Source organism: Diceros bicornis, chromosome 29 (assembly GCF_020826845.1).
Source record: "Diceros bicornis minor isolate mBicDic1 chromosome 29, mDicBic1.mat.cur, whole genome shotgun sequence".
NCBI classification, from domain to species: Eukaryota; Metazoa; Chordata; class Mammalia; order Perissodactyla; family Rhinocerotidae; genus Diceros; species Diceros bicornis.
In genome coordinates, this window is record NC_080768.1 from 22,542,306 (window position 1) to 22,686,484 (window position 144,179).

Consider the following 144,179-nt stretch of genomic DNA (forward strand, 5'->3'; position numbering starts at 1 on the left):
TTTGCTCTGAAATTTTAATCTGTTGTGAGCTAAAAGCAACATGTTAACTGAAAAAAAGCAGTATGTTAACAAAATGTGGCTGTGATGCCTACTGATGGAATGTTAGCATTTCACCATTCATGTAGAGATAGGTGTGTGTATGTGTTTGTGTGTGTGTGTGCATGTGTGTATGTGTAATTTTAAGTGTGCATTTTAAATATCCTGTAATATTTATCCTCTAATTAAATAATTTTAATGAGCAGAAGTGCTGCTGTTATTAATAGTTATCAGGTGGGTTCTCTATGTTGGTTCATTCATTGGTCCATTCCACCCTTTTTATAGAAGGAGAGATTGAAAGCAAAAAATAAACAAACAAATTAAAAATGACATTTAACATTTTCCAGACTCCCTTGCTGATTGAGCCTGAATGCCCGATTAGATAAATCTTGCAAAGTGGAAGGCAGAAGTGAGATAAGAGGCCGTCTTCCTGGGGTCCCTGCCCAGTGCTTCTGGTAAGCAGATACATGGAGCTATATGACTTTCCTGCAGCAAAGTTCTGGAGAATGGTGCTCACTCTTCAGTTGTCTGGATGACAGAAGCAGTTGAAGACGCAGAGGCCTGGGCCTGCTTCCTTGGGCCTGGATCCCTCCAGTGGATACCCCAAAGGTAGTAGGTCCCCTGACACCTCAGTTCTAAATTGTTCTGGGAGACATTCCAAGAGCTCCAGCCTAGATTTGGCCCCTTCAGCCCTTCCAATAAGTTTGTGGACACCTTATTCCCTGAATTGAATACGTTTTTGCTTAAAACTCCTAAATAATTTAAAGAGCATAGATTTCTGTTTTGGGAACTCTGAGTCAAATTAAAAATATTTAAAAATTGATAAATTAATAAAAATTCTTAACTCTACAAATAGGGGTTAGCAAACTTTTTTCATAAAGGGTCAGATAGTAAATATTTATTTCACAGAATCTATGAATATCATGAAATTGATTTCATTTTAAAGACATTTAAACATTTCTGAGAATTTTATAAAACTAATTTTATTGGGGATTTTATAAAGTATTCTTTTTTTTTTTTTTCCTTTGCTGTGCAGAAAATTTTTAGTTTGATGGAGTCCCATTTGTTTATTTTTTCTATTGTTTCTCTTGCCCGGTCAGACATGGTGCTTGAAAATATGTTGCTAAGACCAATGTCAAAGAGCGTACTGCCTATGTTTTCTTCTAGAAGTTTCATAGCTTCAGGTCTTACATTCAAGTCTTTAATCCATTTGGAGTTAATTTTTGTGTATGGTGTAAGGTAAGGGTCTACTTTCATTTTTTTGCATGTGGCTATCCAGTTTTCCCAACACCATTTGTTGAAGAGACTTTCTTTTCCCCATTGTATGTTCTTGACTCGTTTGTCAAAGATTAGCTGTCCATAGATGTGTGGGTTTATTTCTGGGCTTTTGATTCTATTCCATTGATCTGTGTGTATGTTTTTGTGCCAGTACCATGCTGTTTTGGTTGCTATAGCTTTGTAGCATATTTTGAAATCAGGGAGTGTGATACCTCCAGCTTTGTTCTTTTTTCTCAGGATTCCTTTAGCTATTCGGAGTCTTCTGTTGTTCCATATAAATTTTAGGATTCTTTGTTCTATTTCTGTGAAAAATGTCATTGGAACTTTGATAGGGATTGCATTGAATCTATAGATGGCTTTAGGAAGTATGGACATTTTAACTATGTTAATTTTTCCAATCCAAGAGCACAGAATATTTTTTCCATTTCTTCGTGTCTTCTTCAATTTTCTTTCAGCAATGTTTTATAGTTTTTGGTGTACAGATCTTTCACCTCTTTTGTTAAGTTTATTCCTAAGTATTTTATTCTTTTTGTTGCAATCATAAACGGGATTGTATTCTTAATTTCTCTTTCTGCTACTTCGTTGTTAGTGTATAGAAATGCAACTGATTTTTGTATGTTGGTTTTGTATCCTGCAACTTTACCATATTCGTTTATTACTTCTAAAAGTTTTTTGGTGGATTCTTTAGGGTTTACTATATATAAAATCATGTCATCTGCAGATAGTGAGAGTTTCACTTCCTGCTTTCCAATTTGGATTCCTTTTATCTCTTTTTCTTGCCTGATTGCTGGCTAGGACTTCCAGTACTATGTTAAATAGGAGTGGTGAGAGTGGGCATCCTTGTCTGGTTCCTGTTCTTAGAGGGATAGCTTTCAGTTTTTCACCATTGAGGATGATATTAGCTGTGGGTTTGTCATATATGGCCTTTATTATGTTGAGGTACTTTCCTTCTATACCCATTTTATTCAGAGTTTTTTATCATAAATGGATGCTGTTTATTGTCAAATGCTTTCTCTGCATCTATTGAGATGATCGTGTGGTTTTTATTCTTCATTTTATTAATGTGGTGTATTACGTTGATTGATTTGCAAGTGTTGAACCATCCCTGCATACCTGGAATAAATCCCACTTGATCATGGTGTATAATCTTTTTAACGTATTGTTGTATGCGATTTGCTAGTATTTTGTTGAGGATTTTTGCATAGATGGTCATCAGTGATATGGGCCTGTAATTTTCTTTTTTTGTGTTGTCCTTGTCTGGTTTTGGTATCAGGGTAATGTGGGCTTCGCAGAATGAGTTAGGGAGCTTCCCCCCCTCCTCAATTTTTTGGAAGAGTTTGAGAAGGATAGGTATTAAGTCTTCTTTGAATGTTTGGTAGAATTCACCAGGGAAGCCATCTGGTCCTGGACTTTTATTTTCGGGGAGGTTTTTGATTACTGTTTCGATCTCCTTACTGGTGATTGGTCTATTCAAATTCTCTATTTCTTCTTGATTCAGTTTTGGAACGTTGTATGATTCTAAGAATTTATCCATTTCTTCCAGACTGTCAAATTGGTTGGCATATAGCTTTTCATAGTATTCTCTTATAATCTTTTGTATTTCTGAAGTGTCTGTTGTAAACTCTCCTCTTTCATTTCTGATTTTACTTATTTGTGCCTTCTCTCTTTTTTTCTTGGTGAATCTAGCTCAAGTTTTGTCAATTTTGTTTATCTTTTCAAAGAACCAGCTCTTGGTTCTATTAATTATTTCTATTGTTTTTTTGGTCTCTATTTCATTTATTTCTGCTCTGATTTTTATTATTTCCCTTCTTCTACTGATTTTGGTCTTTGTTTGTTCTTTTTCCAGTTCCTTTAGGTGCATTTTTAGATTGTTTGTTTGAGATTTTTTTTGTTTGTTGAGATAGGCCTGTATTGCTATAAACTTCCTCCTTAGAACTGCTTATGCTGTATCCCATGTCGTATTTTCATTTTCATTTGTCTCCAGGTATTTTTTGATTTCTCCTTTGATTTCTTCATTGACCCAGTCGTTGTTCAGTAGCATTTCATTTAATCTCCACGTATTCGTGGCTTTTCTCATGTTCTTCCTATAGTTGATTTCTAGTTTCATACCGTTGTGGTCAGAAAAGATGCTTGGTATTATTTCAATCTTCTTAAATTTATGGAGACTTGTTTTGTGGCCTAATATGTGATCAATCCTGGAGAATGTTCCATGTGCTTTTGAAAAGAACGTGCATTCTTCGGTTTTTGGATGGAATGCTCTGTATATATCTACTAGGTCCATCTGTTCTAGTGTGTCATTTAAGGCCAATGTTTCCTTATTGATCTTCTGTTTGGATGATCTATCCATTGGTGTAGGTGGAGTGTTCAAGTCTCCTACTATTATTGTGTTACTGTCTATTTCTCTTTTTATGTGTGTTAAGAATTGCTTTATATATTTAGGTGCACCTACATCGGGTGCATAGATATTTACAAGTGTTATATCCTCTTGTTGGATTGTTCCCTTGATCATTATGTAATGCCCTTCTTTGTCTCTTTTTACAGTTTTTGTTTTAAAGTCTATTTTGTCTGATATGAGTACTGCTACCCCAGCTTTCTTTTCATTGCCATTTGCATGGAGTATCTTTTTCCATCCCTTCACTTTCAATTTGTGAGTGTCTTTAGGTCTGAAGTGTGTCTCTTGTATGCAGCATATATATGGGTCTTGTTGTTTTATCCAATCAGTCACCCTATGCCGTTTAATTGGAGCATTTAGTCCATTGACGTTTAAAGTAGCTATTGATAAGTATGTACTTACTGTCATTTTTTAACTTTTTTTCTCAGTGTTTTAGTAGTCCTTCTCTGTTCTTTTCTCCTTGTATACAGAATTGATAGTCTCTTTAGTTTGACCTCTGTCTGAAAACTCTACTCTTTAACTTCCCTCCTCCCTCATTTTATGTTTTTGATATCATATCTAACCTCTTTTTTGTGCATTTGTATCCATTACCCTCTTATCATGGAAATAGATAATTTTTCCTATTTGTGGTCTTCTCTTTTCCCCTTAAATCAGTCCCTTTAACATTTCTTGGAGCACTAGTTTCTTGGTGACAAACTCCTTTAATTTTTGCTTGTCTGTGAAATTTTTGATCTCTCCTTCATTTTGAATGATAACCTTGCCAGGTAGAGTACTCTTGGCTGTAAGTTTTTTCCTTTTAGCGCTTCATATATATCGTACCACTCTCTTCTAGCCTGTAAGGTTTCTGCTGAGAAGTCAGCTGATAGCCTTACGGGGTTTCCTTTGTATGTAACTTGTCTTTCTCTTGTGGCTTTTAGGATTCTCTCTTTATCTTTAATTCTGGACATTTTGATTATGATGTGTCTTGGTGTGGGCCTCTTTGGGTTTATCTTGTTTGGTGCTCTCTGTGCTTCCTGTACCTGGATGTCTGTTTCCTTCCTTAGGTTAGGGATGTGTTCATCTATTATTTCTTGAAATAACTTCTCTGCCCCTTTGTCTTGCTCTTCTCCTTCTGGGACACCTATAACACAGGTGTTAGTGCACTTGATGTTGTCTCAGAGGTCCCTTAGACTGTCCTCACTCTTTTTAATTCTTTTCTCTTTTACCTGTTCATCTTGGGTAATTTCTTCTAGTTTTTTGTCCAGCTCACAGATCCGTTCTTCTGTATCCTATACTCTGCTTTTGATTCCCTCTAGTGAATTTTCCATTTCCAGTATTGTATTCTTCATTTCTGATTGGTTCTTTTTTATATCTTCCATTTCTTTGTTGACATTCTCACTGAGTTCATCTATTCTTCTCCTCAGATCAGTGAGCATCCTTAACATTCTTAGTTTGAACTCTCTGTTGGGTACGTTGCTCATTTCTGTTTCACTTAGTTCCTTTTCTGGGGTTTTGTCCTGTTCCCTTACTTGGAATGTATTCCTTTGCCCCCTCATTTTGCCTCTTTCCCTGTGCTTGTGTCTAGGTATTAGGTAGGTCAGCTACGTCTCCTGCTCTTGGATAGGTGACCTTATATAAATGATGTCTCAGGAGGCCTCCAGTGTGCTTCCCTCAGTTCTCAACGTTCCATGGGTGACCCCTATGTGGGCTGCGTGTGTCCTTCTGTTGTGTCCTGTTTGCTCTCCCTGTAGGCACCCAGGGAGGCTGAGTTATGCTCCTGGCGAGCTCTTGTAATGCTCAGCTGCTTATAGTTGTTGTGGGCCCTTCAGTCTCTTTATCAGGTGTGGGGAGCCCCAGCACAGTTGGCTGCAAGTTCTAATACCACATTTGTGTTGCAGTATTTCTTTTAAGTGAGTAGGCCCCCAACGTGGCAAGTTGTTAGGCTCAGGGGCTTACAATTGCTGTAAGCCTCCAGCCTTTAGGTCCCTTGTCAGCTCTCTGAGGATTGCAGCTGGGTGGGGCTGGCCTCAGGCATGGGAGCAACCAATTGTTTCAGGCTTTGGAAGGTGGGGCAAACTCCTATGTGGTTCTTTGAGAAGCACAAGTCTTCTGCAGCTGACAAGCCCTGTGGCCCACAGGTCCACACACACAGTCAACACAGTCCTGCCCCGTGTGCGCGCCCCGGCCTCCAGAAGTGGACCCAGTCTCTCCACGGCAGGAGTCCCACACACTCCACCACTGCACCACACTCTCCACCTGCTCCTTGTGCACGCCCTGCCCCACTGAAGTGGGCTCAGTTGTCAGGCTGCAGAGAATCCACTTACCAATCTATGCAGGCCCACAGTCCTGAGGGCTTGTTGTTGGGTGGGGACAGTCCCTGGGGTGGGCTGCCTGCCCTGGTTGAGCTGGATTAAATTGGTGCTCTAGTGGGTGGGGCAGACCTGGGCTAGCAGGCCCCAGGGAGAACTCCAATGGCATCTGTGTCAGCAGGCCCACACCAAGCCACAACAATGGCCGCTGCCAATGTCCCAGTCCCTGGAGAGGTCTCACCTCTCACTGAGATGCACTCAGGGCCTATCAGGTGAGTCTATTTTCACCAAAGCACCGTGCACCTTTCTTTCTGGTGATTTTAGGTTGCTTTCTGCAATGGGTGAGTTTGTGTGTGGGCCCTTTAAGAGCCGGTTTTAATTTCTTTGTGGACCAGCTTTTCTAGGGGTACTCCCCATTGTTTTAGTAGCAGGCAAAGTCAGATATTATGCCACTCGTCTCGATTGTGCTGGGTCCACAAAATGCCCACAGCAGGGGCGCTCCCCAGCTCAGGGCCCCGCGCCTCCAGGGAGGGCTGCGTACCTGTGGGCGGCTCCCAGGCGGCCATGAGGTGCTTCGGCTTGTGAAGGCGGTGTTTTTCCTCTCCAGAAGGGAATTTCTGCCTCTTCCACCTCAATTAAGATTGTCCTTTGTTGCAGGAGTTCCTCTTATCCAGTTTTCATTTCTGTCTCAGGGGTAATTTTTCCACTAGTAGTTGTAAATTGGCTGTATCTGCGGGAGGAGGTGAGTTCAGAGTCTGCTTACGCTGCCATCTTGACTTCTCCTCTTTTTTTTTTTTTTTGGTGAAGAAGACTGTCCCTGTGCTAACATCTGTGCCATCCTCCTCTATTTTGTATGTGGGACGCCGCCACAGCACGGCTTGTTGAGTGGTGTGTTGGTCCACATGAACCTGCAAACCCCAGGCCACTGAAGCGGAGCGTGTGAACTTAACCACTAAGCCACTGGGCTGGCTCTTGAACTATTCTTAATTATGTTTTGTGAAATTTTCCAGAATTATAAGATGTTTTATTTTATTTGAAAAGAGACAAATTTACTACTCTAAGAAATAGTATTTTGAATACTAATTTAAATATGTTTTTTGCATGTTATGGCATGTTATTTTTGATATCATGTCATTTTCTTTGCAATGTGTAATCCGATATTGAATAATCTTTACAATTGTAAGATTCTAGTATGCTTGCCTACCTGACCGTGTACTTTTCATTGCCTTAGCCCCGAAGTGACTCATGTTACTCTGTTCATATTTTATCGACTATAACAGTCACATGGCCCCACAAGCGGGCTGAAAAGCGTGATCTCCCAAATACCCTGGAAGGAAAGGAAAATATACTATTGATGAGTGCTAGAAACATCTTCCACATGCCCCTTCTAGATTCTAAACCTAAACACAAGGAGTGTTTCATTGTTATATTTATTTCACCCACACATTTATCAAAGTGGCTAACTCAGATATTTTTGAAATATAGGCAATGTCAAATAAGTTTACTTCTACCAAAAATTATAGCAAATATACGTTTCAAAGGCCCAGAAATGGACACCAAATATTATAATATAATGATGTTACAACAAGAATTATTATAATACCAATAACAACAATTAACACTTATGACTATTCATTCTGTGAAAGCACAGCTATAAAGTCATTTAATTTTCATAACAAACCTATGAGATAACTTTTGCTTTTATCCTTGTTTTAGAGATGAGGAAAATTGAGGCACAGTGAGGTTAAATAACTTGCTCAAAGTCACATAGCTAATAACAGTAGACCTGCAATATGAAGTCAGATAGTTGGGCTCTAGAATCTGTAATTTTTTTCCCATGACATTATAATGCTAGACTTCATAAGCAAATCATTTTTCTGATGATATACATATCAAGAATCTTTCCAACCATGGTAAGATTTAAATCATTAATTTAAATTCCTTAATTATTAAGAACAAAAAGAATTCTATCAGGAGAGAGTAAATAAGAGAATAGAAAATATAACAGCCCATCTCATTACATCATAGCGAACTCCTCAATTGAGTTTACTGGGTAAAATAGCATGCCAATATTAAAAATCAGTTACTGAAGACAAAAGAATCTTGCTAACCGGTTAATATTGCCTAAGAGATTGCTCTTTTAGGAAAAAGAATTATAATATTAATGAAGAGGATTCGGTGTTGGTTTTACGTTTTCAAATTTTATGATTTACTGCTTACAATTTAACAATACACTCATAGAGGATGTACTAGATGCCAAGCACTATTATACAGGCTTTACAAATATGAATTTATTCAATTCTAATTGGTTCTTTCTTAAATCTTCATTTTATTGATGAAAAACTGAGGTTAAATAATTTGCCTAATGTCACAGTTAGTAAGTTCCAGAGGCAGGATTCAGTATCAGCAGCTTGTATTAGCATTCATACTTTATCTTTCATGCTATTTAAATAAGAATCTTGTGTATAATCATGAGTAAATTATCATAAGAAAATAAAAATGTTTAGTTCCTGGAAAACATTGAGGATTCTGTAATGTGTTTCTTAAATAAATAACACCAAGTTTCTTTATTGGCTAGGTTTTTGCTACCTGATTTATACTCTATCATTAGAGGTCTCACCTTGCACACTTTTTCCTGTCTTATATAAATGTAGCAAGTGATTTAGATGCAAAGAGTTTATTTCAAGACATAAATATAATAATGTCCATAGCCGATTTTCTAGCAATTCTCCTTAATGTGGCTTAGGTAGTTGATATTTTAAAATGTAAGAAATACAGTGTTTGGGGTATAGGTTTTAAAAACGGGCTGGAATATTTGATATGCCAGTGTCTACCCCAGTAAAACAAAATAAAATCAACACATAAACAAATACAATCTCTTCTATACTATGTAAAAACAGCCAGGGAAGCCTATTCCGTTTGATTAAGATCAATGCCATGTGAAGTCTGTGTAAATTTGTGGTAAGCATTATGACAGATGGGAAAGAGTTCATTTAAATTTCAAAAAACTTTGCCTTGCAAAAGAATTTTCTTAAGATAATTTGTATTCATATCTAAATAATAGCAGGCTCAAGATTAAGCATTGAAATTGCCATTTATGTTACAAAGAAAAATGCAGTCTTGAGCACTTTATATTAGTTCCATTTCTTCATTTTTCTGAATCATTCTCCTCTTTGAGCTATTCTTCAAAAGATGGTGTTGCTTTTTGTTCTTTGTGGGGCATCCTTCACTTTGACTGATGCTAAAAAGTTTCCATTTCCTTTCATCCTTATTCTCATGTTCACTGTTCTCCTTAGTTGGGTGCTTTTTGGATGACATCCTTGTCCTGCAGAGAGCTGCACGACCCCATCAGATCTGTTCAGTCACCTGAGCCTAAGTAACGAAGTTTTAACTATTCTTTTTATCTTAGATTTGGTAAATTAAGATGTTTATCTCTAAGTCACTAAGGATTGAGTGAATATTTTAAAATGGATTATTACTAAAGATCACAAAGCATGTCTCATATCCATATTACATATTAAATAAAGAGAAACAGAATATGACCAGTTTTCATGTAAGAATCCACTTATTCATACTGCCCATGATTCAGTAGAGACAGTGTGCCATTTATAAAGTTACAACTGGAATAGTGTAAACTGTTAAAATTTGAACTCTTAACAACTGAATTGGAAAATAAAAAGAAAGAAAGAAAAAAATCCTGGACAATGGTGATTAGCCAGAGAAGAGTAATCAGTGTTCTTGGGACCATCTGGTTTCTCTACATCAGCTTCTATTTGGTTACATCAAGTGTCATCATCATTGTAGTAGTAAGAACACTGGCTGATGAAAGCAGCAAAGAAATTCACTGAAAGACTATTTGGTCCCTCACAGAATCAGGGTGAAGGATGGAGAACCAGTTTGAGAAAAGGGCAGGAAGTAAAGAAGGCTAAGCACACAGACCCAAAGCCTCTTTCAGTTGAGGATGGTGTGCACCACCAACACAGAGTTCTTGATTATACATCTTCCTCTGGACTCTCATTCCTACCATTGCTATGAATCATTTCTTAACTATCCTAAGATCTTCGTCTTATTTTCTCAAGACTCAAACCCAGGCAGGATTAAGTCATTGGCCTGGCCTAACTCACAGCCTGCACTTCAGTTATCAAGAGGCAGGAAGACAGAGCTCCTGGAGCTTGCAGCCTCATGGACTCTGCCTCCCAAAAAGTGACACACAATGGGGGATTTACCAGAAATGGAAAGGATCTCTAATGCTATTTAGTCAAAAGACCACTTGAGTCATTATGATATTCACAGATAATACAATGTTGCAAAGAATGATCAGTTAACACGCAAGTTGGATTCTAATTCAAACTCAATCCCTTGCCATCCTCATGATCTTGGCTAAGGAAATTATCTTCTCCAATCCTTTGTTTTTTCAGTTTTAAACTGGAATAATATTATTCTGTCTAGAATATAAGGTCATTGTAAGGCATGAAATGAGATAATCTACGTAAGATTTCTTTCTTTTCAAAAAAAATATTCAGGGCCTGCTATGTGTAACACACACACACACACACACACACAAAAGGTAATAGTAAGATTGCATGCCCTAAAGAATGATTATTGTGAGATATTATTATCAATATTTTAATTAAAAAATATATTGAGAAAATGCTTGCTCTTATTTATCATTCTGTTTGAAAAAGACGACAAATAGGTGAAAAGTCAAACAACGCTATGATAAATATGGAATTTAAGAGAACAGAAAATTAATGCTGGAGTATTCTCCCTACCACCACTCCTCTTCTGAGACATATTTCTTCTCCCGATCTAACTTTCCACTTTTTCTTGACAGTGTTGACATTCTTACAAAATCCCACCTCTGGAGGAAGGTGATTGATCTAGTGATGGGCCCCTAACCAAACTTTACCAGTCAAAGCTCATTTCTGAAGCTCTTAAACTGGAACCATTTATAAAATACGCTCCTTGGACAGAAACAATATTGTGTGGTATGCATCAATGCAGAATAAGAGATTCAATGTATCCGTTGACTGTGGTGCTGGGAGAAGCATTAAAAGCAGGAAAGGTAACGCCAAATCCTAAGCAAGTGTCTATTCCAGTGAGGATTAAACATTCCTCCCTGGAAGAGATCAAGTGTAACCCATGTGTCAGATGACTGGCTGGGCCATATCAGGAGGTTTCAGTGTTTGTCTCTGCTGTCGACATATTGGAAACTCATTCGCAGCAATATCCAGATCATCCTTGTTGAGAGAAAGCCCATGTCATTCAGTTCAGGAGTATCTGTTGCAAGATTACCTTGTATATTTTGTGGCTGATGGAAGACACTGACTGGCTTTTACTACAGAAGTCATCTTGTCAACCAGGTTATTGGGTCTCCATGGTGGATGCCCTCTAGTGGACATTTACGTGGGCAGTGAGTGTTTTCACACTTGCCTATTCTGAAGGTTTTATTCACATATCTTTTCCCAGAATCACAGCTTTGCAACATTAATATTTGATTGTGCCCTGATCTCGCTAGTTCTTCCAGAAATGCGGTATTGCTTTTGGATTACTATCCTGGATGGGAGGGGGAAGTTTCAGTGGCTTCTATTTGATCCTTTCTACCATAAGAGTCTTTGCTCCACATATCAAGTAACCGATTTGGATTCTGACAATCATTAAATACATCTATTCTCAACACATTTTGTGTCTGGGGAACTAACCACAGGATGAGTCTGTAATTCCATAGGATTCATTATGAGATGGACTTGGGCCAAGACAGTTCATAAACACCCAAAATGGCATGAGTTTTAAACCTCTATTTAACAAGCCCCAGTAAGTCAACTTGATATATTGCCTCAGGACCCTCTGGAGGGCATCAAGGAAGGTTGATGATATAGTTCTTACTATCAACTGGATTCTGTTCTCCCAAAATTCATATGTTTAAGCCCTAACTCCTAGTACCTGAGAATGTGACTATATTTGAAGATGGGGCCTTGAAAGAAGTGGTTAAGTTAAAATGAGGCCTTAATCCAATCTGACTGGTGTCCTTATTAAGAAGAGGAAATTTGAATGCATAAAGAGACACGAGGGAAGTGTGAGCACCGAGGGATGACCATAAGAAGAAGAAGCAAAAAGGCAGCCATCTGCGAGCCACGGAGAGAGGCCTCAGGAGAAATCAAACCCACTGACACCTCGACCTTGGACTTCCGCCTCCAGAACGGTGAGAAATAAATTTCTATTGTTTAAGCCACCCAGTGTGGTATTTTGTTATGGCAGCCCTAGCAAATTAATACAGCCCTATATTAGTTTTCTACTGTTGCAGTAATAAATTAACACAAACTTAGTGGCTTAAAAGAACACAAGTTTATTTTATTTATTTATTTATTTATTTATTTATTTATTTATTTATTTAATTTTTTTGCTGAGGAAGATTGGCCCTGAGCTAACATCTGTGCCCATCTTCCTCTATTTTATGTGGGATACCTGCCACATCATGGTTTGACAAGTGGCACGTAGGTCCACGTCTGGGATCTGAACCTTCGACCCTCAGGCTGCTGAAACAGAGCATGCGCACTTATCCACTACGACACAAAAAAGTTTATTTTCATATAGTACTATAGATTAGATGTCCAAAATGGATCTCGCTGGGCTAAAATCAAGTGGTTGGCAGGGCTGCCTTACTTTCTGGATGCTGGAGGGGGAAATCTAGGTCCTTGCCTTTTCCAGCTCCTAGAGGGCATCCACAGTCTTTATCCTGTGGTCTTCTTCCTCCACTGTCAAAGCCAGCAACCTTGTATTTCTCTGGCCATTCTTCCATCATCACATCACTTTCTCTCACTCTCTTCTACCTCCTTCTTCTACCTTTAAGGATCCTGGTTATTGCATTGAACCCACTCAGATAATCCAGAATAATCTCCCTATTTTAATGTCAGCTGATTAGCAACTGTAATTCCATGTGCAACCTTAATTCCCCTTTGCCCTGTAACATAAATTGTTCTGGGAATTAGGATGTGGATATTTTTCTGAGGGAGTGCATTATTCTGCATACCACAAGACCTGGCATGAGCTTCCTGAGTTGTTCCTCAAAGGGCCCATCACCCAAAAAGTAGTGGATTTTTTTTAACTGTCACAGCTCTGGAACTGGGTAAGATATTGAAATTCCCATAACAATGAGAATTAGGTTTCTGCCTTCCAGATTCAGAAATTTTCAGCTTATAGAGATCAAGTAGCTCCTTAAGAGGACACCCAACATTGCTAGACAATAAATACTTATTTCCTTCCTAGACAATTAATATGAAGACCTAACTCTGTTTCCTTTTACAAATCTCCTGTTGGGCTGCCCATTTGCTAAACCTAACCAGAAGCCAGAGGTCAAGGGAGCCATTTGTTTCAGTCTAACAAGGTCAGCCTCTTGGGGAAAATAGATGGGTGGTAAAAGGAGGAGAATGGATCTGGAGTAGCAAATGAGAAAAATTCAAGCCCACCATCTCTCACCATGGAATCAATGATCAAGCCCCATTAAACTTGCCTTTTAATATCTCTGTCCACTTCTCCTCATTACCACTGACACCACCCAAGTCCAAGCTGCCATCAGCTTTCCCCTGCACTATTGCAGCAACTTCCTAACTAGTCTACCTCCACTCAATCTAACTTCCCACATTTATTTATTCTCCACATTGCAAACAGGGTCTACGTTCAAAATCCAACTGTGTTTCATTCATCCCACTTAAGAATCATTAATGGGGGCTGGCCTGGTGGCATAGCAGTTAAGTTTGCACTCTCCACTTTGGCGGCCTGGGGTTCACCAGTTCAGATCCTGGGTGTGGACCTGCGCACTGCTCATGAAGCCATGCTGAGGTGGCGTCCCACATACAGCAACTAGAATGATGTACAACTATGACATACAGCTATCTACTGGGGCTTTGGGGAGGAAAAAGACGGAACAAAGGAGGAAGATTGGCAACAGATGTTAGCTCAGGGCCAATCTTCCTCAAAGAAAGAAAAAAAAAACGGCTTGTAACACCATTATTACAAAAAAAAAAGAATCATTAATGTCTTTCCACTGCTCTTAAGATAAAGAAAAACTCCTCAGTCCATTGGCCTCCTACCTAACTCTCAGCCTTGTCTGGAGCCTTGCTTGCTGCCTTTTGCCTGATGCTCTTCAAGTTCTTGTCTTCTTCAGGCATTTGAATGCACTATTTTCTCCACCCAGATGTTCTCTCTCTCTTTTCAGCAATTCAACTTCCGCTGCTTCTTCAGATAGTAAGCATCCTTTACAGAGTTCCCAGACTAAGTAGGCAAGCAGTATTGCTTTTTGCCTCACTACACATCACCACCACTCTGTTTTTACTGTCTTTTCTGTGCCCTAGAGGAGATGCCAGCAAATACACTGCTCAGAATCACCTTCCCCACAAGGTTCCTGGTCGGTGTTTGCAAATGACTGGTCCTCTCAAGTGGAAGGTAAAAGAGAATGCACCCTTGATTCTCTGAAAGCCATTGCAGGCAGTTCAAACAGCAAGAGAGATTTGAGCTTTCAATGAGCTCCTGGAAATTCAGCAGTAGCTTCTGAAGGTATTATGGGGGAAAATGGGGATATACAGAATAAGAAATTACGTATGTTCACAAAATCTGAGGATAAATGCGGCCTAGTGGAGAGAACATCATGGAGTATAGATTCTAGTTCATGCTCTGTCACTGGCCAGGTGACCCCAGATAATTTTTTGGAAGAGTCTTTAAGTTCTCTCATTTTAAAATGAAGAGGTTTTGCTATGAGAAGAAAAGGATATGGAGCGTGTGAAATTGCCATAAAGTAAATTTTATCAACCTCACTACAATATCCTTGGCTATGGTATTAGTCCTGTTCTCTTTTTGAGCCCCTAGCCTGACATCCCATGATGATTCCAGGAGACTTCTGGGTAAGAATTTACTTAATGAATTTTGCTCAGGCTTAAATTAATTAACACTTTTACCACTTTTAAGCCTATTTAAACTACATGGGTCTGCCGCTTTAATTCTGAAGTCTCACTTCCCTAAACTCAGTACAATGTGCATTCACGTTTTTAAAATATCACTTAAAAATGAGCTCACATTCACTTTTTCTCTTAACTGGCATTTTTGTGCCTTTTTATGAAGACATGAGTCACGAGGAAAGGGTGAATCGTTAGTGTTCCTTTGGGGAGACAGCTGAACTTGCAAGGAAATGAGTCACTGGTATTACGTCCATACTCTACCCCTCCACTTCCCTAACTCTCCAAGGAAAGTGACTTTTAGGGCCTGAGGTACACTTTCTTGCCTTTCAGCATGCCTTGTAATTTTGGGTTGAAAGCTAGAGACGACATATCAGGTAATGAGAACTGAGGTAAATAGGCCTGCAGTGTGAGGTTTTATGATAACCTGGCTGCGTTTGATGTTTGCTGTAGCTGTCAGAGGCTAAACTTTCCTCTAGTGTCCTTGTTTTTGTCTCCTCAGTTGTCTGGGTTTCCCTACAAACATCCCTTAAAAAAGACCCTTGCAGCTCTTTCAGCTGTAATCCACTGTTATCATACTGGGGGCCTGTTGATGGGGTGGTAAGGTGTGGGGGAGGGGAAGAGTTCTGGAATCTTATGATTAAATCCTAGTCTTTTAGTGAGCCCATGTCCCTGGACTATGACCTTCACAAGTGTTTCTCAGCTCCCCTCTCCCCTCCTTAAATTGGACAGGGAGAAAGCTGGAGTTGGAAATTGCCTTTCAGCTGCCTAGGTGAGATAAGGCTTGGTGAAGTCTTTTCACTGGAGAGTAAGCCTTTATTATGGAGAATGCTCTGAGTGTCTTTAAAAATTGCTATTTTCCCCTCCCTCTGCCAGAGGCATCTGGTGATTTCTCTTGGCTCTTCACTGTAAGAACTTGGTGGGATTCCTGGAGGTAAAGCCCAGGAAAGTTTGGGGTCCCCCAAAAACTGCAGCCCCCAGGAGTCTCTCTTTCTCACATTAGTCCTCACTCAGCTTCCGGCAATTCATCAAAATTGCCATTTAAGTCTTCTCACCAGTTTAAGGCTCCAGTGGCTTCTGCTCCAGGTAAGCTGATCTCAGCTGTGAGTCTGTACTCACCTCTCTCAAATTGGGGTAGCAGTTTACCCTGAGATCTCAATTCTCTGATGGCTCTAAGAAAAGTCATTGACTTTTAGTTTGTTCAGCTTTTTTCTTGTTATAGGGACACGAGTGACGATTTACAAGCTCTTTAGATGTCGGGGCTGGAACTAAGTCTTCTATCCATTTTCTTTTAACAACTGACAGTATGGTAAAGTGCATTGTTTCTCAAAGGAAAATAAACATATTGGCCCCTCCACCCCACTGAGTGTTGATACTATATTATTTTATGTTAAAACATAGAAACATAAATTTAGACTTAAATTCTATAGGTCTATAGTTCTTAACCAACTTTTGAAATATAATGCATTTATAAATTAAATTCAAAAATCCTACAAAAATACTAAAATTTTAATCAATATTATCAATTTAAGATTGTGTGGCTGAACCAAAAAATTTTTAATAGGTTTAGTAAAGGAAGATACTGGTTAGTTCTGATTCTCCGCTTTGTTTCTGTATTTTAACTTGAATAATACTCATATAAGAACCTTCTGTTCATATAAGGTTACAAAAAAATGTCACTGATAACATCAAGGTTTTTCTTTCTTTCTATTTATGACCATCAAACAAAAACTCTGCTAGAATGCAATTTTCAATATCAATTTTGGTGAGGTATGTTTTGTTAGTCTTATAAATGCATTATGTTCACATGGAGAGATGTGCCCATTACATTATTAAAATTGGCATTTAAATCACTATCTAATTAATGCTTTGAGTTCAGAATATGAAAAAATGTTATCTTTGCAAGTTTATCACGTAAATATGTGTTATATACCGTATAACTAACGACCTGTTCATTTAGACATGCATAAGTATCTCTTAATGAGTGTAAAATATATCTTCCTTTGAGTTCAGCATGCATGCCTCTACCACAATGCGCCCTATGAGACTGAAGTCACTTTTTCCAACCCATTTCTCTATTTGATTGTGAAACTTTATTTGAACACTGGGCATACTGTTATAGAATCACCACTCTGGACACATATATCCATAAGCAACAAAAACCAAGTCGTCAGAATCCCGTGGCAGTAACTGATAGTAAAGCCACTATTCGTTCAGATGATCTGGAATGTGCCCTTTTTTGTGGTGTGCTTTCAATATAACATTTGTGATAAAGACCGCTGATAATACATACGACTGATCTCAGATTGAAACAAAGTATATTTTGCCAAGTTTTGAAATCAGACTTAATTGGGTTTGAATACCAGTTCTGATGACTCATAGGTCTACAATCCTGACACGTTTTCTTCATACCTCTAAGGCTCAATTTCTTAATCAGGAAAATGACCTGACAAAGCCGCTGTGAAATGAAATGAAATAATGAAGTCCCAACTTTTTAGACATTCCCTCTGTTCTTTCAAATAATCATTAGCTTGACCTGAATATTTTCTACTTGATTCCCTGGAAAGGCATCTTACAGTCATACCTAACAGATAATCTCATGTAATATAATATAATATATATGTATATGTATATGTGTGTGTATATATATATATACACACACACACACACACATAGAGAGGTGTTTTTTTTTTTTTTTTTTTTTTTTGGTGAGGAAGATTAGCCCTGAGCTAATGTCTGTTGCCAATCCTCTTCTTTTTGCTGAGGAAGACTGGCCCTGGGCTAACATCCACGCTCATCTTCCTCTACTTTATATGGGATGCCGCCACAGTATGGCTTGACAAGCGGTGCATTGTTCTGCACCCAGGATCCGAACCTGCGATCCCTGGGCTGCCGCAGCAGAGCGTGTGCACTTAACCACTACACCACTGGGCCGGCCCCTAGAGAGATTTTTTTTTCCACAAAATGTTTAGATTGGCTGAAGAATGTGGAAGTAATCAAATAGAGAAGTGGTTAGCATTGTGGAAGTAAAGGTATATACATAACAATATTACAAAGATATCCTAGAAATATAGCCCTGACAGGAATAAACCTCATTAAGATACAATTTTGGCAAGTTGGTGTCTTAGCTTATTATTCCCAGAGTCAGACTTCTCTAATCATGTAGTCTTAACAGGAATATCAAAATTTAACAATGTACAAAGGAGTTCTTAAACTCCGGAGTTTTTAAAGACAACAAAAGGACTATATTCTATAATAAGATGTATATACAAACTATAAAGGAAATAGTCTCCAGTCTCTGGTGTTAGTCTCCAGTTCCTCTTCACTGAGAATTTGGTGATAAATTTAAACTAGTGTAGTTAAGGAATAGCCTAATAGCTTTCATGCTGGTGCAACCTAGATCCACTTCTGTCCCGTCCTGGATCCTCCCTCTTGTCTACAGCTGCCTGGCTAGCACTTGTGCTGTTTGCTTCAATTCCTCTGTTACTTTTACTATTAGCCTTTAAGAATGGCTGTGTGATACTGTTGCTTTCTGTCTCTCAAATAAGGTGCACTGTTCCTGCATTCTTTCTACCAGACATACTGTCTTCTGAGAGATAGTGTTCCGTGGTGCCCATGGGCATGGCAAGACCATTGCGGCCATCTTTCAGTACGATCTCTCCCTCTTTAGAGCACCGAGAAGTGCCTATGAAATATAAACTAAATGCCTTCCCCCTGAAGAATTAGCTCTAAAACTTAGCTCATTAATGTAATGTTGTGTGTTTTTTATATGTGTTCTACTGGAACTTGAATGAGATGAAAAGTGTAAAACTCTGACAGGGTTGTGGAAGGTGAAGGACATTCCTATCCTCTGACCCCTGCCTGAGAGTCCTTTCCTCCGCTCTACTCCGGGGAAAATAACAAGTTGTTAGGTGCTCGAAAGAGGTCTGGAGATAATGCAACATCAGTACACATAGAGCTGAAATAAGCATTATTGGGTTATTAATTTTACTTGGTAGGCGTCTATATCCTTTCCTCATGTGTTTTGTGTTTGAAGCTAGAGAAAAGACATGGGAAAAAGAGTGAAGAAAAATAAACCACTTAGACACGGAGTCTTTCTTCAATGTTATATAAGATGAAAGAGGAGATAATGCAAATCAATAGAAGATAATGAGATTAATAGATGATAATAGATTGTGAGTGTGTTAAAGGAGGCATGCATATCTTATAAAAAGGGAAAGATTAATCTGCCATATATTATGTATGCTGTTACAATAACCCTCATTTCTTTTTAATTTTACTTCTCTTTTTCTTTTGTGATATCCTAGATGGAAAGAGGAATGAGTTATCTGGCAAATTTAGATTTTGCAAACTTGTGCATTGATGAGAGTCCTATTGAAACACATTGTTAAGAAAGATTTTCAACACACAAATGTGTCATTTCCTTTCTTCATGTACCAGATGCTGAAATACTATGTGATAAAGATTTTAGGTTTCATTTGTAAAGAGAGGGAAGTGGATAAATCAGTGCTGCTGTCTTCAGGACAAACGGTAAAAGAAGTTCATTTTAATGTTTTACCGAAATCGCTTCCATTGAGTATATGCGTCTACTCCATGTCTGTGTGTCTCTGTGTGTGTGTATGTGATATATATAAATATATATATAAAATCAATAATTTCTGGTAGAACTTTTTATCCTATCACTAATAATTTGATTTGGTTATTTTGATGATAAAAAATAGAGATTTCTGCAAGGTTTTCTGTGAGTGAAAAATATACTTGTGTGCATAAATATATATGAAATATATTAAATAATTTGTTGGCTGAACTAGCAAGAAATTTTTGGCATATAATTGTGCATATTTTGTTAAAAAATTATCGGCTTTATTCAAAATATGATTATACATTTTAACCAATCTATTTCCTTACTTTTCACATAATAGTTTTGGCTTTAACCTAATACCTTTTATTACCTTTACTTACTCATATAGCAAATATTAGCTGGGCATTTACTACATGCACTTCACTGAACTAGATGTAGGGAAAGGACACAAAAAATAAAATACAGTCTTGGTCTTCAGGAAGTTCATGATCTAAGACAAATAGGCATAATATAATTTGAGCACCTTAAGTAGTGTGAAAGTGCTATAGATAAGTACCGTGGGAATGGACGAGAGGCCAAAATTACTTCAAGGGGAAAAAGGACTATTAAAAAAATCTTCATGGAGATGTTAGAATTTAGGTTCATCTTGAAGAATGGGTAAGATTTACACAGCATATAATGAGGTTAGCATTCTCATTGGCCATGTAAGCATAGCGACAGAAAAGTCATAGAATGAGATTATAAATGTCTTATGTAGTAGTTAGGAGCTGATATTCCGGAAGTATGCTGCCTACGTTCAAATCCCAGCTCCCCTAGACCCTAGATGTGTAACATTAACTAGTTACTTAAACATTTTAGGTCTTGGTTTCCTAACCTTGTAAAATGGAGAAAATACTGCTGTGTACTTCATGGAGCTGCTGTGAGGATAAAATTTTAAAAGTCCTTACAAAAAAGTTGGTATTTTAAAATAATGGTGATTCATTTATTGACAGTTGTCTGTGTACCAGGCAATTTACAGAAATTATTTTTAATCTTCATAATAATTCTTTAAATTGGTATTGTAATCATATTTTATGTATATAAAGAAATTGCAGTCAAATAAAGTAAAATATTTGCCAAAGATCACATAGCTAGGAAATAGCACAGTCAACATTCAAATCCAGACTTCAGATTAAAAAACTGATGCTCTTTCTTCTTCTCCACCCAGGATGAGAATGAGTAGCATCAAGCACCATATGGATGTTTCCATTTCGTATCTTAATCCCTCCTGTGGATATACTCCTTAAGTGTAGAGCTATTGGCTTCACAAATAAGTTAATTTTATTTTCATTTCATATGTATTTTTAACTGTTCGTATAAAATCAAAGTCTCTGTTTTTAAATAATAAGGAAAGTTACAAAGTTATTATTTACCCCAAATCGTAAAGATGAAATTAACCTTAAGAGTTGGATGATAAATCTGAATAGGGAACAGTCTTAGAAGAAAGAATGTGTGGTAAATATTTATTACATATAAAGAATTTTCATATCTATATAAAGAAAGATCCCCTGGGGATGTATAAACTATTAATATAAATAAAAAAAAAACTCAAGAAGAAAAATAAATAATAAACAATGACATGGAAATATCTCTTCCACACTAATAAAAAATGCAAAAGAAAGCCACTTTGAGTTATCATTTAACTCTTATCAAAATCTAAATGACTCTAAAATAATTGCTGCTGAATAATTATTACTGAATAGTGGTGAATTTGGTTTAAAACTGCCATACTCATTTATGACTGGAATCTTTGTAAATTTGTACAATCTTTTTAAGAAGTGGTCAGACAGTAGATACTAAGAAGTTTAAAATAGTTTTCCTGTCACTTGGTGGTTCAACAAATGGTAAATTATTGCAAAGAAACATTTCAAAAGAAGAAAGCTAAATTATGAAACTATATGACATCAACATCTATATTAGTAAAACATTGCCTCTAAAGAAGAGGAGAAAAGTTTTAAAAAAAGAATTACACTATGGGAAACTGGTTACATAAATAAGATACACATATTTGATGAATTATTATGTAACCCATCCTTTCAAATTTGAAAAAATCGTTTGAAGTGTAAAAATATTAACATGATTTTAAGGGAAATGTATAAGACCAAATGATAATGTACATTATCATATCAGCTATGCAACATGGATACGTATGTAGGAAGACTCAAATTTCATATGAAAAATGAAGGCATTTGTTCTTATATTAGGGTGATGAGAATGATAGAAATTTTGTCCCAATTATCTGTAATATGGTTATAAAGTTTTTATAATAAAAACAGGAGAAAATAAAGGCTATGTTTCCAAGCAAGTTTACCCTGAAATTTTTTCATTACAGTTTTCCTGCTGGAGCTTCTGTAAACTTTTCACCCACTTTATAAAAAGCTGATATTGCAGAGATGTGTTTCACTTCTCATGAGAACGTGCTTATAATAGATTATCCTAACTCAAAAGATTTCTCAATGCTTTGTCAGTGCATTGACTTTTGGTAAGAATTGTAACTTTACGTGAAGTTGCTTTTTCTCTTAACTTTGGGAGTGAAATTTAAAGGTTCATTTGAATTGTGTGAACTGTCCACTGGCTGCTAACAAAACATTGCATGTGTATGTTCTCTAACATTACTAAAAAAATTACAATGATAATAAGCAGAGTAAAGAACTGAAGTAATCTAGTAACTCTAAGGAATACCGTCCAGGCAAAATGGGAACATTGGGGATAATATATTTTGTTTCAGTTTCCTGTTAACACATAATTCAAAGAAAAACCTTTTATTTCCCAATATGTAACAGAACTTCCTAAATTTCTACATTAGTGAAATATGAACTTTTCTTGAGGCATAACGCCAGATGAGAAACCCAGTCATCCTGCAAAATATTTTGCCTTTCATTTATTTGTGTGATTTCTTATAATGTACTTATGTATGTGATGAACACGTTCTGAGTGCCAGGAACTCTCTGGTCCTTGAACTAAAGAAATAAAAACTCCTGAATCATGGGTCTAATTTGGGTGAAAGGAGACAGGCAATAGACAAGATAAATAAGGAAAAAGTATTTCATGTTAGATGGTGACAGGTTTTGGGGAGAAAACACCAAGCCAGGAAAGAGAAGAGGAAGTGAAAGAGATAGGTTGCAATTTTAAATTTGATGCTCCAGAAAGATCTGCCTGAAAGAGTGAGGTTTTAGTCATGACCTCAGTGAGATGGGAAGGTGTTCATGGGTTTTGAGCAGAAGAGTGACAAGATCTGACTAACTTTTTAAGAGGAACATTCAAGACACCATGTAGAGAATAAGGTGGAAGGAGGAAGAGTGAAGCTGACAGGCCAGCTAGGGAGCTATTAAAATAGTCCAGGTGAGAAAGCTGATGGGATTTGGACCAGGATGGTAGTAGGGGAGGTGATGAGAAGCAGTCAGTTTCTACATAGGGTTGGAAAAACCAAACCAACAGGATCTGATGATAGATTGGATGTAGGGGATGAGAGAAGGTGTAGGACAAAGACCTCTAGATTTGGGCCATATTAGACTCCAACATTGCATATACAAGTCTGGAGTTAAGAGGAGACGTCTGGGCAAGAGATAGAAATGGAAGAGTCATCAGCTTTAGAGAATGTATTTAAAGCAATGAGGGTAGTGAGATCACCAAGGGGGTGAATAAAGCTGGAAAGAGGACAAGAACTGGGACCTGGCACACTCCAGTGTTAATAGGTTTGGGAGATGAAGAGGACTAAGAAGCAGGGAAAACTAAAACTCCTTTCAATGTACCACCGCCATGCAACCTTCAGTATCTCTTTTCCACAGAAAAGCGTGAACATGGCCCGATTTCTGGTATACACTCCAGGCCTTTCATTTTTATACATTGACTACTTTCTGACCTCTCAAGAATCTGCTTCTGACTCGACCATAAATAAAACAGCTCAAATTCCACGTGGCCAGTTATGGATGTCCTTGCATGCCTTGAGATTCTTTTCTCTTCTCCATGACCCTGACTTCTTGTTCTTCCATAGTGTCAGAGGTTCTTCTTTATCTTTAGTGCTGGGTCTTCTTCCTTTCCTTGCCCACTAAACATGTTTCTTCTCAAGTTTATGTCCCCCATATTTTTTTCCTGAAAAATACTTTCTACTGTATGATTTTTTTTCTCCTATTCTTTAAGTGCTACATTTTGATGCTTGTTCATCAATTCTTTTAATTTCCTTCTCTTTCTTAATGCCTCTTGGATTCTCCCCCTTAATTGCCTACCCCACTGCTACTATCCAAGATGCCTGTCTGGGGTAGAGAAAAATGAGCTGAAATCCAAAAATTGGGAAGGCACGGCTCTGAAGAAGTCAGGAGTTGCTGAGCATCAGATATGGGTCTTGTGTGTGAGAAGGATCTAGAATCAAGCCTTGGCTTCTGGTTTGAGTGATCATGTTTTTCTAGCCTCTCTATATTACCTCTGTATTGTCATATACCTGGCTGTATCATGCATGCCCCACTACACTTTAAATAGATGATAATAATAAATGATTATAATAATAAACAGATAATATAAATGCATGATATACCAACAGTAAAAATCCTGGAAAAAGAAAAGTTAGGTTGATGTGGAAAATACATCATTGTAGCTAGTTGTGTTATTATAAAAAATCCGCCTCCAAGACATGAGATCTGAGCTGGATATGTTGGTTTGGTCAGTATGCAGGTAGTAGTTCAAGCCGTGGAAGTAGATGAGGTTCTCAGAGACAGTATGGCGACCAGTATGGACAGTAAGAATAAAAGAAAGTGACAAGGGAAAATGCCAGCAATCCTGTGGCAGCACCATCTATGATTAACCTAATCTTTTTTTTTCTGGAAAAAAATGTACCAATATTTCATATAGTTCATGATGAACCAGCCCCTGTTATACACTGCCTCAGAAAACCAACAAAACTTCCTGCAATGCACCAACGGGAATATTTTTCAGTCATCATTCCACTCAACAGATTTTTTTTTCTTTTTTTGCTGAGGAAGATTAGCCCTGAACTAACATCTGTGCCAGTCTTCCTCTATTTTATATGTGTGTCACCACCACAGCATGGCTTGACAAGTGATGTAGGTCTCTACTCAGGGTCCGAACCTGGGAACCCAGGCTGCCAAAGTGGAGCACACAGAACTTTAACCACCCAGCCATGGGGCCAGGCCCTCCACTCAACAGATTATAGTGTTCATCTCCCTTCCAGCCCTCCACATCTCTCAGGGTTTTATACAGCCCAGATATGGTCAGTTAGGCTAATCCACTTGTAGACATTTATTAGAGAGTTTTCTTTTTCAAAATTTTAATAAATCTACCCAAAGAAACCATAGTTTGAAATACAGTAATCTACAAAATGTTTATTTTCATCTATATAAGCCTATAAAAGACAGATCAAAGCTTAGAGGCCTAACAAAAAACAAAATTGAGCTTAATTTCTATTTCAGGGTGAAAAGGAAATAAGCAAAAAAATATTTAATGGACAATATATATGTATTTTATCACTAGTAATATAAACCAAGTCACTACTGCCAAATTGAAGAATAATTTTTTACTTAATTTGTATAGGTATACCTTTAAAAAAAAATGGAAAATTCCTTTAAATTAAAGACCACATTCCCCAACCATTTTGGGTATTAAGGCAGTTGTGCATCATGTGTCTATGTGAGAAATGTAGCAATATGGTTGTTTGAGATCGTTCCCTCTTATTTCCATCAGGATTTGATGGTGTTTAAATTGCATCACGCTGTTACCTAAAACAATAAAGGTAACACAGAAATCAGGATAGATGTTTTCATGGCAGCTGGCCGGTTCAGACTATTACAGTTGCAAAATGAAGCTGATGCTAAGATTTCTGGCAGACTAAAAGATAAAGAAGAAAGCAAATTGGATCACACTGTTTTGGGTTACAGAAAAGATACAGACACATCTGCAAACATAATTTTGTCTTAAACTAAACCTCAGGAGAAATGGGTTAATCACACAAATTTTTCCCTAAAGCACTGTAAGTGATATAGAGGGGACAGTCTCTGTTTCATTATGATGAAATTATTATAGGTAATATTTGTTGAGTACTTACTATGTGACTGGTTCTAAGTGCTTATTTATTTATTTTTACCTTTTGACCTCTTTCACCCATTTCTCCCACCCTCTACCCTCTGTCTCTGGCAACCACCAATCTGTTCTCCGTATCTATGAGCTTGGTCTTTTTCTTTTTTTTTTTAGAACCCACATACATACATTATTTGTCTTTCTCTGTCTGACATTTCACTTAGCATAATGCCTTCAAGGTCCATCCGTGTTGTCACAAATGGCAAGATTTCATTCTCTTTTTATGGGTGAGTAATATTTCATTGTATATATACATCACATTTTCTTTATCCATTCATCCATCAATGAACACTTCCATATAGCTTCCATATCTTGGCTATAGTAAATAATACTGCAATGAACACAGGGCTGCGTATATCTATCTTTTTGAATTAGTGTTTTTGTTTGCTTTGGATGGGTACCCAGAAGTGAAATTTCTGGGTCATATGGTAGTTCTATTTTTAACTTTTTGAGGAAACTCCATACTGTTTTACATAGTGGCTGTACCAATATACATTCCTGCCAACAGTGCACAAAGGTTCCCTTTTCTCCACATCTTCGCCAATACTTGTTACTTCTTGTCTTTTTGATAAAAGCCATTCTAACAGGTGAGAGGTGATATCTCATTGTGGTTTTGATTTGCATGTCCCCAATGATTAATGATGTTGAGCATCTTTTCTTGTACCTGTTGGTCATCTGTATGTCTTCTTTGGAAAAACATCTATTCAGATCTTCTGCCCATTATTCAATCAAATTGTTTGGTTTTTTGTTGTTGAGTTGTATGAATTTTTTTTATATTTTGGGTATTAGCCCCTTATCAGCCCCTTATTTGCAAATATTTTCCTCCATTCAGTAGGTTGTCTTTTCATTTTGTTGATGGTTTCTTTTGCTGTGCAGAAGCCTTGTAGTTTGATATTGTCCCATTTGTTTATTTTCGTTTTTGTTGCTTTTGCTTTTGGTGTCAGATTCAAAAAATCATCACCAACACCAATGTCAAGGAGCTTGTCGCCTATGATTTCTTCTAGGAGTTTTACAGTTTCAGGTTTTATGTTCAACTCTTTAATCCATTTTGACTTAAGTTTTGTGTATAGTGTAAGATAGTGATTTGTATAGTTATATCTTCAATATTATATTTGAAGTAGGCTGTGAAAGCCGGATTAATTTATGTAATCAGAAAAATGAAAGAAGTAATTGATGAGTAGGATGTCCCCAGCTATTTGCCTCTCTGGTCTCTTCCCCTGGGCCCTCTGCTCAGAGCTCCTTCTTCCATGATGCTGATCCACTCTAGTTCCCATGTTCCTCATGCCTTCATGCTCTTTAAAATAGTTTCCATCCCTGGAATATTTTTCTTACTCAAAATTCCTGCTCATTTTTCAAAACTCTGATAAAGTGTCATCTTTTCTGTGTTCTCACCTTAACTAGCCACTTTCCCAAAAGAGTTAATCACTCTCTTTTGGACTATTCTTGTGCTTTCTATGTGTGTATATATATATATATATTTATTTATTTATTATATATTAAAATATATATGATTATTTATAAAGATTTTAGTCTTTCGCATTAGGACATAGAATATTTGATGGTTGAGAATATTCTATAAAAAATGACCTTGACCTTCTAGTGACTTGCACAGTGCTTAATATAATGACTCATAGTAGGAACTGGTTGGACTGGCCTATGTAAAGTGATAGGTATTTCCATCTTAAAGTCATTGATGAAAAATATCGCAATATTTACCACCTATTTTTTTGTTTTCATAACGTGGCCTCTAGCATTCTAGAGCCACCTAAAGAAAAAAGTGGGATTCCTTCTTTCTCCCAAGAAGAGTCCTTTAAGCCAAGGAGGCCCTGTGGGTTCTAAATTGCACATTTATTTGAAGGTACATGTGGAGCTTCTGAGAAAATATATGGACAAAAATAACATTCATTCTGCTTTATTGAGGCCAAGATTAGATCAGTGAATTATCATGCTGGATTTGCCACTTTCTTTTCTCTTTAAAATAATAAAATGTTTAAGTTTGCTGTAAGAAGCATTCATACAGCCTTTAACAAAGGTCTATAATATATACATTTAAAGGGCTAAACACACAGGGAGTGATTTGAGAGAAATCTCCCAAGATAATTTGAGGAATATGTATTGTTGCTGAAGCTCAAGAAGATATTTTTTTCGTGAAAACAGATCTTCATTAAAGACATGTTAACGGTCAGATTGCTCAAGGCAAATATTTCAGAGAGAGAGAGAGCAAGTTCCTGACTTTCCATCTACATTGGGGATGCATGTTGAAGAGTGGTTCTCAAGGAGGGAAGGGTGTTTGGAAATGTGTGGGAATGAAGTTTTTAGATTTTTTGTGGGGGACATAATTGACCGTTAGTGGCTGACATCCAGGAGTGACAAACATCCTACACAGCTAAGATACTCCTTCACAAAAAGGACTTGTCCCAGCCAAAATGCTAGTAATGTTCCCTTGAGAACTACAATGGAATGTGGCCATAACTAGTTGCCAGTTGGATCTGACAAAATGAAAATGAATGCTGATTAGGAACAGGCTAGAGTGAGTGGTACGTTCTCAACAGCATAACATAATCACCCAGCTGCAAGATTTGGTTCCTGTTCCAGGAAACTATCAAAAGAGTAAGAATGTAGAATAGAAAAATAAAATCTGAATTATGGACAAAACCTATTTACCAAAAAGTTCTCTATCAGAAGAAGCACATCTTTTTGGTCCCTGTATCTCCAAACATCCATTTTGTTTAAAAAAACAAAAACAAAACTACTATATGAGACTAATAACTTACGAAAAACAAAACGGATCATTCATTCAACAAATATTTATCATTCCAGGTTGCTTTAGGCTCTGGTAATATAATGTTGAACAAAAACAGACATGGTCCCTTCTCTTACATAGTTCACAGTCTAGAGAGATTTATCATACTCAAAAGGTTTCACTTTTTTAATAAAAATATTCCCATCTAAAAGACTGAATAATATAAGAGATGTTTCTTTTGTATTTAAGTGAAAATGGAGTCATAATGTCTCAAATATTAGGACCAAAACCAAAGTCAAACACACAGAGTAGGGGCCAGTACGCCGACTGAAGGGAAAGGATTTCTAGTTACATAGCAAGGGTGTCTAAATGTATAATTTGTGAGCCCATCCTTTATAAACTTGCGTTCAAAGATAAAAATCTTTGGCACGTTGTCCCAGTTGCTTTGAACTACAGTTTTAAAATGAATTTAGCTAAGCTTTATTGTCATCTCAGTTTTTAAAATTATTTGTTTGTTCATTTGTTTTGCTTGGAAAGTAAAACCGTCACCCAAATCAACTAGTAGAGTGAATTTAAAAGGTGGAAATGGCAAGAGAGGCTGCATCCGAATTATCCAATTTGGTTTTCTATAATGGTCAATTTTCCCAGATAGCTGTTTATTTCTTTTACTTTGCCTCAGCCTAAGAAAAGAAGATGTAGGTCCTAAACCTTCGCCCTCCGCTCCCTTCCTCCACAGTGGCCAAATAGGATTTACAGAAACTAGGACCAATCCACACAATGATGCGTGTACAAAGATCGTCATTAAAAACTGCGAAATAAAGAATCTCCTTGGTAATATTTAAAAAAATATATTGACAGGAGTTGAGTCACATCCTTACTTGTCAATACCTCTCCCCAAGGCACAACGAACGTTTGCATATGAATGATTGTCCTTCATTTCCTGGACAAGATGTGAGTTTCGTGTCCTGGAGCTGCCAATGTACTCAGTTACAACTACGCCTGTGTTAAATCCATAATTCAGCTTTAGAGAAAATAAGAAATGATCAGAAGATGTTGACTTTAAGCTAAATTTATCAATCAAATGAATTGAACTGTTTCCAAGAAAAAGTCATACAATTTCTTTTCATGGAAAATGTTCTTAAAATGTGGTCCTCAGACTGGCAGCAGCAGCATTACTAGAGAACTTGTTGAAGTTGCAAATTCTTGACCTTCACTCCAAATATCAGAAACTGTGGGGGTGAGGCCCATCAACCTGTTTTTAATGAAGCCTTTCAAATGATTCTGATGTGTCTTAAAGAGACATAGGCATAGATTTTGTCATAGAATATAGATTGAACTTAAAAATTACAAGAACATATTTGTGATGCTGTCAATGTATAATGAGAAAAGTCCTGAAAAAATAAATAAATACAGGTAAGGAGAAAAAGAAACTAAATTTTTCCTGTGGTTCCTAATCTAGTGACTAGATTTTATCTTTCGAAAGTGATAAACAGATGCCTTAGCAGAAGAAAAACTGGCTCATGAAGCCCTGATAGAAGGTCACAGGAAATAGTTGCTCCAAATTTTGCGCAACTGTTGGTTCTAAGGGAAATTATTTTTTTCTTTTCAGCTAAACAGTTGTTTTCTGTTACTTGGGAAAATATTTTTTTTAGCTAAGAAAGAAAAGCTACTTCTCACTGTCAAAACACGCATCTACAAACACAGACAGACATTTGTACATAGACAGATACATGAGTAGTTTCCACGTAAGTCTGTCTTTTAATGTTAAAATTTTACAACTTATGGAAAGGTTTAATATTTGGTGTATATGGCAGATATGTAAATTTAGCTAATTATACTTGTTTCTTTATAATTAAAATTCAGTTTGAAACATTATGCCAAAGGTCCTAGACATTTCATGTGTAATTGATACATTTTTCCATGTGTTTGATAGAAGTATGGACCAGTGGGATAGATTTCCTGACCAACAGGAGGACATTGATAACTATTCAGAATCTGTGAAGTTTGATGCTCGCTCCATGACAGCTTTGCTCCCTCCGAGTAAGTAGAAGAAGGGTGGGGTGCCCGTGGAAGTTGTCCTCACACTTATAGACACCATGTAAAATTATAATCTTGAGACATACCTTAAATGTGTATAAACGTTAAAATAATTCTTATTGGATAAATAGGTCTTCTCTCTTGAGATAGAATAGAAAATAAGCTTAAGTTAAAGTAAAGAAGCACTGTAATAGAGTAAATCAGTCCACAATATTGATTGAGTCCTCTGGTTTCGCAGTCACTGAACTAGGTCCTGGAGCTGACTATGACCCTAGAATCATGAATTAATATTTGAAAATCACAGGTGGTCAGTACTTGTATTCGTTTCTTAGGGCTGCTGTAGCAAATTACCACAATTTGGGTGGCTTAAAACAACAGACATTTATTCTCTCATAGTTCTGAAGGCCAGAAGTCTGAAGTTAAGGCGCCAGCAAGGCCATGCTCCCTCTGAGGGCTCTAGGGAAGAATCCTTCCTTGCCTCTTCCTAGCTTCTAGTGGCTCCTGGGAATTCTTAGCTTTCCTTGGCTTGTAACTGCGTCATTCTAATCTCTGCCTCTAGCTTCACGGGGTCCTCTTCCCTGTGTCTTTACGTGTCCTCTTCTCGTCTTATAAATACACAAATCATTGGTTAAGGCCCACCCTAATCCACTGTGACCTCATCTTAACTTGATTACACCTGCAAAGACCCTGTTTCCAAATAAGGTCACATTCACAGGTACCAAGAGTTAGGATTTCAACAATATCTTCTGGGGGACACAACTCAATCCACAGTAGTGCTGAAACAGATGTTTGTACAGGTTATAAGAGCTCGAAAGGAGCAGTACTCAGCCGTATCTGGGCAGGATCCTTTAAGACAGCAGGACGGAGTTGCTTATAGTTCTGCTAAGCTTTAGAGACTGAAACATTTGGCAAAAGTATGGGGTGGATGGGGGAAGAGCCATAGAGAGTTTTCAGTCAGAGGAAGCAGAAAATGCAATGATATAAGATTATATATGAGTTCTCACATAGACAAACCTGAAATACAGACCACAGTCCCAAGGCATGATGGATCTTGTGTGCCCTGCAAACGATGAATGGGATGATATGGCACCAATGAGACAGAAGGAAAAAAGATAATGGTAAAAGCTGTTAAAGGTGGAGATTGAGGAGAGAAGACAGAGGCATTGGGGACAGAGAAAAGCAACAGAAACTTTTGAGAACTAATTAAAAGGCAGAATACTGAGAACTTACTGTAAATTGCAGATAAGGGAGAAGATGACTCGTGGGTTTCAGGCTTAATCAACCTGGCGGATGGAATATTCCATCTTGCTTATATTGTGGGTTGTTCTTTTTGGTTTTGTTTAGATCTTTTCTTTCCTTTATTTTCTTTTTCTTTTCTTCTTAAAAATTTCCTCTCCTTTTCAATCCCATTATCAAACAATGTCTAAACCTTTGTGTTTAATTTAGGAGTTTAAAACCTGAAAACAAAATTTACATTTTTATTGAGCAATAAAAGCAATGGTGGTAGGAAAGAAGATTTTAATTGATGTTTTATTCATCTAATGAGAGAAATGTCTTCCTCTTCTACCAAGATTCCCTTCTACATCGAGTTATCTTTTCCACAGTTAGCATCCCATTATGTGAATCAGTGTTGAATATAAATGAATAATGCTACAATATTAATATGTTCTGAAATATCCAGGGAATGGGCTTCATTGATCCATTCTAAAGTTTACTCAAAATGTGAATAATTTTATTTCATTTTTTCTTTGTTTTACGTCATGTTCAAATCATAAGATGCATCCAAATACAAAATTACTGAGATGGAAATGGAAAAGAAAATTTGCACAATTACTATTGAAAATAAATGATTCTTTTATCTGATTTAAAATCTGAAAAAAATCATAATTATATAGTTAGTTGAGGAATTTTATTTTCGCCCAGAATATATTCCAATATGAAAGCGAAGAATAAAATTTATATTTGCATATGTATCGATATTAAAAGTTATCAACTATATACCACAAAATGAGACAAGTACAACTTGCAGAGGGTAGTAACTTTGTCATGAAGTTTAGATAAGTAAATCAAATGTCCATAGTGATACCTGTATTGGCTTTTTCTGTGACTATCCCTTTTCCTTCCTACTGAATAAACAAGGACCTATTTTTTTTATTTCTTTTTTATTCCAATAGGCTTGGTAATAACAATATAATTGGAGATTACAAAAATTTTAATAAAATAAGAAGAGTAAGTTTTCTAACTGTAGGTTGGGATTTTGTTTTTTTTTAGATCCTAAAAATGGCCCTGCCCTTCAAGAGAAACTGAAGTCCTTCAAAACTGCACTGATTGCCCTCTATCTCCTTGTGTTTGTAGTTCTCATACCTATCATCGGAATGGTGGCAGGTACAGTATTCTAGAGTTCTGAAACTCTGCCACTCATCCTGTGAAGTAGTTATTGTAGAAGCAAAAAGAAGCATTCAGTTTTTTGTATGTGGGAGATTCATAAGGGAAACTTCATATCACAAAGTGTTCCTCAAATTTATTGAATGAAAAAATAGATTCTGCAAAGTTATTATGTGGAAAAAATAGAAGAAAAAGAAATAGAATAGAAAATGAAAGATTAAGATAAAAATATAGATATGTGAAGGTATGATGGAAAAGATTAGACCATTTCAAAAATATGTTATCCTCTGAAGTCCTCTATACTTCTAGTGGTGGGTCACAAATTTCATGATAAATATTCTAGTTGCCAATGTGAAGATAAAACCATGACTGTTTTCATTAACAATGTCTAAAATATAAACACAAGCCAGTTGTTGAGGAAAAGCTTTTCTACTCTTAGTATTGAAAGAAATATGGAAAGAAATATTCCTGTAAGTCTTCAAAAAGAGGAGACCTTGCAAAATAATGGACTGCAACTCAGTAATATCCTTATAATTTGTACAGTCACATTTCATAAGGCTATTATTTAAAATATTTCTAAAAATAACCTGATAGCATCCTTTCAAAGAAAAATATTAAAAAGGACACTTTACATGGGCTCAACCTATTTTCCAGGTACATATTTCTTTGGAGAGTCTGGCTCGAATTGGGGATAGATTTGAAGACTTCCACAGAAGTGGATGGCTTGTGTGTACCTCAAGCAAATCCATAAATATCATTGTCCTCAATAGCATTTTTGATGGATTTGATTGGCATTTGAATCTATATGCTTTGTAGCTCTCCTCTTCTCTCTGACTGGCAAAATATCTGGACATACGCTCTCACCAGAGAGAGACTGGGAGTAAGATACACTTTTATGTGCATACTGATCAGCTTAACAAGAAAATGCTCCTAAATACAAGGCCAAACCTCCCTGCTAAGAGGAAACCTAAAGGAATATTCCAAGACAGCCAAAATTCTGCTAGGAAAGAAATGACAATAAAACAACAACAATTGTAACAATGCCACCAGTTTTGAGTATTTACTATGTTCAGGCACTGGGCTATAAACTTTCCACAGATTATCGTGAGACGTCATTACAATTACCCATGAGTAGACATATACTTATCCTCGTTATCCACAAAAGGAAACTGAGACTGCTCAGTAGTGGAGCTGGACTTGCCACCCATGACTCTTGATTCCTAACCTCTATGGTCTACTATCTCCCGGTGTAATTGGGTTTTAATAACAAAATATGGTTGGCCAATAAAAAAACAAAACAAGAGTTGTCATAGCTTTAGCCAGGAAAATATTTTCCATAGGTAAAAATTAACTCCTATTTTGACCACTAAAAACAAGCAAAAACAAAAAAACTAATGACAACAAACTAAACCAATCAACCAACCAAACCAACCACAGCCATCTGATGTGTCTGTCATTAAACAGTTAACTTCTCGATCAACTGAGGCTATCTGTATGTTGTTTGTATATACGTTTATCTGTAGTTGGAAATGCATAACTGAAGGATGCTTCATTGTTTGGGATTATTAGCTATAAACCAGTTAGAATTGGGGTAAATTTCATTACTTTTATACAAACTGTAGCCTGCCGAGCCAACCCCAGGGAGTACAACTTCTTTCTAAGAGGCCCGCGTAGAATGCAGACAGAAGTCTGAAAACAATTCAGGGTTCCAACGAAGTTCAAAGTCTCTAGGCTGTTAAAAAATACTACTAAGTCAACACATCTGTTCTAGAGGTTACAGTGATTGATATGAAGTAGTTTTGTTTCCTAAAACTACAACAGGTACCTATTAAGATTGGACAAGAAGCTAAAAATGCTCAAATCTTATAAGTTCACATTAGTACCCAAATTCACCAGAATTTGGAACAGATCTCACTGTGTCTATAATACTTGAATAATAAACAATTGACAATCCGTTTACAACTTTAATTAAGTTGTAGATGAGAATATTTTCCAAAAGGAACTAAATGAAATACATATCTCTACTTGACAACAAAAAATTATAGACAAAATATATCCCTAAAATGAAAGAAGTTACTCTGCTTTTGCAAATAAGAATCAGTGGATACAATAAAATGTTGTGTATAAAACTCTATTTAAATTTTAAGTGTCTTATACATTAAAAGATATTTCTTAATTAATTTATTTCTTAATTTCTTAATAAATTCTACTCCATATGATACCTTTTCTTGAAGAAGCTACCAGATCACTGTCATAGTATAACAACATAAACTGTCTCTGGACAATAAAATATAATCTAGGAATAATGTATATAAATTGTTACTGAAATACTGAAGATTCTTTAGCTCAAAATATAGTAATTTTTTGATAGTAGAAGATATTCCAACATGAAAGAATAAATGTGATCTGTAAAATCAAATGTAACTCACTGCCTCGGTCTTTGCACAAGCCATAAAAGTTTGTGTGCTTACAAACGTGAAATAGAAAAGTCATGAAATACCATGTTTCTGATGATAATGAAAGAAATGAACATCTGAAAATATGAACTCTGGCATAAAGAGTTAAACATTTTTAACGAATATAAGTTTAAATTAGTTTTCATTCAGGATTTAGGAAAACAAGCAATGTGTTTTTAAGTCTATAAGTAAGATGTAGCTTTTATTGTCAACTCATGATGAACTTGATGTCGAATAAAAACCCTTGGTCACACAACAATTTCGTCAAATCAGGTCTTTTCTTTCCATACAGTGAAAAAGAGTTGCTTTACCCACGTGAAATACAAATTGTTTCCAGTGAAAGAAACTATATGGTTGAGTTATTAGATCAATATGCCTAATAAAATAAAGTACAGAGACAGCTGTGCTCGTCGGAACATGCAACTTCCCACCAATTTTTTATGTTATAGAATATTAATTCCCCCTAGTTATCAAAATTGGGCATACAAATGCATAAGTCACAGATATCAAATCCAAAATATTAATAATAACAAAAAAGAAAGTTATCAAATGCTTATGTGCCAAGAAATGATTTAAGCACTCTACATATATTAATTAGCTCATTTAATTATTTAAACATATCCCATTTATACAGATAGTGAAACAGAAGCATTGACAGATTAACTTGCCCAACGTAGCAGCTTATAAAGGAAAGAACAAGAAGTACTAACCCAGGCAGTTCTACTCTAGAACATGGATTCTTAACTGCTACCCCAAAATGCAGTAATCCTCATAAAAGGATAGTTTTTAAGGGACTTTGAAATAATTTTGTAAAACTTGTTAGTTTGGGTTTCTGATTGTTAAAATCAAAATCCATTCCCAGTCAATTTTATATTCTCAGAGTTGCTCAAAGTTTGCTTTATACATAGTAGGTGCTTAATAAGTAAATCATAGAATTAATGAATGCATGATTGAGCCTGTCCATCCAAAACTTGCTCCCCATATTTAATTTATTAAATGTGATGAGATTCAACTAAAACATTTGCTTTTTTGTTCACTTTCTTGATAAATTAAGTATAAGATAATACATACTCAATATGGCCTCTGTTGTGGATCACATCAAAATATAGTCACACATATTTTATTAACTCAAATAAGCTAATTGTAAAGAGAATGCAACTAGGGAAATATGATATAATGTGTTTTTTAAAATTAGGATTTCATGGGGCCGGCCCGGTGGCGCAAGCGGTTAAGTGTGCGCTCTCTACTGTGGCGGCCCGGGGTTCGCCGGTTCGGATCCCGGGCGCTCACTGATGCACCGCTTGTCAGGCCATGCTGTGGCAGCATCCCATATAAAGTGGAGGAAGATGGGCACGGATGTTAGCCCAGAGCCTGTCTTCCTCAGCAAAAAAACAGAGAAAGATTGGCAGATGTTGGCTCAGGGCCCATCTTCCTCACCAAAAAAAATAAATAAATAAAATAAAATTGGGATTTCATTGCATATATAATTCAACTCTTATTCTTACTCTAATAATAGCTACAATAGCAACCATCATCAAACAGCTTCTTTAAGTAAATGTGGTGAAGACAGTGTGCGCTATAACTAAGATAGTATCTTCCATGAATAGGGCACTTAAAGTTGAATAAAGTTTTCATATGTGCCATTGGCGTGCTTTGAGATTTACATGCCTTACCTCATTCATGCTCAGCACTACTACTGAGGTAGTTATTACTTTTAGATCTTTGAGGAAAGCTAAGCGAGAAGATAAGTAACTTGCCCAGAGTAACCCAGCTAATAATTGAGGAGTGGAGCGAGATTCCAGAATCAGGCAGCTGGTGCCTGTCTAAACGCCAAGCTCTCATTTATATAAGGGGTACCCTGAGCTCAGTCAGGGTGGGGCTAAATGTTTTTCATGCATTATCTCCTTTAATTCTCGAAAACCTATAAAGCTGGTATTATTGCCATATCATTGGTCTGAAGAAAACTAACAGATCAGATAGCTGTTTATATAGATGTATTTTTAAATCATATAAAATTACTCTTCTCATTGCTTGATAATGGTCAAATAGGGAAAGTCTTATGCATTCAAACTAATATGAATGAGAGACTGATATGTATGTAAATAAAAGTTATAAAGAATATAGATGGGTAGAGAGAGAGATGAAAAAACAATGAAATCTTAACCATCACAGATTAGTGATAAAATAGTGTTTGACATTTTCTTCATTGTGTATAATTACATATTTTTATCTGCAAAGTTAATGTTTATGCTTTTGATTTTTTGAAACTGTAAATGTATTGCTCTATATCCCTTCTGAAGGATAATTAGCTTGTTTAGAGAACATATGCTCATTTGGAAATACATATCAGCATCTCTGTATGTCCCCAAAACACCATTTATTAAAATTTTTTCTTTAGGAAATAATTACTCACAAGATTGTTCAACAAAACATTGACTATATCAGTGGAGACAGGCAAACTAAATGTATGGATTTTGTTAAATACATCTGGTAGATCTATACATAAAATACAATGTGGTAATTTAAATTATTTTTGTGAAACAATATTAATATGCAAAAGTCTTTATGAGGTAGTATTAATTAAAAAGTAGTTTTCAGATTTTATATAAAATATAACCTTGCTTTTGTAATAATAATATGATAGTGGAAACAGAGAGCAGATTTGATATGCATACGCCAAAATGTTAGCATTTAACTCAGAACAGTGAGATTAATGGCAAATTATTTTTCCTTATTATTTATCCTTATTATTACTTTTCTAAATTATCTGCTGTGAATATATATTTTATAGTAAGTAAAGAGGAGTCTTATAAAAACAATATTTTTAAAATAAAAACAATTATTTGTTCAATTTTCTGCTTCACCAACTACAAATTAGTCCTGTGTAAACTGAAAATGACAATCCTCTAGTAGCTTAGTGATAAGATCAGTGAGATGAACCAACAATTTATTCATACAGTGGATACAGTAGATAACATTAATTCTTCTACTTTTACTGCACATTGTTTTTGCCATCATCATCATTCATCTTCATAATCGCTAACATATTCAACGTGCTTACTTCAGACATTGTGTTAAGTATTATATCATTTTATCCTAATAACAGACCAGAGGAGTAGGATACAATGCACTTAATAATGTTTAGAATTTACTCTTACTGTCGAAGCCAAATGCAATGGCCCAGAAGATTCATAGAAGTAGCAATTCAGAAAGATTGACTTAATTCTGGAATAAATTCTAAGGTAAAGTGAGAAAAGGAGACTTGTTTCCCTCTCAGCAATATGCCTAGTGTGGTTCATACACTGAATATTTAAAATAAATACCTGATTTAGGAAAGCATTCATGATGTTAGAATGGAATAGACTGAAAGGTATGGAATGGAATGATACGAAATGGAATGGTGTATGCATTTAAGGACATAGGCCATGACTCTGTTTGTTTTTACTTAAATACGCAGCTCAGCTCCTGAAGTGGGAGATGAAGAATTGCACAGTCGATTCAACTAACGCAAATGCTGTATTTCAAAGTCTCACTGGAAAAGGAAATGACAGTGAAGATGAAATGAGATTTCAAGAATTTGTTATGGAACACATGAGCAACATGGAGAAGAGAATCCAATATATTTCAGACACAAAAGCTGATTTCATAGATTCAGAGCGTTTCCAAAATTTCAGTGTGATGACTGATGAGAGATTTAATGATGTTCTTCTCCAGCTAAGTACCGTAGTTTCCTCAGTCCAGGAACATGGAAATGCAATCGATGAAATCTCCAAGTCATTAATAAGTCTGAATACCACATTGCTTGATTTGCAGCTCAATATTGAAACAGTGAAAGGCAAAGTCCAAGAGGATACACTTAAACACCAAGAGGTAAGAGTATTTGTATTGGAAGATCTCATGCTGAGATTGAATCCATCTAGATCCTATCTCCTCAGACAGTCCAGGAAAATAAAAGTTGCAAACCCTGTTTTAATATCATCCTACTTACCCTGATTCCCTGGCAATCTTACCAGAAGTTTTCGAGTGGATTTACCTAGTACTTTCTCCAGATTTCCAGAAAAGGGGGAGTTTTTTTCCATTGGATAAATACTTTTTAAAGGTATTTTAATTTTATAAATCCTGTTAGAGTGCCTTTTAAGACTCTCTAAACCAATTATAACTTTTAGATTATGTTAGCATATCTGGTGACATAGGTACTCTATTTTTGTAAATTTACAACAGACCTCAAATTTCTTCATCATCAAAGGAATAGAAACCTAGTTTACATGGACAACCTACAAAATCTAAATTTTAAAATAGTTTATTTTGTTACTCCCAAGAAATATGCATAAGTTTTTATCTGTAAAAATAACTATTATTAAACAACAAATTTTGAATAACATATACATATCATCATAGGATCAAATGCACAAGACAAGAGAGCAAGACATAATCTAGACCAGTTGTCAGCAAAAATTTATTTGAAAAGGGCCAGATGTAAACATTTTAGGCTTTTGGGACCACATGGTCTCTGTCACAACTACTCACCTCTGCCATTGTAGCACAAAAGCAGCTGTAGACAATATGTAGACAAATGAGTGAAGCTATGATCCAATTAATCCTTATTTACAAAAACAGACTTTGGGAGCCAGCTGGGTGGCATAGTGGTTGGTATTGTGTGCTCCACTTTGGCAGCCTGGGGTTTGCGGGTCTGGATCCTGGGCGCAGACCTGCACACCACTCGTCAAGCCATGCTGTGGTGGTGCCCCACATACAAAGGAGAGAAATATTGACACAGATGTTAGCTCAGGGACAGTCTTCCTCAAGCAAAAAAAGATAGGCAACAGATGTTAGCTCAGGGCCACTCCCTCGCCAAAAGAAAAACAAAAAGAAAAACCAAACAGACTTTGGCCCATAGATCATAATTTTCTCACCTCTGCTCTAGACTATTCTGTGGCCAACTCTCTGGATTATTTGTATTGATGAGAGAGAAATTAAGAGGCAAGTAATTTATTTCAAAATTGTATTATTTTTTGTTGTTGAGTAATTATAATTGTTCCTTTCCGTGAAAAATAAGCATATGACTAAAACTTCATAACTCATGTGAAAAAATAATCTTTGTATTACAAAATATCAAAGACTTAAGATCATAATTAACGTGAAACCTATAAAATTTCCCCCATTAGCTAAGCAATGCTGGCATCTTTGTAGTAGATTTTACTTGAATAGACCCATGCTTAATTAAATGATGTTGTTTTCTGTACAGATACAATATCACACAGTAGTGATTTTTAAAAATGGATGTCACTAATAGAAAGCGAGAAGCGTCTAAAGATAAAACTTCAGATGAAAACCACCTAAATTATTGACTAAAGTATAGACTAAACAGATCAAGAAAGAATATTCTACATATTTATTATTTGTAAGGTGCTATCATTCAGAACTTTTGAATTTTTACAAAAGATAAGATAAGACCCTTATCTTAAAGGGTCAGAAGACCATGGCGTTGCTGTTTAAATATGAGACTGTGTTGGTGAATCTCATCCCAATAATAACCTTAATATTCTGCTTCCATTGCATGTCACATCTTCCAAAATCTGACCGTTAGTGTTTCCCATATGGTTAATCAGTATCTAAGCATATCAAATGCTATTGGAATATGCAAGGACTCGGGCTATGGAGGGGTTAGAGAAAATGTACAAAGAAGAAACTGTCCATAGGATTGAGGAATACAGGAGACAGAGGAAAATAAAATGTCAGTTATAGGAGTAGAAAGTGATGAAGTTGGAAGGAGAGAGGAACAGAGAGGAAGTATTACCTTACGTAGAAACAGGAATGGGGGAGCAGTGAGAAGGCTGAGGAGAGAGAGAAGATGGACATGATGGAAGAACAAGGATATACTTGATGTTGGTAATGGCCCCAATCCAGCAGAGACTATAGAATATCTATGAATCCACATAAATAAGGAGTTGAAACCAAATTGGAAACCATTTGGAAGTCAATAAATCCTGCACATGTTTGAAGTGATAGTTAATGGAAATAATAAAAATCTGGTGATCAGTGAGCTGTTTGCATTGGATAGATTGCACTTATGTTTTGAAAGGGTCCCAGTGTTAGAAATGGAGGTACAAGGGAATAGAGGAACTTCCAAAGCTAATTTTTTTTTTCAAAGCTGATTTTTTTTTAAAGGCAATAGTCACTTGTAGAGATTTAGAAACCAGGTCAGTGCTAGTGTATGTATGTGTGTGTGTATTTATGTGTGTGTGTATGTACACATTTGCTCACCGAAAACAATATTCAGACTCTCACCCCATTGCTTAAACAATTTTATACATCTTCGAATCTTGAGTCCAATTCAGGAGTAAGTAAATTAAATGAATACCTGAATCAGTAAATGCTGTTTGAGGAAAAGGCTTATAAGTGATAACAGCAAAATACTTGTGAAGGACAGACCAAGCATTAATTTGAAAGAAAAAAGAAGAATACTGGCACAAAATAAGAGGTAGAATTTATCGTCTCCATTGTGCATAGAAAGGACCGCAAGACTGCAAAATTAAATGCCTGTTTCCAGCAGTGCGACTGATGGTAGAGTGTGGAAGCTGTGTGTGGATGCTCTAAAGAACTTTTGTAAAAAATTAAATGCACTTTCCCTCTTCCCAATAGAAATCATTCAAGTGAAATCTGGTTAACATGAGCACCATACGCAGTTTTCAAAGAAGGGAATAAAAAGGCAGCCTCAGCTTTAGGTAGGAAAAACAAGGGCGATTCCTGGGTTTTAGGTGGCAAAATCACCAGCTAGTCCCCTGACCTCAGCTCTGGGGACATCTGGAGCTACGTGACATACCTGCAGCAATTTGTAGCCACTTAAAGTAAGTCGAGCATATTTATCATGTTGGTGTGCTCTACGAGCATCCGTGCTCATTATTCCATCTTTATACCATATCGCATAGAAAATGCCAAATAGTCAGGGAATGAGGAGGTAAAGGGTAGAGATATTCTGATCTAGAACAAAGTTTTCAATGCGGGGAAGGCTAAGTTAGAGCAGTGAAAACTGATAAGTCTCTCTGCTTGAGTATAGTGCCATTGAAGAGACAAATCTGGATATAGGTTCATTTCTTTTCAGAGGTTGTACACCCTGACTGTCTTGACCCTCTCACCTCAACTTGTCCAGTCCAGTCGAGGAAAGTGTAATTTTCTCTCCATACCTGGGTTAAGGAACAATACACTGCTGGTTTATCTCTATGAGACTCTATCAAACAGTTAAACATAGAAGTCCTTAGATAAGGGTAGAACATACCATGAAGACAGAGGATGCAATAAAAGTAGAAGAGAGATGGAAAACATTCCAGAGTAGATGAGAAGGTTTGGTACATCAGAAAGAGAAAGACCAACACCCAAAGGAAAACCAAGCAAAAGACTTGAAAGGAAAAAAGTAACATATAAAAATATTGTCAAAAACTTGATGACTGGATGCTTAACTTCATCATAACTTGAAAAGCAAATTAAGTAAAAATGATTTATTATGCGTCTACTCTTATTCTGCAAACTAAAATGTGTTGCTGGTACCCAGAATTTTGGGTGCAAAAAGTAGGCACTGATACACAATTAGTAAGATTAAAAAAATGCTACCATATATTTGAAGGGCAGTGTGGCAGTATTGAGCAAAAATTTTAATATTTAGTCCCTTTGATAAGATCCACTTCCAGGAAGCTGTCATATAGAAGCATTTGTATAAATATGTATGTTCATTACCACTGAGAATTATGACATTAAACTTTGTTATTGCTACAAAACAACTTAATATACAAATTATAGAATTCACAGAATTGGAATATGTTGCTACTTTAAGGACAGTATAAAGAAATTTCACTTCAGATAAATTAAAAACCATATAAGTTATTTTATTTTATTTGTAGTATTTTGACATCTATATTTGGGAATAGAAGCACACCTTAGATATATTCAACTAATTTTTTTTGGCAGAGGATGTGACAATTCAGCCATTCAGTCAAAAGAGGAAATGCTTCAAAATCAAACAATTACTATTTTAAAACAGTTCTCTAATTTCTGTATTGTTATTCAATAACATTCCTATAATATATGTTTTTTAAAAACTTGGCTTCCAGGGCTTCTTAAATATACATATTTGATAATTATGTGTATAACAGGAATTGCGGATGCTTGCTTATGTTTCACAGGAGATGAGTATATTAGAGGAACGTGTGTACAATGCATCAGCAGAAATTGTGTCTGTGAAAGAAAAATATGTGCATTTGGAACAGGAAATAAAAAGAGAAGTGAAAGTATTGAATAACATCACTAATGATCTCAGACTGAAAGATTGGGAACATTCTCAGACATTGAAAAATATCACTTTAATTCAAGGTAAAATATCTTCTCATTCCTCCAGAAAATGATATATTAAAATGTACTGATATACGCAGAGATTTGGTATTCGAAATCCTAAGGTTTAAAATAGTTTTTGAACATACATTTACTACAAATCTCCAAAGGAAGGAATCTCGAGATCATGTCAAGTCACGGTAAGATAACAGTGTCCTGATATCCTTTGAACAGAAAGTGATAAAAATGAAATCTCTCTTCAAGTCTAATAAGTCATTGTTCAAAATATCTCACATGTATGAAGACAAATTTTCTGTAAGGCACAAAGTTCTCTACTTGTCCATAAATCAAGCTTGTTAATTTTGTTCTTCAAAACTTTCAGATTCTTTCTTACTTCTTACCTGATAATATTACTATTAATTAGAAAGGTCTTTGAACTCTCCAAAATAGCAATGAATTTGTCAAATTCTTCTTCAGTTCTTGGTAGTAAAACAAGTTGAGTTAAATCTTACTGAATTTTAAATTAATATATACATCATATACATTTTTACACTAGCTTTTAGATATTACTTACCTTCCATTCCATTCCAACATCTTCCCATCGGACTTGGAATAACATCTAAACTCCTACTTGGTCTAGCACTCATCTACTTATCTGCCTTTATTTTCTAATTTTCCTTCTGGTATTTCCTCTGTCTGACTTAGAAATCTGGAAGAATGGAGGTGCCATTAAAAAAGTGCATGTCAATAAGAAGGAAGGGCTAGTTTCACTTCTTGTTGCCCATAATGTGCACCAGACTCCTCCTCTCTCTCTTTAAATGTTCTCTTAGATCTCCACTGCTTCTTGGCTCCACTCCAAATCACCTTTTTTAGAGATAATTTCTCCCTCCTCCATTCCCAATCTTATCCCCCATCTCTCTATCTCTCTATATATTTGCTTTAACTTCCTCATAGTACTTACCACTACATGAAATTGTTTCCTATATACATTTGCTTATTTGTTTATCATATGTCTTCTCTAATAAAATGTGAGCTCCGTATCGCTGAGTCTTGTCTCTCTCGTCTATCCCTCTATACCCAGCACCTGTTACCCTGGTATATAGTGGGTGAGCAATTATAAATGTGTTGAATGAATAAGAGAAACTAGCATTCCTTCTTATTAAGTTACCCTTTGTAATGGCAGTGTCGTTCTTCCACTTTTCCAAGATAGAAATTTTAGTTGTTTTTATTCTTTCTTCCCAGACTACCATTAGTTACGTTCTATATTCTTTATCATCTTGTCACTTCTTTATATTCCTGTGTGAATTATTCTTATCACTACTCTGCAGATTGAAATAGTCTCCCAAGCATTTCCTGCCTCAGTCTTTCAGACTAAATCCTTTCTACACTCTTGATAGAATGTAGCCTTCCTAAGGGGAAACTCTAGATTGCAAAAAGCCTGTCTATCGCCTCCTTGTTAGACAAACATTTCTCTCTGTAGCACTGAAGGTCTTCTATAATGTGTCTCAATTACTTTTGCATACCTCATTCCCTCCACTTTCCCTTTTTGATATGAAATATTTCAATTGATTTTACTGTGATTCTAACATACTCATACTTTTTACATCCTGCCTAATGCCTTTTCCTTCACTTGAAATAATATCTTTCCTCTTCTATTTGTGTCTGAATATATCTATCATTAAATGTCCATCTAATATGTGAAGACTTCTTTGGTTCAACCTTGATAATACTCTTGCTGATGCTTACATCTTGCTTAATATTGAACATTAAGTATCCTTTCACAAGAAAATTTTTCATATGATTGTCTTATCTAGAATTATCCCATACTGTCTTCTACTGTAATGTTGTCTCTTCTTAGAAACAATAAGTTTCTTAAAATTAGGGACTATTTTTTATATTCTTTACAGCATCTAGCCATAAAATAAAATTTTAACAAATATTTATTAAACTATAACCCAATAGAGATATATTGTATAAATTAATGGGTGCTTTATCATTTGTTGGTTGTAGGATCAACATCATTACCTTGTGTCTCTCCTCTTTCTATTAACAATTGCTAAATAATTGTGGAGATAGAAGACATAAAGATATTTTAATACATTTCTCAGTAATTATAGTAGCTAGAGCCTAAAGGACTAAATGAAATTTTATTGTTGAAATGGTGAAGTAGAGTTTGGTGGAGAGTGGGGGATAACATGATTTGAAGAAACAAAGTTGGTGAACATTCAAGGAAAGAAGTTAAGAGAAATAAAATATAATTGGCTCAGTGGTGAGAAAAGATAACACACTTATTTGAAAATATTTTAAACATATTTTCTTTCCACGATCTAAAAGCACCAAAAATATCTATCTGTCTGTCAGTCTGTCATTCTATGTATGTATGTATGTATGTATCTATCTATCTATCTATCTATCTATCTATCTACCTACCTACCTACCTATATCAATTTTCATGGTAAGGAAGAAGAATAAGCAATTGATAGAATTTGAATTTGGAGATTTGTACAATTATTATTGGGATGTAAAAAAATGGATTGTGTCTTTAACAACTATGTGAAGGAAAATTCATCTCAGAAATAATGGCAGAACAGATGCCAAAAATGAAGTCAACTAAGTTTGAAATAGCATAGCCTAGGATGCCAGGAAAGAAGGGTTCTAGTTCTGGTTTTACTCAACGAGCTTTAAGACCATGGGCAGTTCATTCTCCCCAACCCTCTCTAAGTGTGTTTGACTAAGGAATCTTTAAGGACTCTTCCAGGTTAAATATAAGTCAATGAACATGAAACTGGTATCAAAAAAAAGGTTTAAGTAGCAATAGCCTGGAAGATTTGGCAGATTTTTATCATGATCTAAATATGAGGCAAGATTAAGAATGAAGTAGAAAATTTATGATCATAATGAATAGGACATAGAGAAGCACAGCTCTGGAAATTTATGCAGATATTATTAGTGTGATGTTGTTATCTGAGGATTTTAAATGGAATGATATGCCTGGGTGTCCTCTTCCACAAAGAGATATTATATTTTTTTTAAAAAGCTGACACTCAAGGAAATACAAGGGTGGAATAGACAAAATACACTCAGATCAGATGAAAAACTCTAGAATAGTCCACCAGTAGGATAAGGAGGATGTGAGCTACAGCAGGGATGGAGAACAGACCAGTCTTGGAAGATAACATGATAGTATTATGTTGACAATGTTCTCAAGAAGCTAAGAGAAAAGTGGTATACGATCTGTGTACTTCCATCCCCCCCCCCAATATCTGAAAGACACTAAAAACATTTGTTGAGATACTTCCCACATTTTGTTCTAGGCAGTAGAGGAGATGTAACAACGTATAGAAATGAAACATAATATAATAGGTGAGATTAATGTTACATGAAGAATAAAATAACAATAAAAGTATATCATCCAATACACCTAGTTGGAACTCTTTAAGGAAAGGCCTTACCCACTTTTCTTACTCAGATTCAAATACTTGGTATCAGTATTTTTAGGTAAAAATACACAGAGAGGATCTTCAACTCAGAATTTTATAAAATAACACAGATATATTTGTTATGATTGAACTAATACTCCAACATTAGAGCTGTATACAGTCTCTATACATGGTTACAGGAAAAATAATTGACCGGATAGTGATTAGGAAAGAATTCCATTTCTTACCTTCTAAAGAAATGGTGAAAACTCTTAATCTCGGAAGCTCAAAGCCTAGATCTACTCTGTGTGTCCCTTGTTTCTTGTCTCACACATTCCAGTTTTTCCGGAATGTCTGTCTTGCTTTAGAACCCTAATTACTAAAGCAAAATCTTTCCTTGTGCTTTTTTTTTTTTTTTTCAAGTCACCATCCTTGGGTACTATGGATTTGCTTCTTTTCAATTTACTCAGCAAAATTCAGACTGCAAATTGAGTCTTTCTGTCCTGCTTGCCACCCCCCGCTTTGTCGCTGTGTAGCGATGAAAGAACTGCAGCTGTGTTCATGGCTGTGCCAGTTAAACCCCCTTTGTTGGGAAGAACTACATTCTGCACGGAATAGGAGATGCACACAGATTCCCATTGATGTAGAACCATGACATGTCTTGTGCAACACCTAAATATATGTCTCCAACATTAAGCTATAGCTTAGGAGAATTTGCTTGCATGATGATTACGTAAAAAAAAAAAAAAGAATGCAACCAAACACACACACACAGAGAAAATAAATGTTAATGGTTATTCTCTTAAGATGTTAGGATTATGAATTACATTTTCCTCATTTTTTCTAGGCTTTTATATTTCCTATAATAAGTAGAGTTGCCTTTGTAATGAAAATGCAATAAAGCATTACTGCCCAATGCTGAGTATGAAGAGAAAGGGACAATGTACCATTGAGAAGAGCAATGATATTTTGAAAATTGAGTAAGCAGGGAAGGAAGGTTCTAAAACCCAAGTTGGACCTTGAAAAAAAGAAAAATAAGAGAAATGCAGAGAAGCAAGGAGAAAGACTACAAAAGCAGCAAAGAAAATGGACAGAATATACTTAATCATGAGATAATCTTTATCTACTTGTGTGGCCCCCTCTTAGAATTCTTCAAGTATTCTATCTCCCCACCTGATTAAAACGTGTAAACAAAATTTGTAGACCAGTGATGCTAAGTATAGTTGTGTGTTGTCCTTGGGCTATGTATGTGGCTGAACCACAGCAACTGAAAATGCCTCTTTTAAAACATTGCTATTTGATTATTCTATGGTATATCCAGGTTAGATTCTTCCTTTTGGAGTTGAAAAGAAAATAGATAAGCATTCTGCTTTAAATGAAGGGAATAATGTTCGTCCTGTGCACTCCATATAGAAGAGGGAATACCAGTAGGATTACCTTTAAGTTCTAAACACATACTCAGTGCCATTATTCTAAAGAGGTGATCACCGGATGTCTGTTTTGCTGGGCACAGAAAATTCAAATGACTAAATCAGTGTTGATCAAACTCAGTACTCAGGGGACACCTGGGAAATTGTGAGGCCAAGTAGTCAAATTTTTCCCTGCAACCTCTCCAACTTATTTTATAGTGTCTATATTTACCTAGGGATTCTACTTAATATTTTGCTTGAAAAAGTAGTTGTTCACTCATTTTTACCTTCCTGCCTTTCCTCACATCTCTCCCACTTACCCAGAGTTCTCTTTCTTCTCATTCTACCTATGCTTCAAAGCACCCTTCAAATCTTTCTCCCTCAATAAAGTCTTTTCAACCATTGCTACTCATGCCGCTCTGCATCTCCCCAACAAATATCTGAGTCTATAATTTTCAACAATATGCTTTTTCCTTGTCTACTATGTATGGATTTTTGTCTCCCTGAGGGTATCACACATGTCTTATAAGTCCTTACTTATACATTTTCCACTCAATGTATCTATACTATGAGCATCTAGCTCAATCTAGTGAAATCTGCCTGGTACGTACAAAATACTGATGCGGGTTTGTGCCATCGTTGACTCAATGTCTTTTCTCCGCCCTCAGGTACTGAGAACCTAGAAAAGTGCTAAGCACACTTAAATATTTAATGTATAACAAGGTTGTCTAATTTAGGGCTATCTCATCCTTACCAGTGTAGGGCATTGCACTACTCAATAGCAGAGTATGCCTCCATTCAGAACGGTAAGTCTTATTCATTCTATGTTACTGCCCAACAAATAAGAGACTGAATTTACTTCGACAAATGACAAATCCATTTTACCCATGTTTTAAAACTACAATCAGTAATTGTAATTTTTTTTAAGGTCCTCCTGGACCCCCAGGTGAAAAAGGAGATAGAGGTCTCATTGGAGAAAGTGGTCCCCAAGGAGTTCCAGGTCCAATAGGTATGATAATAACAACTTAATCATATACTACAGATCTGGGTAATATACATCCCTGTATGTGTGTAGGGGGAAAGAGCTATTTGATTTATCCCCTGTGGGATGAGTGTGTGTGTGTGTGTGTGTGTGTCTGCGTGTGTGTGTGTTGAGGGGGATATTAAGTGTTCCAGCAGCCTAATCACTATAATGTACTGAATGGTAAGTTCTGACTCTTAATTTTTGAGGAAAGTTAAATGCTTTAGCCAGAGCCACGACATGGGGTTGTTATTAAGTCTAGGGAATGCTGTCTATAGCATTGACTACGTTTATATCTATATCATTGACTGCAAACAGTATATGGCAGACCTAGCTTTAGGTCACATATGAAGGAGAATATGAAAATCATCTTCATATTGAATATATTTGCAAGTTATCTGGTTTTCAAGATGCAAAAAAAACCTTTAATATCAGCCAAAGGCAAATTGGGTTATATTCCTTATATAATCCTTAACTGGCATTTATCTGCTTAAACCTATGAAATCTGAATGTAAATAATGACTAGACTACAGATGACTTTTACTTTTGCTGTCACTCACTCTCTGGATTTTACTTAGAGCAAAATTGTTTCAAATTATTTTACTCTGTCTATGTTGTAATCTTGAAAGCAATATTTTGAAAGAAGATAATAGAAGACAGAAAAGGAGAAAGAACATGCTCTCAAAAAAAAGAGACAATAACAATAACATGATTGTCATGTTATTCTTGGCTAGAAATCAAATACCCTGCATGCTTTTGGAAGGTGGGGAGTATATTGCATGGTCTAATTATATAGCATGGTTTGTGCTGCCAAAACAATGTCTAAATACTATGTACTTCATCTTATTTTTCTGTCTTTTGATTGTATAAAATGTTCTTCTTTGTGATCAGTGTATTGACTAGCCCAGGTTACATCAGAAAAATAACTTTTAAAAATAAAGAGCATGAATTTGACACTTTCCTGACCTTTATAACACTGTGCTTAAAAAGTCAATATAGGGGCTGGCCAAGTGCGTAGTAGTTAATTTCGCGTGCTCCACTTCAGGGGCCTGGGGTTCTCAGGTTCGGATCCCGGGCACGGACCTATGCACCACTCATCTAGCCATGCTGTGGCAGGCATCCCACATATAAAATAGAGGAAGTTGGGCACAGATGTTAGCTCAGGGCTAATCTTCCTCACCAAAAAAAAAAAAAGCCAATATATTAATTTTACATTAAAAAAGGTCTTAAAATTATTTTAAGGAAAAAAACATATCTGTTTTATCTATCTATTTATAAACATTATATATATATATATAGGATGGGTTGTTGGTGTGCCTTTGAAAGTATTGCCAGATATGATTCTTAATTCACAAGTCTTTCTACTTGACTAGCACTCAGGAGGTCTTAACAATGGTGCGTTAATGTCATAAGTAGAAGTAACCAGTGTTATATCAGCTGCCAGAGCTGCTATTGTCAAAGGTCCGTCAGCTCCTCCGTTGTAAACTGCAATTGTCAAAGCTTTATAACTCAACCATAAAGGTTCAGTCTGGGCTATAACTTGCCGTACAAAGCTTCATCTTGGGAGCATCTTTTGCAGCTCTTTCTGAACTATGGATGTGTGAAATAGAAAGAGGGATTTAAAAGTTTCAGCTTTGGTTAATATCATAAACAATACCATTGCAAAGCTGCTTTGATTCTTGTAATGAGAGTTTAGTCTGTTGCTGTTGGTACTGCTCATTTATACAAATAGGCATTATCTAGCCCCTCATAACAGAGAGTTCGATTTCATTGTTGTGATGATAAATTGACTCTTTTAGATTATTAGGTTGCCATTTGGTTTGGTGCACTGTGGCAAAAGTATTCAAGTTACCAGGGATCTCTCCTAATGGATTCTTCCCCACTTAGCGGCTGCATTCTGTTTTGTTCTCTGCCAGATTGCCCAATTGCCCTATGCTGGGTACTGGATTCAGGAAGTTAAGAGTGTATGAAATACTGCTATGATAATTCTACTTCTGCATTTGAGCAAGTTCATTAAAACTCCACTTATATATCCAGCTGAGTCCACTAAACTCAGTTTGGCAAAGTCAAAGTCACCTAGACTCATAACCATGATATGAAAATCTGAGAAACCTAAGTACTTATCCCAGTGGTTTTAAATAATCATATATTAAATATATTATAATCGTTACTCATGTACTGGGGTGGATGTTATGTTACAATATGCTTTACTTCAAAATAATATAAGTCCATTCCAGAGTATCATTTCCCTGGAAGCATGCCAAGGAGAATGACCTATCACCTTTTACTCAAAAAAATGTTTACTGCGCCTGGTGCTCTCCAAGGCCCTGTGGAATCCATGCACATAGATAGAGTCTCTGCCTTCACAGAACTTATAATATGATAAGTAATTATATAAGGGTGATGAGCGTCCTGACAAAGGATTCTTGATCTCATCTGAGATCCTTTGGGGACCACTTTTAGGGTTATTCCTCCATGACAGCAATGGTTTGAAGAAAGGACGCCTCCTTAATTCCTAAAGGAATCTTTTTGTAGGCCACCTAGTGGGCCATTTCTGACCTGTGGGATCAATAACAGGGTAGCCTGAGCTGTAGGCATGGGGAGCACTGTCTACATAAGATGCCTTGAGAACCAACCAAAGGCTCCTCTGGCTGCAAAATTTTCATCATCAACCAATGTTATTTATTTTTCCTATATAACCTGAATTTTCCACTGTAGGAATCATGCCTCTGGAGGAGAAAATAAAGTCCATCCTTTTTGGGGATTGGAGGACAGGAACCATATTTTATTAATGTTTATACTCAGGCATGTCTTTACCCTGCTCCACCACTCCTCTCAGTCTATGGCCCAGAAAGGCCTCTCCTCCAGGCTGCAGCAAGGACAGTGCTCCCTAAAATATACATTTAAGGAAAGAATGTTGCCAGCTGGAGGCTGTTGCTCTGTGCTTGAGTATTGAAAGCGGGTTTCTTTGGGGGGTAACAAATTGTGCCAATGAATCCAAAAATTTCACTGCTAACTATGTACAAAAGACAGGAATTATTATATTACTATGAAGAAGAGGATGGGGAGGAGGAGAAGAAGGTGGGGGAAGAGGAAGAGGAGAAAAAGAAGAGCTAACACAAAGCATTTATGATATGGCAGGCACTTAAGTGTTCTACATTTACTAGCTCTTTTAATCACCACATCAAACTTAGGATGTAGGGACAAATAATATGCCCGTTTTACAGATGCACAGGGAGGTTAAATGACTTGCCTAAGATCAGTCAGCAGCTGGTAAGTGGCAGAGCCAGTATTTGAACCCAGAGGGGCATGATTGCAGAGTCCATGCTCTTAACCAGTCTGCTGGACCAGTAGAAAGAAGCCTGAATGGAGAGCTGGGAATGCAGAACATGTGAATAACTATCAGACCAGCCTGATACAAATGGTTTGATCTCTCCGGTCTCCTGTTCCTGCCTCTGCAAAATGACAGATTTGGATTGGATGATTTGTAAGGTCCCTCGAAGCTCTAACATTCCATAGCTGGGATTCTGGGTAAAATATGCTTATGTTGTCTGTAAGTTAGAAGCAGGTGCCAGACCTTTTCCCTTTGCCACAGTCAATTGCAGAAAATTAGCTAATTGTCACCTGAAAGGCTCAGAGAATCTGTTCTCTTGGAATAAAATTCAATTGTGGTGCTTATATTTAGGGGTCATATTTGCAAACATCATTAAAGAAACAAGTCACATAACTCTATAGGCCATATAGAGTCTGCTTAAGTATCTCCCATAATGAGGTCTAATGATCGACTGATTTCAGTGAAAGTATCACATGTGCTTCATTTATGGATTCATTTGAATTTCATGGATTCATGGATTTAATTTATTTGAAGATGTAACATAATTCCTGGTAGAACAGCTGTATTCTGAGGGTCACTGTAATGTCCTCAATGAGGCATCTTTAGAGAAGCTCTTTCTGATCCCCTTCTCTAAAGCAGATCCCAAGGCATTCTCTGTTACATTTCTTCATTTGTCTAAAATTATACTCTCCAAAATTACCTTTTTTATTTTATTTGCTAACTTTCTTACATCTGTCTCCCCTTACTGTTTCTCCACACTGGATGATCTGTTTGGAAAAAACCTTTGTAACTCCAGATATGGTCAGGGATGCACAACGTGCATGCACAATATATTTTTGTTGAATTAATGGAGAAAATGGTAAAAATGGGAGACACCAGTGAGTGGCACTCTATAAAGAGTGGAGGATGTTCTAAGATAAAAAGTAAGAGAGTCAATGTTTTTATTTGTAAGTTTGAGTGACAGATCTTAACAACTGTACAGGCAAAGGTCTGACTGCCTTGCTTGGATAATGAAGAAAGATATAAATATTAACCTATCAGCCTGTCCCAAGAATTAATGTTAGGTCTTTTTTAGGCTGTATGCTATGAAGTCCAGCCAATATATACTGCAAAGTGGTGTATATGTGTGTGTGTGTGTGTATATATATATATATATATATATACATACCACTTCATTTATGTGTATATATATATATAGCATATGTATATATTATACCTATGTCAATATTGTGCATATGTATAAATTGTGCTTATGTATATATTGTAAATTTGTATATATATTATATATATACACAATATATCAATATATATACAAAGTAGTATGTAATGAGTAATTAAATTGAGATGACCTGACTTTACTAATATTTTTAATTATAACTTATCATTTTATTGGTTTAGATATCTGCTTAATTTCTGTTGAAATCAAAGTTTTACACTGGGTTGAATAATATTTAACTATTTAGAATAATATACCTCTTAAACTGAACATTTCTTAGAGAACACTTAGCCCAATTTTAGGTGTCTATGTGAATGAATCTCAACAAGAGATTTTTTAAATGAATTAAATATGTATAAGCTCCAACTCCTGAAACTTGTAAATTAATGGCAATATATTAAAAGATTAACATTGGGAAAAGATGTATAATCAATTTTTCATAATGTACTTCCCAAGGAGTTAACTGAAAATTGGGTTAATAGGATCTCTGTGAACTGATAATGACATCTAAAATGAGATTTTTACAATAGTTTATCTCAAACCACTGGACTCCAGGATGAAATATTTTATTTCACAGGAAAATAACATTTGCTTTACATGTAATTTTCAGTCACCACATGATTTGTGGTAAAAAAAAAATGGCTGTTTTCTCTTAAGCATGTGAAAGCCCGAGTTTGCATACATATATAATATATACCCATAAATGAATCTTTGTATACTGTACACACAGATACAAACGTATGTATATATATATATAGTTACATTATTGTTTGGGATTACAATGGAATATGTAAAAAGAAGCCCATAAGAGATGGAATAATATATTCTAGAACTAGAACTCCTATTTTTTAAATAAATACTCTTTGATGCTTCTTATTGCTTGAGTTGTGCTTTTTCTAGAACAAATCTTAAGAATTCAATTTTCAGCTTATACGTTTTCAGAGTTATCATTTCAGCTATAGCAAAATCCTGCCATTCAAAGATTCCTGATTAGACTATATAAGCCTTCTGGTTAAAACTCCAAAATTTTTTTTCTCGTGTTTTTTTTTTTTTTTTGAGGAAGATTGGCCCTGAGCTAACATCTGTTGCCAATCTTCCTCTTTTTTTTCTTTTTTCTCCCCAAAACCCCCAATACATAGTTGTATATCCTAATTGTAGGTCCTTCTAGTTCTTCTATGTGGGATGCCACCTCAGCATGGCTTGATGAGCGGTGTGTAGGTCTGTGCCCAGGATCTGAACTGGTGAACCCCAGGCTGCCAAAGCAGAACGTGTGAACCTAACCACTGCACCACCGGGCTGGCCCCTCTCTTGTGCTTTTATTTGTAATAAAAATGTGTTATTTTTGAAGATCTATAATGTACTAGATATACCAATGTTCTACTTACTGTTTGTATTATCTATCAATGGCACACATGAAATTTTAGGAAAGATATTTTCCCTCTATTTGGAGATTCACCTGTTTCATATTTATTAATGAAACTAGATTGTTTCATTACACTCTCAAATCTATGTGGAAAATGAATTATTACCACTGTGTTTTTCTTCATTATCTGTGTAGGTCCTCCAGGTCCTAAAGGTGATCGGGGAGCAATTGGCTTTCCTGGAAGTCGAGGATACCCAGGATCGACTGGGAAGAGCGGGAGGCCAGGTATTATGCTAACGTATATTTTCTTTATAGAATATGTAAAATAAACACCAGTTCATAGATATTTTGTTCAACTTCTTAGGTAACAAAATGGTGGTCATCATAGTATGAATAGTAGCACTCACGTGCGGTTTGTTTTGTGGTCAGAAACATTTTGAAACTGATTTCTCTCCACCTGAGGAAAGTTTCTACGTCCCTAAGGAAAGTAGTTTAAAAAAAAAAAAAAAAACAGGATTTATAAACTCCATGCAACCTTAAATCACCACGAAAAATGCTATCTTAGAACAAAGAGAGTAGAAAGAATGGCAAAGAAAAACAAAGTGTAAATATCTCTTTAAGTTAAATTGACCAAACCTTGTTCAATTACAGTAAGCAAAATAGAGATAGGCCCGAAATCCTACTATGCAAGATAAACTGCCTGCTATTATATATTAGTACTTAATAATCAACAGTGTTTGGGCCCTTTAAAATTTACATACATGTTGGTATCGTTTCTACTCCTTATGCCAGTAGCCTAAGCTTGAACTGTGAACCTTGCACAGAAATTTTAGAGGGGGGCAGGCTTATTGTTTCCTAATTTCAAAGTAAAGTATGACCAAGAGAGTAGAATCCTTATCATTGATTTTTAATAGATTTTTTTAGAGCAGTTTTAGGTTTATAGAAAAATTGCACAGAAAATACAAAGAGCTCCCATATGCTACCTACCCACATAGTTTCCCCTGTTACTAACATCTTCCATTTGTGTGGTGCATTTGTTATAACTGGTGAAACAATGTTGATACATTATTGTTAACTAAAGTCCACAGTTTATATTAGGGTTCACTCTCAGTATTGCAATGGGTTTTATCAAAGGTATAATGACACTATGCAGCCACCACTAGAGTGTCATACAGAATACGTTCACGGCCCTGTGATTCAGATCCCCTGTGGCCCATCTTCTCATCACAACCCCCTTCCTCCCCAAGCCCTAGCAACCACTGATGTTTTTGCTATCTCCTGAGTTTTGTATTTTCCGGAATGTCATATACTTAGAATCATACTGTATGTAATCTCTGCAGACTGGCTTATTCCGCTTAGCTATATGCATTTAAAGTTCTTCATATCTTTTTGTGGCTTTATATCTCACTTATTTTTAATGCTTAGTATATTCTAATGTATGGAAGTACCACAATTTTTTTATCCATTTACCTGTTGAAGGACATCTTGTTTGCTTCCAAGTTGTGAGCTGCATAAGCATCCACGTGCACATTTTTGTGTGGACATGAGTTTACCTAGAAGTGCGATTGCTAGATCACATGGTAAACCTATGTTTAGTTTTGTAAGAAACTGCCAAACTGTCTTCCAAAGTGGCTGTGCCATTTTGCATTCTCACCAGCAATGAATGCGAGTTCCTATTGCTCAATATCCTCACCAGCATTTGGTGTCATCAGTGTTTTGGATTTTAGCCATTCTAATAAGTGTGTTGAGGTATTTTTGATAGTATCAGTGTTTATGGACTGTGTCAATGGCAATTAGTATTGAAGAAAAATCAGCTAGCCACAAGCAAGCAACTTGCCATCAGTCTCCCCCAGAGACCCGATCACCTGAACTGAATGATGTATTTATGTGCTGACCATCTCTAAAACCATGTAGCTTTAATCAGGCCTTTTTGGCAATGTGGGAAGAAGTGTGTGTGTGTTTGTTAATTTGCTTGACCTTATCTACATCGCTCAGGACTTGCTGAATTTCCTAGATGAGCAGTTTGTGTTCAATAGATAAATATACTTAAAAACCTTGAATTTGACAAAATTGTGAAGCTACTTATAGATTCCAAGATAATTCAAAATAATTCTGAGAAGTGAGAAAACATATTTTATCTGCATTCTGTTTTCAAGTCAAAATGGTGTCTTAAGTCTATATCTATCTCAAATAGACAGACATTTATTATCCCTGGCAAATTCGTGGTAAGATTTTGTATGGGACTCTTTCTGGAGTGATCTATTTGTAACTTCCTATTTACATTAAATAATAAGGATTAACTTTATAAATGCATATCACTATGAGCTATGAGTAAATTAGAGTTACTAATTTGTCTTTCTAGAAAGTCTATTCGAAAAGAGGAAAAGCAGCAGAAATTTTAGGAATGTTAAGAACGCCTCACTATTTCTCACAATTGTCTGTCTATTAGGCACAACCTTTCTCTCTGTGTGGTCAGAGAAGAAGTTAAGAATAAATGACAGAAGAGACATGAAACTATAGCACAAATTAACTGATTTAATGAGCGATAACTGACCTCATTTATTCTGTGCCTACGTTCTCTCATACAATCTGCTTGGACCTGGGGGTACAAGACAAGCTAGTTCCCCATCCTTGAGAAGTTTCCTCCCAGAAATTTCCTCACAATGACCTCTCTTCAAAAGTATAATCAAAAAGATGATTCTGTAAAGTTTATGTGATATATCTAATCTGAGGTTGTTTGTTTTAGAGGATTAAACGTTTGTCAGAGTGGTTTGAACTTGAATTTCATGGTGGCACATAGTCAATCCATGCATATTATTTTCTTTGCCATCTTGGAAAATACAGGGACAGCATAGCACATATTTGAATCCTAGATTTGACTCCTACCTCCCCAGTCAGCCTCTCTGTGCCTTGGTTTTGTTATCTGCAAAACAGGGCTAATAAGAGGACTCACATTTTAGAATTTCTATAAAAGTCAAATGAATTAATAGATGTCTTAAGGTGCTTCAAACAGTTCCTATCACACAGTAAGCTGTATATACAGGTTAGTTATTAGGCACAGCCTGTACAAGCTCTAGGTTTCTTCCTACTCTTAAACTCCTAGAGTTCAAGAAATGCCCACTAGTCAAAGTACTTGGGAGAGCATTCACTGATTCATTCACCCAATCAACACAATTTTATGAGGATTCACTGTATGCTGGAGATAAATATAGCAAAGCCGCTGCCCTCAAGGAGCAGGGGACAGAAAAATACAGAAGCAATTAGCTATAATGCAATGTGGTAAGTAATAAACATTTGTGAAGTAGGACAAAATGCTATGGGAGTAGAGAGTAGAGTCATTAATTCCATACAGCAAGACATTATGGTACAGAAGAAATGGTGTTTAGTGCTGACCTAAAAGATACATAAAATTTCTTTAGGTCCCTGGTTCTTGAACTTTAGCAGGCATTAGAATCACCTGTAGGGCCTGTTAAAAGAGCTTACTGGGATCCGCCCCTGGAGTTTCTGATTCAATAGGTCAGAGGTTGGGTTTCCTCCAGAATTTTCATTCCTCACAAGTTTCCAGGTGTTAGTGATGATGCGAATCCAGGGACCACACTTTGAGAGCCACATCTTCAGGTAAAGAAAAGGAGTGGAGGAACAGTGAAAATAAAATCAAGGGAAGAGGTAATAAATCCCTTGACGAAAGATGTCCTTAGGATATCTCTTCCTTATAAAAAGACTCAAATTCGGTAGAAATGTGACCAGAAGAGCCTCGTGCTACTTTAGTTCTACTGCAGATGAAAACAAGGACTAACACAGAATTCTTCCTCTACAAGAGCCCAAAGAAGGTGGTAAAATTAGAAATAAAATCCAATAATTGTCACAGTCTAACTAATGACACAGCCCGGACTATCTGAGTGATATTGAAAGCATTATCAGATTTCAAAGCAAAAAATTCAAGAAAGAGCACCCATATTTATTTTCTCCTATTTTCTCTTCTGCTCTCCTTTTGTTTCCTGACCCCTCCCCCTTCCACACGTATTAAGTACCCACTATATACACAAGGTACAATGCTAGCTACAAGGAAATGAGAGGTGAATAAAACATAGTCTGTAACTGATAAGATACACAAATATGAGAAGAGAAAGGGAAGACTTCATGCTTTCTCCATGCACAGTAGATCTATGGAGTAGAACATTTACAAGATCTGACGTATTTGCTTCAGAAAGCTTTGAAGATTTAACTGAAGTGTAACCTTATGTATCTTCAAAATCCCTAGAGGCCTCCGGATATAGCCTTGTTAAATGAACTAGGTTTTCCACCGAGTAAACAATGCGCTTGTCCTCCAGTTAGACTCTTGGAGTCCATTCAAAGTCTGGTTCTACTAAGCGTGAGTCATGATCTTTCTTAGGAGTATCTAAATCTATAGACCATAAATAATTCATTTATTTAGTTGACAAACATTTACTGAACACTTTCTCTGAGCAGAAACAGCAAAGCAGTAGATTGGAGTGAAGCAGGCAGAGTGAGGGAGAAAACCCAGGGAAGGTGGAGTGAGAAAAGCCAAAGGCAGAGGGAGTTTCAAAAGGTGGTCGAGTAAGATGAAGTGTACAGAAAGCTCTTTGCATTTGTTGTTATAAGGATGTTGCCTTTATTGGGGGCAGTTTCTGTGGGGTGGGGTGGGGTGGGGTGGGGTGGAGTGGAAACCAGATTGGGGAATTCTTAGAGGTGAACTGTCGATAAGGGTGATAGATGCCAGTAGACCCAACTCTTGAGCAGTCTGGCTCTGTAGAGCAGGAGACAGAAATCAGTTTTTTGTTTGTTGTGTTTTTTCATTTTATTTCTGTGAAAGAGAGATTTGAATATTGTTTAAATGCTGATGGCAAGATAAAATAGAGGAGTGGTTGAAGACACAGAGGAAAGAAGGGTAGAAAGATAGTGTAAAGTTAAAGAGAAGGTTGAAGGTGAAGAACTCGGGAAACAGGAAGAAGTGTTAGGCATAGGAGGGAGACGGTCACCTCTGAAATTGAAATACCTGCAAACAGTGTGGCTGGGCTAATTATGGCATGTATGTGAAAATGGCTAAACTAGTGTCCACCTCTTGAAAGGGGCGCTAAAAAATGCTTGAAATCATGATTTATTGACATTACCTCCTGTTATATTTACTTTAAAGTTGGAATGTCAGTATATTACATACTATTTACTTCTTATTTTTCAATGACTTTCAGAAATATAAGTCCTTTATTTTTTATTGAAGAGTGACATATATGACAGGAGATCGTTAACTCCGGGTTTTGACTAAGTTCTTGGGCTCGTTTTTTAGCCAAATGTATCTTTCTAAAGGAGGGATACACTCTCATTCTCTAGAATGTTTTTGATGTGTTCAAGTGTGGGAAAAGATTTCCAAGTGTCATCTGTGAGGTAATGTCTGAATCATGTAAAATGACATAAAATTTGTATTTGCTTATAAGAAGAAGGTAATTTTCATTTTCCTGTAATTAAAAAAAAGAGTGGTGTAAGATAAAAAAGCAAAATAAAAAAGAAAATTAATTTTTTCTTTATTAGAGAATCCTAGTGTTGGGGCCAGCATGGTGGCGCAAGCGGTTAAGTGCGTGCACTCGGCTGTGGCGGCCCGGGGTTCGCCGGTTCGGATCCCGGGCACGCACGGATGCACTGCTTGGCAAGCCATGCTGTGGTGGTGTCCCATATAAAGTGGAGGAAGATGGGCACGGATGTTAGCCCAGAACCAGTCTGCCTTGAGAGAAGGATTGGCAGATGTTAGCACAGGGCTGATCTCCTCACACACACAAAAATAGAATCCTAGTGTTATCAACACTTAAGTGGGTCATTGACTTGATGCTCTGGCTTGAGCATTTCTGTTCTTAAAATACCCAAGACAAGTTGCAGCATGAAAAGATTTTCAAGAATAATACATAGTCTCCTCCTTTTTCCTAATTGTGAAAAATAATGCTGAAATGATAAAATTAAGCTTGTTTATTATATTATCTTCTCTGAAAAGAATTAGAACTGATCAGTGATACTCTTTTAATTCCCCTCTCTCTCAATTTTTTTTTTACTATCTTAGACTTTTCCTTTTGAGAAATCTGAAACTCTGGGATTATATCTCTTAAAAGTATACCATCAAAAAAAATACAAAAGGTTTTGGGTACTTTGTGCTAAATCAATGATTTTTGCCAATTTAACATTACCTGAAATGACTGAATCATAACTAAAAAGTGAATTTAATGATGTACAATGTAATCACATATGCAAGGCAATTAGAGGCATTCTTTTTATAATCCTTTTATAAGGAATGGTTGGCATTTCAAGAACTCTTCAAAATAGAATTTTAATTGGAAATTAATACTTTTTAAGTGCTAAGTCTGAATTCTCATGTTACTCATCACAGGTTATTTTATATTTTTTGAATCTGGTAAATTAGGGGTCAAAAAATCTCCTCTAAGAGGTGAATAAGGGCAACTGTTCAAAAACAAAGCACAGATGAAGAGGAAGTCAACTAGAGAAACAAACAAAAAATAAAACCCAAAATAAAGATTAAAACTTTAAAATAAAATTAAAAATAATTGTGCCATAAAAAGTGAGCTGAAGGACCAGCTCCTGTGGCCTAGTGGTTAAATTCAGTGTGTTCCACTTAGGCGGTCTGGGTTCAGTACCCGGATGTGGACCTACATCACTCAGTGGCCATGCTGTGGTGGCCACTCACATACAAAATAGAGGAAGACTGGTAACAGATGTTAGCTCAGGGTGAATTTTCCTCAGGGGAAAAAAAAAAGTGAACTGAGATGAAAAAGTCCTTTCATTCACTGAGAATAAAATCACAGAGAGAGGGTTCTAGCTAAGCTTTGGGAGATGTTGTAAAACAAAGAACGGTAATAAGAGCTACTGTCTATTATGGGCAAGGTGCTTCATGAGTATTTTAGCTAATTTTCAAGACAACTCTGCAATGGAAAGTATTATTTTTTCATTTGACAGAAGAATAAGCTTTAGCTTATTATAAAGACTTATTCAGAGCCACTTACCTAGTAAATGGCAGAGCAAAATAATTCGAGACAGGGATTTGTAAATGACTGTTATTATTCCAAAGCCCATGATTTTTAACCTATGTCCTTTGACCTCCTGGATGGAAAGTTCTTGATTTTGTCAGGAAGAATCAAGAACATTAACAGAGATTTTGACTTAGAGACAGACAGCACTATGACCAGTCCTATGTTTATGCCACAAAGGTGGTTACTTGCAAAGTAGATATCTGAGGAGTGTTGGAAGAAGAATCGATAAGCAAAAACAACACTACTCTCATGAGATGAAATTGTCACCATTAAAATCTCTTGATACCAAAGGACAATCTTCCGGATATACCTTTAAAAGTGGAACTGTGGGTGAAATAGCAACCCATTAGCAAAGACTAAGCTCCTAGCAATGTTTCCATATGTATTTGAAGTCCTGACCCACACATAAAATGACACCATTTGTACCACACCCCTATGTAAATGGCTGAGGTTTCTCAAAGCCAAAAGGTACTAGCCCAGAGGCTTCGATGCCCCTCAGACCTTCCTAGCTTTCCCCAGGACTGAGGTAATCAGGGTCTTGGCACTCCCAGAAATTCATTCACAGCCCAGTCTTTGGGATGCTCCCCGCTAAAGAAAGGGAAAACAAGATAGAGAAGTTGTAATGGGAATAGAAAAGCAAGGTTTAGGATGAGATGGACGACACCAGGCTTCCTGGGAGAGGGAGGAAGGCACAGTCAAAGGCTGAGGAAAAAAAATGAATAAGCACAAAACAAACTGCTAAACTGCTTACACCTCAGTTTTGCCTGCGTTTAGGAAAATGAAACATTTAATGCCCTTGTAAAAAATTTGAGATAATGTGTAAAGGACCTACCCAGAACAATGCCAGTTTCATAACACGGCCTCTAAAATGATAGCTATGACTATTATTACCATCATCAACATTCTTATATTTGAATATCTGTAGGTTGTTATAAGTTAATAGTCTAGATTACCTTGTGATGCCTTTTCTTCATTTAAAGCAAGCATTGTGAACTGCCCTAATTTTAAAAAGTGGTTTTTTTTGCTTTTTTTCCCAAGGAAATCCTGGACAAAAGGGCCAGAAGGGGGAAAAAGGCAGTGGAAACACGCTAAGTAAGTTTATAGTTTCTTGCTTTTTTGTGTGCCTTTGTAATAAACCAGTTGTGATAGTAGCTGTCTAGGTTTGAGGCAAATGTTGGGAACTTCAGCATCAATCCATAGAGATTCTGTGGAAGTCAGTCACAGTTTTCTACAAACAGAGCATGCTAATTGGACTAAAACAAATAGATTAAATTATACAACTCTTTGAATCTCATTACCCATTTGTATTTTGTTTTTGTGGTGAGCACGATTTTCTACAAGTTCCTCGTGGAAAATTGTTCAATTTTCAAGTGAATTTCTATCTGCTGAAGGAAAATCGAGCTTATGAATAGAAACAATTACAGCCTCCTTATGTACTAACTGAGCTAACTGAAATGTTACATATAGGAATTCGGACAATCTAAGAACCTTCACAGACTAATTCTCTGACGGCTGGGGTTTTTGTGTTTGGTTTTATTTTGCTAAAAATTTGAGAAGTGGTATTCTATACCCTAGACCTTCAAAACTGCAACAGAATAGATTTCACAACAGGGATCTTTGTTGATGGAAAGCTGACCTCATGTTGCAATGTAGAGAATCTGTAAATTGGACCTTAAAAACTAAATATTGGATGAGATGTCTTCAATATGCCGTGTTATAAGTCAATTGTTGTGTGTCTAGGCCCAATCTACACAGCTATAGTGAAAGGATTATGAAAAGAATTGAGAAATCCATGCTTGAGTTCTCAGAATCCAAGTGTTCCTCCCCTGGATTCCGAATAGGAGCCGTATGCGATGTGTGTGTGTGTCTGTGGGAATAGCGGGCACACACAGAAGCATAACCGTTACCCATCAGGGGTCTGCTTTAGAGAGATTATGGCAAATCCTTTAATGTCCCAAAAATCTAGCAGTTTTCCATTGTAATTATTTTTTTTAAAAAAATACATACTAATTTCTCTGCTTTAGCAAAAGTAATTATTTTAACCTAATACTGTGTATGGATGGATGCCACATTTAGACAACTTAGGGTCACCATCATGATTGCCATCCATTAAAGTAGAGTGTAACCGCACGGTACTTTCCACCATCGTTGACTCGTTGATCCATCTTTGCTCCTAAATTGAACAACACAGAGAATTGTGTCTCCTCAAAGTGCTTTCGCGTTATTCAATAAATATCAGTGTTATTATTATATTAAGATAATAGAAACGTTAGTATGTATTTTCTCCTTTGTGTCCATTTATCCTTTCATGTGATCAGTTTTGTCTGCTGTATACTTTTTATTCCACTTCCCCTTTCTCCTTATCCTTCCATTGATTTTCAGTTGAGCTCCTTGCGTAACCCTCTCTTCCCAGTCTTCATGTTTTTCTCTCTCTTTCTCTCTACCTTTATCTTTATCTTGGTTCTTCTTTATCTTCTTTTCTCCTTTTCCTGAGGCTTTCTCCAAGCTTCTTAACCTTGACTCTGGTCAAGCTTGGCAAATAAGGGACTTCTTTATTTGTAGTCTGTAAACTGAATGCTCACACTGTCTTCTGTTACCTGAGGTTATCAAATGCTTTGAACATTTTTTTCGGATATGTTCGGAAATGTTTTCAGTTACAGATATTTTTATGGCTGCTTTGGCGTTTATGTACATACTTGAAGAAAGCAATAAGAGAGATATTTTCATGTATAAGTGTATATAGCCTCCAGATTCCCCTCTATGCTCACTCCGCCATAGAGTATATAACTCTATAATGTTTCAAAGAGAGAATAATATACACAAACATCTATACATCATGTTCTGCTTTTTCCTTATTTAAGTTAATATGCCAGTCATCTGCTCATGTCAATACATATGTCTCTACCTCTTTTCCCTCAATGGCTGCACATTATTCCATTATATAGCAATACTGTAATTACCATAATATATCATTCAATCCCCTAGTCATGAACACTTGATGGTTTTTGTTTTCTTTGATTTGGCTTTAATAAACAATGCTACATTCAGCATTCTCATACATGATCTTGTAGGAATACTTTTTAATAGAAAATTTGCTAAAAGTAGAATCAGTAATTCAAAGGTGATATGCACTTTACAATTTGATGGATTCTTACAAATGGCTCCAAAAAGGTTGTACCAATTTATTCTGTATCAAAGTGCCTGGTTCCCCACATCTTCAATTAATTCTGATTAGTGAAAATTTATGTTGAATTATTTTAATATACATTTTTTTATGTTTTTAAGGCATAATTTAAATATAATAAAAATAATCATTGATTTCCTCTTTTATATATGTGTCAGGACCAGTATAACTCCCTGATCGTATTAGGGCAGGGCCCTTTTAAGATCAGGTGGGTTGGGCAGGACACCCTCTGCTACCATCTTATTAAAAGGCCCTTCACCTCTGGACAAGTCATCAGCACAGCTGACTCCAAGATCCCTTTGTGACTCCTCCCAACGACCTTGGTTCCCGTATGGTGCCCGGCTTCCGCATGGCTTCTTCTCCTGGCCCTTGGTGCTGTTTGGGCCTCTGTTCCCATGTTCATACCTCTGCCCTCTCCAGTGTCTCACCATCACCATCCCTTGCACTCCTAGCCGGGATGCTTCCCAGGTACTGACTGGCAGGCTGCTCCTGCCAGTCCTCAGAGACAGGCTAGGAGCCCTCTGCCACCCGTTCAACTAGTGTCTTGCTGAACCCAATTTAACTCATTGACTTCCAGGAGAAATCTCATGGATACTGATTATATGTGAGTTCTTTCCATTCAAAAACACTATTCTCAACCAGAGATAGGGATGACGTTAAAGAAAATCCATTTGTTCATTCACTCATTCATTCATTCATTCATTCAGCATATGTTCATTACAGCTCCTCCTGCAGCTGGATATAACAGCTAATAAAATAGCTATTGTCTCTGGCCTTAAAGAGTTAATTGTCCCTGAAAGACATAGTCATGTAAAGAGGCAATTATCCAATACAGCAGAGCTATACTGGGGAAAACAGGGCTCTATAGGTGTTTAGAGGAGATCAAGATTTTTGAATTCCTTAGGATATCAAAAAGGTAAAATCATTTTGATTTGCTTAGTTTACCTTCTTTTCTTCTTATTCTCCAAATTACAGCGTATTTTTTTCAAATTTTATAATGAAGTAAAGTGGATCTTGGACAGTACATTCAACACATTTGAACCAGAAAACAAAACTTGTTTCCTCGAATTACCTGGCCATTTCAAGCAAGAATATTTTGATCATGAAAAAATAATGCTGATAATTTTTTATTCTAAAAATCTCTTTGTATTTTATGCTTTAGATATCCACTATAGATCCTGGAGAAAAAGAAATATTTCAGTAGAACTAGAAATATTTTGTGCGAGTGAAGAAAGGGTCAAAAATGAGAAAGGAGAAAAGGTAGGAAAAGGCAGGAGAAAAAAAAAGGAATAGGAAAAATGTGGGATTCCATGTTATTTTTGAATGTCTCTCTATTAATTAACATATCATATTTTCACAACTCTGCTTTGCTTCCAACTTTAGCACAAAGTCCCAGAATTCACAGCCTTGAGGTTCTAGGAGAATTCTAAGTAGTGTGTCTAGGTGTATATCACTGCTTCCATTCCCTCCCCTGTAAGATGGATATCTTGACACCTACCTCACAGGGTTGTTGTGAGGATCACATAAGATACTGTGTGTATGAAGATGCTCTGTAAAATCATAAAGTGCTTTAAACATGTAAGGTATGGTTCACAGTGGTCTCTCCAAACTGGAACTGCTGTTCTTCACTGGTATAATGCAAATATTTTAAATCTGTAATCAGGAGTGAGCAAAATGAAAATGCAAGAAGCCAAATAAATGTCATGGACAAAAAGAGAGATGCTAGAGAATAAGATGAGATTTTACATTTGCTAGAACAAGGCAAGTGTGACCAGATCACAAATCAGCGAGTTTGTCTGAGCTGAGCAGCAGAGTGTAAGTTATAAATAAAAGAAGCCACTGAACGGAGTGTATGCCACAGGCCAGAAGCTGTCAACGGAGGTCAGAACAAAATGTCAGGCTAATAAAACAAGAGTCCAGGCTCTGAAGGACAAAGCATGAGTCCAAGGTGCTGTTGATGAGAAAGTTCCAAGAAGGGTTGGAACAAATTAGAGTTATCAGTGATCCTCTGGGTCTGTGCCTGCGTGACACCAAAGTCTCCAGGAAAAGAAGTGAAGGGGAGGAGAATTAGCCAGTCATCAGATAGTCCTAAATATTAGCCAACTCACAACGCTGGCTAGCCAGTTAATGCAAACATCTGGAGATTAGTTGGATCTCGTCATCCATGGTTTAATTGAATGTGGCTTCCTACCCCACTCTGTGCTGGGGGACAGGTGCAGCCTGGGAGACCTCTTCTCTTGCCAGCAGGCCTTGGTCCACATTGGCCACAGAATGGCCCTGATTTCAGAGATCCTGGGAGACAATTCCAGGAGATTCAGTTCATAAGTTAGCTGATACCCTAAACCACAAATAGATTTTTTTTTTAAAGCTTCAGTGCATGGTTGTGTATCCTACTTGTTAGTTTAGTTCTCCACGTGAGCCACCGCCACAGTATGACATCTAACAGATGGGTGGTGCAGTTACACGACCAGGAAATGAACCCGGGCTGTGGTGGTGAGAGAGCCGAATCTTAACCACTAGACCATCAGGACTGGCTCTACAAATGGATTCTTAAGTCTGTGAAATACTAGCCTGAATGTTCCAAATTAGGGGAGAAAGGCATCTCTTCTCTCTTAGACAAAAAAAGGTGCTGAATGCCCAGTTCAAATGCATAAATTATGCCAACTTTAATAATGTATAAAGAAGAGAAATCAAGACCGCACCGAGCTCTAACGGCCAGTCATAAAGTTTGTCTGCTGTGTTCTCACTCTAACTTGGAAGGGTAAGTGTGTCAGTCAAGCAAAAGAATTTCTACCATACAATGAAACACATTGTGTGAGGTTCTGTCCTAAACATACCAGTTGCTAATGTCTCATTTGTTGGTATTTTACACTTTGCTCACGCCCAATGAAACTATAACTAAGATGTGAATTTAGAGTAAGTATCTTACTTTGAAGCTCATACAATGTTATGAAGTATCAATTCGTCTTTCATTTGATTTCTACTGGGGACTCAGTACAATCTTAAGTGAATTCTGATCTTTCTCAAAGCATTGAATTCAAAGTAAAGTCTTCTCCTCCAATCACTAAATAATTATAATAATGAGCATTTAGAGAACATTGGCTGTGCACCAGCGGCTTTTGATGCAGTATCTCATCTAATCCTCAGAAACGCCTTTGAGGTAAGTACTATTACTATTCCCATTTAGAAACTGAAGTTTACTGCTAATAAGTGGAAGAACAGAAACTCAAAGCCAAGTGGATTACTCTCCAAAGCCCGTTTGTAACTATGACTCCATTCAACACTCCCACACTAGTTTTATGTATTTTTATATATAAATACCACAAATATGTAGTATGGAGGGTGTGGAGAGAGGAAGAAGGAAGAGAGAGAAAGAGATTTGCAATGAAAATTTGGTTTTCTAGAATAGAAATACTAATTTGAAGACCCTAAGGGGATGAAAATTCTTACAGTATGACTTCCATTAGGTCAAATTCCAAAAAGCATTCTCAATTAATCTTTATTTGTTAATGTTTCCACCTTCATCTACAGCTCTAACTACTACCTCCAGTCTCTCCCCCAAGTCTATGACTCAAAAACAGTCTCCCAGGAATGCTCACAAAGCTTCCATTATCAGTAATGAAAGGTACTTACATGCACCAAGGGAGGGAGCTACCTGTTAATGTGCTAGCTTTATTTCAGTAACTGGCACAATTTTAACAGTTTTCAGTATAATTTGGCTGCTTTGATGTCTCTCTTCTTTTACTGTGTCTTGTTTTCAACTTCTCACTGTACTTTTCCCAGTAGTACCAGTTATGATTTAGCAAAGCAGAGTACACTTGAGCAGTGACGGCTCCAGGTAACTTAGAGAAATGCTGCTCATGCTTGACGGTTATGTGGTGTTTAAAGCTTTATATAATTCCACAAACTGTTGCTAAAACACATAGTGTTCCATTAACACAATAGATGTGTTCCTTAATAGTGTGTATAACTGATATGTCTTGTAAATTGAAATAGAGATTTAAATCAGTAATGGATCCAGTGGTTAGCACTTAGCCTGTTCAGTCCCTATCCTGGCTGACTCTCACAGCCTGACTTTCACCAGAGCCAATTAGAAGGGGAAAAAAATAATCAGCACAGCTTCAGCCAAGTCTTTTGCACCAGCAAAATTTGAAATTCATCCAGTTATGTGCCAGAATGCAGATGGAGGAGAGAGACCCAACATGCCACTTCCTATTCCTTGACAATCTGAGGACCAAGTGGCTTTCCTGCCCCCCTTCAGAGAGCTAGGTCCTGGCTTCCTATTCTGCAGTAAATTTAGTCTTACGCTAACACAAGATCGTCTGTTTTCTTCCAATTAAAGCACCTTCCGAGAGAGTATAGGTTCACAACCTATTACTTGCCCTCCTCAACCCAGCTTCTTTGGAAATGCACTGCCCTGCAGTTACTTGCTTGCATGTGAAGTGTCCAAGAAATATCTCCCCTTGTGGCTTGACCTACACACTCTTGACTCTTTCCTGGGAGCTATAGTTATTCCCATTTCCTGTTTCCCCTGAATTCTTACTCACATCCTGCTGGACCCACTGCAAAGTAAAGTACCTGAATCTCAGCAACCTTTCAGATACTCATTACTGGGAACTATTTAAAGGAATCCTAATGTGAATTCTTCCCCCAAGTGAAAAACACCCTATTTCCTAGTGATGTTTTGTGTAATTCTGAATTTTCATTTCCTAGAAATGTTGAAAGATAGGTAAATTCTTTTAACTGAATACAAATACAAATATTCAGTGTCTGTGCACAATATTTTCACAAAAACTCTACATGGCTTACAGCATAGTTCATTTGTTTCCTATAAAATGATTATTTGTTCTATTCCAAAACATCTTCCACCCCAAGCTCTCTCTTGTTATATTCTCATTTAGTCCTGTTACCTACTGTGTCACCTGTACCTAGGAACACTATTTCTTCACCAAAACAACATGTAGTGTATTAATCACAGAGAATAGCCACGTGAATAATTATTATTACTGTATTGAGACATGGGGTAGGTCCTTAATAAATACTTATATTGTTTTTTAATAAGAATCTTCTAAGCCTTTGAAGTAGGTATTTCAGTGACAAAGTGATTATTTTGTTAAAGAAAGATTTCTAATCTATTCAGATCACAACGTAGTGGGTATGGCTATTTAATTCTCATTTATAAATTAAAGACAAAGCCTATATTTTCAAGTTTATACTCATTGAGGTACTCTGTTTCTCATTTCATTTGAAAATAATCAAAAACACAAAACAAAGTGAAAAAAAAGGGAAGTATATTAACCTGCTTGAGTTACCAAAACAGAAAACCACAGACTAGATGGCTTAAACAATAGAAATTTATTTTCTCACAGTTCTGGAGACTAGAAGTCCAAGATCAAGGCACCCTCAGGACACCACTCCTACTGGATTAGGGTCCCACCCATGTGACCTCAATTAACCTTAATTATCTCCTTAGACGCTCTATATCCAAATATAGACACATTGAGGGGTTATGACTTCAGCATATGAATTTTGGGAGATACAATTCAGTCCATAGGAGTAATGTATCAAGAACTGATCTCAGTGTCTCTGGGCAGTCTCATGTTAAATCTTGGCAGTACAGGGCTGCAACTGTTTCAGAAGGAGGAAGATCCTTCCTTGGTTGTCTTTGCCTGTTTTTCTGTCAGTCTGTTCTTAAAGGCAGGGCCTAAATTCTACCATAAATAAATTTGAAATGTTTTTATGTTTTTATGGTTATGAGAGCAATTTCAATTTTATTTTTTTGCCAATATTGTGTTTTCACATGCAGTGGTGTTCTTTTACATTATGATGTTTCATGAAATAATGAAAATCGATAGGGTAACGCAATTTAAGTAGACAGTAACCAATGATGCTGAGACAAACAGAATGACCTGGGAAACTACTTCTAATGTTCTTTGTCAAATAATCATCATCTATGTATTTGTAAGAACTTTTTAAGTAGAAAATAACAGAAACTTGCTTAATCAAGAAACAGAATCTATTGGCTCACATAATTAAGAATTCCAAGAGATGGGTTTGCTTCAGGTATGGCAGGATCCAGGACTTCAAACTAAGTCATTTGGACTCTCTCTTTTTCTTTATGTTTGTTATATTCATTTGTCAAGTAGGCTCTTGCTATGCCACATTATCTTCAAATATGGCCATGTTTGAGAAAGAATGACACCATCTTTCCCTCAAAAAACTCTTGTTGTCTCTCCTTGGATCCTGAGTTTTCCCTTAACTAACTACGGTAGTGTCTAGAGAGTGGGGCACACTCATTGCCCAACCAAATGAGGTAAATACTGAGTGATGGGTTAGGCAGGACCACCACTTCAGAATCTCAGAGTGCAGGGTAAAGGGCCCTGAAAAAGTGGATCAATCTAACTGTGTTGTTCAATAATATATATTAATATTCTTGCTAATTGCTACTGGGCAGCAATGTATTAGGTCAATTCTTCCATAATGTGAAAGGTTAGAACTCTCTAAGTAATTACACTATGTTCTAGTATTGTTCTAGCAATTGTTCTCAGGCTGTGGTGAGCGTTGCAATGACCTCTAAGGATTTTATCATATACAGATGGCTAGACTTGACATATAGAGATTCCAGTTTCAAGGGTTTGAGTTGTGGACAGATGTATGTGATTTCCAAAATCTCTCCTTGGGATTCTGAAGCACAAAGTAGTTGAGAAACTCTTCTCTAATCTATGATACTTTTGTGCCTCCATCGTTAGGCTAGAAATTCCCAATCATTAAGCTAGAAATATGAACTCTTAAGAAACAATAATATTAATAATATCAATAATACCTATAATACATAGAGTGACCCCTCTGTGCCAGGCACTTTGCAAAGCACTTTGTATACCTCATTTACCTAATCCTCACAAAGAAATTATCACACTGTTGTTTCTCCCATGAGAATTTAGAACAGTTAAGTAACCTGTGCAAAATCATACAGCAGTATATGTGGTGGGTCTGCAGTTTGAATCTTGGTTTATCTATCACTTAGGTACATTATATTGCACCTTAACCTGATTTTCCCTCTCAAATCTCTTCAGAGTACATGCATGAACTAAAGTAATTCTCACAACAGTCCTGTAAGATAATTATAAAAGATGCCATAACAAATGAACTAATTAAAGTACAAAGAGGAAAAAAGTATGTCCAAAGTCATAAAGCAAGTTTGTAGCACAGCCAGGACTAGAGCCCTGGTCTGCTGACTTCTAGCCTAGAGAAGCATCATGTTTCATGATATGGATCCTGCCTCTTCTCTGATGAGTAAGCCCTGAGACTCTCTCTTGAAATAGAGCATTTAGTACCTCCATCTAACAAAGAACCCAAATGTTGAGATACACCATATTTTACAATTGTTTTCTGTTTTTCTTTCTGTTATTACCCAAACAAAATATGCCATCCTATGTTTTTTTCTTGTTTCCAAGAGTATGTACTCTGATTACAGCAAAATAGTCAAGATTTAAGCTAAGCAAATGGAAGCAATGTTTTTGCAGGAGGGAAACAGCTTCTTTGTTGGATTTTTAAGGCATCAAGTAATCTGTCTTAAATGTCTCTGGCCTCAGCTGTTGGCACAAATTATGGCCTCTCCTGTTGAGTGAAGAGGTAATGAAGACCGTACACACTATCGTCTTCTACCAATTCCAATAAGTCAATTTGATAACAGCCTGCAGAGTTCTAAACAGTTATGAGCATAAACAAAATATAGCACAAAATGCCAAGGAGAATGTATGTTATCTTTCAATTTACCTCCCAATCCAATTCAAGGGGCAAACACTCAGTTATTTTGGAAAATTATTTTCTCTTTGTAAAAAGTCAGAAAATCTGTACTGAACTGTCAGCCATGTCAGTAACTGAACAGATTAAAATTTAGTGGGCCAAATTTGGGACATTTTTCTCCATAATTCACAGCTCAAATCCCCTACAGTCTATGATTTCACAGGTTCCTAGAATAAATTTCAGAATGAAATATAATTAATAATTCTATCACTACCACTTACATAGTAGTTTTTAGTTTAAAATATATTTTTTCACATATTATCATATTTGAACCCTCAATCCTAAGAGGTACGTGTTATTGTATTTGTTTTAAAAATGGGCAAATGAAGGGTCAAAGAGATTAGATCACTTATCAATGTCTCAACAGCTTATAAAGAGCGATATGAGGACATTTGTGAGGTTGGCTGAGGCCTATGTTTTCAGAAATCAGAAAGAATGATAACGTAACTTATGCTATTTTATGATGTGAGTTTTCTAAATTAGCTCTGTTCAGTATCTTGAAGGATGACTTGATTATTTTTATGCCCTAGAGTTTTAAGTAAAGAGCAAAATGTTACATTTTAACTACTCTATAAATAGGTAAATAAAATTCCCCTTTATAAATTTTTAAAAGTCCTCCTAAGTCATTACAGAAACTAAGACTCACTTAGAAATGAAGTATTAAATAATAACAAGATTGATGTAAAATGATAACAAAATCCCAAAATATGAACACGGTTCTGTGAAGAAAACAACATGCTCTTTGAAACGCAGACATGTTTATTTAATTGGCAATTTGATAATCCAGTGGTAGAAGCAACATTATAGCTCGTGATCCTCTGAAGAGAACTTACACTAACAACCATGCTCTGCTTTTCTTCTCTCACTCAACTGTTCACTTTTGTTTGTTTTTTCTCCACATAAACTTATTAATCATCACATCCCTGTGGGGATTTGTACAACTAGGAAGATATATTTTTTAAACACCAAGTTCTTGTTACATCTTAAATATTTACCACTTCTTTTAGCAGGAGTATTTTAAAGTCCTGTCTGATGATTCAATTCCAAAACTGACAAACTATAGGAAATAATAGCCTTCTTCTACTCTTTGATTTTCATACATTGAAGTAATTTACTCTTACTCATAATTAAGTTAGATTTACTCAGCATCATCTGAGTTTAGTACAGTTTATTATTATTATTTTTTTTTTGTGAGGAAGATCAGCCCTGAGCTAACATCCATGCTAATCCTCCTCTTTTTGCTGAGGAAGACCCGCTCTGAGCTAACATCTATGCCAATCCTCTTCCTTTTTTTTTTTTTCCCAAAGCCCCAGTAGATAGTTGTATGTCATAGTTGCACATCCTTCTAGTTGCTGTATGTGGGACGCTGCCTCAGCACGGCTGGAGAAGCGGTGCGTCAGTGCACGCCCTGATCCCAACCCGGGGCCGCCAGTAGCGGAGCGCGCACACTTAACCACTAAGACATGGCGCCAGCCCAGTACAGTTTATTTTGAAGCAACAGATTTTCAATGTTTAGTTATTCAGCAGTTGAACTCTGGGTGTTCAGTATAATCATGATTGACTTTGCTAATGAATTTCAGTGTAACCAAAATATCTACTGCTCAGCTATTTTGCAGTCCTCAAATCTTGGAGGTCAGTTTGTCCTTTAACATTGAATTAAAGTTGGTTGAGCACCAACTTCATATTCTAAGGCAATTCCAGTGTCTCCTATCTAAAATAGTTTGATGAAAATACAGAAAAATTATATTCCTCCATGTCTCTTCATTCAAATCCCTGCCACTTCTGTGATAGTGGGTTTAATAGTGTTTCTAAAAATTCATGTCCATCTGAAACCTCAAGTGTGACCCTATTTGGAAGCAGAGTCTTTGCAGGTGTAATTAAGAGAAGAGGAGGTCATATTGGATTCAGGTGGGCCCTAAAGCTAATGACTGGCATTTTTATAAGAAGAGGAGGACACAGAGAGACACAATGAAGATGACCATGTGAAGACGAAGGCAGAGACTGGAGTGATGCAGTTACGAGCCAAGGAATGCCAAGAATTGCCAGGGGTCATTATAAGCTAGGAAAAGGCAAGGAGGGATTTCTCCCTAGAGCCTTCAAAGGAAGCATGGCCCTGCTGACATATTGATTTCAGACTTCTGGCCTCTAGAACTGTGATAGAATAAATTTCTGTTGTTTTAAGCCACACAATTTGTGATCATTTGTTGGAGGACCCCTAGGAAATTAATATACCGAGGCATCTTTGGCTGGTACTTTCTCTCTACTTCACTCATTCCAACAATGAGCACTACATTTCTCCCTTCAGTTGAGGAAGTGCCCTAGCTCCGCCTGGGGATCTGAGAGAATTTTACTAAAGATTTCTGCATAACAGGAACATGTGAGCAGAAGAGTTTACAACTTAAAGTTGAACCATAGACTTCACTGCGTTGAAATTCCCAGCTAACTTAGACACCAAATTTTCCTCCCTGGCCATTCTCCTCAATCTCTCTCCTGCCATCAGAATACTTTCGCACACTCCCTCTCCACTGAAATTCTCTCTCTCTCTGTTTTCTCCTCTTTACCTTGTCTCAGGATTTCCAAAATACTTGTCTCCCTTGACTTCCAGAGTAAGAGTCAAAATCCGTTACACGTTTTTTTCCAGAGAAGTTTAACCTCTTTCTCCAAACATCTGATATCCAATTATGCCTTTCATAGCTAAATACCTCCCGATTGTGCCTTTGATAGCTAAATACCTTATTAAGCTAATTATCTTAAATTAAAAAATCAATTCCCTTTCTAAGGAATTTTGCCATATTGCAAGGACTTCCAGGTCAACTTGCAACCAGATGTTTTTTTTAATTTCTTTTTTACATTTGGAACTCAAATATAATAATTACCACTGTAATAAATTTAACCCTAAATCCTAATTCCAATAAATGATACAAAAAAGAAAACATTTACTTCTACTACAGTAGCAGTGACGGACCCATGCAAAGAAGCCCCCAGATTTCACATGCTTCCTGACTTCTCTTTTCAGATCAGAATTTTGTCTAATAGAGGTCAGTAGATTCATATTATCCTTTTCCTAACTTTTAAGGAAAGATGTATATGAAGCACTTCTATAATTTATTTAGGGCTCATGTATGGCTCCAGCAACATCACTGTGAACATGTTTTCTTCTTTAGATAGAATATATTTCAAATATAAACAAAAGAAGGAAGAACATTTATGACAGATAGCTAATAAATAGTCCATACACATCACCTGGCTCTTAGAAACATTGACATTTTACCATACTGATGACAGGTGTTTGTTTTTTAAGAAATATAATGTTAACTAATACAGCCGAAGCTTCGTTTATGCCTGCCTCCCTCACTTTTCCAGGGTCAACTTTCATCGTGGAGTTTATATGTTTCTCTCCATTTATACATTTGCTACGTGTGTATGTATGCAAAAACAATAGGTGGTATTGTTTTGTGTGTTATTTTATATAAATGGTATTATACCATATCTCTCATTCTGATCTTGTTCTTTCCCCTCAATTTTATGAATTTCAGCTTTTTTTGAGTCATAGACCCTTTACAACAGTAAGGACATTAGTGAATATCCAGCCACCATTTATTAATTAAATTAATCTTAGTTTTTAAAATAATATAGTTATAGAAAATAAAAAGATTCTATATCCAATTTCTGTCCCATATACAAAATCACTGTCAATACGCTTGGATGTTTCCTTCCAGTCTTTTTATATATCAAATTTTTTTGCATAATTGAAATAAAATTTTAGTCTTAATATAGTCACTTATTATTTTATCATCATTTTTTTCCATTTTCTACATGATCCTTTTACAGTTATGTTTAATGCCTCTAAAACTATCCATCTAATATTATACTATAACTAATTTAGCTATTCTTCTATTCTGAGATATTTAACGTATTTCTCTTTTACTTCCTCCTTTAAAAATAAGCCTTCAACAAACAAAACAAAAATGACCACAGAATTTGTTAACTTTTACTATATTTGGAGTTATTTCCTCAGATTAGATTACAAAACCTTTTGTGCATTATCTGCTCTATTATTTATTTTTCTTTTGGTATCTTATGGTCATAAAAATATGAATGAGCTATTTGTGTAAGAATTGTTTTACTTTTTTTTTTTTATTTTATACACAGACTTTTAAAAATATATAGAAATTATCAGTACTATACTCTTCCCTCCAGACCTAGGAAGTAATAAGATTGCCTTTAGAAAGTTAAACTGCAATGAATCAGAGCAGAGATATGTCAAATCACCTAACCGGATTGAATGTATTAGCATATATAAAGAAAAATGTGTTAACCACAGAGCATTGGCCAGTCCCAGAGGCAAAATCTCACTGCCATGTCTCATTGTAAATTAATAAATTAATTGAACGAATAATTCACTGATTGTGATTTGACTTCCTGTGCAGATTGCCCACGGAGAGAAAATGGCCTTGTCAAGCAGATACAAAATATTCCAGCTTTTGAGGCAATTACATTTCTCGTTGTAAATTGAATTGACATTTAGTCCCAAGATTCTGTTTAACATTAGTCTGTCACTAAGAAAGAAATTCGCTAAACCTACAAAATGAGGTTTTGGAATGTGTAAGGCTCCTCATCAGACCCCTCCCACCAGACCCTCCCACCTTGGAGGGCTCTCGGTAGACAACCATGTAGTTTTTTCCCATAATAGGACTCACGTTTACCTTAGTTAAATCAATCTTTCCTTCACCATTTCTCTTACTGCTTCTACATATAGAAACTATATTCTCTCTAGAGACTTGTAAAATACTAAATTCTGTGTCTTCTATTGTTTGATTTTTTAAGCATTTACCAATTTAATCCACTCAGGTTATGCAGTTCGCTTATCAAGGAGAGCTCACTATTCTCATTCATTCATTCATTCATTCGTACTATAACTCTTCAAGTGACTACTAAGTGAAAACTTGCATTCTGTCAAGTGCTGAAAAGATGACTCTAGGCATCTCAGTCTAGTGGAGAAATAAACTAGTTTACATGCTTTGGTATGTCAGTGGTGCTATGGGAGCTTGAAGAGGGAAACCTATCCAAAAGCAGGGATTGAGGGTGGAGGAATGGGAGGTGTCTGTGTGTGGGACAGGAGGGTGCAGGGGATTAAGGAAGCATTCCAGACAGAGACCAAAGCCCCAGAAATAAAGGAGAATGAGGATCATTTGGGAAATGTGAGTAATTATACAACTGAAGTAAAAAGAGAAGGAGTGCAGGGGCAGAGAGATTCTAAAAGGGTTAGACTAGAGAGGTAAGCAGAGATTAATTGTGACCTTATTTGTTCCAGGGGTCACTTGGCAGCGGTACCTACCGAAATCCTCTATCATTCTAGCCTACTGCGTTTTCAACTATACCAGGTGTTGGCGAGCTTTTTTTGTACAGGGCCAGAGAGTAAATATTTTGGGTTTGCTTGTCAGAAGGTCTGTGTCACACTATTCACCTCCGCTGTTGTAGCCTGAAAGCAGCCCTAGACAATATGTAAACTAATCTGCATTCCACTAAAACTGTTTACAAAACAGGCAGCTGGCTGGAATTGGCCCACAGGCCACAGTCTACTCATTACTGGTCTACAAGGGTCTCTTCATAATATCATGATTGGAAATAACAAAGGTCAAATAAACCTACATCTTAAACCATGGGTAGGTTTTGTCTACCTGCAGAAGCTTATCCTGGTTGGTTACAAACTGCTCTTTGAGAAGGATAAGCATTAAATAGCGAATTAGCAAAAAAAAATTTAGTGAACAAGGTGATTAATATCACAGATAATATATTCATTCTAAAGCTTTCATCACAAAATGTAAACCTCAAAATTTTCAAAACTTATAAGAATAAAAACTTCATGTTTGTACCCCATTTTAAGAATGAACTATTTCTTGAACCTTCACAATAACCTAAAAAAATACATGATTCTTGAAGGCAGGATATGCGTTTTATTCAAATAATTCCTGTAACTGAGGAAAATGCTGGCACAGAGAAATTGTGTTTAGATGCATTTAACTGAGAGAAAATATCATTTTCTCTTTTTAACAGTTGGAAAATTTGGTTCTAGAGAGCTTAAATTGTTTATTAAGGTCGCATAAACAGTATCAGAGGCAGAACAAAAATCCGGATTATCTGACAACTGGATTTTTAATTTCAGTTACACTCTACAGTCACAGATATGAAAAAGAACACACGATTGAACATATATATAACTAATATTCATAAATGCACCAAGATTATTAAAATGTGTTTTATGGACTGGACTTAATGTCTTTACTCAAAACTCACCTTCAACAAGGAAATGCCTCCCCACCCTTCCTCCAGGAATGCTAAGTTATTGCAAGAGACACTGTCTTTGGGCCAAACTATTTAGTCCATAAATGGACATCTGGCCCAAACTAAGCCATGGGAGGAATTCCCCAGGTATTTTAGAACTACCATTGAGAAAGAGACTGTAAAATATAAACTTAGGAGGTGTTAACAGACGTGTTCTGTCATGTCGATTGGGGAACAAAGATACCCAGCTCGCAACAAAAGAGAAGAATGAAGCGACTTACAGAGACTCTTGGATAAAAGTTGGAGAGAAGAGTTCTGAGCAGATCCGAGTCTTGGTTCAGCTGTTTCAGATGCCTAAATATAATCTTATCCCCGGGTTCCACAGAGAATCCTGTGGTCCTTAACATATATTATCATTTCCATTTTGGTTTGTGTTTCTGTTTTTAGCCAATGGCAATGTAAGAACTAATACAGAGAACCATTCAGTGGGCACATAGTTAATATTTATCTGTGTTTATCTGATTTGAATCTGGAAAAAGTCTACATTATTAAAGTTAAGAAGAAAATTAAGACTGCTACCCAGAAAAAATATATACAAATATTACTCTCTTCTGATCTTTAGGTACAAGACAAAAATTCTACAGTGGATGAAAATCTATCTGACTAAACATGTTAACTTGATGCCAAAGAAACCATGGGCATTATCTACATCCATATAATGAGTTGGCTAAGTTTAGAGAAATTTCTGACCTGCAGTCTTATAGAGAAAATGCTATCATTGAGGCTGTTCAAAACGACAAAATGAACTTTTCTCCATCACCCAAACAGAAGTGAATGCGTGATGCCGCCACTTGAATGAGTCTGTTGACCTGTCTCTTCCCTCTATATTGGTTCAGATGGTCAAAGATCAGCAAAGTGTGGTCACCTGTCAATAGCTGATTTAGAATTGAAAATATTTAGGTGATAGGCATAGGCATGCCCAAACTTTTGGGCCTTAAAGAATTCAAATAGAGGGACTAACTCCCCCTCAAAGTCCCACAAACATAGGGGATATGGAAGAAATCCGCAGCCATTCTTTTTGGAATAAATGAGGCCAAAAGATTGTATAAAAGCATCAGCATCAGCTGGGAACTTGTTAATGGTACAAATTCTTGTACCTACTGAACCAGAAACTCTGGGTGTAGAACCAACAATCTGTGATTTCAGTGCAGACTGCTATGGATTGAATTGTGTGCCCCCTCCCCAAATTTGTATGTTCAAGCCCTAAACAGCAATGTGCTGGTATTTGGAGGTGTGCTCTTTGGGAGGTAATTAGGTTTGGATGAGGTCCTGAGGGTGGGGTCCTCATGAGGGGAGTAGTACCCTTATTAGAAGAGATCAGAGAGCATGTTCTCTCTCTCCCTTTCCACCGGCATATGCTGAGGAAAGGCCGTGTGAGCACACAGGGAGAAGGCAACTGTCTACCAGCCATGAAGCTGTCCATACCAGACACTGAATCTGCTGGCACCTTGATCTTGGACTTCCCAGCCTCTAGAACTGTGAGAAATAAATGTCTGTTGTTTAAGCCACTCAGTCTATGGTATTTTGTTATAGCAGCACAAGCTGACTAAGACACACACTAACGTTTGAGCACCACTGCTCCAGGACAAGCAAGGCTCTTGAATGACATTTTGGGAGGGGTAAGAGGTGAAGAATGCACAGTGAGAACACTTTCCTACACTTATTTGGGCAATAAGACAATCAAGCTCATATAACCAAGTGTTTGAATATGGTGTCTGTTTTGTTATAACATCATGATAAATATGTTATGCTTGAATATATTTGACTTCTATAAAAATAAACATTTGGAAGTGACACTAGTTAATGCTACATAATTCTAATATTTTAAGACTTTACACAATCCATTCCTTGATTATCCTTTCCTATTTTCTTAGGCAATTACAGTGAATGACTGGGTCACCTAGGTATTTTATTTGGTAATTGAAAGTTTGAATACTGTAATACCAAATTATTTTCCTTCATAAAATGTTTTTAACTCATGTTCATTAAGTGAGGGATGACTTATGCACTTGGGCATGATTACATTAATTCAGTGTTTAGCATTGAATTATATTTTGGAAGAATCAAGAAAATAATTATAATTGTAATACTACATATTAACATGTTAGCTTTTTATGTCTCCAAGTGGCTCAGTCAGTTTTATTATAGAAAATGCTTGATTTTCTTTACATGTTATTGGATTACTGTTTCAACAAAATTTACTCCAATTAGGGAAAAAAAAGTTACTGAATATTTCTTCAAGTAATTGAGCTGTGAAACCCTATTCCCTAAAGTTCCATTTTCATATTAGAGAGATATTTTTGTTGTGATAATTATATCTTGCTTTTTTATAGTACAATGTTTCTCAAACTTATATTGGAAAAGATATATTTAAATAGAACTGTATTTATTCATTGGCTTTATGATTATTAGAGAATATTGTTGTTTCATTTAGCACTAACTAAATTTTAAAAAATATTTTCTGTCTCTGTCTTTCATTCTGTTCTTCAGTCAAATGATTTTTAAACAAATACTAGTACAGGCTCTTTAAAGAAATATTAATATTCCAAGTGAATTGTTTTTGTAATGTTAATTTTTAAAAATAGGAAAGAGCCATTCTATATTTGTGTAAATCTCTGCATATGATCAAGATTTTATAAAAATTTATCCTGTATATGGCAATTTTGATTACTTAGACATCGCAGAAAAAAAATTACTTTTATAATTATAAACATAGTATATTTCTCCACAAAGTTTACTGCTTTAGTGATTTCTCAAAATACACAAAAATTGTCTGATTTTTGTCTCATTATTGGGACAAAATCCAGGGGTCTTATAACAAGGAATACCCATGCTATTTCTAAATGAATGTTGTCACTCTAGCTATCTTGTTTCTCTTGGTAAAAGATAGGATGTTTGGTCATCTATTTTTGTGCTTATGATATAACATATCTTCATCTCAACCTTCTATATCATTGAAAGTCACTGGATTGTGTGTTCCAGTTTGTGTGTTAGTTTGTCAAGAAAATAATGAATCATTTTGTTATAAATTTTTCTAAATAGTATGAAAAATCTATATAACATTAGCAAACTTGTAGCTGTTGAATTTTAAAGTTATTGGAACACAGTCTTTCAAGTGTTCTCATATATGTAACTTTATTGCGAGTGTCGTGGAGTCCATTCCAACCCCTAGTGACCCTGTGTACAGCAGAACGAAAACCTATCCTTTCTTTTTGTGCCATCCTCTCACCTTTTCAGAAGTGGGTGGCCAGGTCCTTCTTCCTAGTCTGTCTTAGTCTGGAAGCTCTGCTGAAACCTGTCCACCATGGGTGACCCTGTTGGTATTTAAAATACCAGTGATCATAGCTTTCAGCATCACAGCAACACACAGCCACCACAGTAGGACAACCAACAGACAGGGAGTGTGGTACCCTGATTGAAAAGGAACCCAGGCCGCAGTGGTGAGAGTGCCAAATCTTAACCACTACACCGCCAAGGCTGGCATATGTAACTTATATGAATGTTAAATCAGAGAGAATACATTTTACTCCTTAGCTTTGACTAATGCAATGTTTGCCATTAAACTCTTTACCAATAGGTGGTGCTAGAAAGTTTAATATTTATTCTAGTAGTTGAGCTTACTGGAAAACTGTGCTAAAATGCTTTTTAAAAAGCATTATAAAACTCTATATATATGTATTATATATATATAATTAACCCCTGTTTGTTTTTGTTACAGCTCCATCTAGTACAGTTCGACTGGTTGGTGGTAGCAGCCCTCAGGAGGGCCGAGTGGAGATTTTTCATGATGGCCAGTGGGGTACAATTTGTGACGATCGCTGGGAACTGCGCGTTGGACAGGTCATCTGTAGGAGTTTGGGATACCAAAGTGTTCGAAATGTGTATAAGGGAGCTTATTTTGGACAAGGTAATTTAAAGAAAATGTTCTTTCTTAAAAAATGAAACGTAGGCATTCTCTAATATGTAGAATCAAGTAGAGACAGGAACATACGGGATAGGAGGAAGAATTCTATGTAGGGTTTTTTCAATGGCCTTTCCTAGAAGGTAGAAATGGAAAGAAAGGGATGTTAAAAACAAATGACGTATGCCCTCCCACGCCATTAAGGTTTGCATTTCGTTTAGACTCAATTGGTTAGTGGGAGAATACTAACAGAGAGGAAAATAGAGTGATTGGTAGAGCAGAACAAGAGAAGTGGGGGAAGGTGCATTATAGACACAGCGTGACATCCTGGGAAGCTCCGTTTCCCTGTCTGGGTCTTGTGGGCATCTGAGCCATTCCAGGCGCTGGCTCATATTCTCTCTCCTGTGGAACTGGAGACAAGGGTGCCACCTTCTGCGTTTACCTCCTAGTCATGTCCCACAGAATGAGGTATATGTTTAGTCCATGATGGAGCTCCTGTGTTCTGAAAAGACAGTGAAAAGCCACGAGAGAGAAGGAAGCAATTCCACAGGCTCTCTATACCTCCTGCTATGACTTGTCCTCCCTTAAGGAGCATGACGGGAAAGAAAGGAAGAGAAAGGTTACTTTCCCCTCTACTTGAGGTTGATAAAACATTGACTAATTCTTTTGCTGCATGTGTATTTTCACCTGGATGACGCAGTAACCTGTTCTATGAATGTATTAAAAGAGCTAGGAAGAAAATTTGCAGAAGACAAAATATTTGAATGCCTTCCCCGTGACATTTTTACTGTCTCATTATTTTTTTCTACATTGGCACCTTATAAAGAGTTTTATTGTATAATTAAATGTATACAGGGGCTTCAATTCTGAATGACAAAGAGATTTTTTAGAAGTAGCCATATATACATAAACTAGAATTTTAAAGTCAGCATTTCCTATTTACTTATTCTACTGTCCAAATCTGATAAATAAATAATTGGTTTCTCTGAAGTTGACGTTGACCAAAAAAGAGATTTGACCCTCTTGATTTCATAAGTGTTATTCTGGATAGATATGGGCACAAAGAAATTGTATGCAAAATTATAGAGATAAAATTAACTGTTAATGCTGCTATTTTATCTATATGATTAAATAGGGAGTTGTGTCAAATCATTGTATCAAAAGACTAGAACAAGATAAGATAACTTCTTAAATTCATAAAAGATATTAAGTGATATTACGCTACAATTTATTGAGTAATAACTATATTCCAGGCATTGTGCTGAACACCTGAATACTATTAATAACAGGTCACAATTACATCGTTTATTCCTTTACCTAAAAGAATTCAGACTTGAGACATGAATTTAAGCAGGGGTCCAGGTTCTAAACTCTTCAGAGGCCAGAAAGATAATTTAATTTCATGAAGAGGCTAGACAAGAAAAGATAGTGGTGATGTTGAGAATTTCTGCACCCAGGTTCAGCCCCGGCCACCGGTTTTTAACTTGTGCCTTAAAGGTTTGAATAGAAGAAACAAAGGAAATAGAAATAATATTCATAATTTGCCACAACCAAATAGACCTTTGGAATTTCCAAATGTTCCCTCTCTACTACACTTTAGAACTTTTTCCGCAGGTTGAAAAGTGCGAGACTAAAATCATTCTTGCACCTGTAAAATTTACCTCCTAAAGTGAAATGTTTTACACGTCAATAAGTTAGATTTTTTTTTCCCCAAGGAAAGGGGAAAGAAAAAATCCCCCAACTCTTGGTCACTAGAGAATCAAATGAATCAGTCAATCTTTTAGCAAAACTAAGCTGCCAATCTGAGTTTTCACAATGTTGTATGGGGAGAGAGTCCATTTCTACAGTAAGTATGATCCATAGCATGAAAGACCATATATTTAAATACATAATTGTATAAAACATTTTGGATGACCGTTAGGTTATATGAGAAGTGGATAGCTGCCATTCTAACAGAAGACATATAATCCTTATTATTATTATTATTATTACCTGAAATTTTTCAGTTTCAGAGATAACAGCATGTAGATGCTTTAGATTCTCAGGATCGCCTTTGTTGACAAAATGAAATATAGTTTGCCAATGTTCGGATAATTTAATTCACATGGACTAGCTGAATAGCTCAATCCAAAAAGAGAAAAATATACTAAAATACCTTTCGTCAAGATGAGTTATTTTATAGCTTAGATTATCCAAAGAGTTGACAACTCTGCATTTAGCTTTGTATCTTTAAGAAACAAACCCAGTAGTTTATTAATCTCTTATATCTTGAAGTAAACCTTTAATCTGTTACAAAGAGATGAACAAATTTAGAGCAATAGCGGTAGTATCTGTACCTTAATTCAGGGAAACTAGTAAGGTTTGGAAAAATACAATTTGTGGTAGGAAAGCGAACAAGATTTCTTCTTTGAATATGAAGCCTTGCCCTAGACTTCAAAGCTGTTTTTCCCTTGACGTTCCAAACATAGATGACGACTGTGTCTTAAGATTGCATTAACTTTAAAGCCTCGTCTCACAAGTAAAATATTCTTTTCCCCTCACAGCTTTTATTCTTTCCTGCTTATATCTCTAAGGATTTCTGGTCTAAAGTACTGGTAAGAAACGAAGGAAATAATTAATCTGAAATACTGGCAAGGAAATGTTTTCTATTTAAATAAGTAATGAAACAATAGAGTTCAGTCTCATGTGAAATTATTTATTTGGCCCTGTGGAGACAATTTCTCTCAAGTTTTCTTCAGATAACTGACTACTTCCGTAGATGAGTGTCCATTTTTAGTGAGGCTGTGTATTTATGATAGTTGGTGAGTCTAGAGTTATACTAGAGCTTTATTATAATAAAACAAGGTGTGTCCATATTTTGTTTTTCCTTTCACATTTTCAAGTGTCTACTGAAGTAAATTGGAAAGACTAAGAGTTTTATAACTGAGATACGAGTTGAAACCTTAGCTCTGATACTTATGTCTCAGAGTTTTAATTTCCTTTCCAATATAATGAAAATAATAACACCAACCCAGCAGATTTATTTTGAATCTTAAATGAGCTGGTGTATAGAAAGTGCCCACACCGAAGTCTAACTCATAGTATTGCTCAATAGTGTCAGAGGTCACTGTTCACAACACCACCAACTGTATATTCCAAGTTTATTTGCCATCCTCCTTGAAAGGTAGAAGAGTCAGATCAGAATGATATTGCATAGTGACGTCAGTGATGTCCCAAGGGTCATAAGTTGATTGTGATTTTCTGTTGCACAAACGTGTGACTGAAGAAGCGTGCTATGTGGGAGATCTAGTCTCCTCACTCCACTCAAGACAGACCCAGCCCTTGTTTCAGCTCTCTGGGTAGAGTTCAGTCCCAAACAATTGAAGAATGACTATGAGAATTTTAAAATAATACAGCACAATGAGCTGGGAGAAATAATAGAACTGAGGTTATTTGTTCTGAAGAAAAAGAATCTGAGAAACGAATTTCATGATCTGCTTCACTGTACATTGTATTTTAAGAAACAAGCTTACATTGTAAGCTGATTTTAGATTAGACACCGCAAACAACCTTTTTATGTAAAGCTGTTTAAACTCCTCCTTATTTTTCTACTCCTCCACCTTAAATTTATGGTTTCACTCAGGAGGAAAAGAAAAAGCAATTTTGAATGCAGAATAGAGATAGAAAAGGAAACTTAGAAATATGAGTGGAGGGGTAGAGGAGAGAAGGAGAAAGATTCCTTAGAGTTTTATTTGTCATTCTCTTAGGAAAGTAAGAATAATCAGATTAACACTATATTGTATGGTATTACCAAAATTGAAACAAGAAGAAAAAAGTTTAAATTCATCCCCCTCATGTAATTCCCCCATTAAAGAAATCATACAATTTTCTGGACACAGTTTCCCCTTCTGTTTTTCTTTCTTCTGGTTTTAAAATAGCAAACCTGGCTTACCAGAGATAATCCTTGTTAGCTTTAAGAACAATTAGCTTTGCAGCTGCAAGCAAAATGATTTATAGCAATAAAGCTTAAAGCACGCTCCTTTAAATGCGTTCTTTCATTAGGTTGCGTCTTTTGCATAAAGTGGAGTGTTCTTTCTTTTTCCTGAGTAGACAAAAAGGTTAAATTAAGGAAGCACTGGTGCTTGTCATTGCTCAGGGCAGGGAAGGGGGAGTAAGTCACTTCTCCCCCTGTGCAGGCTTTCCAATCTCTTGTCATGGTCTCCCTGTAGCAAACTTGGATGAGCTTTGCCGCACAATGGTGGTACTCTGGGAATTTGTTCCAGGTGTATCTGAGCCTGTTTGCTGATGCAGGGAGTAAGAGCTGGACCCAGAGCAGCTAGCCCATCTTCTTCTAAGTTTACAGGAGTTTGTGCTGAAGCTCCAAACCTGTAAGCAGAAACAAAAGAAAATTCTCAACATAAAGGCCATCTTTTATTCATTACCCCTTTCACATTCCATAATCAACGTTCTAAAAATACAAAAATAAACTGAAGATCAAAAACATAACTGCACCTCTGAACTATTCTTTAGTGAGTGAGAGTTAAAATAATCCCAAAGATAAATAAAATAAATCAATGGGTCAAAACTCAAATTCTTACATACTGCTCCCTGCACACTGAAAGTCTTAAAATGTAGATGTTTAAATGTTGGATATTGTGGAATCTGATATAGAGTCTATATAGAGTTCTTAACATATCTGTTTTGTTACTTACGGTAACAAAGACAATATTAAGTATAGGGTAATATTGTTTATCAAGTGCTTACCACATGATCTCATTTAGTGCTCACAGTACCTGTGAAAAATAAATATAGCCCCAATTTTCATAGAGAAAATAATGAAAGCTGACAGAACTGTCACAAAACTTGGCTGAATTTACATAGCTGTTGCGGTGGTTTTATGGGAGGGGCCAAGATTCATGCCTTCACCCGTCTCTTTCCACTAGACAGGATGTCCTAAGTTCTTTTTCCTTAAGAACTTCATTTCTAAAGAGCTTGCTTCTTCAGAGTCTTAGAATTGTCTCAACGAAATCTTAGAGCTATTTTAGTCCCACCCCTTTCTTCTGCATATATGATAAAACAGGGAAAATAAGTGGCTTCTCCAGAACCATAAAACTAGAATCCAGAACTATTGTCTAAGTTTACCCATTCTCTACTCTGATTCCCATTCCATTTTCAACTCTGATCCCCCCAAAACAATGTTCTTCTCAATGGAGAAGCTGTTGACAAAGCATTTCCCAACTAGAAGTGTTAACACTGATACTAATTCATGTCAGCCAGTCATAACTGGATTTTATTAAAATTCATTCAGAGACTTTTAACCATTAGTGATTTTTGCTTACCCACTTATCATTCAGCGGCTAGTCTCAAATTTCATCACATTACTATATATCTGGCTAATGTATAAAATATGATTACCTTTTTTTTTCATAAAAGTGGTGGGTTACTGAAGATCAAATTAAAGAAACTCAAATCTCTCAAAGAAATATCAATATCTGTCTTTTTTTTTTTTTTTTGTGAGGAAGATCAGCCCTGAGCTAACATCGTGCTAATCTTCCTCTTTTTGCCGAGGAAGACTGGCCCTGAGCTAACATCTATTGCCAATCCTCCTCCTTTTTTTTCACTTTTTCTCCCCAAAGCCCCAGTAGATAGTTGTATGTCATAGGTGCACATCCTTCTAGTTGCTGTATGCAGGACGCCGCCTCAGCATGGCCAGACAAGCGGTATGCTGGTGCGCGTCCGGATCGGAACCCAGGCTGCCAGTAGCGGAGCACGAGCACTTAACTGCTAAGCCACGGGGCCGGCCCCAATATCTGTCTTTTTTTTAAGAGAGATTAAGAGGAAATGGTATCATCTGTCAAGCATACTCTCAAGCATCACAAAGCAAGCTCATAAAATTCCAGAAGCCACGGACAATACAGTTATCATTGTCCGCTTTTGGAAACACAAAATTGGTCAATTTGTCCTCCCTACAGCCCTCAAATTGTAAAGGAAATTGTAGATGTATATAAATGGTTAGGTAGATAGAAAGATGATAAGTTGACAGGATTAGAAAATAAACATATCTAAAATATAGACATCAATTTTGCATAAGTTTCCTCTAGTAGAAAGAATAGTTCAGAGGCAAAGAATAACAATGACAGCAGCAACACCCAAAATCCTTGAGTAACAGTTATTACCCACAGAAATAAAAACAAATTTGTTTTTTAATCTTTGAGGTTTACATGAAGATGAAATTTTATGAATTTTATGCTACCTTTGCATTAATTTTTAATGCAGAAAACAATTTGGAAGGAGATGGGAAATGAGTATTAAATAAATTTTCCCCTTAGGCTCAATAGTTCTGAATATATTCATATAAAAATAAAAAACAAATCTTTGAAAATTATTTTTATAACTCTATTGGGCTTCTATGTAGTCAGTGAATAGCACCAACTTTGAAATGTCATCATGTTTTGTGGCTTGGCTCTCTTCTCTGTTATTTTGAGAAAGTCATACATCCTTTCTGAGTCTCAATTTATTTACCTATGAAATGGAGATAATTGCCATTATTTCACAAGGTTATTATACGAAGTAAATTTTAAAAATCATACGTGAAGACCTACCATATTCACTGTGTCAATCTTTTCCACATAGCAAAAGACCAGAGTGACTTAAGGGCACAATACATTTATCACACCCATGTTTTCCTGGTGGGAAAAGCACTGGACTAGTAGCTAGGGGTTCTAGACATAAATATCAGGTCTGTCCCTAATTACATATGTGACCTCAATTGCTCCATTTATGTAAAACATATGCTCTCACCGTGAGGTCACTCCAAGAGGGAATGGATTCTGATTTTGTTCACTCATGTAGGCACTCAAAACAGAGTCGTTGAATTGCTGAATCTACCAATGCAGAGGATTGCAGTAAATCGTTGATTAAAGGCACTGGCTGTAGGCAGACACAGGGTGGAAATGTCCGCTCCATCCCGCATTCGCTACGTGACCTTGGCCAAAGTTACTCTCTCTGATTTTCACTTTCCTCAACTGTAAATGGCATTATAAAAGCACTTAACTTTTTAAGATTGTTTGAAGAGTCAATGAGATAACAGATCAAAAGTACTTTGAATGTTTCCAGCCACATAGTAAATTCTTCAAAGATTGGGCTTAAATATTCATTATGGTTGCTACAGCTTTGGTATTCTAACATTCATGAATTCCTATACTGTGGTTTCTAAACACTTGTGCTCACATGTCAGCACATTAATTGACTAAATAATATCTATCTTGTGCTGCCCCTGTGGGGATGGCCCTACTAGAGCTGCAGCCATTGGGAGGATTCTCATTCTTCATTCTCTTTCCCTGGATTGTAAAAATTCTGCACTGCTGAGATCTAAATCCAGTGACTAGATCTACAAATTGTAGAGTGTTTGCATCCCAGCACCCTGGCTACAGAGGCCATGGAGCTTTACACTCCCAGTTATGACAGAGCCACAGCTTTCCGCAAAAGTTTTGCTTGTGTTTATTTATACAATTTATAAATGTCCATAAATGTAATAAATACAATTTGTAAATGTCCCACTGTTTTGGCTCCCTTTCATGTTACCATGAGAGTAGTTTTACTATTTGTGTGTTTATTATTATCTGCCTATGTGTGTGTGTGTATATATATACAAATATATATTTATTTTTTGGTGAAGAAGATTGGCCCTGAGATAACATCTGTGCCCATCTTCCTCTATTTTGTATGTGGGACGCTGCCACAGTATGGCTTCATGAGCAGTGTGTATGTCCATGCCCGGGATTCAAACTGGTGAACTCTGGGCCACTGAAGTGGAGCACGCAAACTTAACCACTATTCCACTGGGCCAGCCCCTCGCCTATATTTTTGAGTAGCCCTTTGGGGCTTCCAAAAAGTTTGTATAGACTTGATATATTTAAAAAGAACTCCTCATAATGCAAACATGCTCACACACAGAAACACTCACAAACACAAAAGGGAGAGTGCTATACCCAGTCAGAGCAATTTGGGAACCAAAAAGTGTTCCTGGCAAGGTTTCCAATTTTGAGATCATATTCTCCCTAATCTTTTCCTTTTTATCTGCCTTAAAATTTCAAGTCGAAAAGGTCCAATACTGTATAAACATTTCAAAAAACACTTGAGCTCTCCAGGTTACTGCTCTTGTAATTGATCAGTCCGGGAAACCCTTTGCCTTTCTAATAGAAACATTGTTAGGATTCTAATGATTTAATTACTATTATAGGAAACGCAAAATACAATGTTCCTAATTACCTTGATAATGTAAAGCTAAATATAATTTTGTCTTGCATTTTTCCAGTGAAGTCATACATTATTTAAAAATTAAGTGAATTACCAATTTATTTGATACATGGAAATCAAAGTTTCTTGTCTAATTCTAAGAGTAAATAAAAATATGAGTCTTCAAAATAATGTCCATATAGACCTGCTATTAACTGTCATTTTGGCTTACAGATTTTTTCTTCTTCAATCCAACTTCCACATTTCTGCCAGACATACAATTCTAAAATGTAGTTCTGATGAAGTCATTTGTTTGGTGACTCACAATATAAAATTCAAAAATTTATAAAGCATGGCCCCAGCTTTCTATCCAATCTTCCCAAGGAGTCCTCTTCCCCTCATTAATACACTTTGTGTTTTAGATGCCAGGAGAGACTGTTAACTGTTCTAATACGGCAAGCATTTTCATGCTGCCCCCACCATATGAAATGACTTTTTTTTATTTATGTTATTTTTTTTTCTTTGAGAAAGATTGGCTCTGAGCTAACATCTGTTGCCAATCTTCCTCCTTTTTTGCTTTTTTCTCCCCAAAACCCCAGTAGATAGTTGTATGTCATAGTTATATATCCTTCTAGTTGTTCTATTCAGGACGCTGCCTCAGCATGGCTTGATGAGCAGTGTGTAGGTCCGTGCCCAGGATCCCAACCAGAGAACCTTGGGCCACCGAAGCAGAGAGCACAAACTTAACTGCTACACCACTGGGTGGGCCCCTTGGAATGACTTTTTTTTATAGATGGAAAACCTCTATCCATTTTTGAAGGTTAGGTCATGTGTCACCCACATTTTGATTACAAAATCCCCAATATCTGCTAATTTATTCATATATTATATGAACGTACTACTATACAAATTATGTACATTATTAACCATGTACATATTGTCAATTTTTATTTATTGAGCTCACAAAATACATGAAAAATGTAAGAGTAATGTCACTATATGTGCCATTATATACACCTCTTAGAAAAACAAGTCTTCATTTAACTTTTTTTTTGCTATTTTATAGCTACACAAATATCTGTTTCTTAAGTTGAATTTATTTCTAAATATGCTTTATATAGCTCTTGTGACTGAAGGAGAACTTTACAACATCATTTTGATCCAAATGGAAAAAATGCATTTTTGATTATGCATACAGTATTAATATATTTATTTACCATCCCCTAGTTTTGCAAAGGTGTTTGTTAAAATTTAGCTGCTAAATTATCAGTTTTTTGATAGCATGAAATGCTCTTGAAAACTCATTAGGATGTTTGCAATATTATATGTTTAACAAAACCCAACAAAATCATTCATTTAGAAGGTTTTCAAAGGCTCTGTTACCAAATGTCTTAAGTGTAACAGAAAGGAGAACTTTTGTATGTGATACCATTAGAAAATCTTCAGAGAATATCAGAAAAGCTTTTTTCCAAACATTCATTTTTAAAGTTATCTTTTCTTGCCATGAGTTCTGTTCAAATAAAGCAGTTATTTTCTTACGCATTGATAAAATAACCTTCTTATCTTGAAGTTAAGCTTGTTTATTTAGTTAATTATAGGTAGCCCACTCCGGACAGCTGGTGTTTTTCCTTCAGCTGGTGTTTTTCCTTCTAGTGCGTCTGAGGAAGAGCATTACGTATTAGCTCTGCCTTTTCTTGTTGTTTGCTCGTGCTTGCAATTAATAATCCACAGTCTTCTTGCAGAATAGTTTGTAAGCCCTTTGCTGATTGTATTAGTCTTAGTTTAATTAAAAATAGATAATATTTTTGGTAAGCCAGCCACATGTAAACTGAAATACACTGGGAGCTAAGACAAGAACTCCAGGATATCTTATGTTCCAGACACGCCTCAGGCAGATACTCTTAGATCACTGGGTCATTGCGTATATCCATTATTATTAGACCTTATTTCCTTCTTTATGTTTAAAAATAAAACTAATATGTTAAATCCTTAGAGAAAACCCATCATCCTTTAACCTATGATTTTGTAGAACTGTATATGTACCTTCGTTATAGCTCTCATTACTTTGTATTTTAGTAGTTTGCACATTGACAGAATATAAGGTTTTCTAGGGCAGGGGATTCATTCTTGAATCTTAATGGAGAGCACAGAATTTGTATATAGATAATGATCAACACATTTTTGTTAAATTAGTGAATAAATTAATGGAATTAATTTCCATTAATGAAATTCACTAATTATTCATAATTAGTGAATAAATTTATGTCCCACTCAAACATAAGCACTAAACTATACTTACTAATGCAGATGTATCTGATTTTTGCAGGTACTGGTCCAATATGGCTGAATGAAGTATTTTGTTTTGGGAGAGAATCATCTATCGAACAGTGTAAAATTAGACAATGGGGTGTGAGAGTCTGTTCACATGCTGAAGATGCTGGAGTGGCTTGCATTGTATAACGAACATATCATATTTTCATTCACATTTATGAAATCGTTGCAAAATGATTTTTATGACTTTGCTCCATTAAAATCAGTTTAATGAATATTGTCCAAGGAAAAGGAATATTTAAAAATCACTGGATAAACATATTGAATACTTACTATATGTCTGTATTTGAACCATTTTAACTTCTCTAGGTTTTTAAATGGAATTTTCTAACATAATAACTTATATATTGAAATGAAAATGTTGAAGTTTAAGACTTCTGGATTACAAAAGCCAATGATCATGGAAAGACATTTCAATCATTGACTCCAATTAATATCTTCACCACAAGATTACAATTTTTGTCATTTTTGTCTTCTTTGTAATCTATTTGGTTGATTTTACATGCCTAGAGTAATTTTAGGTTAGGGAGGAAAAAAAGACTGAAATACCTTTGTTAATCATCTTAAGAAGTTCAATCAAACCTGTAAAACATTTCAATTTTTTAAAAAAAATCGTTGATGCTTTATGCTTATATCATTTCTTTACAAAGATTGAAAAATTAATGACATAAATTGCTCGTTTATTTTCTTTTGTTAAATTACATAAAATTGTCCCGCTCTAAAGGTTCAATGGTAGAATAAAGTGAAAACACAGCTCTTATTCTGAATGAGGGCCCATTAGAGAAGTTAGGGCCTGCTGACTAAGAGACCGAATATGTCATATATTCAAGTCAGTTGCCAGAACGGTTAGGGGATAAATGCGATGACCTGAGAGCGCTCAGAATAAAAAAAAAAAAGAAAGGAGGGAAGGAAGGAAGCAAGCAAGAAAGGAAGGAAGGGAGTGATCCTAGGAATAGCAAATTTGCTAATCATCACTTCATTTTATGCCGAAAATTTTGAATTAAAAGTTAGGTCGGTTTGTGATACTTTTAAACATCTTATGCTAAAGGAATGAGATAACAAATTAATTGGAAAGAAAGGCTCTTGGGACTATAGTAATATTAGATAATTATTTTTATCTTAATATTCAAATTCTAACATTGACTTCCTAATTAAAAATAGTTTCATTCTACACGGGTAGTAAGGGACTGAAGAAATTTAAGGGAACAAATATATCATGTAAAAATTTCCTACCAGTGGCTGTGTGCTCAAATTGTAACTGGGGGAGATCTCTACCTGTAAACTTGACTTACGTTTACATAGAGACAATGAAGAAACATTTCCAATGCTAGAACACCATTTGTTGTATTTTTCATTTAAAAATAGAATTACAATGTTATCTTTTAATCATTAACATGAGAAAAATCATCACATTAAGATAAAGTATAAATGCATAAGATTCTCTGTGGATTATGCTCTGCTTGCAGAGATTAAAAACTTAAACAATTCATTATTATTTGCCAAGTGCTTTCTCCACGAACAAGGCATTTCATTTTTGTCATTTCATGAAAAGCTAATTTTTGTAGGAAGTCATATGATGTGCTCAGTGGACTGTACAAGAGGGGGAAGATCCATATTTCTGTTCTGGCTCTGCCTCTCGCTGGCTGCAGGTTATTTAGAGAAATCATTTAACCTCTAATCCTCAAATCCTGGCACATAAAATGGGAATGATCATATGTGCCTTACCTAACTCAGGGTGCTTGTGAGGACCAGATGTCAACAAGAATTACAGACAGGACAGAAGTTATTCATTTTCAAGTACCCCTGATATTTACTAGCCCTTCCACATTTGATGGTATTAATACAAGTAAAGAAACTGAATGATTTTGAAGTTGCTCTCTTTTCTAGACTGTATCCTTTCCATTTGGACGTGACTCTGAGACTCCCACACAACATAGCTTCATTAGGGTTAAAAATGTGATAGTGTTAGTAAATTAGAAAGTTTATTGTGTATCTAGAACTTTTAATTTACTCAGATGTTTAGGGAGGGAGAAATGTTGTGTGAATCAGCTTAGTCTAATTTAGTGAAGGAATGATCTTGTAAACTGAAAACATAAAACACAATAAGGGGGGCATTTCCAAGGCTGCCTGGGCGTACTTGCCTTGCCCGGTGTAGACAGCCAGCTCTAGGCATCCATAGGAGTTCAGAGAAAGAAAGAGAGAGAAAGAGGAATTTTCACGGAGACTGATCCTAAATGGAGCCATAGCAGAAATCTCAGATCAAGAAGCATTGGCAGAAACACTCCCCAGATGAATCTACTTCCCTCTGCCTTCCAAAGTTTCAGTCCCCTCACTGAATAGTTTTCTTTCTTGACATCAGCTCTCTCCTCTCTCCACTGTTTCTTTACCTTCCCCTCTCACTCCAGAAAAGGCCTGGGGTTTAATTTAAAAGGTGTTCGACTAAAACTGGTCAGTCCTAAGAATGCCTGCCAAGGTCTTAATCCAAACCACTCACTCGTTAGGCCAGCATCTAACACAGCACACGGCCATCCCAGCCAGGCTGAGGAAAGTCATAGAGAAGTAGGAAACAAGAAAAAGGAAGAAACTTAGGCCTTTCTTGGGAAGTGGTTATGATCTCAAGGAGAAGAATGTGGTTTGGCAAAGAGGAGATTTTTATAAGCAGGGCCATGAAAAAACAAAACTTCAACAATCTGAGTAGAACGCTAGGAGCTGAAAACAAACAAATGGGTAGAAGAACAAAAACTCCAACTCAGGAGTTTTAAATTGGATTTAAGAGGCATCTGGGAACCACTGTAAAGCCGTGGAAGGGGAAGTACTATCCAATGATGATGGTGGTAGAAGAAAAGCTGGTTAACTGCAGGCTTGAGGGACCAGTGGGACACAATACCAGGCATCCGTTTAACTTGATAATGGGCTTGTTTAAGCTGAAAGTGATATTCTTCTCTGTTGCTCCACAGCAATTTAAAGCAGATTATAAAATGTGGATTGCAGCCTCATGACGCCCCGATGGGTAGTGTGAAATTAAGCAAGCCAATGACACTTTCTATGCCTAACACTTTTTCATCTTTAAAATAAGATATTTACACCTCTATTCCCTACTTCACAGTGTAGCTGTTGTAATAAAATTAGACTCAGATATGAAAATCTGTGCAAGCTGCACAGTCTAATAATGTTTAAGTTAGCATTATTATTATTGCTGTCTAGGAAAAGAAAGTGAGAGAGATGCAGAGAAAATTTGTTTCTATTTTATACTCAAGGAGTGAGTCTGGCTGGTATACTTCTGAGTCTAGAATTATACATGTGTGTAGGATGAATTTTTAATATATGATAATAATATTATATGTTTCTTAGTAGTTCTGATTAATCATTTTGGCATAATTACCTTGTTTTATTGTATAATTCATGCTATGACATTGCCAGGTGCCAGCATGGTTAGTAATAAAGACTCTACTATTTCCATATTTTTCTTAAAAGGCTTAAGCAAGGCCCACCTTGCTTAAGGCACAGTGTTGTGTAGAAAGTTTTAGGGAAAGAATTTTTGGCACAGAATACTATGGCTCCCGCATTTACCAGAACCTCCTGTTTTTTAGGTCTTATAGTCAGACGTGAGTTTGGTGCTGGTTCCAACACATACGAGTTTAAACTCCATAAATATCAATTCGTGAGCATCACTTTTCTCATGTGTATATGGATATAATAAAAGTACTTACAGACTTGTTAAAATCAAAAAAATAGTGTGAGAACAATTGATGCTAAGTTTTAGCGGTCAGTATTATACAAGGAGTCATTTAGAAAGAAGGATTTCTCAATATCGAAAGACAATACTGAAGGAGACTTTATTAAAAGCTTTAGTAAGAAGGTCAAGGGACAGAGTTCTATATATCCACTGTAATTCTTCAGTGTTGAATTCTAGCTCCCTACCCACAGAGTCTTAAAAAACATACTTCTAGGACCTAAAAGTACACAGTAGGATGCTAATTTAAGGAATTCATCATTTTGAAGGATTATAAATGTGTTTTTATAGTGATCAAATTCTTAAAGATCTGGGTATATATTATTTTAATGTCAGATACATATTGAATTACAAAATAGGAAGATAAGATATGTAGAGAATTTCTTTTTGCTCTTATGGTCTGGAACTGGGAAGTCTTTCAAAATCAACAAATCCTTCAGACTGACATTAAATAGATCGATTTCCCTCCCCACCAGCAGAGGGAGACCTAGGTCCCTCCCAGACTCGCCAGGAATTTTACTAGAGTGAATAATCAGAACTGATGCTTTACCTGCTCAAATGGGGATTCCCATTCCTGCTGCTTCTGAGTTAAGTAAATTTGAGTTCATCATAGTGTCCCAAGAGTGCATTGCTTTTCCATCATTGCTTCATTATGGACGCCACTCGAATTCCATCATACCCAAAACATCACAAACACAAAGCCTGAGGATTCAGAGAAACAGATAAGATTCCCAATAACATCAACAACTCAGAACTAAATATTAAGCATCCCTGTTGCTGAAGTCCCCCACCACTGGGAATGTCTCATTGGTTGATCTTACTTGCTCTTTGCTTCACAGACACCTACCTCTTTCCTCAGCTCTTTCTCTTTTTCCTCAGGCTCTAACCTGGCACCCAATGTCTATTAATTGCTTGTGCATTACAGATCTTCATTTTATTTTTTTTTTCACTATGTCCTTGATGAAGAAGTCTTACTTTCCTCCTCTAAATCTACCAACAAACCTTTGCCTAATACAGTTATCACTCTCTCTAACAGGATCCGTTACGAGCTGCTAAACCAATATTCTTCCCCGTCTTAGTTTCAAAGAGAGAACACCACCATACATTTACTAAGAACTCAAAATAGGCAAGCATTTATCTAGGTACCATGGGGAAAACAAAAGTGAATAAGACATAATTGTTCAACAAAAGATGGACAGGAAGAATCAGCATGGTTATAGATGTACTGAGTTTATTATTCATAATCTGCAGAAGGCTTTAGCAAATAAATAGGCTCTGTTTCTTAATGACTCAGTCTAGCCAGTTCTTGAAATAAGACTGAACGTGTGTTAGAAACCCAATCCCCACCAAGTAGGTGTGATCTCAAACCATAAGTACAGCCATAATCCTGGTATCCATCCTGTTTCTTGAGACTCCTGTGGGTCGTTGTGCCTCAAAAAGGTGCCTTCTTATTACTTCTACTACGTATGCGGCCCAATTTACTGGATGTCTGCCTCAGTGCCTGATTATTGCAGGGGTTCTCTGCTTGACTGGAGGGCTTCTCAGGACACTGCCCAGCTTGCTGAGTTCTTATGGTTCCGTTTAGTCCATGCCAACACCTTCTCCCTTTCAGTCCAGCTGGTCTTCCGGTCCAGTAAACCTTAATGTATCCCTGCTCGCATAAAGAGGGACCATGAAAACTACAGCCCCCTCCATCCTGATTTCTGGTGCTGTGTCTTAGTATTTGGACCCACTGAAATATCAGTCCTCTCTATGCATCCTTCTCAGCGTTCAGAAGGGATGGAGCTCTCTTTACCCACTCCCTGTCTCTGTTGTGCAGCAAACTCATTGATCCTGTAGTATCTCTCCAGCTATCATTTGAAAATAGTTCAGCTCTTTTATCACTTTATTCTCCCGGTAATATAATACGTAATATTACAGTCCAGTGATTCTGAACAATGCTCCATTTAGAAGATAATGTGAATAACTACTAGTTCAAGCATAGAATTGTTAATAGACCATAAAAAGGTATTTGTTCATATAAAGTATCACTCATTGCTTTCCTATCATACCCTTTATCTAAGTACTGTGTTGATGTCTTTGTGCAATAATAATTTCATTTCTGAACTTTAAAATAAGCCTTTAAATGACTTAAGCATCTGCTTAGCTCAGGAGGCATAACCTTCCCTGAGCATTGGTGCCAGGGCATATTAATCGGGTTCTCGAAACGTTTTCTGACTTCTAATGGCACATTTTAATAAATTAAAGCTAATGGAAAACAATTTACAACTTAAATAGTAGACAGAAAATATAATAACTTTGTTATGAAACTTTTTCTATAGCTGAGTATTCTCTCAAATAATAATGGTGGCATCTCAGAATCAGTAGCTTTTATAGAATGGAAATAGATAGAAAGGACTAGACATAAAAGGAAATGTTGTAAAATAGAGAATACTGTTGATTTACAGCATTTGTAATTTCTGAGAATTTGTCAATAAAGCAGAGTTGTAGCAGAAGGTGAAGGATAACACCCCTACTCTAGACAGGGCAGAATTGGACATAGGATGGGCCTGGCTGAGAGAGATTTGTCAAAGTTTAGCCACACACTTTGCACTGAGGCATCTGAAATGATGCAATGAGATGACCCAGCATGCAGACTGAACACAGAAATGGGGAATTTAAGTGCAGTACCATGATAGGTGAAAAGGCCCAAAGGAAGGGACACAGAATCTGAAGTCTGGGAAATCTGGGTTCAAATCTTGACTGCATATTCTGAGTTTACTAGTTGTTTAACCTTACACAAATTACTCAACCTTCCTTAGACTCACTGGTCTTATCTCTCCTGGTAATGTAATAATAATTATCTTAAAGAACCATGGGAATCTTCTAGCTCATTGGAAGCCTCACTAAATGTTGTACACTGCAGTCTGATTTCAGTCCTTGGAAGAATAGACCAGTGATCAGCATATTTGCTCACAAGTAATAGGATTGAGGCTTCCAGACCAAAGGGAAAGCAGGGAGGGGAGTAGCAAGAGGGTAGGACATGTTGAAACTCAAACTGGTGTTAACAGTGGACTAAAACAGAAGACTCTGGGCCACCTGGGAGCCTGCCAAGTTGGGGCAGCTCCAAGTGGGATGAGCTAATCACCCCAAGTGGGGCAAGCAATTTGGGGTCCTCGCATTCAGCCTCGAGACACGATGAGCTGCGGAGCTCTGCGGTGAGGAGGACTGGAAGCACAGTAAGTACCCCACAGTAGCCAAGGAGCTGGCGCTGCGGCCGTGTCCAAGCCCAACCTAACAGAAGCAGCTCCTGAATTCCAAGATCTTTCTATTCTTCTGCCTGGAGGTTGTTTTGGAATATCCTGCCTCAAGGTTAGATTGGTACTCAAACTGAACACTGTTTTGTCAGCAAGAAGAAGAAATTACTGATTTTTGACATCCTTAGTAGATTTCTGAAGAAACTCATCCAATATTTCTCCACCAAGCCCTTGGAAAATGGCCTTCATTACTTAGGGGTCAGTTGTGAGGAGTGTCCTACAGGCCCTGTTACCCTGCAATGGTTTCTTGTCTAGACAGCTGGGTATTATTGAAGTGCCACCTCCAAAATCTCAGAGATATAATCCATAGGATCTGTCTCACTATAATAACATCCAAAAACAGAGGCTGACATGTTGAGAAGCCAAGAGACCGGTACTAGAACTCTAGTTTTTCAATTCCAGGTTTACAGAACCAGGTTTATATGCCATCCCTGAGGTCAGCTCCTCTGTGATTCTAACCTCTTGTTCTTTAGTCTCTTTCTGCAGGCGGGAGTCAGGAATCCTGCTATTTTCCCTTTACTATCCCTGCAACCTAAATCCTAGCCATATGAGGTGGTGTAAGTGGTCCCATATATCCACAGGGAGTCTAACCTAGTATGGTCATGACAGTCACTCTCTCTGCTTCTTTTCTACACCTTTTGGGTAGGAAATAGAATGAATCACGCAAGCACTCAAAGATATATGCTGGTCCCTATGTTCAATCTCTCTACCCCAATAGTAGTCAAGAGGTATGATGTTTTTAATCTTAAATATTTATGAAAAGTCTCATAAAAATCTGATAACTTTGGAAGAAAGTTATAAAACTCTTTGAAAGGCATTGTGTTTGTTTGGGTGCTCTAAGAGGCAGACACCAAGATGTAGTTAGCAATGCAATAGATTTATTAGGGTAAATATCTGAAGGATAAAGGGGCAAGAAAGTGGGAGAGCCTTCAACTGTGATGCTGGTCTGATACCTGTGGAAGGAAAGGGGGAAGGAAGGATGGTTGGGTAGGAATAGTCTCAGACCACAAAGCAGTTCTAAGAAAGTTTCTGCCTGGCTGATGGGGAGTCCCTGAGTCAAAGTTACCCATCAGAGGAGCCCCGAATTAAGCAGGAATAGGCCTGAGTTAGTACCCTGCTGTGCTCAGTAATCAGCCGGGAGCAACCCGAGGCAAGTGCAACATCAGCTGCCTGAACACGATGATGGATTCAGAAGGGCAGCAACTGAAGGCTTCCTCGATCAACTATGCCCTCTGCAGTGAGAGATCAGAGAAGTTCATTTTCATGGTCACTACAACATTAAGAAAGCTACATACAAGTAGCAAGAGAACCCATCTTCATGAATAGAGAGATTGGATTTCATAGAAAAATCTCAGTTCTTCCCAAACAGATCTAGAGTCAACACCATTTCAATTAAAATGGCAATAGGATTTTAAAATTTATTTATTTATTTATTTTTTTAGTAGAACTTGACAGGCTGACTCCAAAATTATAATTTCTTCTCTTCTATATATAGAAGAGAAAAAAGAAAACAAAAAAAAGACAGACTTGAAGGAGAAAAAACTGGATGAGAAAATTTGCTTCTCCAAATGTCAAAATATCATAATAGTATACTAATTAAGAGAGGATGGTATTGGTTCTGGAATAGACCAATAGAACAGTGGAACTGAATTTAGAGCCTGGAGTAGACCAACACATATATGGAAGCTTGGTGTATGATAGAAAGTTGGAAAAGATGTTCTTAATTATTATGCTGAGAAAACTAGTCTTCCATATGTGGAAAAAAACGAAATTGGTTTCTGACTTATACCAAACACAAAAGTCAATTCCTGGTCAATTAAGAATCTAAATGTTAAAGCCAACCTGTAAAACTAAAAGAAAAAATAATCCAGGAGGATGTCTTTATAACTTCCTTGTAGGGAAATATTTCTCAAATGGAACAAAAAAATATCAACTATAATGAAAAGACTGATTAACTTTACTTCATTAAAAAAATATATAGGAATCTAAATATACAACACAGAGAAGGAAAAGACGAGCCCAAAGTTGCAATGCATGTAATAAGAAAATAATTAGTTTCCATAAAACTACAGAGCACGTAAAATCAATATAGAAGAAAACAAATGACTCAATAGGAAAATAGACCAAAAATATGAACAGAACTGACAGCAAACCAAGTAATAACTAAGAAAGCAAACTAAACCACAATAAAATATCATTTAACTTTTGGGAAAATTTAAAAAGTCTAACAGCTGCAAGTACTGGCAGGAATGGAGAAAAGAGAATTTTTAAAAGGTTCCAGTGGGAATTCAAGTTATGACAATTTATTTGCAGAGCAAATTTTCATTATCTAGTAAATTTTGAAATACATATTTCTTACAACCATCTATTATACTTTCAGGTTTTAATCTTAAAAAGTAGTATTACAGAATTTTTCATAGTAGCATTGGAAACAACCAATTGACAGAGAAATGGATTTTTAAAAATTATGTCAAGAATTTAAGCACAATTCCTTCACACTGTAAACAGTACTTTCCTGCCCCAGAGTTAATAAAACTGAGCTGTGTTAACAACAGCCCTATGTTAAATGATATTGAGAATAAGCAAAATAAGTTAGCTTGCTCCCAGAAATACTCGCTCCTGGAGACAAGCCTGTGAACCATACAAAGTAGCCTGCTTTAAAAGCTAATAATTCTCCTATCATCTCAAGACTATCAGACTCATCAAGATTATCTTCAAGACCCTCACTCTGAAGATCTAATGCCATAAAAACTGTCCAATCCCAAACTGTTTCCTGCCTTGCAAGGCCCACCTTAGAATCACCCACTCCAGCTCCTAAAACTCCATAAATACCCTCCTTTGTTCCCCCTCTGAAACATTTTTAAAACGACATCAATATTGTGTTCTCCTTTACTGCAGTAAGTCTAATAAACTTAACTTTACTTGATTAGCAAGTTTTCAGGTGGTCTTTTGGGCAGTCAACAGGAGTATACTGTAGACAACGAATATACTATAAAAACAAGTGATCTGTAGCTCTACTCACCAATATAAATAAATCTCATGTAGTGTTGATGTAAAAACAGTAGAAATAAAACAAAAGCTGCTATAGAGAAATATAGTTTGGCTCCATTTATATAAAATTTAAATAAATGCAAATAAATAGTATAAATTAAGGATATATACAAATGTGATCAAAGTTGAAAAACTAAAGATAGAAAATATTCACCAAAATTGAGAATTTGTTTCCAGTTTGGTGAGAAAGAGAATTGTAGTCAGGAAACATATAGGAAGTTTCAACTGTGTTGGTAATGTTTTAACTCTCAAGATAGGTGGTGGCCTCATAGGTGTTCATTACATTATTATTTAAATTTTTTTGTGAAACTGGCCAACAGCTGGCCATTGATGATTAAATAGCTAGGAACTAAAGTCTTTTTTCCTTTTTGCAATTACTGGTTATAGCTTTTAGCTGTTTACCCACCCATTGTTAACTGTGCTGTTTGGGCAATATGCTATCTGACTCCCACTAGGTTCCTATAGAGAACATCTCCCTGGAGCCTGGGTCACTATAGTAATGGATGTTTGAGCTGTTTTTCAGGAGTTAGAACCCCTTGTCCACTTCAGGCAGGTTGAGTCCACCAACCCACCAACTGGGCCCACACAGATGTCCGATAAGTGACCTTTTGACGTCAAGAGGCTAAAAACTCCACCCTCAGGTCATGCTAATGCTGCCATTTTGTGAACATGTGTCATATGAAGAGGAATGAAGTCTGACTACACTTGCGCAGATCATCAGTTACCTCACCTCTCCTCACCTCCAATCATCTATCTCCACATTTCAGACCACCTTGCCCCCTAACCCATAAATATATCTGAGTCCCCATTTTCAGGGAGGCAGATTTGAGACTTGTTCTCCCATCTTCCTCAATTGGATGCCTTGTGATTAAACTCTCTCTCTGCTACAATCTCGTCATCTTGGTGTTTGGCTTTCTGGGCAACGGGCAAAAACGGACCTGGTTCTGTAGCATTTGCAATTTTAATTATTTCATGAATAATTTTAAAGGAAAGAGTATTGTAAGGGTATGATATTTGAAGGTGACTGTTTCCAGAAAAAGGGAACGATAGTGTTAAAGGGTGCAGAGTGTTCAAAAATAAAAAGTAAAAGTTGTCCTTTAGATTTAAGGACATAGTAAATTCTTGCTGGCTTGATGTCAGGGGAGTGGAGTGGTAGGAACGGAGGTGGGGGAGAGACTGGAAATTGTGGAGGTAGAGACCACATTTATGGAAATGCTTACTCCAACTGGACTCTGTTGTAAGATGGTCTGGACACAGTTCAAAAGCAAACCTATCATGAAGAGGTTTCTCATGTATGCTTTTCTCTGTGTATTCTCCTGTCACACTTTAAACCAGCAAACATAGTAATCAGTCCCTCTATGGAGAAGCAGCAAAACACAGCAAGTATTTGTAGTCATGCATTTTGCATTTTTAGAGACCTTAATTGTGTAGACTGTAGCCAACTTTACATAAATGAGAAACAGCCAAAAAAGGTCAACAGGTTGGGTACAGTGGAGTATACTTACCTCTGAGTTTCCTACAGTTGGCTCAGCTGTGGGGGGATAGGAGGCAAAGCAGAGCTGGAGAGGGATAAGTCCAGGAATCAGGACGAAACAAGAAAAAAACAGGAGAAATAAAATACTATGAGAAGTGAGGATTAGGAAAAGCCTTTCTCAATTTGCAATTACTGACCCATGAGAACACATTTAATACTTCCTTTGCCTTCAATAAATACATTCACAATTAAAAACGCATTATCTGTGCATAACACATTGTAAAACTATGTGCTCTCTTCTTGAAGCAGCCAAGCTCAAGTATTTAACTAAATGCTTACAAAAATGTTAATCCTGTGGCAACAGTGTTTGGAAAATTCTGAATACCAAATGAAGTCAGAAATAAATCATCACAAATGAAGGTTAAACCAGAACATAATACTAAAATATACAGGTGGGAAATAAGAATGTAATAGTAATAACCAAAATGAGATACACTCCTTGATCTGCTCTTAACAGAGTTGCCAGATTTAACAAATAATAATACAGAATGACCAGTTGAATATGATTTTCAAATAAACAATGATGTTTTTTTATAGTATAAGAATGTTCCATGCAATATTTAGGACATATTTACATTAACATCATAATTTGTTGTTTATATAAACTTCTAATTCAACTGAGTGTTCTGTATTTTACCTGGTAGCCCTAGTTCTTAGATGCTACCACTGGCTTTTCCGTCTGAGTTAAACATTTATGTTCTGTTTCTCACTCTTAATTTTATTTTCAATTTTCCTATCATATTTTTCTGTTTTTCCTACATTATACATCTTTCAGAGAAGTAACAAACTGAATGAGATTCCATTTCTCTGAGAAGATCTTATATTTTAGACTAATTGCTTCACTCACAACCTTCTCTGAATTACCTAGTTGTGCTTTGTTTGACGCATTTCTGGTAATAAAGTCTATTAGCATGCTAGTACTCCTCGAAATTAATTTTGTTCAGAAGACCTGGGCCTGGATTTTATGTCTTTGAATTGAAGGGGAAGAAAAAAATCTTTACCTCTACCTGTGTTAGGTTCATTGGCTGGGGCCCTGCAAATTAGACGGATTGACAAGAGAAAAGCAAACAGAAGATTATTAACACACGCATTGCACATACACATGAGAGTACCCAGTGACGAGTAACTCAAAGGGGTGTTTAGAACCTGGACTGATCTAGCATCTTAACAAAAAAACAATACATTTATAGAGAAGTGACAGATGAAGGAAAAGGACTTGGAGTTTCTAATGGAGACAAATTGTGGAAAGGTAAATATACAGGGCAACTAGTGGAAGATAAGGGCCAGTTGGTCAAGCTGGTTATGTAGACTCTTCTGGTGTCATTCCTGGGCTGATAAGAATCTAGAGTTGTCTCTGATGATTAACTTCTGTCTTTCCTGGTAGAGAGGGGAGGAGGGAGACCTTCACAAATGTTGTCCTGCTTTTAGGCAAATAGGGGGAGGGCAGAGAGTTTTTCTTATATCTGCTTCTTCTGAATTTCCTTCAGTTTAAAATAATCCTCATGCCAAAGTGGCATATTTTGGAGTGGTATATTCTGTTACCCTTCAAAATTTTGACTTTTCAATAAGCTCTGTTGAAAAACACTGTACAATTGTATCACCATTCTTTTTATTAAAGAAGCAAGAAATGTTATCATATTATCAGAAACAAGTAATTTAAAACGTTAGTTATTCTGAAATCTGCTCTGGGAAATAGACATGGCTAAATGTTAATAAGGATTAATTTTTCAAATGTAGCTCATATGAAACTACCAATTTCTGTCAACCTCTTTTTGTAATCTAAGGTACAGAAAAACAGAGTTAAGATACTCATTTAAGGAAATCATCTCTCCAAATCTGATATAGATTTCATCACATAATATTGTAGTTTAAGAATATAAATGTAAAAATGGATAAAAATTATTTATTTCAATTTATTCTAAAAATTATTTATTCCAAAATTGTTAATACTTTTCTCTTGGTAAATTTTAAGTATACATTAAGTTTTCTTTGTTATGTGAAGAAGATGTTTCAATACATTGGATTTTTCTAAAACTTTCCTTGTTTTGTCATTGTACTCAAATCTTTCTAGTTCCTCAGAAATTTTCTTAGAAAGTGGAATAAACTATTTGTAATTTGATTTTTACATTAACATTTTAAAGTTTCTTTCCTAAGGTAAATATCTTTCTAAAGATAAATAGCATTCTATTCTTTTCCAAATGAGGTGTATTTCCATATTATTGAATACATTGCAGTACTATAGCTTCAATTTTCCCAGTAGCACCAGAAAAAGAAGTACAAGGCTTTGCAGTAAAGCTAACATGGGACTTAGTCCCAGCTCTTACTTTTTGCTGTGTGATATTGTAACTTAAATTCTGAATTTCAATTTTCATTTTTGTTAAAGTCATCTAATTAGAACTACCTCATAAGCTTGTTGTGAAAATTAAAAATACTAATGCAAGCAAAGCACTTAGCATAGTGTCTGGCTCATTCTAAGTGCTCATGGTAGCTCTTATCAGTGGAGAGTCTTAAATCTGATTCTTCTTCTCCATTATAAGGAAGCACTGATTTTCATCATATGGACATTCACAACAATTTGGAATTTCTTACACCTTCTCTATAGAAGGGAGAGCACATAGCAGAGTAGGAACAGAATATTTCCAGGAAAACTTCCAGTGCCCATTTCCATTCTTCCTTTTCCATTTTGCCATCCTCTTCCTCTGTCCCAGCTATTCAATACCTTTATGTTGTCCCCATCAGACGTGTCATAGGAGGATGGGGAAAAAATTTTTCTTAGTAGCATATCACTTCCCCAAATCTCCTACTAAACTTACAGCTTCAGTTCTACTTGCTAACCCTACCTCTGTTAACATTTATATGACAAATTATTTGGAACTGAAGTGTGAATATCAGATCAAATCTCTCTCACCTTTTTGTGGCAGAGAAAAAGAGCATTTATCAAACTTATTTGCCTTCCTCCTGTGAATGCAGTAGCAGAAGACATGGCCATGGTACCAAGTTCTTACTAAAGGAATGTGGGAAGAAGTGATACACACCACTCACAGGCCTCGTCCATGAAAATCTTCCCCTGTGTCTCTCCTCGTCTTCCTCTTGCTCCTCCTCCTCCTCTTCCATTTGCAGTCTGGAAGACACCACTGAAGATGACCTTAGAAGCCATTTTATAGGAAGAGAACCTCTGCCAGCTTGGGTCCTACTCAATGGTAGGAGAGCTACCAACCAATAACATATCAGGGACCCTTATATAGGAGAAAACTAAACATTTATTGTGTTAAGCCACTAATATTTTGGGGTTTATCTGTTACAGCAACTTGTGAGCATTTCCTTAACTAATATGCCCATACAATATATTATTATTAACGTGAACTTTAAATTAAGCACCCAGAAGAGACACAGATAAAATTTGGAACAAAACAGTGAGATTTTGAGGTAAGGGATACTTTTAGATAACCTCACTGTGTCGCTTCATCTAGTTAGCTCTTTAAATCTATACCAGGCAGACCTAGATCAGAAGGGTGAAAATTATACTCTTTCCTCTGTGTCACAACAGTCTAGCCCATCTATACTTTCACTATGACCATGAATATTTATGTATACTCTCTGAAGAGGGGGCAAAATCCAGTACATTGTTGGTTGATCAGGAAGAGATATTGGCCACCTAGAGTGAGAGGATAAATTGCTGTCCCTAATAGCATCTCCCCAAACCCTATTAGATTTACAGTGGGAGCCTAAAACTGAAAGGAATTATTAAAATCCTTATAATCGGCAAAAGTTGTATGAATATTGATTATGGTCATTGATTCATGGTTATTGGTTATGATTGCAGGTGTAAAGTAAGAGGACATAGACCTAATTAGTCAGCGACATCTCTAGGATGTTTTTTCTGGGATATCCATCTATACAAACAATTTGGTTAAAAATGTATTAAAATAAATGTGAGGTATAGTCATTTATTGATAAGATTGTGAATAATAGGTAGAGAAATGGTACTTACATATTTACTTCCTGTACAATCAGTACATGTGAAGACTCTTTTAAGTAAGTATACAGGCACCATTTTTTCCTGTTCCTGTTCAGGCACCATTTTTTAATGTCTTCTCTGAACTCTTTAGTCCACTAAAGGCCTCAGTACATTCCTAAAACATGATCTCTTTCAATGTTGACCACACCCCTGCATTCGCTGGCTAAGAAGCAAAGAGTATATATCATACACTGTTGTGGAGAAACAACTTAGAATTCTCATTCCCTAAAGAAGCTTAAAAACTAATAGGTAAGTCAAGGTGAGTAGAAATAGGTATACATGAACTCAGATGTCAGGAATATTAAACTAATATATATGCATTTATAGTTATGTAAGAGCTAAGTGTTGCAGAAAATAGGAGAGAGAAAATAATTATTGGAGCTATTGAAACAAAAACAGGCAAATGGAATTACACTGGAATGACTTTCAGAAAGAGTTTAATATTGAAGAATTAGAAGGAGGAATTTTCCAAGTAGTAGAAAAGTACACGGGGCTGGTTTATATCCAGTATGATATATGCAGGGATTAAGGAAACCAAGATTATTATAGAAGGACATAAGAAGAATACCTTTCAAAACTAGGGAGTAGGAAAGACTTCCTGAAGGGTGTGTTCATGTCTACTAAGGTAACTCAGAAGCTAAAAATAATTTGGAGGAATTTTGGAATGTTTAGCCAGAAGTAAAGATGGTCAAAGATGCCCATGTTCTTATTCCCATGAGCTGTGAATATGTTATGTCACATGGCAAAGGGGAATTAAGGTTGCAAATGGAATTAAAGTTACTAATCAGCTGACCTAAAAATAGAGAGATTATCCATGTGGGCCCAACATAATCACAAGGATCGCTACAAGTAGAAGAGGGAAGCAGAAGGGGAGGTCAGGGGGATGCAATGTGAGAAGAACTCAGCCTGCCATTGCTGACTTTGAAGATGGAGGAAGCACCCCTGAACCAATGAACGCTGGCAGCCTCTAGAAGCCGGAAAAGGCAAGGAACTGGATTTTCCTCCAGAGCCTCCAAGGAAAACAGCCCTGTCAACACCTTGATTTTAGCCCAGTGAGACCTATGTCAGACTTTTGACTACAGTACTGGAAGATAATAACTGTGGTGTTCTAAGCCACTAAGTTCGTGCTGATTTGTTACTCTTTTAGCTTCTGGTAGTCGTCAGCATTCCTTGACTTGTGGCTGCATCACTCCAGACTCTGCCTCCGTGATCACATTGCCTCCTCCCTCTTCTTTCTGTGTCAAATCTCCCTTTGTCTCACTTGTTTATCAGATTTAATGCCCAAACTGGAAAATCCAAGATGATCTCCCTCGCAAAGCTATCAGGAAAAAAATAAAGTAATACTATACGTTCTGATCCTAAATTCTGAAAACTCATTGCATCTTATTGGAAAGCCACAGTCAAAATTCTGGGTAATAGCAGATGAGTAAATATGAGACCTAAGTGCCAACAAAAGGAAATAAAAAGATTTTTAAAAGAAGTACCCAATTCTTGGACATCAAATATATTACAGATTTGAGAAACATATCAATTGATAATAAAAAAAGTTTTGGTGGTGGGATGAAGGTGGGAGAAACAACTACCTAATATAACCTTTGAGGGAAATCATTCCCCTTTCTAATCTAAAGGCAGTTTTTTTGTTTGTATCAGGAATGAGATTTTATTTCTCACGATATTTGAGAGAAATCACAATTGTTTTTAAAATTTGCATGACAAATACTATGTAACAGATACTTTGCAACATTTCAATTGAGACTTTCAATCCTACAATTTGGTAAGAGCTCATGTTATCTCTAATTTATAGAGAAAAATATTAAAACTGAGGGTCTGTTTGTTTAAGTCATACAGAGATTGGAGGAACTAAACCTTGAACCTAGCTAAACTGACTCCAAGTTAAGTACTTTCTGTGTTATACCACACTGCTTTTCACAAAGTTTACAACCGTTTAACACTGTTAGTACAAAAAGTAGAGGATTTTTTACATCCACAAAGCTAAAGATAAGTGCAATATTATACAGAGCCTGTGTTGAGCTCTGCTATAACAGATCTCAGAATTCCTATCTCTCTGACTCCAGGCACTTCAAGCTGCCTTATCTATAGTGGAATTTGCCTGGACGCCAAAGTTTCAAGGAGAGCATTGGTGTCAGGCAAGCCTAATTGCTTCGCTGACTCAGTCCATGACTTGGTTGTATCCGTGTCCACACAGTGGGTGGATGGATTGCTGCAGAGCCAGCTCACTACATTCAGGATTCTACACCCCCAGGGAGAGTGGTCATGGTAAAAGCTGACCTGGTCTCATTTCCTGTTGTCACTCTGTGTCTCGTGTCTCAACTTCTTGTCTGGGTCTTTGAACCATCTGTATCTTCCTATTGATTCTCTTACTTCTTAACTGGTTTAGACCCATTGTCTTGCTCTCATTTATGGTGTAAACAAGTTTCTAATGACAGTGATGCTCCATCATAACTAGATTATGGCAAAGATAATACAAAGTTTTAGAAATTAGCTTATTAATGTATCTATTAATTATTTATTATGATATACCCACATTAGTGATCTGACTACTCAGTTAAAGCCAACTTTAAGTTATCTAGGCCCAAAATACAGAAGCAGAAGTTCCATTATGTACTCCTCTCCTCCTCTTCCATTACATTCTCCCTCTCCTGCTCCTGATGACATTATTCTGATGCCCACAGGTGTCCCTGCTCCCAGAACATCTTGCTCCCTGAGTAGAATCATAAGTCTTCCCTGTCACTACTCCATTATCCTAACCCGTGGTTAAAACGCCATTATCATCTTATTTTGGCTTGGGTGCATTCTGTTCTTTCCATCTATCTCTTTCCAAGCACGTCTTTCCTATTCCATTTGTCCAAAACAGGGAATACCCTCATGCTCTGCAGAAGTTTACTCCCGCTCCACCTAAACCCCTTTTCCTACACATAGCATTTATAATGCCTCCACCTCCAGCTAAGAAGTTCTGTAAAACTTTTAAGCATCTATTTTTGCAAGTAGAAATTATAAAGTAAAATGTTAAACACACACACTCACTTACATATATAGCATAAGTTCATCTCTGTAAAAAGTCTAAGTTGATGGTAAAGAAAGATTAAATGGATACAGATAAGGCAAGAGCTGAAACAGCGACAAGAGGAAAAACGATATTTCATATTACGGTAGAACCATTTGTCACAGCGTAGGGCTCAGAATACTGAGAAGATGGGTAGGAATATTCCTCCAAGAGACTTGGAGGCAGGCATGGCCAGACTTGGCCTCGGACTGATAGGCCAGGCTTCTAGCAATCATTTCTTCTGTCACAGCTGCCTTCAAACGAATGGATAGAATTTTAATCAGGCCGCCCAAGATAAATCAGTCTCTCAGACCATTTCCACCCCAATATTTCCCGAGGCATCCTCGTGCCATCTTTCATCCACCTACAAGACAGAAAAATACTTGGACTCAGCTGAAATTGGTGTAAGGACACATCTTTTGTCAACCAAGAGCAATCAAAAAGCCTTTTCTTCCCTCTTCCCTTTCCCTTTCCTTTTTGTTGTCCAGGTAAAAACTGGTCGGAAGATAAGGGGGAACAATGTCCTTGTAGAAGGCCTCTGTCTTTGTTTTACAATCACGCTTAGGAAAATGTCAGCACAACATTATCTTTCGTTGACAGAAAATTTAATAGGAGATTTAAAAATCCAACTTAGGACAAGTATCAACCAAAAAAGGACATTTTTTTTGTTCCAGCATTAGATTTAGAAAAAAAAGACAAAGTACAAAGCCTAGGTTATATACTATCATAACGTGGAAATGTGAAGCCCGGTGAAGAAGGACCCTCTTCTGCAGACCCCATCTTACGTGTGCTACCCCCTTAAATTGCCTCCCAGGTGCTCACAAGCCTCAGGAAAAAAAGCTATGTGGAGTGGCCTCCACAGGAGTGATTACTTGAGGACTGTATATTTTGCTGACTCTGCGTGGTAGAATGGAAATGGGAATACTAGTTAAATGGCTGAGAGATGGCTGCTCCCGGGGACAAAGTGCAACCAATAGCTTTCAGGGAGAGATGCAAGACTTCTATCTAACAGAAGGTACAAAAGAACAGAGGAGTAGCCACACATGGCAACTTCCAACGGCTGCCATTCGAGCGTTTAATCAGGAGAGCCTCTCTTCTCAGGAGATGAGAATAAGTTTTTTCATAATGATGTCATCAATTTTCTTCCAAGAGGCAATTTATGGTTAAAAACTTTGAAATTGCTGACATTTTCGATTGACTCTTCTCTATGGATCATATTTTTTGTGTGTGTGAGGAATATCAGCCCTGAGCTAACATCCATGCCATTCCTCCTCTTTCTGCTGAGGAAGACTAGCCCTGGGCAAACATCTGTGCCCATCTTCCTCCACTTTATATGGGACGCCGCCACAGCATGGCCTGACAAGCAGTGCGTCGGTGCGCGCCCAGGATCTGAACCCAGGCCCGCCAGCGGCAGAGCACGCTCACTTAACCGCTATGCAACGGGACCGACCCTGTGGATCATATTTTTAATTAAAAAATTATTCTCTCTGCAGGGGCAAATTCTGCGAGGTAGAAAATATTGTTAATTTCATTTTTTTTGTATTAAAATATACAAATATTTCAGCTAAAATATTTTCGCAGGTACTGGCTTTTTGCCCTCTTTTCAATAAACATTTTTGCAAGACAAAATGTTTCTCTTTATGGTACTTCTGAATGTTTTGTGAACTTTAGATGCTACAAAATCATAGAGTTTCTCATTTTATTCCACTGGAGAACTGAATATAAATGAATCCAATTATAAAAGTAAGCACCATCAAAATATTCTTCCCATATGTTGAGATATTCCCAAGCATACATATAATTTCAAAATTATGTCTTTTGCACTTAGCTTTCATCAATTAATTTGTTCAATTCCACCCTTGCTCTTGCTAGGATAGTTTTCAACATCTTCCTGTTTGCAACCAACATTTTCAAGATGTTTTGGCATCTGTTGATATTTTTATCTGATTTTACAATAGTATTCACAATATCAGATACTTCACCTTTAACATGGAGAACCCTAAGTTATTGACGTAAACAGTTAGGAGAAATACATCTTGAGAATGCAGACTCATTCAAAATTATGAGGAAACAGCCTGAAAGAATCTCGAAGACCTTCCCAGAGATCCGAACAAGGAAGATCATTTCCTTCCCACCCATTTTCCGCAGGAATTTAAAATGGGTGCAAAACAGAATTATTGACTTATCCATTAAGACTCAAATCATCTTCCACATATCACCTGCTTGTTTGATTCTCAACCTCTATATTAGATAAGAATGCTCCTAACAGTCCTGATTATCAGGAAATTTAGCATCATATTGTAAGATTTGGACTAAAGTAGAAAAAAATATGACCATTGATTTTTTTCTTTTCTTTTTCTTTCTTTCTTTTCTTTTTCTTTCTTTCTTTCTTTTTTTTTTTTGCTGAGGAGATTGGCCCTGGGCTAACATCCGTGCCCATCTTCCTCTACTTTATATGGGACGCCGCCACAGCATGGCTTAACAAGCGGTGCGTTGGTGCGTTGGTGCGTGCCCGGGATCTGAACCGCGAACCCCGCGCCACGGTAGCAGAGCGCATGCACTTAACCAAGCTTGCGCCACCGGGCTGGCCCCTGACCATTGATTTTTAATGAGAAAAGTATGTAAATATACCCTTCACTGACATTGGATAGGGAACATTTTGTTCTTATGAACTTAAGCAAATTGACTATGGAAGGGAACATTAGCTTGGATTCATGACAGTGTGAAAAAAATTAGATTGATAAAAGAAGACATGAGTCCGTATAAACTAGGAAAATGGAAAACAAGATCGAATGTTCTACATGGATTTGGCCCATGAGTACTCTGTATGAGTTTTATGGAAGAAGAAAAGTTAGGCATTCCTTTATATCCACCAACCCACAATGACAACCAGAGATCCCTTTTGGCCAAAGAGTCCCTTGGGAGACACACCTGTATCAAAGGTTCAGTTATGTTTGTGTCTGTACTAAGGGAGGACCAGAATCAATATCAGCCAACCCTCCAACCCCTATTCCTGACAGCCTAGGGCCAAACAGGTTCTATGTGAGGTTCTAAGGACAATATAAACAATACTTCCTCAGTACTTGAGAACAATATTAAACTCCAGACGTTCAATTGAAATCTTAAGGCATCTGTCACCTTGCAGCACTCTCCTGTATCTAAGTCAATTAGTGACAATATTGGCTGTTTCCCTAAAAGCAAAAAATAGTGTCGGGGTCCAACATTTGATTTCTAGGCAGTCTTGCCAACTTATAAATCATTTTGTCCGCTTAAAGCATTGGTTTGTACATGGGAAGGACTTGATAAATGTTTGGCAATTAAATGGAAAACATGAGTATGAATTACTTCTGGAATTCAACTTTTAACACAATATCAATTTATATGAGCATATAATTGTGGATAAGAATTGGGTATCTTTGCTGACAGTTTCTTAAATCTTGGAATCCTATTGCTTGCCTAAACGCTATTTCATTCTTGAAAAACTTAATTTTCCCTCCCTTTAGGTATGTTAATATTTTAATTGGGAATGAGGTCCGGAGAAGTGGACCATGATCTGTAAATTTTATAAAGTTTAAGAATACTATCTTTTTCTCCAAAGTGGCTCTTGAAAGAACTGAAGTTTACCTGGCTAGTTTGAATGATATTGAATCACTTTACTTCTTCTATATGTTGGAAAACATGTTTTCTTTACTCATATAATTGAAAAATATTGCAATTATTTAGAAGTGTGTGTGTGTTTCCCTCTCTCTATATATGTATATACTTTTAGATTTTTCTTCAGGAGTAACATCAGTTCCTTTTCAATATGTATTTTTTGCTTTACCCGTGTGGTTTTCTTATTTCTCTAGTATCCCTGCCTGATTTATAAGGTTTTATTTATAACTTATAAGTTCCAGTTTTTTAGTTCTAGGGTTAAGGAGGTAATTTTTTTCTTACTATGACCAGCTCCTTTAGAAAGAACATTTTTCTTGTTCCTATATGATCACGGCTCACTTTTGAATTTCCTCTCATTTGTTTGTGAACTTATCCCTTTCCTATAAACTTCAATCCTAAACTCTTTCAAATTTCTTACCAAGATGCCAAATTTCTTGTTTTTCTTTCTCTCTTTCTTGGCTTTTTGGCTCAGATTTTAGTAATAGCATTCATCTCTTCTCTCACTCATTTATGTTTCTACTTATTTTCCTACACTGCATTATAGTGACTATTGAAAGTATATGTTATAGGCTCTTCTTTGGGGCAGATCATCACCATTTATGTATTGGAAAATAGAGTTTATCTCCCAATCTATTTTCTCATTATTTGGGGGAGCAATTTGGCTCCTCCTGTATCACACAAAGTTGGAAAGTCTCCTAGCAAATGAGACTATGAACTGCAAGAGGAAGAAAGAAAATAAGATAAACTAGTAAGTTTATAAGCAAGTCTACTTTCCTGAGTTATATATTAAAGGTACTACAAGAGTAAAAGCAAATTTCTCATCAAAATATCTAATCTTGATGGAACACTTTTAATCTGGAATGTGCCAAGTAGTATGCGAGATTTTCTGGGGATTTGGGGAGCTAGAAAAGAATGGCATACATTTCATGCTTTCTGGGAGCTTACAGTTTACTTGTGGTAAGAAAACCTACAACACAGATAATTGCATAAGAAAATAAGAGGTAATACAAGGTCATACTTGATTGAGTCAAATAAGTGGACTCAACCACAACAATTCTAAGTCCAAAGAGGAGAAAGCTCAGAGCCTTGATCCCAGTGCATTATTTTTTTTAAAAACTCTGTAATATAGGGGCCAGCCCCAAGGCCTAGTGGTTAAGTTTGGTGTGTTTCCCTTCGGTGGCCCAGGTCTGGTTCCTGGGTGTGGACCTACACCACTCGTTAGCAGCCATGCTGTGGTGGAGACCCACATATAAAATAGAGGAAGACTGGTACAGATGTTAGCTCAGAGAGAATCTTCCTCAAGCAAAAAGAGGAAGATAGGCAACAGATGTTAGCTTAGGGCAAATCTTCCTCAAAAAAACAAAACAAAACAAAAAAACTCTCTAATAATAGTGCAAACCTTTCTATAATTAAAAAAAATTTTTTTTCTATATAAATTTCGAAACCAATAGCTCTCATTAATTATTAGAAACCAAACATCTGTGTTTATTTAAAAAGGGAGCTTGGAATGTCTGTAATAAAAAGTTTGAAATGTTTGCAATTTAATCAAAGACAGAATAATCTTAAAATATGTGCATAAAACGGCAGTCTTTAATAAGCATGCGTCACCATTTAGAGCTGTAGATCTGAATATGTAACTGTGCAGGTGCCTGATAATCAGGAACAAGTAAATGCTCACTGCTGAGACATCAGATGGAAGAGGCCAGGCTGTCTTAATGCAAGGAAGAAAATCTAAAGTGAAATTTAAGCTAGTAGCTAAAATCATAGATTATATTAAAGAAATGATAAAATAGCAGGGTTTGAGATAGAGGTTGTCAGTAAGTGTAAAGCATTTTCACTGCATTTTTTTTTATTTACAATTTTCTGCAATTTTCCACTTTTTCTGCTAAAGCTGTCAAAGAAGATGACCGCAATTGCATGCGAGATGTTCCACCATTTTCTCACGACATTATTAAAACTCAATGGCAAATATTTTGAGCTCCTCCCACACACACTTGAAAGTGGAACACAATCATGACAAAACAACTGAAATCTTTCTCAGAAGCAATGTGCTGCCGTTAGGCATTTTGGGTGAAAAGAAGAATACATGGATTGAATTCCCATATTCTGATATTATTTTGTATCCTCTCTCCCCCCATCATTTTAAATTTTGATAACACAAATTGGGTGCACTCAAAATATATGCTGAAGAGAGTGGACTTGAGCTTTGAGAAATTCCTTAATAGAGGCTCAGAACAGCTGTGAGTGAATCTGCATAGACCCTGCATCTCCTCCTTGAATAGTGCAGGGCACTGTAGCCTGACTTGTGAGGGTCCACTGAAACAGTCAGCACTCCCCTGGCAGGAGATGCTCCTGGGTTCACAGTTTCAGGCTATTTGCTTATAAAATTATTTGGGAAGGGATCATAGATAAGAGAATTTTGTTTGCTTATAAATTTCCTTGAAGAGTCTGTAATCCCCTTATATGAGAAAGGATTTTTTAAAGTAGAATAAGTCACTCTATTTACTATCTTGTAAACCTTTAAAGGAGTGCATTGCCTACAAGATAAAATTCACAATGCCTGCCATGAAAAGGAAGACTCTTTAAAATCTTTCCCCAAGCTTAATGCTTCCGCTGCCGCAAACTCTGCCACTTCCTCTCTGGCATGAGCTTGTACTGGTTCTATGAACACCCTGTGCGTTTTTATATCTCTCTACACTTGTTTATTTTTCCATCTGCTTAAAATGTCCTCCTCGTGTCTCTGATAGAGTCCTAGAAAACTAAGAATTGAAAACTTCCCCAATTCTTCCATTCAACTCTTTTTCCCCTCTAGGGAACTGCCTCTTTCTTTCTCTGAGATTTCCCACAGTACATGGTACATGTGCTATGGTTGCCTTATTATATCAAGACTATTTTAGTTTAATTTCCTCAAGGACAGGAACTGTGCTTGTATCACCAGAAAGAATAAGACAATCAAAAAGAAATATAATGGAAGGATGGGAAAGAGAGAAAGAAGAGAACAGAGAGAAATGAGGAAAGGAGGGAGGAAAAAAGAAAGAGAGGAAGTAAGAGAAGGAAGGGGGAGGGAGGTGAAGGAAGAGAAGGAAAGGGGAGATTGCATAATTAGAAAATAAATCTCCATTTGAGTAAAATAAACATGTCACTACTCATTAAAAATAAAAAATAAAAATATGGTCACTTACGAAGTATAGAAATTAGAAAGTAGGTAGTAAATACCTATAAGAAATATCAGAGTAGGTGACACCTAGCCAATAAATATAAGATTGACTCTATGAAATTTCATTCCAAATTATTTTGTAGTCAAAGGGACTAATTGGTTAAGCTTTTGTCAACATTGATCTACTTTTGTTAGAATCAAAAATAAAAATCAGGCAGGTGTCGTCTCCTAGAGGTGAAGATAAAACATCGATTTATCTAATCCCAAAATAAACCTTTTGAGAAATATCCCAACAACTTGTATCTCTAACCAACATGAAGAACTAATGACATTTATTCTAAGTTAGCTATTTTTAAGAATTTACTCGCAAAAGTAGAGTGATGATGATGGAAATAATAGGGTATGAAAAAGAGAGGGAGAAAGGAAAAAGGCAAAGATACTTTACCCTAATATATGCACATCTATAAATTAAGTCTATTTAAAATACTTTGTATGTCAAACCTGTTTTGGCTCAGATCAGGAGTGAAAAATACGTCAAGTAAAGTAGAACATCCATTTGATGAGGTGCAAACTATTTGGGTTCATGTAGTAAATCCTTAAATTCTCTTGTATTCCAGTAGCTTTTATTTTCACTACCTGGGGCTGAGGACTTTACTGTGTCAGATTAATGTAAGAAATCTGTTTCTACCTATCAATACAGATGCTTACTTATGGATTAATTTGTTAAATTGGCTTTACTTTTTATCGTTTCTTTTAATCCCTCTCTAACCTGCTGTCCCCTGTGCAGTATTTGTCTAGGTACCAAGGTGACATCTTCATAGAGCTTGATTTTCCAGGCTGCACACATCTCTATTTAACTTTCTGCCTGTTAGTCCAGACAGAAGGTAATGAGGTATCTTAGTTAAGCTCCCCATAATGGATCTCGTCATGTTTGCACACTACACCAAAGTGTAATGACAATTTGCTCAACTGAAATGGTACTTAAGAGGGGAAAAAAAATGAGAGAGGAGTGATATGCCTATTTTCTTTCCACTGTTCTCTCTTTCTTCAGTCTTCCAGTAGGTTGGGTTGAGAGCAGGAAAGTCTGAGCCAGTTGGAAAAAAGATAGACGCTTGACAGGCAATCTGAATTATACAAGGGGAGGGAATTACTTCTAAAACAGCTTGATGTAATTTTCTCCCTGGCCAACACAAACTTCTATTTAGAAGCATGTTTAGGGAACCACATTTTCTTTCCAACATTTTCAAACAGCTGCCTTCTTCTTTAAAGAAGCCAATAGTTAACAACTGGCTCTGGAAACTCTAATAGCTATGACTGTCATTGGAATCACTGTTAGTGAAGCATTGATGGCAGGTTCCAGATAATTCCCAGAGACCAAACAAAGGCTTGCCTTAAGTATGTCTTATAAAGCTTCTGTGGATGTCTTTAAATTCAATTTTCTATTCTTTGTGACAGAGGTTCCAAACATTTCTATCAAATTATGCTGTGAAAAACTTGTTCCACACCGGCAAGTTCTCCCTGGGAATTAATTATTTTAACAACAAACTCATTTTAGAAGTTATAGTCTGGAATGAACTTGCAGACTCTTCCATTTGAAGCCAGTTATAAGCAGTGTGAACTTGAAATTGTTTTAATTTGATTCTTTCCTTCATTTATGGTAAAACAAAACAAAACAAAACAACCCTACTCATTCACTCCCGATAATAGTTTCTCTATTCTTTTCCTGTCTTAAACAAAACTATGAGTTAGTAGACCTCAGTCCTCAGATTGACTGTAGGTCTATCGTTTCCAGAATTTCTACTTTGTCTATACCACTCACTGCCTCATTAACTTAAAGCAAAGCAAACAAACAAACAAGCAAATAGTAATTTTAACATGGAAACAATTCAGTATATTTGAGAAAGCCTGTACAATTTTTAACATAAAAGAATAGAAAAACATAAGATCCAAGGCAAATCGTCATGTGCCTGTGAGAAAACTTCCAGCTTTATTATCCATGGCAACAGGGAGAGAGGAGGAGTTAGGCTGAATAATTTATATCACCAAATAATCCAAGTCCCTAATTTGTCAGTAATCCCAGCTGCCTCCTCACTGTTCTAATTCATGGGCTACTAACAAAGAGAAAAACTGATGACCTTGAATTCCATTTTTTCATTTCCCCATTCTCTCCTTGATGTTGTTGCTAATATCCAGTGAAGTGGCCCTAGGGAACACGTTGGTGATGTAGGTGAGGGAGTCTTATCAAACCACAAAACTAGATAATTAGACCTTGAATAAATGGGCATTCCGGCCTTCCATTGAGGTCTTGAAACCCCCTGGAGTTGAAGGTAATGCTTTCATTGAGCATTTCTTCTTGCCAGTGGCACAGTTAAAGGCATGGAGAGGAAAATTCCTTTTGCATATGGCATTAGCAGAAAGAGGACCTCACAGTATTGTGAAATGCTCAAGGGGAAAAACTGCTTCTTGTTCATTAGTGCCTGACTTATTAGGTACTCAAATTGACTTATCACTCAGAATGAGTGATAAATGAATAAATTAATGACTGATGCAGTGAGCAGGAATAAGAATTGTGTTCGCTCTTTGCACAACCTCTTAATAGTTACGTGAACATGAATATGCCTTTTCACTTATTTGCCTATCAGTTTTCTCATCTAAGAAGTGGTAACAGAAATATGAGCTCTGGCTATTTAACAGAGTTATTCTGAGCTTCACATGACATAATGAAAGTGAAAGCACTTTTCATTTGAAAGCATAATTTATATATACACTCTTCTCTTCATGATCCTTTCATTTATCTTGAGCCCACCAGCCAAGCTGGATTGGTTTGGTCCTAAATAGAACCAAATCAAAGCTCTGGCAAAACCAGCTTTGGAACATCCTCAGCTGCTCCTAATTTGTACATAGGTCTTAGAAATTTCCTGATGCACCAATTTCTCAGAATTTTGACGCACATGTCTCATTTCCCTCTGCTCTCATCTTTGAAGTCCCAACATTTAATGGGTTCCAAATTCTTGGCACATCTTTGACAAGTAGTTTTTGAGTCTTGCCCTGGATCTAGTCTAGCTGTGGATCTTCCCTCTATCGTCGTCCTCAAACCTGATTCAAGTCTCAGACCTCTTTTCATGTCTGTAATCTTGAACTAGCCACCGCCTACCACGTTACTGCTCAAAAATAGGCACTCCAAACCCTGGATCCCCGAGCATTCCTATGCTGATCGTGTTGTAGTGGAGAACATCAAATCACAGAATCCATTCCTGCATTGGGTCTGAGGTGACTGATTTGGAAGGCCCTAGACTTTCTTTGCTTTTTAAAAAATATTTATTTTTGAATAGGTATCTACAAAGTTAAAACTATAGAAAAACTATACCCCCAAAAATCTAATTTCTAAGCCTTACTCCCACCACCTTCCCCTGTCGGCTAACTATTTGTATTTGTTTGTTTTCTGTTCTAGTGTTTCTATTCAAATACAAGCAAATATGAAGATACATACACATGTTCTGATTTCCCCCACATTCTAACATGAAAGTCACATACTATACACTTTTCTTCCCCATGAATTTTCACTCAACAATATATACCTATTAGTATATAACTATCAGCATATAGATATCTTCTGAAAATTTTTTCAACTGTTTGACCTATCAATTTCTAAAAAGTGTTAAGTTAAACATCTCAAAATGCATTTTGATTCATTATTTCCCCCTAGAATTCTGTCAGGTACTGGTTTTTATATCATAAGACTATATTTATCTTGCACAAGTGTTTATGATCAATTTTTTTCTTGATGCAATATCCTTTTTATCTATATATACTTTTCTTTGTTCCTTACTTTTTCTCCTTAATTCTATTTACTGGCTATCAAAATAGCTACCATAGCCTCTTGTTTATGTTTGCTTTTCATATCAAAGTCCACTTATATTTACGTGGACCTTAAGGAATCACAACAAACATTAGCCATGGTACTTGAGCAGGGTCCTGGGTGTCATCTCTGTGTCAGGAAGTCCAGGAGCTCCCCAATGAGACAACAGCTTGGCCAGAGTAGTGAAGATGTGTTACTTATTTATTTATTTATTTTGCTTTTAAATTATGCATGCATTATTCCGTTTGGGGTATTCTTTTATGGTACTTATATTTCTCAGATATTTAGTCCCTTGAAGTCATATTCCCTTGGGAAAATCTGGTAATGTGTTGTTGAGAGGGAGGGAGATGGGGTGAGGTGAAAACCCAGCTCCTAGCTTCTACCCTTTCTGCCTATTTAGAAATTGTGGTGGAATTTGCTTTAGGGCAGAGAGTTTCCGATATTCAGTGTAGTTCTGACACTTGTCCTTCACACTTTCCCTCCCACCAACCAATCTCATCTTTTAGGGAACCTCTTTATATCTCGATTCTAGGCACTGCTTTTTTCAAAGAACTACCTTGGGTTTGTTCATCTAGATGTGATAGATGAGGAAGAATCCATAGTGGCCAACCTATTAATGCAACGAAGAACTCATAATCCACTCATTAACCAGCATGTTCCTGATGCTGCTGCAGTGACTAGTCAGCACTGAACTTCTCCTGATGCTTTTCTGACTCCAAATAGAGCTGGAACAATAAATGACCCAACCAGGGCACAATCAGAGGAGGTGCCAAAGAGTCTCTTTGGCACCCATTCCTTTCTATTCAGCCGATTACTGCCTGAACTTACATTAGGACCCAATCACCATCTAACTGATCAGCAGTTTCTTGTAATTTAAATATTAGATTCTGAGATAAATCAGATATTCTCTTGCTTTTGCGATACCTACAGGGTCACGTTTCGGGGGAGGGTGGGGAACCGACAGCTATTAGTTCACCATCTTATCCTGAAGTGGACATTTCATCTTCCTTCTCCCTCCTAATAAATGCATATTACACAGTTTACAATTAACTTCACAGAACCTATCCTGGAATCATGGCAGAACATATTTCTGAAAATCTCCAAGCCTTTATTGCATCTATTTTATAAATAATTCAAACACATAGGCTTCTTGAAAATTGAGACAATATATGATTGATTATTGTATTTTTCCAAATATCTGCCAAAGTGCTTTGAGCATAATAATTGCACCATAAAAGTTATTTGATTTAATGGGCATTCTCAGCATAACAGAAATCAGAAAGCTAGCTTTCACACAAGAACAAGGGATATGGAAATTCATACCATCTCAGATTTGCCATCCAGATTATTTTGCATATGAGAAGAATATTCTCTCTCTATCATGTGGTTTCTGAATAAAATGTTTCCATGGATATTATAGCTTGAATTATTTCCATTTCATTAGTTTTAAAAGCCAAGAGCAGAAATCTAGTGTAAACATCCTTCACTGCAATGTTCAAGAGCTATACTCTCTGTTTCCTTTATGATCTAAAACATAACATCACCACATATTGAGCCCAGAAAATGCAAGTCATAGACTCAGTTTTTGGAGAAGAGGTAATATTATCTAGTGTTAAAATCCTGGGTTGTAAGACACAGTTAGTTTTCAATCATATTTTTTGTTTAAGAAGAACCAGTAGGGGGAATTTCAAGATGTCAACCCCCAAGACAATGGATTAAAAATGGGAGAGAAAATGCAGAGTCTAGGATAATTCCAAGGTTTGGGGCCATTTGGAATATTAGATTTAAAAAAACTAGTGATCACCCATGCATCTGGTAGAAAACCTCCAGATTAGAGAAGGTGAACAGCAAAACAGAGTTGCTGGTGGAACCATAACACTATCAATACCAGGAAATCAAATGTTTATTGATACCTATGAGTACTTTCTTGCCAATACTCTAAAGTCCTCTGACACTTAGTCCCTTATTCATCCTGGTCTGGTCATACTCCAATACAGTATAAAATCAACTGTATCCATTTTCATTACTAGTACCCGGGTAGCTGAATATAGCTAGAGAAGATTATGCAAGGTGAATGGATACCACCGTAAATGCTCAATTATTGCTTCTCAAAACTGCTTGCTGTATTTCTTTAGTTAACTCAGTTTCATGCTCCCTGCTATGACAATCAGAAAATTTTCTATAATTTCTTCCAACACGGCTACCATCATCTCTTGCCAGGACTATGGCCTCCTAACTCATCTTCACAATTCTACTCTGGCTCCTCTCAAATAAACTCTTCATGAACAACTGGAGTGAGCTTTATTATTTTTTTTTAACTTTTTATTGAAGTACAACATATATACACCAAAGGCCACATATCATGTGTGCTACTACATCAATTTTCGTAAACTGAAAACACCCATGTAATCCTTACCTAGTCAAGAAAGAGAGTGTTGCTGGCACACAGAAGTTTGCCTTGTTCTCTCTTCCAGTCACTAGACAGCACCCAAGAGCAAATACTTCAGTAACATCCACCAGCGTATTTAGTCTTGTCTGTTTTTTGCACTTTATATAAATGGATTCATAGAGAATGTATTCTTTGTTGACTAGCTTTTATCACTGGGAATTATGATTGTAAAACTAATCCATGTTATGGTGTAGTTTGTTACTTGAATATACAAATAAGTTTGAAAACTTTTCTGTTATATAATATTACATATTTTAGAATGTGTGAATATACTAATGTATACTTATCAACTCATAAATGCCCATTTATCTAGTGGGCATTTGGTTAGTTTCCAATTTAAATCTATCACACAATAGCGCTGCCATCAACATTTCTGTTGATGACTTTCCATGTATGCCTTGCTCCTGCATATGTACCCAAAAGTGAACTAGATGATGCACTTACTCGGTTTATTGTATGCTTCCAAATAGCTTGCCGAAGTTTTGTACCAGTTTATACTAACAACAGCATGTAAATGAGAGCTGTGGTTTTTCAATTTTTGTCAGCACTTGATATCATCAGTCTTTTTTTTTTTTAAACCGTTCTTAAGCGTTTGTAATTGAATCTCATTGTGGTTTCCATTTACATTTCCCTGAAAGCTAATGAAGTTGAGCACATTTTCATGTATTTATTGGACATCTGAATATCTTCTTTTGTGACCTTCCCATTTTCTATTGGGTTGACTGGCTTCCCTTGTTGATTTGGAGTTCTTTCTAAATTAGGAATACGAATTCTTTGTCAGACCTATGTATTGCAACTATCTGCACCCATTCTATGCATTGCCTTTTCAGTCTCTTAATGGTGAATTTTTAGAAACAGAATTTCTTCATTTTAATATAGTTCAATGTAACATTTTTTTATGATAAATATTTTATGTGTCCTTTAAAAGAAATATTGACCTACTCCAAAATCACAATTTTTTCCTCTAAACACTTTGTTGTTTTACTTATTACATTTAGATCCACAAATTATCTAGAATTGATTTTCATGTTTGGTGTGAAGTAGGGGTCAAGATAAATTTGTTTTCCACATGGATATCAAATTATTCAGCACCGTTTATTGAAGAGACAGACTTTCACCCACTACATTGAAATGTTACCTTTGTCATAAATCGGAGCACCACGTGTGTGTGGCTCTGTTCTTTTCCATAGTCAGCTTATCTTCTTTGATCCAATACTACCTATCTTAATCACTATACTTTATAATAGGTCCGATTCTTGATACTTGGTACTGCAAGCATTCCAGTTGTTAATTCTTCTTCAAGATTGCAGGACTATTTTTGGTCCTTTGCATTTCTGTATAAATTTTAGAATCAGTTAATCAATTTCTTTAGGAAAAAAAGCTGGAATTTTAATTGGGACTGTGTTGAATCTATTGAAGAAGTGACGTTGAATCTTACACTACATGACCATGGTATAATTCTTCATTTATTTACAACTACTTTAATTTCTCTCTATAATGTTTTGCAGCGTTAAATAAAAATTTCTTGCATATCTTTTGCTGGATTTATGCTGAAATATTTGATTTTTTAATGTTCTCATTAATGGTTTCATTTTATAGTTTTCTTTTCTCTTTGTAGCTGGCATATAGAAATACAATTGATTTTTTGCCAAATTCGTTCATTCTAATATCTTGTCTGTATATTCTTTTGGATTTCTCAAGAACTGTGTCATATTATCTGTGAATAGTTATAGATGCGTTTCTTCCTTTCCTATTCTAATACCTATTATTTCAATAGTGTTCAATAGGAACAGTGATAGTGGGCATTCTTGTCTCATTCCTGATCTCAGTGAAAATTTTTTAATGTTTTACTATCAATTATATTGCTCACTGAAGAGTTTTTTGATAGTTATATTAAATTAAAGACATTCTTTTTTATTTCAAGTTTATTAAGTTTTATCATGAATAGGCGGTGAATTTTGTCAAATGTGTTTCTGTATTAGTCAATATATTCAATTTTTCTCCTTATTGTCTAAAAATTCAATTAGTTACACTGATTGATTAATTTTCTAATATTTAGTGGCCCTTGCATACTTGAAGTAAATCCCACTTAGTCCTGATGTATTATCCTTTTAAATATTGCTAGATTCAGTTGGCTAATCATTTTTTAAGGATTTTATGAGAAAGGCTGGCCATTAATTTGCCTTTGTTAAGATCTTTGCTAAATTCTTGAATTAAGGTTATACTGATCTCATATAAAATAATTAGCAATTGTTTATTATTTTTTCCTGTTCTCTGAAAGAGTTTATGCATATGTATGGAAGAATTCATCAGTAAAGCCTTTTGGACCTGTAGTTTTATTTATGGGAAGTATTTTAAATAATATATTCAACTTCTTTAATAGACATAGAACTATTCAGATTTCCTATTTCTTCTTTTGTCACCTATGGTAACGTATTTTTCAAGGAATTTATTCGTTTTATTTAAATTATCAAATTATCAATATGAAGTGTTTGTAATATTTATAATTGTGGAGTATAGATGAGGGAGCTTTTAAAAATGAGACTATGATCATGTCACTTCTCTACTTAAATATTTCAATGATATTTCTGGCTCTTAGTTAAAGATTGTACTGTTCTCTTTTCCAAAGGACTACACCTAATATGACCCTAATTCTTTGCTTGGTCTTTTCTGGTGCTCCTCTCTTCCTTCTGCTCATTGCTTTCTAGTCAAAATGAGCTTTTGTCAGTTTCTTAAACATACATTCTTCATCTTCTTCATAGGGTCCTGGAACATGATTTTCTCTACCAGCATGTTTTTTCTTATGCCACTCCCTTCGTGTAGTCAACATTCATAGTTTTCTTTCAGGACTCATCTCAAATATCACTTCCTCAAATACATATTTCTTAATGCACTTGTAGGTCCCTCTCCCCACCAATGAATCAAAAAATTTGGAGATGGTTCCTAGAATTTGCATTTTTAATAGTTCCTCAGGTATTTCTTATGTATTCTGAGGTTTGAAGATCTCTGTCTTAGTACTTGGATAGGGTAAAGCATACCCAACTTACAAGATGGTTATTAATATTGGACACGGAGGAAAGTAAAATACCTTACGTGGAGGGTAAAGAAACATCTTATATGTGCTTTCTGGGCTCTCTTTTTTTTTTTATTCTTTGAGTAGGTTATTTTATCTGTTACTAATGAACACTGTGTCATAAGCAACCTGACATGAGGTATAGCAACTTACACAATCCATTTAGGATCTTTGAGAAATATATAATATGCTGGAAAGAACACTACCTTTAGATTAAGGAGAACAACTCTGTGCTAATAAGCCCTACTCTGCCAGTCTTACATGATCATTGTCAGAATCAAATGAAAATAAAAAGTATGAATAAGCTTTGTAAACTATAAATGAAAAGATCAGCCATAGATGGATAAACTATAAAAATCTAGCTTTTCTTGAAACCATAAGAGAGCTGAGATTGCAGAACAACCAAATTGCCTGAAATCTAAGGAAAGACAGACACCTTCAAGGAGACCAAGTGAGGACCAGCTTCAGGAACAGAGAAATCACACCTGCTTGCAGGCTCTTCTCCATAGACCCCATAAGGTACTCATAAGAAAGATGAGGGCAGAGTGAGAGGCAAGAAAGTCTCCCTCCTGGTGTGTGTCTGGAGGAGTGACTCTATAGGAAAGGCATACAAGCCTTACTAGATCCTTTCCACCTACCCATCTCCCCAGCAGCAGAGTTGCCCAACTGAGCTCAGCCTAGATCGGCTCACCGACTGCTGGCTGGGCTCTGTGGCCAGGGAGGGGATGAATATTAGCATTGTATCTGTGACATAATAAAAAAGTATATTTGGTCTTTGTCCCTGGTTCCTGGCACAGAGCTTCAAAAACCCTTGAAATTTCTTAAGTGATAGAAGTGTGTCTTCTGTTATTCCTAACTAGCCCCTTTTAACCATACCTGAGTTTATGCTGATGAGGCAACTCATGGTGGGCCCTAGAGAGCTTCAGGATGGGGGTAGTCACCAGAAAAACAAACCACATGGTTAGAGAGGTGCAAGTTTCAGCCCCAGCTCCCAACCTCTAGGTAGGGGAGAGGAACCAGATATTGAGTTTAATCTCCAATAGGTAATAATTTAATAAATCATGCCTACATAATAAAATCCCAAATAAAACTGTGGACATCAAGGCTCAGTGGAGTTTCTAGATTGGTAAACACATTGATGTGCTGGAAGGGTGACATGCCTGGATCCTACACAGAGAGGGCATGGAAGCTCTGTGTCTATCCCTTTCCCCAGACCCTGCCCTGTGGGAGGACCCCATCCATTTCTTCCACTTGGCTGTTCCTGAGTTGTAATCCTTATAATAAAACTATATTCGTAAGTATTGTTCTTTCAGTGAGTTCTGTGAGTTCTTCCAGTGAATTATTGAACCTGAAGAAGGATCCTGGGAACCTCTGAATTTGTAGTCGGTTTGGAAAGAAGGGCAGGTAACCTGATGCTATGGATTAAACTGTTTCTCTCCCAAATTCGTATGTTGAAACTCTAACCCCCAATGTGATAGTATTTGGAGATGGGGCCTTTGGGAGATAATTAGATTTAGATGAGGTCCCTAGGATGGGGCCCTCATGATGGGATTGGTGCCCTTATTAAGAAAAGACACCAGATAGCTTGTGTGCTCTCTCTGTCTCTCTCTCTGCCAACCGTGTGAGCACATAGTGAGAAGGTGGCCATCTACAAGCCAGGAACAGAGCTCTCACCAGCAACCAAATCAGCTGCACATTTTGTTATGGAAGCCTGAGCAGACCAGGACACCTGGGGACGCCACTTGCAGCTGGTGTCTGAAGTAGGGACAGTCGTGTGAAGGACTGTGGCCTTGATTTGTAGGGTCTTCACTATTTCTGGTTAATGTCAGAATTTAACTGAGCTGTAGGATATCCAGTTGATGTCAGACCATAGGTGTTGGAAAATAGCATCAAAATGTAACAGTCATAAATTTCCCATCTCTAATATTTCCAAAGTACAAAACAGGGCAACCAATGACATTTGGCCTCTGAACTTCCCATCTGCTAAAGTGTAAATATCTATAACTTTCAGAATGTGTTAAATTCCATTGTCTGCATCCTTAGCTATATCCCTAGCACCTAGAGCAATGCTGACACATAGTAGATACTCAATCAATATTTGTGGAATAAATGAATGAATGAACTAATAACCTTTTTCCAGAAAACTGGAGAGTAAGTACGTTCAGAGTTTTTAAAAATACATTTTCCTAGAAATTTTTCTAAAATAGATTATATATTTGATAGTTAGATTTAACCCAGATGTAGTATGGGGTCTTCTCAGTTCATTAAATCTAGAGGAGATTGTCTCAAACCCCCAAATTCACAGTATGGCAAAGCTCTAAACTCCTCTTCCTCCCTAAAAATTTGTGCTACTTTATAAATCTATATATTTTATGCTTTCCTTCAATTTGTCTCATTTTTGATATACATGCGTTCTTTTTTATCTCGTGCTGACTCTTACGCAAAGCTTATTCCTGTTTATCAGGACACACACACATACGCACCCAATACCAAGCGTTTTGTAAACTTAAGAACTTTACAACAGATTTGGGGGGTAGAGGTCGGAGGGGGTCACAGGGCACAGCAGATTATCCATTTCGTCCCGCTGCCCTTCCTCCAGATCCTCCTACCTCTGAAGCCCTAATACCAGGTCCTGCCCACGCCCCGCAGAGACTCATTTACCCAAGTAGTCTAATCAAGGCATCTTCCAAACAAAGGCAGCTTGATCCCTAAGTCGCTTTTTCCAACCAGCTATGAGAACTCAATTTTCTCCCTCATTACATTTTCCCTTGAGCAAAACAGTTATAGCTCCTTGCAAATTTACTTCATACAGTCTCCCCTTGAATCTTAGGTGTAGAAGAGAAAAGAAGTGCAGTAACAACAGGTCCACTCACTTGGCCCAGCCTGTCTCCTCTCTTTCTAATCCAGAGTTGTGTAGGGGTCTTCTTTGAAGTCCCAGAAGAGTATTGCTTCCAGAATTTTCCTTGTTGTTTACTAACTTTGTCTTTGCGCATTAATTACCCATGACAATTCTCCTCTGCATTCAAGCCCAGTAACTAGCTCCTTTCCTGTCTGCAATGGCACAGGGCCTTGTGGGCCACGAGGGTGGCTGAGAATTGTTCAGATGTATGTTCCTCAACCAAGACGGCCCTTAGATTTAATAAAAAGAGAAAAACAATAAATTCCCATTCAGAGTCTTTTGACACACCATCTCCATTCATAAAGCAAGGCCCAAACCCCTTGTGATCAAGCCCCACAGGGGAGTTGAGGATGGTGTCCACCTGAAGATGGTGTATCAGGACTGTGAGCCTCCAGCTCAAGGGGCCAGCAAAGCCCACCTCTCCCTGACTCCATCTCCTGTTCCCAACCTGGCCATCTAGAGATCACTATGGAGATTTACCACTGGAGGTCCCTCCTCTCTGTGACCAAAGCCCCTGGTAATGTTGTGCTTTTCCTTGCATCTGTCTCATACAGACTATAGCCTGCTGGATGCCAGGATATGTGTGTTCATTGTTCCTAAAGAGCCTGTTCCTCACAATATTCTTCACATGAAAGATAAATTGATGGGCACAATCTCAGACCAGATCACAGGGCTCATTCGAGAGAATTGTCTGACTGAAGGTAGAGACCTCCTTACTTCCGCTACCTGGGGGCTAGCTTGTCGTGTATTTAACTTCGAGAGGCTGAATGTACCCACCACATACAGCTCCCAAGTCTGAATAACGTCTGTAGTCCTAACTCTACTCCGGGTCTATCCCTGGATAGAAGTTAATGTTGTTTCCCTTCCTTCTGCCTCCTGAGGTAACTTCACTAATAGTGAGTCTATATGTGGCTTGTTGTAAAAGTTTAATTTAACAACATGCAGAGATCTTTTCTCCTACCTGTAAGAGAAAGTGTAGTTAGAACTTAGATATCTGAGTCCCTAAGAATCTCTGTATCATTGATACCAGTGGGAGCCTGGTCAGGCATTCTCCTCAGAAAGAGCTAGATATGTTGCTAAATTTGTGACCACATAATAACTCTTAAGGATAGACTCTAGAAACTTTCTACCAACCACCTTTTCTTCTCCACCTCTGAAACCTGACAATCCAATAATATTTTAGTAGCATATTCTTCCCAACTCAAAATTTTTCTCTCCAAGCTTTGACACAGCACTACATGCGAATGTTTCTGGCTTTTTACAGAGAAAAGCCCTAAAAGATGCTGAATAAACAGAATCACGATAGGTATGCATTTTCCAGGGGATTCTGTCTTGTCTTTAAAGCAGGACAGGAACCATTTGGGAGTCATATATCAGACATAGACCTCCTTTCTTCACCAATGAAAACTCATTTTTAAAAGAAATAATAGTGTATCTTTTGATGCACAATGCTTGCCTGCCTGTTTCTTCACAGGAAAATTTCACGAATTTTGTCCCCCTTATAACCTTGTATAATGCTGATCCTTATCTATAACAAGCTGCCTCAAAAGCTGTAAGTCTGATACCAGATAGCTTCCTTTCTTTTCTTTTCTTTTTTTTTTTTTTTTTTTGCTGAGGAAGATTCACCCTAAGCTAACGTCTGTTGCCAATCTTCCACTTTTTGCTTGAGGAAGATTTACCCTGAGCTAACATTCATGCCAATTTTCCTCTATTTCGTATGTGGGTTGCCACCACAGTGTGGCCGCTGGTGAATGGTGTTAAGTCCATGCTTGGGAACTGAACCCGGGCCACTGAAGCAGAGCATGCCAAAGTTAACCACTAGGCCACGGGGCTGGCGCTGATATCTTCCATTTTTACATAGTATTCTCAGAACCGTAATGACCCTTGCTGGGCTATTCTCTGTTCCCTTAGACCCATATATCCAACTGTTTTGGAGTTGTGTTGATAATGCACTTCTGCTGGGCTGGTGTGGGGGGATTTCATCTGATACAAAGCAAGGATATGTACTTTAAGTTTATATTTCCTAAAAGAACTCTCAAACACGTGTAGGTGGTGGCTGAGGTCCTTCCAACCTTGAAATCAGAACCGAACACCTTGAATTACTAATTCTGTAATGTGGGGAGATTCTAATCCTCCCCACAATTTTGCTTCATCCTTATGTTTTGTGGGTCTCCTTTAGTCTTGGCTCCTGAACCCTCATATGTTGCTTTAGTTTCACTCCACGGCAGTCTAGATTCAAAAACCTTAACCACTTTACCAGTTTCTAACAAGGATAAACTCACCAAGAATTTTACCAACTTGATAACTTGTTTCAAGTTTGCGGAATTTACAAGGAGGTTCATGCTGTAGCGTGTGCAATCTTCTGAGAAGATTGACTCATTCCCTCTGTTGGGAATGTTAATTCATTCCCTCACCCCCACGTCATTCTTTTTAAACTCTTACTCCTCACTCCTCCAAGCAAACAAATGACTCATTTTCTCAAGCAGAGTCGTTTTATTCTCTTATGTGACAACCACGCTCAACGAGTATTCTAAACAGCATTTTCCAAAGTCAATTTGCTTCTTAAATTTAAAAAATAATAATCCTCTTATACGTAGAAAATATATATATTTATTATCTGCAGAAAAGCATAATGAGGTAATTATTATTCAAAATCCCACCAACCGGCAATAGTTGCTGTTAACATTGTGGTGAATCTAATTCTGATCTTTTTTTAAAAAAAAAAATACATCTTGTTTCACACACACATACAGAAATGACATAACATCATAAATTACAAAATTTCTCTTCCTTTTCATCATTTCATATCATGTCTTTAGATATTCTTACATAAACTAATGTTAATAAGCACATAACATTCCACTATAAATAAATTAATTTATTTAACCAATATTCACCTGCCGAACATTTTTTTCTAAATTTCCTAAATTGCTATAAGCAATGCTATGAAAAAGAAATATCCCATAATTATAAATTTCACCTGCAAAGCTATGTTGATCGTGCTCTTTTAGGTTTAAGCAGAAATAATTAGTGCACTTGGTTCACTATAAGATAGAACAGACAATTTAAAAAGTAAAGTTAGAAAGAGTATTTACAAATTGAGTATTCTCAGTATGGACCAGGGAATGCCTATAAAGTTTTAAGAAACCACTTCTCTGAAAGAATTGCCCCAGAGCCTTTTTTTTGTTAAACAGAGCAGACAAAGTATCAGAAAATATGATGGATTCACTGACAGATTTTATTTGAAGCATGACAACTAAAGCTTCTATAAGTATTCACTGCAAACCAGTGGCAGAATTTGGTGATACTTGTTTTAATAAAACAGCAGATCAGATTCCCAGAAGCAATGCTTTTCTGGACTAAAAAAAAAGATTCAATGGAAAGTGATCTTTCCAAAGCTACAGCCATCAGAGAATTCACCTTTTTAGAGAATCTGAGCATTGTCGTCTTGGAGAATCTAAGCTTTGAAAGAATAGACAGTCCATGACCTGTGCTTTGGATCTACAAAAATGTCACCACCCCACACACCTGTCCAAAGCCACTGAAGAATGGTTTATCATTGCTTCAGTGATCTTCCTCTATCTTATGATCACTGACAGATATAAACCTCCTTTCTTCAATGTGGGAAGACATAATACAGTAAAATGTAATACATGTGTGTGTGTATACTGCCATCACTAGAGGCAGATATTAAGCAATCACAGAAATAAATATGATTGCAGTAAATGCTATGTAGGAAACTTCAAGTATAAATTCTAACATACGGATTTTCAGACAAAGAGAAAGAGAAAGAGAAGTGTATTTATAATATGAAATATGTGAAAGAACATTTTTGTAAGCATCCTGCCACAACTATACACAAAATATTTTATTTTTCTTTATTAAAGGAAGATAATGAACATCAATTATATATTAAAGTTTTAAACTATTTAATTTTCACCAAGGAGAAAATAACTTTTTAAAATAATTTTATTCTAGGGAAGTTTTATATTTCCCAGAGGATTTGGTTTGCCTTTTCTCTTCCAAATTGGGAACTCTATAACAAATCAAGTTTCCCTTTTTGTAATAATTTTGAGGAAGCTCAGAGCCAAATTTAAAATTGTGTTGAACATCATGGCTGGCATTTGTATCCTTATTTTCCTTGGTTCTGATTTTCTATTTCGATTGCATTATTACTTATATTTATCTTTCTTTATAAGCCATTTAAGAAAACATTGTAAAAAAGAATTGGAATATATAAATAACTTCTTTGAACAACAAAAAAAGCTGTAATTATGTGAATATATATCTATATAGATATAAAACAAAATGAAATTTAAGTCATTCACATAATATTTATGTGGAATATTTATGGAAATGACTATAGAAATAAAATAATTATTAATAGGAAGAAATCTATGAGAGCCATCCACCCCTTCTCCTTACCTTTATCATATAAGCCAGGATAGAACTTTTAAATTAGCAAATGGTATTATTTTTTCTTCAATCTATTAATATGTCTGAAAATCCTACATGACTTTTACAAAACACTCTTTCACATATTTTGTATTATGAATACATTTCTCATTTTTCCATAAATTTATAGTCTGAAAATCTACATAAATAAGAATTTATACTTGGAGTTTCCTACATAGCTCTTATTGCAATCATACTTATTTCTGTAATTTGTTTAATATCTGCCTTGAATAAGGGCAAGAACTACGTGTATCTTGTTCACCATCAATTTCCACGTTCCTTTAGAGCAGAGGTCAGTAAACATTTTTTGTATAGGGCCGGATGATAAATATTGTAGGCTTTGCAGGCCATAAGGTCTCTGTCATAACAACTTACCTCTGATGTTCTAACGTAAAAATAGCCATAGACAATAAGTAAATGAATGGATGTGACTCTGTTCCAATACAATTTAAATTACAAGCACTAGTGGCAGGCTGTAGTTTGCCAACCTGTGCTATAGAGTACAGTAGGCATTCAATATTTTTGAGACTGAGTGAATGGGAATCTTAAATCTTAAATTTAACCTGGTAAGATCTGGAGAAAGGATAAATTTCATGTTTAACAACACTAATGGTGGAACAGTTTTTTGTTTCTTTTTTAAATCACATATTATTACTTCTGAGTAAAAAACAGCATTAAATATTCCAAAAGAAATTAGTACAAAAGTTAATAGCTCACCCTTGGCTAACTCTGGGTGGTAATATCTAGAGAAATATTCTTTTGGCTATCAGTGGTTATGATTTTTCCCTAAGAAGAAAGAAAATCAAATTATGTATCATTAAATATTTCCAAATTTCAAAATTCGGATTTATTTTTGCTTTCAATTATCCTCTCAAGCTATAAACGTTACAATAAAAATACAGATTTAGTAAGCTTTAAGTGAATGGTATTTCTCTTAACAAATTATCTAAGACAAAATCTATAGTTGCAAAGGTAGAAAAAAAATAAACAGGAGAGCTAAAATTATGATCACAATAATTGAACCCAAAATGGCACCAGGGGATTTTTGCGAGAAAGTATTGTTTGGCCTGATTTATCAATGTAATTAGTCAATAATAACTATCTTCTTTCTGTTATATTCAGAGATAATTATAATAATAGCCTAATAAATATAAAACATATACATATTGATGTACGTGAAGAGTGTCATCAAATCAAGAAATCACTATAGTTGAATGAGTTTGAACAGTGAAAGCTTCTTGAAATACTTGCCTATTGAGCTGTGTTTTCCAAGGGAAAGAGATGGATTGCCTGAAAGCATAGGAAAGGACATTTCAGACAAGGCATAATGGATAATGGATGTATGGTAGGACAAGCCTTAATTCTCCACTCAACTTTGCTAACTTAGGCCTAACCTAAATAAAGAAGTGTTAAATGAACACCTCCAAGTCATTTAGCTCTTAAAAGTAAGGCTAATTTGTCCTTGGACACAGCTTTCCAATAGTCCACCTTAAGAGTAGTTTCTGCTGCTTCTCACACAGACTATAACATGCTATTGATTTTTGTAAGCTTTGTAATTTCTATGTTTTTTGTCTACCATCTCTTTCATGCTCTGGTTTAGAACTTATCTCATCTGCTGGGCATACTGCTGGTGGAAACATTTAACCTGAACTTCAACCATTTTCCATCTGGGCCTCAAAGATGAAAAGAGTTCTTTGATTTCTGTTCATTTATTTACTGGGAAAAAAAGTAACACATTGCAGAAAGAATGAACTTCACTCAAATTATATTGAGATAGCAAAACAGATCTTGATGCGGTATCCTACCACGTTGCTGGCTTAACATACTTTATGGTCTGTGTGCACAGATTGATTCCTTTGCAAGTTGGTCTGTTGGACTTACAAACTAAAGAAAAAACATGAAGGCAAGATTTTTGAAACTAAAACAACATTTAATTTGAAAGAAAATTTTTATAAAATTAGGAAATAATTTTGCAAAACAGTAAAAAAAATCAGAAAATAAACTTCAATACTGATCTAATCTCTGAAGGTTGGGGTGAGAAACAACACTAGAAAGAATCAACTAAAACTTTGGCATATTAAAAAAAGAGACTGGGAAATACCTTTGTAGATAATACAAGAGTAAATGCATGTATCATATTCTTTGTAGAGCTCTCTCTACAGAGAGAGAAACATGGTAAGAAACCAATATATAAATGAAAAAAGGAAATAAATGAACAAAAAATGTATAGAAGACAAATAGAACTTGATAGCAGATACAAGGGCACATGTCAACACTTGTAAACGAAGATTGCCATGTGGCAACATTTTGGTCAAATTCATTGATCCAAGATGCAGTCTATAAGAAACTGATATATAATAATTTACGTCTGAAATTACACAGTCATAAACCAATTTGACCTCAATAAAATAATTAAAAAATAATTAAAATAATTAAAAAAATTAAGAGCTCTCCCCATTGTTGTTAAAGGTGCAGCGAAGCTGGTTGGGACTGAACACAGTGGTGGCATGAAACTTTTTTTGGAAAATAATAACATATTTGGTAATACTGTCAAGAGGAGAAAAATGTTAATACGTGGGATAAGTCATCCCTCTTCAGGACACTCATGCTGGGGAAATAATCTAAATGGAGAAAGGTATATATCTATCTAAAGATTTTCATAGCATTTTGAAAATAAAAGGCTATAAAAAACCTAAATGTTAGTAATGATAGCACAGGCAGACATTTAAAATAGCAATTGTGAATATCATATACTGCAAGAAAAATGCTGCTGATAATATTAAAAATCTGGATGCAAAATTATATGTACATGATTATACACATATATATGTATGTGCATATATATATACTGTTATATATATTAATGATATGTAGCAGGGGTGAGAATATGGGCGATTTTTAAATTTTCTCATTCTATTCAATGATAGAAAAATACAATTAAAAATTTAAACAAATTAAGATGAATGCTACAAATATATTAATTTTCAATATACTTAATCAAAGCATTTAATTAAAATAATGTTGTTGAATAACTTTTTCATGAATTCACATTTTTTAAAGTTAGAAAAAGAAAAATATACTTTTCTTAGTTGCATAATTGCTTTTACTTCTCAAGGGTTTCTTTGCAACTGGCTCATCGGCCAAACTGCGAATAAGCACAGTTTCAGCTTTTGGGTGAAGACAGTAAAATAAGAAAAGCATTTTGGTGAAATTAAGATTTCATATGTTTCTATTCCCAAAATAACCTTGATTCCTTTCTGGAGAGGGCTAGGTCATATGGATGTGGAATGTGTGAGAACATTTAATAAATGTGTGACCATGGTCTGTTTATTTAATCTGGAACTTTAGGTCTCTAATTCATAAAATGGGAATAATATTTTCTACTTTTCAAGATTCTTGTAAGAATTAATGAGATACACATAGCTCCATTAACATAAATTTATTTCTTTTCCTATTTTACATAATAAAGTAAAATATCAGAAAAGTATATAATAAAATTCCCTGCCCTGAGAAGCAAGAGACCTGGTTCCTATTCCATGGTCTGTTACAGCTTTCTAAATATGTGCCTCCTGGGTACTTATCCTGTTTCAGTCTCAGTTGTCTGATCATGCAATGGAGCTGGTTTGGATGATTTATTGAGGTTCTGCCTTACTTTATTGCTCCCAAACAGTGAGAGTTATGTAACCATGTTTATAATTTTTTTCCACATTTCATCTTAATATTATTTACTTTTAGTCACTAGGAATATTTGCCTCTAATTAGGAATATTCTCAAACCTTAGATTTATAACTGGAGTGGAACTCTTAAAGCACCAGATATCTAGTTAAAAATTGAAAATAGCCACTACCTAGATATAGTTTAGCTTTTGTTTGATTACTGGCCATTGGTCATAGACAATGCTGAGTCAGCTCAGACTATGCTAAATTAGCTCAGACTATGCTAAATTTGCTTGGACTATGGTGAGCCTGGACAGAGTATGCTGAGTCAGCTCAGATTATGCTGAGTCATCATGGCCTCAAAGGTAGATATTTATGTGAGAGATCCCTGGTCACTCCTCCAAATCTCCCAACTCCATCAAAATTGTGTTCTTTATTTAAAACTATTAATTTACCATATGTTACAAATAATATCTTTGCATAATGATTCCAATTATATTAGAAAATCCCTCTACATGATCATATTAGTGCCTTGGAAGTCTCAATAACCTTCACCATTCTGCCCTGGGATTTGACGACAGGCCGTTTTATTTGACTGTGAACAGAGGATTGTCTTGAACTGAAAACAGAGGAGAAAACCGAAAGGAAAGCAAAATTCATTTTCCCAAGAGAGACTCATCAACCTGAGTAGTAAACACTCAAGCTCCACTTGAAAGTGAGGCTTTTCTCTTCAACGGGAAAAACAAAGATTTGAAGAGGGAATGAAATGTAAAGGGAGCACAGAAAGGAGAGTGAGGACTCAATCCGATGCCAAGGTCACAGAAAGAGAGAAGGGCAGAGTGCACCACTCAAGCTGACCTGGTGCCATGAGTGACCAGCCAGAGCCCCACAAAGAAAGCTGTGTGTTACAAAGCAGGATATAGTCTAAAAATCCACAGAAGCTTTAAGAACACTCCCCATGTGATGAAAAAATAGGACTGAAGGGTCCAGCCTGGTGGCATAGTGGTTAAATTCATGCACTCCACTGCGGCAGCCCGGGGTTTGCCGGTTCAGATCCTGGGCCCAGACCTACACACTGCTGGACAAGCCATGCTGTGGCTCTGTCCCACATACAAAATAGAGGAAGATTGGCACAGCTGTTAGCTCAGGGACCATCTTCCTCACCAAAAAAAAAAAAAAAAAAAATGGGTCTGAAGAAAATGTGCAGACTGGAACAGAAAGAGGGAAGATTTCATGCATTTTTTTTTTTTAACACTTACAAGCGTGTTTTAGGGTCCATATACTCAGATCAGCAGTCTTGCAGCAGTAGGCCTATCAGTGGCAAGCTCTTCCAGAGTGCAGGATATTATGTCTTTATGGCTTCCTTTTTCATAGCAGATATTACCTCATTAGGAAAAGAGATTTTATTGCAGATTTTATTTTACTGTAAAAGTCAAAGTACTTTCAGGAAATGAATGTAGCATTTTCCCAAGGTGCTTAGCTAAATGAGAATTTCAAAAAATGGCAAATGGCAAAATCCTCCCATTTCCTGTGAATGATTGGTGAAAAGAAAAATAATGAAATAATCCTCTGCCTGAAAAACATAAATACCTATTAATGTGGATTAAATCTCTAGTGTTAGAGCTTGTAAAACTGTTCAATGAATTTTATACAAATACCAACCTTCATGGGAATGGCAGATTTGAACTTATATATTAATTCAATTCCGATGATCTACTAAGCACAGAGTTGGCTGGATGTTACAGATTCAAGGTGGCTCTACTAATACCATCCCTTTCTCCATTTCAGTTCTGAACCAGTTAAAGAAATATGGCAAAAAAAGAGGCATATCCCAGGATATCAATTCCTTAAGAAATCCCTTCCAAGACTCCTTGCTCAATTCATAGACTATCTATCTATCCTCATGGCAATTACCAATTAGTAGTTCTCCTGGTACACACCAAGTATAGACTATAAGATTTTCACAAAGATACTAATAAAGCAACATTAATACAATAGGAGGGATTACAGAGAAGGAGAAGGAAGAAGGATTTGATAGGAAGAGTCTCAAACTGCAGTGCAGCTCTGAGAAAGTTCCTGCTAGGTTTATCCGGAGTTCTTCCCGCCCATTCGAAGTCAAAGGAATGGTCTGTACTGGGATGCCCACCATGCTCAGTCTTTTGCTGGGACCAAGCTGGGGTAGCAAAGCCTCAAAGCAAACATAGTGTCATTCAGAGGGCATCAGTGGGGAATGACAGTCAGCTATGACCCCAACAGCGGGAGAGCAATGTGTTGTATGTTCATGGCCCCAATCCATAGTATGGTAATTATGATTTTTTTACTTTCTGACTACAGTCCAGTCAATATAGTTATATATTGGGAGTAAACTCTCAATTTTTTCATCTGCAAACATCTTTGTTTCACTTTCATGCTTTAAATATATTCACTGTGCAACAACACTGTATTGACAGATATTACTTCTCAGTCCTTTGAAAATATTATTGCATGGTTTTCTAGCTTTCATTTTGTAGTAAGAAGTGAGATTTCAGTCTCATTCTCTATTTTAAAGTAAATTATTTCCTTTCTGGTTGCTTTTAAGATTATTATCTTTGATGTTCTGCAATTTCACACGATGTGCCTAGGTATAAATTTGATTTATTTGTACTAACTGAGATTTGCTGGCATTACTGAATCTGGGCATTCATTTCTCCTACCAATTCTGGAGATGTTTTTTTTTTCCACCTCTATGATATCTTTCTGGCACTCATATTAGACTTATAGTCAACCTTCTCCCTCCAATTGTTGAGAGGTAGCTGGGAATAGATTTTGCTCAACAAAAGAAAGAGCTGATAAGAATTATATATTTTTAAAAATATCCTACATTGCCTAAGGAAGTAGTGAGGATTTTGTTTTTAGTGCTAGAAATATATGAGCAGAGTCTGGGCATACTTGAAGAATATCATCTGGCCGATATTTAAACATAAGGGTGAATTTATAACATAATATTTAAGTTCCTTCAAATCTTGAAATTCTGTTATTTTAATGAAATAATGTTCAAGTAACTTTATTTCTAAAGCTTCGAAGGTTGTTAAATATAGCACTTTAGCCTAAATTTCATAGTAATATGTGCAAAAAAAGGCGTACCTCTTCATTCTTTCAAGAATGCTGAAATTAATTTAAAATGTTCTAGACAGTTGACCTTGATGTTCACTCAGCAGGGATTAATGTTGACATGAACAGTACAGTTACCTGTCAAAATTATTTTAGATGGCCTCTGTGTTCTTGTGAAGCTTTAATCAATTTAAAAGCATGTATTAAAGAAGCAGATCTTCCTTCTTTGTTTCTAGTTCCCATTTATTGTTCTGTAATTCTTTTGTTAATTCTTCCCTGTAGGGTATTTAAAAAAAAAGACACCAAGAACCAAGGAAAAAGAAAATAATTGGAATGATGGAAATAAACTATTTAGTAATTAGGAAGAACAAATATTTCTCCTGTTTGTCCAAATGCTTGCCGTTAGAGAGCATTTCTACCACCATCCTAGATTTCTTGTACTTCTTGGGTTCACGATGTAATTTATATCAGACTACTAGGCTGTCTTTATTCTCACTTTCTTCTAAATCACACAAGAAAAGTAAATGAATTAATATATGCAGAGCATTTAAAACAATGCCTGCAGCATGTGTTCAATAAATGTTATTCCCTTTTAACAGAATTGCAGTATTGCACAACTCCTGGAGGTGGCATTGCCATCAGAATCCATGTAAATGGCACCCCCATAGTAATGTAATACACAGGCTGTGGCTGTAGAGAGCCGCCCCCCTCTTTAATGTATCTGGCAAAAAGTTATCACACTTTTTTGTAAAGATGAGAAAAATGTTCTTATTGCATTGGTCGTAAAGAAACTCGATAACTATTATGACCACTCAGAACTACTTCCCAGTAATGCAAATTATTATTATGCATCCATTTGAATTAATGTGATATTTATTGATATGTGTATACATGGTGATTTATAATTTTCCAAAAGTTAAAACTATGAATTACGTGCAAATACAAAATAAACACAAGTCAGAGATTTTATTTAACTCAGGAATTAATGAGCAAACTGGTAAGA

General features: G+C 36.4%; 1 protein-coding gene across 3 annotated transcripts; it reads left to right on the top strand.

The window, feature by feature from the left end:
* Positions 1-15,878: 15,878 nt before the first annotated feature.
* On the top strand, positions 15,879-96,102 carry MSR1 (macrophage scavenger receptor 1). Of its 3 annotated transcripts, XM_058525095.1 has the most exons (11): positions 15,879-16,028; positions 19,250-19,472; positions 30,327-30,433; positions 32,702-32,815; positions 38,729-39,141; positions 43,449-43,635; positions 49,350-49,430; positions 55,551-55,640; positions 63,443-63,496; positions 83,458-83,646; positions 94,184-94,853. In XM_058525095.1, the coding sequence occupies exons 3-11, from the start codon at positions 30,331-30,333 to the stop codon at positions 94,315-94,317; spliced, it is 1,365 nt and encodes a 454-aa protein (XP_058381078.1). In that variant the 5' UTR covers positions 15,879-16,028; positions 19,250-19,472; positions 30,327-30,330; the 3' UTR covers positions 94,318-94,853. The 3 variants fall into 3 exon arrangements, with proteins under 3 accessions (XP_058381078.1, XP_058381080.1, XP_058381079.1); XM_058525097.1 differs by lacking the exons at positions 83,458-83,646; positions 94,184-94,853 and adding an exon at positions 65,747-67,170; XM_058525096.1 differs by lacking the exons at positions 15,879-16,028; positions 19,250-19,472 and adding an exon at positions 30,076-30,138 and having other exon boundaries at positions 94,184-96,102.
* Positions 96,103-144,179: the final 48,077 nt, after the last annotated feature.

What these genes read in the sequence shown, in the direction of transcription:
- MSR1 (XM_058525095.1), top strand. Translation starts at nt 30,331, where the DNA reads ATGGACCAGTGGGATAGATTTCCTGACCAACAGGAGGACATTGATAAC. An exon ending in TATCATCGGAATGGTGGCAG is followed by an intron (nt 32,816 to 38,728) that starts GTACAGTATTCT and finishes TTAAATACGCAG; the next exon opens with CTCAGCTCCTGAAGTGGGAG. An exon ending in TGGGAAGAGCGGGAGGCCAG is followed by an intron (nt 55,641 to 63,442) that starts GTATTATGCTAA and finishes TTTTTTCCCAAG; the next exon opens with GAAATCCTGGACAAAAGGGC.